Here is a 142168-nt window from a genome sequence, read left to right as displayed (position 1 = left end):
CAGGAGAGGGCAGAGATCATGCAAGGACAGCTGAGGCAGAGGATGGGCATCCAGAGGAGAGGGGTCTCAGAAGAGACATCTGAGGGGAACATCCCAAGGCTTAGGGAGACTGAAGGTGGAGTGGAAAGACGGGAAACCCCATTCCCTAGGCGAGTTGGCTCCAACATTCTTACACTTTTTCTGTGAAGAGAAAGAAGTTGAAGAAAGGCGGACAACAGGCAAAGGAACAAAAAGACCATTGAGATCGGTGGCCCTGGGTAGAGGGCTGAGGCTCTTTGGAGAAAGTAGCCTTTCAGAGGCCAGAGCCAGGAGGTGCCCCTGCCTGGGGACACTGCCTCCCGAGGGAGCAGCAGAGACAAGAACAGGATCCCAAGGCCCAGTAGAGACAGGACCCATCACAGGGACAGATTCTTATGGAGGAGGTGTCCTGGGACAGGACAGGAGCACCCCATTCCCCCAAAACGGCTGAAGCAGTGGGGACAGTAGTTTGGGCAGAGCTGTCTGGCCCACAAAGCTCAGCTGTCAGATGTGGGCGGGGAGCCAGGGCAGCCCGCATAAAGGCTCCTCCACAGCCACTTAACCAGCTGCTGCCACTTAAATGGTGCCAGCCCCACTCCAGCTCCTCATTCTCTATACCTGGCCCACTCCTCCTCCCTCAGATAGCCTGGGTCCGGTCTTCATCACAGCCCCGCTTCTTTCCACAGCAAGGGAGACATTAATATCCTCACTGCTTCCCACCTGCAGCCCATGCTTCTTCTACTACCCACCTCCCCACTGCTCAGTATGCTTTCTCTCCCCGTCAGCGCTGGGTCAGTGTCTGTTCTCTCCTCTTTCCCTCCACCCCTGCTAGACTAGAGGACTTGAGCTGAGTAGGAACCCATCCTAGTCATCCTTGTCTTAGGAGGCCCTGCCCCAGGAAGTCACTGTGGGGTGATGAAGGATGATTAACCTGTCTCCAGCTCCTAGGTGTTCTCCCTGAGGTCTCATCCCCCTGTGACTTCCTGCACTCAGGGAGGCCTTCAAGGACTGGGCTCTGGCCTCTCCCATAGGCACCATGGGACAGTAGACAACATCCCCAAGTAGGACAAGTTCAAGCCAAAGAGATTAGGAGTGCACCAAGCTCGTGCTGTCCACACAGGCACTTGGAGCTTTTGCCTACTAGCTCCTTCCTGAGCCAGCAGCCCAAGCCAGACTCCGATCCCGAGGAGTCAGGTTCTGCAAAGGCTGCCAAGGGATTTCATAGCACCTGGCCACTGGCTTCCCAGCCAGCCAAGCTGCTGCTTAAAGACTCTGGTCTCCTTTCCAGAACCCAGCCCTGCTCAAAAAAAGCCCTCAGTTCTGCAACCAGGCCCAAAGTACATGAGCCCAGGTCTAGCAGTGACTTCTTCTAGGATCCTGCCTGCTACACTGCCCAAACAGCGGGGGCAGCAGCCAGGGGCAGCCCTCCCAGGCACTGGAGGCAGGGCCTAGGGGCCTCATTGCTATGAGCAAGCCCAAGACCTTGCCTCTTTTCCTAGCCAACCTCCAAACCATCCAAAATCCACCCAGCTCAGGAACCCAGACAGGCCCAGTACCCAGAGCCCAGGGTTGAACAAAGACAGCCGTGCTCACCTCTGGGGTTCCCTTTCCATCACATACTCCACAGCCAATACCAGGTTTCTTTCTAGCCCAGACCAGAGGCTCCCCAAGCACCAGCTCCCCATTCTCTCCCACTTCACTCTCCATCAAGTAATGGGGGTTCTAAGCTGCACTCTAGAACATGTCTCATCCCCAATCCTTTCTCCCTAGTGGCTACCTGGCTGAGCACCACACCCACCCCATCTTCCCCAAGCAGGGGTGCCTCAATTTCCTCCTCTCGGGGAGGCTGCCAAGACCCACAAACTCTCAGGACCTGTGGGAAACCAGCAAGCAGCCACCGCCACCTCCCCCAAGACCTAGCCCCTAGATAACCCCATGCTGAGGGCAGGCTGGTCCTCAGAGCTTCCACACAGTCCTTATCCCAGGGCCAAGTCAAGAGCATTGCAGTCACCGGGCCAGCTGACTTCACCCCATCCAGAGTGAGGGTGTCACCTGGAGAAGCAGCCCTAAGGCCCAGCCCTTCCTACCAGAGCACCAGGCTTGGTGGACAGAGCTTTCAGTCAGACCTTCATCCCCATCAGCCAGCAGTACGCATGATGGTGGAACCTCACAGGTCTCCTGGAGACAGGGGTCCCCTGCAGATGCAGCAGGTATAGCCATCCTCCCAAACCAGTTTGTTCCTGCCAGCAGGCCTCAGCCTAAGAACCTAACTGGTTTCACCCAGACACAGACCACATCAGCCCTTCCTTGGAGACTCATCTTGGCCTAGAGTTTGGACAGCTGAGGATGTATCTTGGGCAAGCAGCCCCTGCATCCATCTGCCCAGCCAGAGTACTTGCTGCATGAAGGTTTTTATAAGGCCCAGATCCTGCGCCTTCTTCTAGATCAGGTGTTTCACACCTTTGGCGTGCATCAGAATACCCTGGAGGCTTGTTAAAAAAAGATTGCTGGGCCTCATCCCCAGAGTTTCTGAATCAGTAAGTATGGGCTAGACCTGGCGAATTTTCAATTCAAACATGCTCCCAGGTGGTTCCAATATTGCTAGTCTGCAGCCCACACATTGAGAACCACTGTTCTGGAGCCTCCAGAGATGGATAGGGCCAGTGCCGCCCCTTTAATGAAGGCACAGGTGGAGCTGGGCTCATGGGAATAGCTTTAGTACTTTAGGGTTGATTCCTTGGGATTGGCTGAGGAGAGTGGCCCACCTTGGTTTTGAAGGTCTTTGGGGTCCCTAGGGCCTCAGCAAATCCCAGGGAGTCCTGCTGTCTCTTGGGAATGGGAAGGCAGTGCTGGTTGTTTGATTCTTGGATTAGGGTCCAGGCAGGTGGGAGAAACAAGGCAGAAGAGGCTGTGGGAGTGTAGAGCACATCCTGGAAATCCAGGAGCTGGGGTCTAGGCCCAGCTCTGCCACCAACACCTTTGGGGACACTGTCAGTCACTTGCCTTCTTTGTCTTGTCTTGCCTCAGACAGAGTGCTGAGACTGGACCATATTTTTGATGAGTTCAGGCAACATTTATTATTGAGTGCCATTTGAGTGTCAAGCACTGTGCTTGGTGCTAAGAGATAGAGGTAAAAGATGGAGCCCTTTGCTCTGGAAGAGTTTGCAGCCTTTTGGGGATGTGACAGGGAAGCAGTGATCAGGATCCATGCGAGGGGTGGGGAGTGCACTGATGAGAGCCCTGGGGAGACTCTCCTGTGGCCCCCTGGGGTTCTTTCCAGCCCCAGACCTGGTGTGGGGCAAGGGGTCTCCCCAGCTCTGGAAAACACCCACACCAGCTTTCACAGGGACAGTGGGATATATCATTTTTTGACTTAAAAAAAAATCTTCATGGGTACATAGCAGGTATATATATGTATGTGGCCTATGAGATATTTTGCTATGGGGTAATATTTAAATGAGATGCAAAATCAAGCTTTTAAAACTCTCTGCTACCCCGGGAAGGCTCAATCTAAGGCAGACTGTGAGCCTGTGAGAGCTGGGTCTGTTTGCATCATTTATCTGTTTATTGGCTTCCAAGTGTCACGGGTCAAGATGCTGATGCCCAGGCTCCAGGCCAAGGCAATTGAAGCAGAATCAAGGGGTTCCCTGTGCAGGATCCTTGGTTGGCTGGAGAACCATTGATCTAGATTGGGAGGAAAAAGTCTTCCAAAAGCCCAGAAGAGGTGGTGCAACTCCGGCAGGGGTCCGAGGAAGGTAAAGCACCCCTTGCAACTGCTGGAGACAGGGGAGAAGTGAGAGGCGGGTGGGAAGGTGGCTTAAGCCAGTTTCCCCAAGGACCTTCTTTACAAAACTGAGGTGCTAGGCTTTTTTTTCACGGTTAACAGGGAGCCATTGAAGGTCCCCAAGGAAGGACATGACATGTTCAAAGCTGAGTACCAGCCATGGCAGCCTCTGCTTCCTCCTGCCTCTTCCCTCACTCCTAGATTCTACTTCCACCATGTGACAAAAAGAGCTTGGGCCTTGCAACCCCTTCTGTTAGAAAATGCAGGTTTTAGGTATATATTGGTGGACCAGCGAGAAAGGAAGGGGGCCCCAGACTTCTGCCCCTTCACAACCATTGACAATTCCTGTGGGGCCTTGGGCAAGTAGGTCAGCATCTCTCAGCCCCAGTGGCCAAATTCCTGCCTGCCCAGGAATACACAATGTACAGAAGCGTGCTTTGAAAAGGTGAGAGCTGGACTCAGAAGCAAGGTTAACGTAAAAGGACGAAGCTGAAGCACAAAATGTGATTTCAAGAGTTTACTTGAGCCAAAGTGAGGACAGCTGCCTGCAAGACTCAGACCCAAGGAAGCTTGGTTACGAGCTCCATTTCGCCTTTCTTACAGGCAGGTTTTTAAAGGCAAAGAAAATAAGAGGACAGGGAGTGGCTGATACAAAGTTGTCAGGAATTCTCACTGGTTTACTTGAAATAACTTGATTAGCAATTGGCTATACATTAAGCTGTAGGGTGTGGGACGTAGTGTCCAGTGAGGCATTTTTAGGTTAATTCATAGTTACTTGGGTCAACAGCAAGCAGTTTCAACAGATGAACACATAGCTGAAAACAGGGGAAGTAGGGCGTGGTTGTTGTCCGATTTTAGTGCCTCTCTGTGCCTAATAATTTGTTGGGTTTTTTTTTTTTTTTTTTTTTTTCTTGAGACTGAGTCTCACTCTCGCCCAGGCTGGAGTGCAGTGGCGTGATCTCAGCTCACTGCACTCTCTGCCTCCCAGGTTCAAGCAATTCCCCTGTCTCAGCCTCCCGAGTAGCTGGGACTACAGGCACACACCACCACACCCAGCTAATTTTTGTATTTTTAGTAGAGACAGGGTTTCACCATATTGGTCAGGCTGGTCTCGAACGCCTGATGTCAAGTGATCCACCCGCCATGTGAGCCACTGCGCCCGGTCCTGTGCCTAATAATTTGAAAAGGCTCACATTCCTCAGGTAATCGCTTTCGTTCCTTAGCATCCTTTGATAAGCCCAGCTGGACAGGCAGGGTTAAGGGACCAAGAAATCAAGTGACTGGAAAAACATTTGAACAAGATCACTTCCTGTTGAGTCCCAAACCTGGGCAAAGCGTAAGGACAGGCAGGGTCAGCACATCTATTTTTCATGATCCCAAGCTCAAATGTGAGAAGGAGGTAGCAAGGGTGATATGAAATAGAAAACAGATGAAACATTGAAAAGAGCCAGATAATGATTGCAGGAGGGGCCCAGCCACAGATGTGGAGAGGGCAGCCAGACCCTCGGGGCCTCTCCCAGATGAGGCCTATCTGAAAAGATGCAATTGCATACGTTTTAAGGGGAATTGCCTGAGAACTGGAATGGGGGGTATGGAGTCGAGGGTTATGAGGAATTTCTTCTTCTGAATTCAAGTACCACTTTTGCTGTGTGACCTGGACACATGCTGATACCTCTCTGGGCCTCATTAGTGCTAATTCACCTGTTCCCCCTAATTAGGTAAGAAATGGACGCTTGCTAGGGTCATGAACACATTGCTCTGATAAAATTGGTGGTGCAAAGTGGTGAGATGAGCCTAGGATGGGTGATAAGAAATGAAGGAACAATTTAACAAGCATTCTTCAAAGTGATTCCTGGCTCCCAGCCCCATCTCGGCCTCAGGCCCTGAGCCTCTGACCTGCCCTGCTCCGCCCAGGTGCTCAGCTCCAGGGCAGCCCAGATGCTGGTCCCATCCTACCCGCCCACCTCTAGCTCCTGGTTTGGGACAAGTCCACCCTTTAAGCCCTAGCTTTAGGGACTGGCTTTCCCCAGGTGAAATTATTGTCCCCAAGCATGGGCCCACTGGTGACTACGGAGTCAAGGAGTGCAGGTAAGGCTGTCAGGTCCCGGTCCCACACTCCAGCCTCCCATGCTCCACTTCCCTATGTCCACACCTTCAATTCTGCTGGGGGTCCAGAACCACAGCCTCAACTTGGCTTCTTTTCTTTTTTAAATTTGGTCACAACAACGATCTACAGTAGCATCAGGTAGTGCAGGCCATGGTAATGTAGCAACTGCAATGCCCCTGTCCCCTAACCAAGACAGCAGGGAAATGGCATGGTGATTAAGACATTTGTGTTCTATTTTCTTCACACATATACTCAAGTGCTCAAGAGGAGCCAGGCGCTTCCATGATGCCCTCTGCCTGCACTCACCCCATAGCCCAGCAAAAGAGGCACACCTGAGGCTCTGGGCCCCGATCTGGAGTTGTAGAAGGGCAGAGTCAGGATCCCCACGCTGGGCTGTGCTTTTCCCCACAGTCCACGGCTTTGCCACCCGCAGGACTGACCTCCTCTCTGGTCTCAAGGTCCCCCCAGATAATGCGTATACTTTGCGCTGCTCGGCCTTCATCAGGGTGGTCAGGAGGGGTGACCTGAGAACCCCACCAGGTTCTTTGTGGCGTATCCCAGCTCTGCAGACAGCAGCAGGCAAGCTTCATTCACTCCACAGCTCCCTCCCCTCTGCAGCCATGGGAGCAAGTACCACTCCAGATTTCATGAAAGTCACATGCCAGGAAACTTCTAAAACCCACTTTGGTGCCAGGCACGGTGGCTTATGCCCGCAATCCCAGCATTTTGGGAGGCCAAGGCTGATGGATCATCTGAGATCAGGAGTTTGAGACCAGCCTGGCCAACATGGTGAAACCCTGTCTCTACTAAAAATACAAAAATTAGCCGGATGTGGTGGTGCATGCCTGTAATCCCAGCTACTCGGGAAGCTGAGACAGGAGAATCACTTGAATCCGGGAGGCTGAGGTTGCAGTAAGCTGGGATTGTGCCACTGCACTCCAGCCTGGACAACAGAGCCAGACTCCATCTCAAAATAATAATGTCCCCTTTGGAGCAGAGGAGTGTAGTGTGGGATTGAGATTTGAAGTTTCATACACTTAAATTTGAATTATGGCTTCCACATTCCTTGTCTCTGTGACCTTGGGCAAGTTGCTTAACCTCTCTGAGCCTTAGTGAGCTTTTTTTTTTTTTTTTTTTTTAGATCTCTTATGCAGGGATAATGCTACCTCACAGGGATGTTGTGAGGCTTCAACATGATAGTGAAATAACAAGCTCAACAGGTGGCAGTCCCTCCACTGGCATTAGTGTTGGCAGCATCAATTTGCCATAGACAAAGTCTAGCCATGGAGAGCTTGGCTTAGACCCTACCCAGGTGGCCTCACTACCAAAGACCAAAGCGGCTCTGCACCCAGGTGATCCGCTGATGAGACACTATTAAAGAGTGACCCCGTGGGCTGTGTCCTACAGACCCTGGTGAAGCCTGTGCTTGTGGCCCTGCCCTTTAGGGGCACCCCTAAGCCTTTCCTTCCACCATCCCAACACCCCAAACTGCCCAACCTGTGACACCTGCAGAAAGCCAAGCCCCTAGACGTCAGCCACGTTGTCTGGAACTAGGAATAATATCAACGTATTCCCACACTAGCCCTAGAGCTGGGAGGAGCTCATGAGCCATCTAGTCTAGCACTCCTATTTTACAGAGGAGGAAACGAGACACAGAAGGAAGCCACGCAACTCACACAGCTGAGGCTCCCTGACTCCCCACCCAAAGCTCCTTCCATCACTCTCTGCTGCTAGGATTGTTCTTTTCCTGCAAAAGGAGAAAACAACCAGTTTGAAGGCTAGCCTGGGGCCTGAATGACCCACTGGTAGATTTGCTTTGCCAGTGAATCAATATTTTAAATTTTCAACCCATGTTTAAAAATCAAGAGATTTTTGCATAAACATCCACATTCTCAGTTCTCTTTGATAGGGAAGTAAATGTGGCAATACTAGACCTGTGAACCCACGTGGTATTGTTGTCTGCTGTTGTCCAATAGTCAGCACCTATTTTAGATAGGAGCTGCATCTCCACTTCTCCACAGTCCCCACCACTCCCTACAGCCTCACAGTTACCTGCCTGTCCCCTACAGCAAGTCCTTTGAGAGCAAAGTCTGTGTTTCTGTGTCCCCACTTTGCTTCTATCCAGTCCCCAAAATGTCTGGCGCAGGTGCTGCCCAGATGGCAATAATCGCCACCGCCAGCCATTGGTCCTGATGGTGCCGGCTTGCAAAGTGCTGCTTTCCAAGCCAGTGTGAAGTCGGGAGAGGGGGTTAGCTGTCCCATTACAGATGAGGAAACTGTTAGCAAGTGAGGTGGTGGGATTAGAACTAAATAAACTGGCAGCTACTCACTGGGTGGGCTTTGGGGCACCCCCTGCCCCCTGGTTTGACTATTAGAACCAAGAGGCAGGAAAAAAAATGGCCCTTCCTGGGGGACCATGCAACCTGGCCTCTCCCCAGGGCTTGGAGGAGGCAGTTCTGTGAGGAGGGACACAGCTGGCCACCCCACTCTTCTCCTGAGCCACTGGGGGTCCTTCCGGGGAAGGAACGGTGAGCAGGCTTGGAGTCAGGACCCAGCCCCGCATACATTAGGAGTAACATGATTGTGCAGAGAGCTGCAGAACATTATTGTCTGTGCATTATTGATAGTGCACCCTGCAGGCAATAAATTATCGACAGGACAGAGAGAGTGGCGAGGCTGTGGCCTGGGCTGAGAGGGCTGGGGCCAGATCCTGCACTGTGCCTGTGAGGGTGGCTGTGGTGGGCTTGGGCAGGTGGACCCGAGGTGCAGGAAGGAGTCTGCATGTGCTCGCCCCTGGGAAAGAGGGTATATGAAAGTGTTTCTCTCTTGCTGCTCTCTCTTTCCTCGACTTGCCCTTTTCTGGGTGCCAACATCTCTTCCCCACTCTTCTCCTCTCCCTCTCTGGCTCATCTTCCTTCTTTGTCCTTCTCCTCCACTTCCTCCCTGACCTGGAAGACTTCTGGTGGGTGGGGTTGACATCCAAAGAAGGTGTCAAGGTCAACCTTGAGTGCCCGGACATCCAGGCACTGGGGGTACCTTTTTCCAAGAGAGGAGAAAGCTCAAGGGCATAATTTTGGGCAGATAATGGGTGGAGTCAAAGTCCTGTTACAGCTAGGCTGTTTGAGAACCCTGGCCAGGTACAGTGGCTCACACCTGTAATCCCAGTACTTAGGGAGACCGAGGCAGGCAGATCACGAGGTCAGGATTTCTAGACCAGTCTGGCTAACCTGGTGAAACCCCGTCTCTACCAAAAATTAGCCAGGGATGGTGGCAGGTGCCTGTAATCTCAGCTACTCTGGAGGTTGAGGCAGGGGAATCCTTGAACCTGGGTGATGGAGTTTGCAGTGAAGCGAGATTGCACCACTGCACTCCAGCTTGGGTGACGGAGTGACTCTGTATCAAACAAAACAAAAAAATTTTGAGAAAACTGCTGGCCATCAGGTGGAGGTGGAGAGGGAGTTCATTATCATAATCCTGGCTAACACACTTGAGCCAAGAACTTCAGACATTTCACTTAGTCCCCACAGCAATGCCAGGAGAGAGATGCTATTACTATTCTTGGAAGTACAGGAGGTTAAGGCACTTGTCCAAGGTCACACAGCTAGTTAGTGGCAGAACTGGGATTCAAGCCAGTATTCAGGCCCTGAGCCTGTGTTCTTAACCATCACATTGGATATATGAGTGGCTGGCCCTGAATGGGGAGATTACGAGGGGGCTTTATTTGCTTTTTGTGCTTATCTCTATTTTCCAAATTTTCTACAATGAATATGCATTGCTTTTGTAATCAGAAAAAACACACATAACAAATTATATTTTTAATAGCATCTCCCCTCCTCCCAAGTCCCTAGATGCTTCTAACCTATCCCCTCTCCAATTCCTTGGCAACCCCAGGGCCATCCTCCCAGCAGAGGGGAGGAGGAGAAAGAAGGCCACCGACCCGATATTTACTCTCTCCCTATGGCATGGGGGGAGTGGGAGGGATGTCACCATGGTGTGGTCTCCTCTCTCCACCTAGACCAAGTCCAGAGTGGTAGCTGTGGGCATTGAGTGTGGGACTCCCCCCCAAGCTTCTCTGCCAGGCCTGGCAGCTTCTCCTTCGGTTCCTTAGGGACTGGGGGTCAGTCCAAGTCACCCCACAAGCTCAGCTCTATCTGCCCACAGCAGCTGGGCTGGTAGTTGGGCCAGAGCCAGACTAGTACCACAGAAGAGATCATCATAAGCCACTCCCAGCACTCCCTCTGACTTCTGGAAGGCCATCTCCCTCTTTTGGTACCAGGTTTCCCTGGATTAATTCATCTTCCCAGACAGGGACCACACAAGAATGCTACTTTAATTTCATCCTCAAGCTCCAGGTAAGAGATTTCCTATGCCTACCCACTCCTGGTTCTCTCCTAGAAAGGTTAGGGTGAGGAGGGCAGGAGGGGCCAGCACCGATGACAGGAGATAGAGTCTCAAGGGGGAAGGCTGGGATCTACCACCACTCTGCACACTGCCTGCCACCTCCCCAGCAGTGGGAAGAAGGCATTGCCTCCACCACAGTCTCATTATTCAGGCCTCCAACCCCCTGGGGATTTACAACAAAGCTGGTGGCAGGGGCACCAAGTGCAGCTAAGAGATGGCATTTCTCCTAAAGCCACCTGACCTAGATGGCCTTGAGGCATTGTTTATGTTCATACCCATACTCCACGCCTAAAAACAACTCAAACACCCATGGGTGGATGACTGGCTGAGCAAATTATGGTGCCTCCAATTCTATAAACTACCATGTAGGCATTGAAAAGAGGACAGAGATTATTGCATCTTGACTTAGAATAGCATCAGTGTTACAGTAAGTGCAAAAGCAAGTCGTACACCAACATAAAACAAATACTTCAACCTGAGAAAGCTGGTTGCAAAAATATCCATATACCTATTTATTTATTTATTGAAAAATAGTCTCACTCTGTCACCCAGGCTGGAGTGCAATAGTGGGATCTTGGCTCACTGCAACCTCCATCTCCCCGGTTCAACTGATTCTCCTGCCTCAGCCTCCTAAGTAGCTGGGACTACAAGCGCCTGCCACCACACCTGGCTAATTTTTGTATTTTTAGTAGAGATGGGGTTTCACCATGTTGGCCAAGCTGATATCAAACTCCTGACCTCAGCTGATCTGCCTGCCTCGGCCTCCCAAAGTGCTGGGATTACAGGCGTGAGCCACTGCACCTGGCCCCATATACTTATTTTTGTTTTTAAAAATAAATATTTTCATTATGTTGACAGAAATTGACCTGTCTCTATAATCTTAGGACATGACTGAGAAACGTTCCCCCGAACTGTTAACAGAGGCTACGAATTTGGTTATCTGCAGTGACTGGGTAAGAGCTGACCAGGAGGACATTAACTCATCTTGTTTTACATAATCCCAAAAGGAGGTGATGAGATTATGGGTTATTTTCCTACCCATAATAAGTAAAACTTCAAAAAAAACTAAACATGAGCCAGGCCCAGGGACTCAACCCAGGAATATTAGCACTGTGGGAGCCTGAGGAGGGCAGATCACTTGAGTCCAGGAGTTCGACCAGCCTGGGCAACATGGCAAAACCCTGTCTCTACCAAAAATACAAAAATTAGCTGGGTGTGGTGGCATACGTTGGTAGTACCAACTACTCGGGACGACAAGGTAGGAGAATTGCTTGAGCCCGGGAGGCAGAGGTTGCAGTCTCAAGGGGAAGGCTGGGGTCTACCACCAGTGGCGCTGAGACTGTGCCACTGAACTTCAGCCTGGGGAACAGAGCAAGACTCTGCCTCAAAAAAAAAAAAAAAAAAAAAAAAAAGAAGGAAAAAAAAAAAAGAACTAAACATGGTGGGCACCTCCATGCTTCCAGACTTTCACAGCAACTGCACATCAGACGTGGAACACTCCTGTGGCCCTTCCTGCCCCAGGACAGTGTCCTTCTCCAAGCAGTATCAGGCATACCCTTGGCAACCGCCGGTCGGTGGTCACCATGGACCAGCGCCCAGGGCTTCTTTGCAGAACTATCCCTGTCTTTGGGAAGATTTGATCATTCATTCAACTATTATATCAGGGCCAAGTGTGTTGGTTCATGCCTGTAATCCCAGCACTTTGGGAGGCCAAGGCAGGTGGATGACCTGAGGCCAAAAGTTCGAGAACAGCCTGGCCAACATGGCGAAACCCTGTCTCTACTAAAATTACACAAATTAGCAGGGTATAGTGGTGCATGCTTGTAATCCCAGCTACTCGGGATGCCGTGGCACAAGAATCGCTTCAACCTGGGAGGCAGAGGTTGCAGTGAGCTCAGAGCGTGCCACTGCACCCCAGCCTGGGCAACAGAGCAAGACTCTGTCTCAAAAACAACAACTACAACAAACAATTATGTCAGATACCTTTAAATGCTCGCCTCCCTTTCTGGATCCTTCTATCACATTTCCACTCTGTGCCCTAAAGGACCTCCACTGAAGAGAGGGCCCTGTGACCTACTCCTCGTCCGTGCCTTCTTCAACAGCTCAAGCCCCTGGTGTGTGCCAGGCACTAAGCTGGGTGTCTCCATTTCCTCATCTTGACACGGGTATGTAACTCTTTTCTGAGAGGAAGGAATGTGACAGACATAGGACTATATCTGGAATGGGATAGACCTGTCCAATTTGGAAATGCACATGTAACATAGCTATTGTTTTTGCAATGCAAACTGCAGAAAGATAGGTTTGAGGAGATATTGGCTGGCAGGAGCCACAGAAGATGGAGAGTGTGTTTTCTGAAAGGAGATGGAAACATCATTCCATTCAATGATTGAACTCATAGGACAGAATGGGGCAAAAAGTCTCCCAAGGGAAAGAAACCCAGGAACAGAGACAACTAGCCCTTCTTTTGTGGGGAATTGGCAGGAGAGGAGCAGGTGGTGATGTGGGGTCTTTATGAGGCTAGGACACCACAGAGCCCTGCTGGATGGAACTTGGCATCTAGAACATGTGCCAGGGCATGGCTGAGCAAGTGTTCCAGGGGTTAACAGAGGCAGCCCAGGAGTGTGTTAAATATGGCAAGCTCACCCTGCTGTCCTCTCAAAGGTCACCATCTCTAAAGAATTAGGAGATCTCATTGGGCAGATGGGAAAACTGAGACTCAGAGTGCTTGGGAGGCTCAGGGTTTGAGTCGAGGCAGGGTCTCTCCTGGAGCAGTTACCGTTCCTGCTCTGGGCAAGCCCTGGTGGACTTGACCCATCCTCCTGTGACTCCCTGGCAGCTCCTTTTCTGCTCCTGAGTTCAGCTCCCTGAAGAGGGGAAACAAGGCTGTGGGCCCGTCCCCTTCCCATGGCAAAGCCTGAAAAGTCCCAGAGAAGGGAGTCAGGAAAGGCAATGGCGTCAGTGCTCAGAGCATCATGACTGTATCTGCCTCCCTGAATGCCTTGGCATAGTGCCAGGAGGGTGAGGGGCAGGGTGGCATGGGAAGAGATCTGGGAAAGGGAAGGGAGGGTCTTGCCCCTGCTCTGCTGCCAACTTCCCATGCGGCAACAGACTGTCCTCACAGGCTATAGGGTCAGGAAGTGACAGAGGCACAGTGAGAGGCAGGGACTGTCAGGGTGGGGATGCCCAGCTACTCCAACCCCCTCCTGTATGGATGAAAAGCTGGCTTAGAGATGGGAGTCGGGGTGGGAGCCCCTTCTGTGGTCCTTTAAGAGAAGGATTCCTGCAAGACGTGGGGTCTGAGAAGGGGTGGGGCCTAGAGGTGCAGATGAGGACAGGGCATCCTGGGGAATGGTCTGTGAAGAGACAGGAAGGCGGTGACCAGGGAGCTCCAGAGAGGCAGGAGGAAAGGGGACCAGTGAGCATGCAGCTGGAGGCCAAGTTAAGATCCTGGTGATGTCTGCACTGTCCAGTGCAGTAGCTGGGGCCATAGTGGCTGTTGACCCCTTGCAGTGTGGCTAGTCACTGAGGGCCTGAAATATTACCTTTATTTAATTTTAATTAATTTAAGTTTTAAAACCAATAACTGAGTCAGTTACTAGAAAACTTTTGAATATGTTTGGAACGATGTGCATGCTATTTTTTGCCATAAATTTTTATGAAATCTAAACACTCATCAAGCATTTCTAATGAAAATTTAGCATCCAGCCAGACGTGGTGGCTCATGCCTGTGATTCTAGCACTTTGGGAGGCCAAGGCAGGAGGCTTGTTTGAGTCCAGGAGTTTGAGACCAGCCTGGCAGCATAGCGAGACCTGTCTCTACAAAATTTTTTTTAAAAATTAGCTGGGCATGGTGGTGTGTGCCTGTGGTCCCAGCTACTCTAGGGGGCTGAGGTGGGAGGATCTCTTGAGCACAGGAGTTTGAGGCTGCAGTGAGCCATGATCACACCACTGCACTCCAGCCTCGGCAACAGAGAGAGATCTTAAAAAAAAAAAAAGTTAAGAAAATTTAGCCTCCAAATTGAGATGTGCCCTAAGTGTAAAAATATACATGCAATTTTGAAGACTTAGTATAAAAAAAAGTTGAATAATGTTTATATCGATTACATGTTGAAATATTAATATGTGGACCATATTGAGTTAAATATATCAAAATTATTTCCACCTTAACTCTTTTTGCTTTTTTAATGTAGCCACTAGAAAATTTCATGTTACATGTCTGATAATACCTCTTTAAATTCTAACTTTGGTGGTATGTGTTCTCTTTTTTGCTGAGTATAGTTATGTGTTTATTCAATTGATATTTTCCTTTTGATTTTGTGAATTTTCTGTTTTGTCTGTCTGATTCTGATTTTGTTTGGTTCTACCCTTTATTATTTTACACTTTCTTTTTAACTTAGGTTTACTTTGCTCATCTTTTCCTAAGGTTTCACATGTATGCTTATAATTAAGATTCATCCATGAATTTTCTTTCTCCTATTGTCCTTGACAGATTTTGTGGTCAATCTCCCGCTGGCCTGATAAAATGTATGCCAAGTGCTCGTGTCTTCTTTATGCTTCAGAAGATTTGTCACGTACTGAAACTATTTCCTCATTAAAGTATGTATTAATCCCTTCAGATTAAAAACATCACATATGTGACTTGCATTATGTTCCTGCTGACAGTGAGAAAGGTCTTGAACACTGGCCTGAATTTAGCATTAGAATCTGTACGAGCCCCTAAGTGACTCAGATGTAAGTGCCCTGGGAGGTCTTCCTGCTCCCCAAGAGTAAATAGGACTCCTTCTGTGTGCTCCCGGAGTACCCTAGGTTCACCTCAACATTAGAAAAAAAGGCTATGATTCTAAGGCTTTAAATCTATTTTATTCAAGATGCCTAGAGTCTGTGACTAAGACGTGTGAGCTGGAGTTCTGTTTCTAGGCTGCAGTATCCCCCACCCCTACCCTATGGTGCCCAGAGAAGTCCTGGTCCAGCCAGGCATGAAAAGCAGACATTGCCCACCCTTCCCACCTCCCTTCCCCGGCCTAATCTCAGCTCAGGCAGGCCCAGGGCAAGCGTCATAGGCCCAGGCCTCTATAAGCTTCCTGTGGCTGGTGCTGGCAGGGGGCGTCCAGGGGAGCACAAAGCTGGGGATAGCTCCTCAAAGGTGACACTCATCAGACCTGTCAGCTCTGATGCCACAGAAGGAAGACACAGGTCAGTAAAATATGACCCTAGTTCCTGTCTCAAAATGTCTGGACTTGGCTACCTGCATGTAGAGCCCACCTCAAGCTTCCAGCTTTGCTCAAAACTCCCCAGCCCAACACAGATTTGCCCAAGGGAAGATGAAGCTAGGGCCACATCCCCCTTCCCCAGGTCTAGGGAGGAACCAGATCAGCTTCCCTGGCCTGTTACATTTCTCTCTGTCCCCAGTTTCTGTGGATCCTTTCCATGGCACAGGATTTTAATCAGTCCTTGAAATCATCTTTGACCTGGTCCTTGTCACAAAGAGAGAATCTAAAGGGTGAAATTCTAAGCAAGGTAGTTTCTAGGGGCTGGAGAGCTGGACTGGAATTGCTGGGTGGCCTTGGGAGAGTCACTTGGCTTCTCTGTGCCTGCTTTACCAAGTAGGAAAACTCTCCTGGAATCTGCTCTTATGTCCCACACCTTTACAGAGGGAAAGCAAGCTGGGGGGGTGAGGGGGGGGAAGTCCAGAGTGTGCAAGCATGCAGTGGTAGGAGCTCTCAGCACCTGGCAGCTGGATCCCAGACCCAGTAAGAAAATGGCTGTCCTGGCCAGGCAAGGTGGCTCATGCCTGTAATCCCAGCACTTTGGGAAGCCAAGGTGGGTAGATCACCTGAGGTCAGGAGTTTGAGACCAGCCTGTCCAACATGATGAAACCCCATCTCCACTAAAAATACAAAAGTTAGCCAGGCATGGTGGTGCACATCTGTAGTCCCAGCTACTCAGGAGGCTGAGGCAGGAGAATTGCTTGAACCCAGGAGGTGGAGGTTGCAGTGAGCCAAGATCGTGCCACTGCACTCCAGCCTGGGCAACAGAGCAAGACTCTGACTCAAAAAAAAAAAAAAAAAAAAAGAAAAGAAAAGAAAATGGCTGTCCTGTGGCAAGCTGGGTTTGCAAATCAAGATGGTAAGGGAACGTTGCTAACAATCTGCTTCCCGTTTCTCTTCCAAGACTCCATTCTCTTTGAACACTTGGGGCACCTTATCTGTCTCTCTATAAGAATAGACCTATCTTGCTAATATATTCAGTCAAAAACATCTATGATGAAAAATGCAATTTTTCAAAGTTTTACAATTCCTAAAGCACACTCTCATTTTTTCTCTACACCAGATTCTGAGCATACTCTTCCTCTATAGACCAAGGTCTTCCCTGAGATGTCACCCACTAAATATTCCCTCTCTGAACCAAACCATCTCAGGGATGCTACAGCCTCACAAAGAGACTAGCCTCCTGCACCTTCCACCTTTCCAAAGTCCCCACCCATGCACTCCCCTTACCCAGGCTCACTGTAGTTTCCAAACGTTTAGTAATGGAACCCTTTCTTTAAACGGATCCCAATGTATAAACCAGCTCTCTGAAGGAGGAAGGTGGGGTGTCTAGAATCCTCCTACTCAATACCCCTCTCCCCAGCCCTCTCTGGGCAGCACAGATTGAAAAACAACTGAGGCACAGAAATGACTGGGAGCCAGAAGGATTGGGCCAAATAGCATAGGCCATTGTCTTGCCATTGACTTCAGGAAAGTCACTCCCCTCTCTGGGCTTTAGGACCATTTTGGCCAAATGAGAAGGTCGGGATGGGTGGGTCTGAACGTCAGGTAGCTGTCCCCATCTGGAGTGAGTCACTGCACACCTGGAGGGCTTTGAGAACCTGCTTACACACTAATTCCCCAAAATATGTTTCCCGTCGTATTTCATAATGTCTGAAATCCCATTAGCACTTCCCTTTGGATCCTCAGTACTTTATGTTCCCCTTGGATGTTGTTAAACTACAGATGTATATCTGTAAGAGGCAGAGAAAGTTAAGAGATAAGACCTTAGTGAGCAGGAGCTGCCATCTGGCAGATATGGTATTGGGATGCCACCCTAGCGAGTCAACAGCCTAAGAATCAAAGACCAACTTTACCAACTTCATAACTTTCTGCAATTGACATGGGCAAGATTCACCCAGTGCAGCCAAGCTTCCCCTACAAACTCACCTCCCAGCCCTGCCCCATCCCTGCCTCCTAACCCAGCCAGCATGCTGTTCCAATTCAACTCTAACAACAATGACTGACCAAGCACCTACTGTGTGTGGGTGCTATTCTCTGGGCTGGGGATTCAGCCATGAGAGGACAGACAAAGCCTCCACCCCCAGACAAAGACACACCATCAACAAGGATACAATTGGGGGAGACAATTCAACCCCTTCTGGTGCTCTTCATCATACTTTTATATAAGCTTGAGGAAAAAATGCCAGTTGTCCATATCAAGCAGTATATTTTGGGTGATGGCTTTGGTGAAGGGCAGGTAATTATGGGGGAATTAAAGCCCCATACAGGGCCCCCTTTTGGTGTTGCCACTGGCAAGAGATGGGCCTAAGGCAGCCCCTCCATAATAGAGGAGTACTCTGACCTCAGAGGACTGGATTACCCACCATTTAATGGGAGGCTACTGCGTGTCAGTGCTGTGGTGAACCTCTGTTAGCCTCAACAGGGAAGGTACAAGGTTTGAGAGTTGGAAGAAGAGACGTGGAGCCAGCAAAGGAGGCATGGGGCTTTATTAGAGGCCTACATACAGAGAGGCCAGAGGTGGTGGACTGGACAGGGGAACTACCTTACATAAACAGTTCAGCAGTGGCAGGCTGGAAAAGAGATCCACCTTCCCACAGCCCAGTGGCAGCAGGCTGGGACAACGTAGCTGCACAGCCCAGCGGCAGCTGGACAGGAAAACTGCAACAGCTTGCACACAGCATGCAGTTTACATCACATTTTCACTTAACAGCTTCCCCTTAACAGCCTCCACCTGATAACCTTCATTTAACCCAAAACTCAGAGCCTTAATCTCCCGTGTGGCCACGGGACAGGTCAGGGGCTCAGATGTTCCTCATAGACAAGGAACCAATCTCCTGGTTGGCCACCTTGGGATCCCCTAGCTCGGAACACACATTCAGGTGCATCTGCCATACAGGGTCATTCTAAGGGTATGCTTGTTATTGCTGTCAGGGGTGTTTACCCTACAGCCAGGTGCTGTGCTAGTCACATCACAGTGCTTGGCTCATTTCCTCCTCACAGCAACCCCACCAGGCAGGCATCACCCTCATTTCCCACATGGGAAACTGAGGCTGGGACAAGCTGTGTCTTGTTGAAAGTCACACAACTGTCAAATAGAGGAGTTTGGATCCCAGTCCAAGCAGTCTGACTCCATAGCTTCTTAGTTTCACCACCTTGCCTTTGAGAGAGAGACAGAGAGAATGAATGAATAAATCACAGGGTGCTAGGCATGCTTCTAGGACTTGAATTCAAAAGGAAGCCAAAACATCATCTGAAACTGCAGCCAAATCCTTCCCCAGTTGACATAACAAGATCAAAAAGCTGCTCATGGCCCTTGAGGTTGGTTAAGCATAGGTGAACTCAGTCCAATTAAAACTGAAGCCCAGAACAAATCAACTCAACCCAAGAAGAATCTGGTTGATCTGCCCCTCACCCTAACCACCTGATATAGTTCGTCTCTGTGTCTCCACCCAAATCACATCTTGAATTATAATCCCCATAAATCCTCACATGTCAAGGGAGAGACCAGGTGGAGATCATTTAATCACGGGGGCGGTTCCCCCATGCTGCTCTCGTGATAGTGAGTTTGCACAAGAGCTGATGGTTTTATAAGGGGGCTCTTCCTTCCCCCTTCACTTGGCATTTCTCCTTCCTGCCTGCCTTGTGAAGAAGGTGTCTGTCTTCCCCTTTATCTTCTGCCGTGATTGTAAGTTTTCTGAAGCCTCCCCAGCCATGCCGAACTGTGAGTCAGTTAAACCTCTTTCCTTTATAAATACCCAGTCTCAGGCAGTTCTTTATAGCAGTATGAAAACAGACTAAAATATCACCTAACAGAAAAATGCTTATGTGCTATGAAAGAAACAAGCAAATAAAGGAAAAATTATTTTTTATAGACTATATTCAAATAAAGTTTTTAAAAGTATTCGTATATATGAGGAAGTAGGAAAATACGTAGTGGTGTGCTGGAGCCAGTTCTATTCACAAAAGCCAATTGTGCATATCTTTCTTAATTGCCTGTTCTGTCATGCTATATTGTGCTGGCAGCCTGAACTCGGCTATACTGAGAATATTTATACAATGATAATTGGCAAATACTACAAATCAGGGCTGCTGCATTGTTGCCTTGCTGCTGCTGCCTCTTCAGAGAGCTGATTGTTAAACATTTATAACATACCAATGAAAATATGACCTATAATCAAGAGAAAAAACAGTCACTAGAAGCAGATCAACAGCCTAGTTATTTAAGCAGAAAGGGACTTTAAAGTAGCTATTATAAATATTTTAGGGAATGTACAGAAAAATATGGGCACAAAGGGTGAAGAGATGGAGTTTTTCAGAAGAGAAATAGTAACTCTAAAGTGAACTAAGTGGATATAATAAAAAATTTTATTTGAAATAAAGAATTCATTTATGGTCTTAGACACTACAGAAGAAAGGATGAGTGAAACTTGAAGCTAGATCAATGCCAATTATGCAAACAAAAGCAGATAAAAATAATTGAAAAATAATAAATAGAGCATCAGTAACCTGTGGATTAATACTAAACTATCCAATGTGTACAGTATTTGGAGTCCCAGAAGGAAAGGATAATGTGGCAGAAAAAACATATTTGAAGAAATAATGTTGCATGAAGAGAAATACTAACTTATAGATCTAAGATGTTCAGTGAACCCTAAGCAGGATAAGTCAAAAACAGACAAAACATCCTAGGCATATCATAGTCAACTTGATAAAAAAAAAAAAAAAAAAATGAAGAGCATGGTGGTTTTATAACGTATCTGCAAATTATTTGATACCTATCCTTTCAAGAGCTGATGCCTAATTTGTCCCCCATGAGTGTAGGTCTAACTTAGTGACTTCCTTCTGGTAAAGTGGGTGGTAAAAGAGACAGTGTGTAAGTTAAGACAAGGTCACAAAAGGTGCTGTGGCTGCCTCTGTGCTCACCCTTAGATTACTCACTCTAGGGGAAGTCAGATGTCATATAGTAAAGAGACTCAAGCAGACCCATGGAGAGGTCCACATAGTAAAAGAAAACAATGAGGGTTCTTGCCAACAATTAGCAAAGAACTAATGCTGCCTCCTGCCAATGGTGTTTTGAGTGAGCCATCTAGAGGTGGATCCTCCAATCTCAATTCAACCTAGATGATGGTAGTTTCAGCCAACACCTAGATTACAGTCTCATGAAAGATCCCAAGCAAGTACCATGAAACTAAGCTGCTCCTAAATTCCTAACCCACAGATACTATAAAATAGTTGTTTAATTTGTAAATCACTAAGTTTGGGGGATAATTTGTTACATAACAATAGATACCTAATGCAAAGAGAAAACTTGAAAGCAAATAGGGGAAAATGACACATTATATTCAGAGGAACAACAGTAAGAAATAACATTACTTCCAAAAAGAAACAATGCAAACTAGAAGATAATGAAATAAGATTTTTACCGTGGTTTAAAAAAAACAAAAACCTGTCAACTTACAATTCTATATGCAGCAAAGGTAGGCTTTAAAAATAACATCAAAATGAAGCATTTTTCTGATAAGTAGAATATGAAAGAATTTATTGCCATTATAGTCACCTTAAAAGACATGATAGAGGATGCTCTTCAGACTAATGGGAAATTATGGCTGAAGGAAACATCTATGGAAAGGAATGAAGATAGCTATAACTATAAAATACTCTTCTTTTTAAATAAATTGAGAAATTTGTAAATTCTGTAAATTTGTAATTTTTTTTTTTTTTTTTTTTTTTGAGACAGTCTTGTACTATAGCCCAGGCTGGAGTGCAGTGGTGCGATCTCACTCACTGCTACCTCTGCCTCCTGGGTCCCGGTTCAAGCAATTCTCCTGCCTCAGCCTCCAGAGTAGCTGGAATTACAGGCACGTGTCACCATGCCCAGCTAATTTTTGTATTTTTAGTAGAGATGGGGTTTCACCATGTTGGCCAGGCAGGTCTTAAACTCCTGACCTCGTGATCCACCCACCACAGCCTCCCAAAATGCTGGGATTACAGGCGTGAGCCACTGCGCCTGGCCTTGTAAATTTGTAAATTTCTAATCAGAGAAAATAAATTCTGCTTTTAGACAAGATGCAGTAACAGGGGCTGCATATACCCTCCCACGTGAAACAGTAACAAAAAATGACAAAATATGTGAAATATCCTTTTCAAGACACTGGGCATCAAAAAGTGAAGAACAGTGATTCCTGAGATATGGGAACAAATGAGGGAGACCTGTGATTGCCCCAGCATACTGTTTGCGTTTCCAGGGTAAGGGGGGGTTTCAGGTAGACCCTGGTAGACACCCTGAGTTGAGGAGATAGAGATGAGAGTCCAGGGAGACTGAGACATCTACAGTTTGCAAGACAGAGCACTAAAGAGGAGAAGATGGCACAGAGGAGAGACTCGAGAGATCTGCAGAGATCACCCATAGACTACCCAGCAGGGTACTGATCAGCAAGGAACAACTCAAGATGATTCAAGGGAACAGTGTCTAAAACCCACACAGGGCGGGGAACAGTGCCTGCTTCCACCAGCCAGACTGGACAATCTCACAGTTATAGGACATTGGGTAAAGCACTGAGAAGGGTCTTACCCTAGTGACAGGAAATAACTAGCTCTCGACTAAACACTGCTGGTTCTGTCTAAAACATCTTAAAAGCAAGGCCTGAGTAACTTTCCAAGTAACTTGATTGTGTCCCAAAACAAAGTTCAAGAATATTTATAGAAATACAAAACTTTTCAGCACCCTAAAAGGATAATTCATAATATCTGCTAGACAATCAAATTACTGTGCTGAAGAGAAGTGGGAAATATGATTTATGGAGTAATCAGTTAATAAAAAATTTACCATTTCTTATATTGTTAAACAGTTCTTATAAATGTATTCTGTTTGTTAAAAAATCAGAGACATCGAAGACATTAAAAAGACCCAAATTGAACTTGGAAAGATGAAGATGAAAAGTACACAGTAGCACCCACTTCTTCACAGTTTTAATGTCCACAGTTTCAGTTACCTGGAGTCCAAAAATATTAAATGAAAAATTCCAGGCCGGGTGCGATGGCTCACGCCTGTAATCCTAGCACTTTGGGAGGCCAAGGCAGGCAGATCACGAGGTCAGGAGATAGACACCACAGTGAAAACCCGTCTCTACTAAAAATACAAAAAATTAGCTGGGTGTGGTGGTGGGTACCTGTAATCCCAGCCACTCGGGAGGCTGAGGCAGGAGATTGGCATGAACCCGGGAGGCAGAGTTTGCGGTGAGCTGAGATCATGCCACTGCACTCCAGCCTGGGTGACAGAGCGAGACTCCATCTCAAAAAAAAAAAAAAAAAAAAAAAAAAATTCCAGACTGGGCACGGTGGCTCACGCCTGTAATCCCAGAGCTTTGGGAGGCCAAGGCGGGAGGATCACTGGAGATCAGGAGACAGACCAGCCTGACCAACATTGCAAAACCTCATCTCTACTAAAAATACAAAAATTAACTGGGCATAGTGGCACACACCTGTAATCCCAGCTACTAGGGAGGCTGAGGGAGGAGAATTGCTTGAACCCAGGAGGCAGAGGTTGCAATGAGCTGATATTGCGCCACTGCACTCCAGCCTGGGAGACTGAGCAAGACTCTGTCTCAAAAAAGAAAAAAATTCCAGAAATAAACGACCAGCAAGTTTTAAATTGCACACATGCCTTTCCAAGTAGTGTAATGAAATCTCAGTCGTCCACTTGTCCAGCATACCCATCCTCTATATGTGACAAACCCATTACTAACTTCATAGCCATATTGGTTATCAGATCCACTGTACTGCATTGAAGTGCATAGGTTCAAGCAGCCCTTCTCTGACTTAATAATGGCCCCAAGACACAGGAGCAGTGATGCTGGCATGTTGTTATCATTGTTCCATCTTATTATTTGTTGTTGTTAATGTCTTACTGTCCCTAGTTTATAAATTAAACTATTGTAGATATGTATCTTTAGGAAAAAACATAGTACACTTGTCTCTTGGTATTCTCAGAGGATTGGTTCCAGGACACCCCCCTCCCCAGCCCCCATGGATACCAAAATCTATGGTTGCTCAAGTCCCTTATATAAAATGGCATAGTATTTGCATACATAGACTAAAAATAAAATCCTGAATCCCCTACCAACTGAATGGACTCCCTCTTGCCCAAGGGGACCCCAGGAAAGCCTTAAAAACAGTTCCTGGAAATGACAGGAGGTCAGACACCCCTCACTATATCTCCTCCCTTTTAGAGTTTAGACACAACAACTGACCACCATTGATATTAAAACAGAGACTGTAAGACTGACAGAACAGACTCTTTGTGGCAATAAGATAACAAATTATAAACAGGACCTCAGGCCATGCCAAGCAAGGGTTAAGTTGCATACCCCCTACACTTAAAGGAGAAGCTATGTTCTAACTGCCACAAGGCTTTTCTTTCTAGCAGCTAAACAAGCACTGGCCTGGAGATAAGCAAGATTAACAGAATTTGTAGCTCCATCAGATGCTGGGTAGCTGACCCCAGCCCCTGTTCCACCATAGCTATAGCTGTGATTGGACAAGAGGCGATTCCAATAACCTTCTCCTGATTACGGAGACCACTCACCGTGGACTGGTTCTGGCCGAGTTACAGAGGCCGTGTGTTGAGTGCCTTTGTGTCCCTGCCTCCCTTTTGACTTACAGGGCCTTATTGTAATACATTTAAATATGAAGGCTCCACCCTAAGGTGAACATGGGTTGTATGTTATATGCATGTTTGTTCTATATGCCTGCATTTAGGACTACCTTCATGAATATTTATAATTTCCCCTGTAACCTGTTGAATATGTATATTTAGCCAACCCTTTCTGCACAAAGTTGCTACCCCAACCCCTCCTCCTTGGAAGGGCCTGGCTCTGGTCTTTGCCTGAGGCTATGCGTTCCAGCCTGCAGGATGGCCACCTTGCAGGCTGTAACTTTTACAGGAAAAAAAGTCGTCTTTTCTACATTTATGGATCTCATGATTTTTAAAGTTAACACATACAATCTATGCACATCCTCCCATACACTTTAAACATCTCTATTATTTATAATATCTAATACAATGTACATGCTATGTAGTTAGACTGTAGTTTTAAAATTTGTAGTTTTTTATTGTAATTTTCTATTACTTTTTAAAAGAAAATGCTTTTGATCTGCAGATGGTTAAATCCACGGATTAGGAACCCACAGATACAGGGGGCCAACTATATATAGAGGGCTTGATACTACCCAATTTCAGGTATCCACTGGGGGCCCTGGAATACATCTCCAGTAGATAAGGTAGGATTACGGTATATATTATCTGTTTCCATTTATGTGACGTTTTGGAATTAGCAAAACTCATCTATGATGTTAGAAATCAGAATAGTGGCTGCCTCTGCAGGATGATGATTACCTGGGATGGAGCTCAAGGGAATTTTCTGAGATGATGGAAATGATCCTATCTTGGTTAGGATTATGGTTACTAGATGTCTTTACTTGTCAAATTTCATAGAATTTTACACTTTAGGCCGCTCATGGTGGCTCACACCTGTAATCCCAGCACTTTGGGAGGCCGAGGCGGATGGATCACAAGGTCAGGAGATCGAGACCATCCTGGCTAACATGGTGAAACCCTGTCTCTACTAAAAATACAAAAAAATTAGCCGGGCATGGTGGCGGGCACCTGTAGTACCAGCTACTCAGGAGGCTGAGGCAGGAGAATGGCATGAACCTGGGAGGCAGAGCTTGCAGTGAACCGAGATCGCGCCACTGCACTCCAGCCTGGGTGACAGAGCAGGAAAAAAAAAAGAATTTTACACTTTAGACCTGTGTATTTCATTGTATATAGATCACACCTCACTCAACTTTTTAAAAAAAGAGGAAGCACAGAGCAGGAACATGGGTATGCTGGTTCTTTAACTTTCCTGTCCTTGACCTTCTCTACCACTGGGTTCCCTTCATTCCAACAGTCAACGCTCCCCAGCCAGCATCAGCCTAGGTCCTGTTTCCTACATGTCCTTGGGTGACAATGTTCTGGGCAACAATCATAGAATTTTTCACAGCTTTCTCAATTTGGAGCAGAAGTTGTCACTTGTTTAAAAATAACATACAACTTACAAAATTAATTTAAAGAAAACAAAAATTTCTTGAAAAGTTTCACCATATTAAGAGAGAACTCGTATCTCTGCAAACACACATGGTAGTCCTCCGACTTAACCTGGAGTCTACATTCATAGGCCCTAGTGGATGCCTGAAACCTTGGATAGTCCCAAACCCTATTATATACTGTTGTTTCCTATACATACACACCTATGATGACGTTTAGTTTATAAATTAGGCACAGTAAGAGATGAATAATAATAATGAATAATAGAGCAATTATACCAATTAGCCAGCATTGCTACTCTTGTATTTTGGGGCTATTATTATGTCTAATAACAGTTACTTGAACACAAGCATTAAGATATCACCACAGTGGATCTGATAACAGAGATGGCTACAAGTTACTAACAGGCAGGTAAGGTAGACAATGTCCATATACTAGGCAAATGGATGATTCATGTCCCAGGTGGGACAGAGTGGGATGGCGTGAAATTTCATCACTCTACTCAGAAAGTCGTAGTTTAAGACTTTGAAAGCCAGGTGCGGTGGCTCATGCCTGTAATCCCAGCACTGTGGGAGGTTGAGGCAGGAGCATTGCTTGAGTCTAGGAGCTCGAGACCAGCTTGGGCAACATGGTGAAACCATGTCACTACAAAAAAATGTGAAAATTGCCAGGTGTGGTGGCATATGCCTTGGTCTCAGCTACTCAGGAGGCTTAGCTGAGATGGGAGGATCACTTGAGCCCAGGAGGTCGAAGCTGCAGTAAGCCTTGTTCATGCAACTGCATTCCAGCCTGGGTGACAGAGCGAGACCCTATCTCAAAAGCAAAAGACATGAATTGTTTGTTTCTGGAATTTTCCATTTAATATTTTTGGACTTCAGCTAACTGGGTATGTGAAACCTTGGATAAGGGGGGACTTCTGCACATAGTGACAGCTTTGAGTCCTGCTTACACGATGCCAGCAATGACGAAGAGTCATCAGGAACAGAAGATCTAGAAGAAACTACTAAAAAGCTAACCAGATCCAACTTTTAGTCCAGAAGAAATCGATTTGATAACAAAAGAGTTGAACAAAGAGAAATCTAAATATTCCAAACCAGAGGTTGGGTGCTGAAATTTCAAGAAGGATGGGATATCTGACAAGCGGCACTCCCCATACGGCCATTCATCAAGGAGTCAGAAGTCAACAGGAAAGAGTTTTTCACCTATCTCTCCTCCCACACAGGCACACACTCCACTTTGCTATAGGGTTTCTTTCCTCTGCCTCTTCCTTCAATAAAGATCTTTACAGCTAATGTATCCAGGAGGGCAGTTCACAGCACAGGGACCTCCTCTTCCTCCTGGTCTTTCAGAAAGCATCTGTGAATCACCTTCAGCATACTTGTCACTGGAAGAAATCTTTGGCATTTATCCTGAAAATACTAGTGAATTATCTTCAGTGCTGACTCAGCTTTCAAAAGAGCCTGCTACCGAAAATCCAGAACCACAACAAGAAATGTCGGAATTTTGTCTGTCTTCCAAATTTATTTTTAATTATCTCTCATTTTTAGTTTAAGGAAGTGCTGTACCTTCAGTGATTACACTTCTGCCTAAATGAAAGCTTCACAGTATTATAATTCCTGAGCTAGTGTTTTGTAAATAAAGCTGATTTACATATTAATCCCATTGAGTGAATTATTTATCTTGTACTCTCTGGATAGTATAAATGTTGTGTTTAATTTGATTAATGGTCCATGACACATGAACAATACTGGAAGTATCACATGCACAATGCTGAAATTGAACATATTTGAAATGGCAAAAGACATTTTTATATGTCAAAAGGTATATCACTATAGTTTTAAGACAAATGTGAAGTGGCCTGATGTTTTTATTAGACAAAGTAACTTGATGTTTACCTGAATATATTTAAATTGGAATGTTTAAAACAATAGAGAGTGAAAGTTTAATAGGACTATCTCGTTATTTTAAGCCCTGTTAGACTATATGTAGCCTCTCCCCTTCCTTATCCCCCTAGACAGATAACTCCCTATCCATAAGTCCAGGCAGAACCTAGAGAAGGTTGGTAATGTGGACTAATCATAAGAATGTGCGTTTAAGGCCGGGCGCGGTGGCTCAAGCCTGTAATCCCAGCACTTTGGGAGGCCGAGACGGGCGGATCACGAGGTCAGGAGATCAAGACCATCCTGGCTAACATGGTGAAACCCCGTCTCTACTAAAAATACAAAAAACTAGCCGGGCGACCTGGCGGGCGCCTGTAGTCCCAGCTACTTGGGAGGCTGAGGCAGGAGAATGGCGTGAACCCGGGAGGCGGAGCTTGCAGTGAGCTGAGATCCGGCCACTGCACTCCAGCCTGGGCGACAGAGCGAGACTCCGTCTCAAAAAAAAAAAAAAAAAGAATGTGCGTTTAAAATCTCAGGGTCAGTACTTACCAGCTGACCTTAGACAAGTCATTTTCCCTTTTGGAGCTGTGGTTTCCTTTGTCACGGGCCATGATTAACACCAACCTCTAAGAACAATTGAGATGATTAGCGGGAAATCACATCATTAAAAGAACTACACACAGGATTTAGAGAGGCAGCATCTTGTGTTTGTTTAACATATAGGCTTAGAAGCCACTGCCTAGGTTTGACTCTGGCCTCAGTTTCTAGCTAAGCAGGGAAACCAAGTCTATTTTCACATTTTTAAAAGGGATGGACAAAGGGATGATTTCATCACTCAAAGTCACAGAATTTAAGCCTTATGAATTGTTTTGTTTTTTGGAATTTTTCATTTAACATTTTTGGACTTCAGTTGACTGTGGATAACTGAAACCATGGAAAGCGAAACCGCAGATAAGGGTGGGGAACTTCTGTACATACTAACGGCTTCAAGTCCTGCCTAAAAGATACCAGCAATAATAACTTTTTTAAAGGAGACAATCACAACATCTCCTCATGGGTAATCATGGAGAACGAAGGAGCTAATTCAGACGGAGCTCTTGGTGGGTATCTGACTTGCTACAGTTGCCCAGTGTGATGGTTAATATTAGGTGCCAACTTGATTGGATTGAGGGATGCCTAGAAGACTGACATAGCATTGTTTCTGGGGGTGTCTGTGAGGGTGCTGCCAGAGGAGATTAACATTTGATACGGTGGACTGGGAGAGAAAGGCCCACTCTCGATGTGGGTGAGCACCATCCAATCAGCTGCCAGTGCGGCCAAAACAAAGCAGGAAGAAGGAGGTGGGTTAACCTTGTTTGCTGGGTCTTCTGGCTTCCTTCTTTTTCCCTGTGCTGGATGCTTCCCTCTGCTCCTGGCGCCCTTGGACATCAGACTCCAGATTCTTCAGTCTTTGGACTGTGGGACTCGCACCAGTGGCTTGCCGGGGGCTCTCAGGCCTTTGACCACAGACTGAAGTCTGCACCATCTGCTTCCCTGGTTTTGAGGCTTTCAGACTCAGACTGAGCCACTACCAGCTTCTCCCTTCCCCAGCTTGCAGACAGCCTATCGTGGGACTTCGTCTTGTGAGCATGTGAGCCTATTCTCCCTATATACAAACATATATCCTACGGATTCTGTCCCTCCGGAGAACCCTAATACACCCAGCATACATTAGCATGCTTATTTCTTAAGATACCACTCCTGTAGCATCAGTCAGTCCTATGTTCACTGCTGTGTGCTGGGAAGTCCACAGGGAACTTTAACTCACCAAGTGCAAACCCAAATCCACCATCCTCTCCCCAGCCCAGCCATCCTCCTCCTTTCATCACATCTCCCCTTGCAACCTCTGCCACTCTACCCAGCACCCCTCCCTTCCTCCATCCCTAAGTCCCCACCCGCCCTCAGACACCAAATCTGGGGAACTCTTTCTCCCTCTGCAGAGTCCACAGTTTCTGCCACCTGAATCCCTGGGCCAAGGCCTCATTGTTCCAGGACCATGCAGTGGCTACCTTGCTGACACCTGCTCAGTCTGCCCTGACACCCAGCCGCAAGGAGGCTCCCATGGCACAGCTCCAGTGTGGCCTCTCTCCAGCTCAGTCAGCACCCATGACTCCTGTTTCTTACAGAATCAACTCTCATCTCTAGCACAGCAGGTCTTGCCCTTATGGAGAGATTTTTCCCTTCTTGGCCCTGTGGTGTGCTGTTTGAGGGGCAGGATGAGGATGTGGCCACCTCCTGACCATACCGTCACATACCTGACTCTAGGCCTTTACTCACGTGGTTTGCCCTCTCATGTTTAAGGTCTCCTTCTCACTCCTAGGTCTAGCTTCCAGCATCCCCCATTCAGGGCACTGAGTCCCCCACAACCCCCATTGCCACCCCGCTGCCTGGCAATGCCAGGGCATGCTAGCCACAGCCTGCTGCATGTGCCAGCTCTGGCTCAGCCTGCTTTTTCTCCGCGCCATAAAGCATAAGCAGGACCGGATATGTAATCTCCAGGGCCCAGTGTAAAGTGGAAATCAGGGTCCCTTGTTCCAAATTAACAATTATGAAATGCATAAATCCTAATTGAGGGACATTCTACAAAATACCCAACGAATAATCCTCAAAACTGTCAAGGTCATCAAAAACAAGGAAAGACGGAGAAACTGTCACAGCCAAGAGGAGCCTGAGGAGTCACAATCACTGTATGCCATGTGGGATCCTGAATGGGACCCTGGAACAGAAAACAGAAGGACATTAGGTAAAAACTAAGGAGATCTGAATGAACTTTAGCACATAATAATGTATCAATGGTTCATTAATTGTAGTAAAGGTACCATGCTAATATAAGATGTTAATAATTAAGGAGACTGGTTGAGGGGCATATGGGAACTTTACTATATTTGCAATTTTTCTGTAAAATTAAAACTTCTAAAATGAAAAGAGGGCCTTTTAAAAATTCACAATAAAAGAATTTTGAGAAGGTGACAGCAGAGGCAATAAATATAACTTATTTATTCATTAATGTCCAAGATAGAATCGAGATTTGAATCCAGATCTGCCTGAGCCCAAGGCTTTTGTGGCTAACTGCTTACACTGCCTGAGGAGCGGTGAGAAGACCTAGAGGGGTTGGTGGAAAGACTGGGGAAGCTGGATGGAAGAAGAAGGTTGTCACAGTACTTAGTAGAGGTTAAGAGTCCAAGTTTAATGACCCAGGCCACATACAGTATGATTCCATTTATATGAAATGTCCAGAAAAGGCAAATTCATACAGAAAGTAGATTAGTGGGTGCCAGGGGCTGGGGGAGGGGAGAATGGGGTTAATGGTATGGGGTTTCTTTTGGAGGTGATAAAAATGTTCTCCAATTAGGTAGGGGTGATGGCTGCAAAGCATTGGGAATATACTAAAAACCACTGGATTGTGCACTTTAAAATGTTTAAAATGGTACTTTTTATTTATTTTTTTTGAGACAGCATCACTCTGTCGCCCAGGCTGGAGTGCAGTGGCACAATCTCGGCTCACTGCAACCTCCGCCTTCTGGGTTCAAGTGATTCTCGTGCCTCAGCCTCCCGAGTAGCTTGGATTACAAAGTGCGACACCATACCCGGTTAGTTATTGTATTGCTAGTAGAGATGGGGTTTCCCCATGTTGGCCAGGCTGGTCTTGAACTCCTGACCTCAAGTGAGCCGCCCGCCTCCGCCTCCCAAAATTCTGGGATTACAGGCGTGAGCCACCGCACCCAGCCTAAGAGATTTAGAATCCTACCTGGCATATAGTAAGCACTCAACCTTAGCTCTGACAATATTATTACAAAGAGATGGTAAAGCATTAAGGACTTCAGGCTTAGGTGCTTCCCTTCTCCAGGGTCCAGGTTTTTGGGGTCCGTTCTGGACCGAACGACTCAGGGAAGACATCGTGAACTCATTCCCAAGCCTTCCCACTCAAGATCCTGCAAACGGAGTCGTCTGAGAGCCCCCTACCCTGACGACCCGGGGCAAGGACCCTGAGGGGCGGCCCCAGGTGGGATGGAGCCAAGGCAATCCTCCCACTGCCGGAGGAGGAAGACTGGCGGCCACGGGGAGGCGTAAGCGGCAGCGCGCCGCCTGGTGGCACCTTCGCGCACACGGTCCCGGCGGAGCGGGAGGCGTCAACCCCAAGCCGCCAGCTACTCCTGCCGGGAGCCCCTACAGCTGCTTTTAAATAGTAATTGTTATCAAATAGGGCGTTTTTATACAGTCAGATTATTGGCCTTATTATTCTTAATCCTGTGAGGTAGTCATTATTCCTGTTTTACAATTGAGGAAACTGATGCTTGGAAAGTTTCAATAACTGGCTTAAGATCCCCCAGCAGGTAAGAACAGCCCCCAGGTCTAGGGCCACAGCCGTCCAGATCCAGAACTCTTTCCTACACACTCCTGTGGTTTGAGAGAAGTGAGGGGAACCGGTGGAAGCATCTGCAGTCCCCACTAAGGGTCAGAACTGGCTCTGGGACTGATTTCAAAGGAGATCTATGCCACAAAGCCTGCTCCACTTCCAGCCTCAGAACCCCCAGACCCCAGGAAATGGAGAGGAGGGGAAGGTGGGTCTCACATAGCAACTCTGTAGGCCCTTTGGCCATCAACCCCTTTCCCCCCAGCCTTATTAATGTACCCACTCAACCAACGTTGCTTGCATCCCTGCTATGCCAGAAACTGTCTTCAGTGCTAGATATATCGTGGGGAACAGGGAACACAGGGCCCCTGACTTCAAGCAACTCACTACCTTGTCCTCATGCTTAATCCTAGCAGGACACTTTTGCTGTGAGGCCCATGGCACTGGGTTTGGGAACACCCTAGCAAATCTTAATCCTGCTATCTTAATGTGTCATCCCATGGGCAGGGACCCTGCACATTCTTCACCCATCCCGGGGAAGTTATGGCTCAGGGGGAGTCTGACTCCCTCTGAAGCCCCCTCCCTGGCCTCAGCTGAGAGCCTGCATTCTTGAGATGCCAGGGCTGGAGAGGAACTACATCTGCAACTGCTCAGCTGCAGGTGGCTGGAGAAGGGTCAGAGACTTGGTACAGGAGCAGGGGCACAGAGCAGTTACAGAGAGATTCCCAACCTGCAAAGTCCCCTAGCCTGATGCTGGAGTCCTGGAGGGAGAGCAGGGCCCAGGACCTCCCATGAGTGTATTTCAAGAATTGAGAGAGTGGTTAGGCTGAGAAGGGAAGTGGGGCAGGGACTGGCAGGGACTTTTGCTTGCCCCCTATCCTCAGTCCCCCTTCTCTGCAGCCAGAAATTAAACAAAGACATGAAACCTGATACTTGGACTAGAAAGGCCTGCTGGGTACACTTTACCACCTAAAAGCAAAGTTCCAAGGACTGGAACTTTTTAGAAAAATCTGCAATACCCCACAGGCCTGAAGGAGAGAGAGAGAACATGCTGTGGTCTCGGCATGCTGCCCCTCTCTGCTGAGGTTCCTGCTGAGCTCTCCAGCATAGGCACAACCTTGACCATGTGCCTGCATCCAGGGGATGACAGATGTGGGTCTTGGTACAGGCCTGCCTGTATGTGTTTCCTGGCAGTAGTTAAGTATCTAAATATCTATTTGTCTTGGCAGTCATCTGCCTATTCATGTTTTTAGCTGTGTGCGCCTGTGTGTTTGCTTTTTTTAGGCATACATCTTTGGTATGTGGGTGCCTTTGGAGTGGGGTGCCTATTTGTAGGTGTGATGTTTCTGGAGGTGAAACATCGCACCTGTGTCTTTGTTGTATGTTTTCGTGTGTGTACCTTTGCAGGTGTGTATGGGTGGGTAGGTGTGTGTGTGCATGTGTATTTGCAAGGTGGAGTTGTTTGGCTGTGCTGAGCTGTTGACTCTCATCCACTGCCCTTGCCTGGGCTGTCAGAGGCCAAGCTAAGCAACCTACCTTTGCCCCACCGCAACCTTTCTCAATTGACGGAAGTCTTTCCCCCAGGGAGTCCCGGTCCACCCATTGCCACCCTCCTGATGCTGGGTGCCCAGATAGGAAGATGTGCTGATGGCATGCACGACCTCCCCCAGATACTCCAGACCCGGGCTTGTGAGGGGAGTGTGTGTGGAGAGGGTACTGGGTAGCCCTGCCTTCACCTCACCTCTGGGGAAACAGCTAGGACAGTCCCCTTCGCACAGCCCAATCCATCCCCAGGGAAGGTGTTCGAGGGAGGCTCCCCCGTTTAGAGGGTTTCTTTCCAATCCCATCTCCCCTGTCCCCTTTGCTCAGTCACTCATTCACTCCAAGCAGTGTGATCTCCGGCAGGTGGCTTTACACCTCTGTGCAAAGTCCTTCATCTGTAAAATGGGATGTAAATGGCACTTACTTCAGAGGGTTGTGAGAATTAACTGACATGCATACAGAGTGCTTAGCCCTGTGCCTGGCACAGGGAAGGTCTTTGCCTATGTTAGCTGATCCCCTTATTCTGACCTCTCTGGGTTTCAATCCCAAGACACTGCCCATCCTTCAAACCTCACCTGTCCCCACGTGCTCCTCGGACCACCCTTGGCTGGTTAGGACTTTCCCCCTGGAATCAGACAGGCTGGGAAGGGAGAATCTTGGAAAGAGATTATTGATACTTGCACTGCAATTTCCACACAATTTTAAAAATTTAATTATATACCCCCTTATGAAATAGTTATCCTTTTCCTCCATTTTACAGATGATGATGAAGGCAGCATCCGAATTGTTAAGTAACTTGTTCAAGGTCACACAGTAAGTAAGGGGCAGAGTCCAAGTTTACACTGAAGCAAAAATGGCTGTCCCACTGTCACGTAGGAGGCTGGTTTACAGCAACCCAGGATCAGAGTGCTGGAGGGTGTCCAGGGGTCTGGTAAACAGCTCTGCCGAAGATCATACAGACAAGCAGAGCCAGCCAGGACGATCTTAATCTATACCCAGCTTCACATTGCTGTAAGCCCCAGCGTAACCAGGACTTGGGTGTTCTCATTTTGGGAGCTTTTTTTGGAAAGATCCCCACATGTGGAAGGCAGAGCGCATACTACAGACAAGGGAGTCAAAAGTGAGAGTCCTACATTTAATCAGAGGAGAAGGCTGACATGGCCAAGCCAAATGAAGGCGCAAAGCCAGATTTCCTTAATTTGGAGAAGCGAAAATTGGGCCGCCTCCACGTCCAGTCATTCTCCAGCGGCCGGGTTTTTCAAAGCGCTGCGCCCGCCCAGTGTCTCGAGAGGAACCTCCTCCCGGGTACCCCAGCTCTGTCGCGGCCGCGCCCAGATGGCCGTCGGGTCCCCCCTCAAGGCCCCCCTGCCGGCTCCGCCCTCTGCCGGCCAGGCCCCGCCCGGCCCCTCGCGGTCCAGTCGGCTGGCGAACTCACTCCTAAGAGCGAGCGGCGGCGCTCAGCATTGTGGCAGGCGGCTGGGGCCGGCTAGGGCGCCGGAGCCGCAGGCAGCCGCGGAGCTCCGAGAGGCGCGCACAAGGGCTGGGACTGCGTGGCGCCGCCGCTGCGAGCGCCACTGAGCGGTCGCGCAACTTCGGAGCCAGAGCGCCGGAGCTAGGGGAGCGCTCGGAGACCCGGAGCCAGAGGGGCGCGCCGGAGCCTGGTTCGAGAGCGGGTCCCAGGCACCCACCGCGCTCCGAGTGCCAGGCGGCCCTCCGCGCAGCGTGGCTGCCGCTGCCCCCACGGAAGGCACGGGCTGGCGCGGCCGGGCGCCGGGGAGGACGGCGAGGAGGAGGCGGCGGCGACGAAGACGGCGGCGGCGAGGCTGGGGCCAGGGAGACAGCCCCGGGGGAGAGGCGCCCGAACCGGGCCGCGGGAGCATGTGGGCCCGGAGCGGAGCTCGGGGCGCGCTGCTGCTGGCACTGCTGCTCTGCTGGGACCCGAGGCTGAGCCAAGCAGGTAGGAAGCGATCGGGCCTGGGGGCGCGGGGCTAGGGGACCCTTGCGCCTCACTCTACCCTGAAGTTGAGGTGGTCTTTCGTCGCATCGATGCGCGCAGGGAAAGCGTCAAGGGCGCCCAAGTTAGAATGTAGATTTTACTGCCTCCCAAAGTGGGCAATGGCGCATCCACATAGCGGGAGGGGGGCGCAGGGAAGGGGGTTCACAGTAAACTGAAAGCTCCCTGCTCGCTCCTGAAAGGGATCCCTTCTTCTCCCTGGAAGGGGTGTCGGAGTCAGGGTCTGAGTCTCCGGGAGGATCCGCCTCTTGGGGACCCCCGGCTCTCCGCGCGCCTGGCGTCCGCCCCGAAAAAGAACTGTGGCTACATTAAGCAAGGTGTGCGCTCGCTGCCTTACGCCGGTAACTTACTAGTCTGGTCCCGGCTCGCCTAGGCTCTTACACGCTGTAGGAACAGGAATCCGCAGACTAGAGGGAGAGAGCGAAAGACCTGCTGAACACAGGAAGGGCTCCGGCAGCCGGGGGAGGCTGGTTTGCAGGGCTCCTGACGCGGGGAGGGCTAAGTCCTGCACACATAGCTTTCTCCGAGATCGCTGGCCCCGCAGGTCTGGATTTTTTTTTTTTTTTCTGAATGTTGGGGTGTGTGTGTGTGTGTGTTGGATGCGGGGGGGTTCCTAGGGATCCTGCGGAGTTTCCTTTTAAATGGGTCACTGACATTCTCGCTGTCCAGGGAACAGACTAGGTGCGCTCTCCTTGGTACAGCGCCGCTCTGGACCCACCAAGATGACTTCAGCGGACTGGTGGGCTCCTGAAATAAAGTCCCTAACTCGCCTCTCTCGCTGTGGATGAATACGTTTCTCGCTCGTCCTGTAACTGGACCTGGCGTCGCTGGCTGGGCTGCGTTTTCCCGGGGAGGCTGTGGACTGACTGGAGCCAGCCTCTCTCTGGTACCTGCACCCAAGCAAGTGGGCTGGCCACGGCCGCCGGGCGCCTCGGCTCCGGAGCCAGGTGGGGACGGGGACTCCTGCACGGAGTCCTCTCTGAGTTGAGGCTGAGAATGGAGCAGGAAAACTGGAGCAGAAAGTGGACGAGATGACGCAGCCCTCCCAACCTCCTACCTCCTGCTGCGATGTTGACATCCGCCCTTCCCCCCTCTATAGCCAAAGATTCCTCTTTCTGGAATTAGTGATTCCCACGGCCAGGAGTGAGGGCTTGGCTTTAGCACATTCCCCACTTTTTTTTTTTTTTTTCTTTTTCCTGGTGCAAGTCCTGTGCAGTAGAGTTACAACACTCAACCATTTGATCCAAGTTAATTATGATTTGGGCAGACTCTGGTATTTAAAGCAGTGTTTTGAAGTTGGAAGGTAATGATGGGGATGGGGGAAGGCAGGCTGCTGAATGTCCAACCTTGTTTTAAAGGGTGCAGTTAGACGTGGGAGGTGCTTGGTTGGGGTGTTGGTTTCTGGTTGGAGGGGGGTTGAGGAGATGATTGAAGGGTAGGGTGAAGTCTCTGTAAATGGCACATGGGCTGGGTTGTGTCTTGGGAAGCTGCTTTTGTACCAGCAGGACAGTGGGATCAGGAATAAATACTTAGGTTACCAGGGATGAGGGGCTGCAGTAGGAGAAAGACAAGACTGGTTGGCCTATAGTTCTCTGGGTGGGTGGGCTTGGCCAGGAAGGCTGGGGGTGGCCTGCATTTCCTGCTTAACAAAGCATCCAGCCCCCACCTTCCCCAGAAGAAACCCCAGGCCCAGGGCTTTGATGGACTTGGGCACGAACGGTGCCCAGTCAGAAATGGCCTCTAATACCCGGCTTTGATTTCTCACCAGCGAGCAGAAGCGGTGTTGGAATTGTGCTCATTACTTAGCGCGGCAGGAGCTGCCTGCCCACCAGCCTGGAGAGGGGCCAACTGGTGGGGTCTGCCTGCAGCCTTCTCATTGCCCAGAATGTGTGGCCCTTAGGAACCTGCCTTCAGGAGGGAGAACATGTCCCTTCCTCCCACACAATCTTTTTTCTCTAATGCCACAGGCACAGAGCATCATTCTTTCAGAATGTTCTTTGGGTTTTTCCAGGGGATCTTTCACAAGCCCCATTTCACTGATGGGGAAAATCAAGGCCAGAGTGTTGGCTTTCTCCAAATCTTGCCTTCACTTGGCCACAGATTGAAGACTTGTGTGAAGGGCTCTTATCCAATAGCCAGGCTGCTTCAAGCCCAGCAGACCCTCCCTCCCATTCTTATCCACCCACCCCTCTTCTGTGAGCCTCATAACAAACTGAGGCAGGCGAGGCTCTCCCTGCAGAGATGGATCTTTACTAGGGGTGTCCAAGCTCCCCTCAAGTGGCAGGCACCTCTCTCTCCTTTTCCCCACCCCGACCCCACCCCTGGTGAATATGGGAATGAGCTCCCTTTACAGCACTGAGAATTTTTTTAAGCTGTAAAGTCTGATGGTGGAGAAATCAAAACTGGAACCATAAAACCCCAGACCCTTAGAAGGTGATTCAGCAAGTGACTAGCCAGAAAAGGCCACTTCAAAAGCTCTGGTTGGCCCTGGAAATCTCCCACCCCACCTTTCAGTCCTTCCTGGACCTTTTAATGAGCCTTTCCATGGCCTCTGGCTGGGATGGTTGAGAAAGAGTCGAGGTGTCAAGATAATACTTCTTTTTAAGGTGCAATTAAAATCAGAGTTTTTGTAGTGTCTCTGCTTGGTGTGTGTGCGTGTGTGTGCTCGTGTGCACGCACTTGAGCACACACAATGGTAGCCTGTCCTTGTCTCCCTCTGCACTCACTGTAACAAACACCCATCTCACTTAAACAAATGGAAAATCAAGTGTCTTAATGGGTTTTCTCATTAAAATGAAAGTACCACTGCAGGGGAGCAATTTCTCCTGTAATCTCTCTCCTCCACCTCTCTCCCTTCCCCCACAAACAGGGAATTCTGTAGGATAAAACAGGTCCCCTCTTTTCCAATCTACTTATTTAACTGTTGACACTTTGGTACAGGCCAACTTGCCCAAGGTCACATTGGGACCCACCGGTAGCACCAGGACTTGAACTGAGGTCTCACGACCTCAGTCTAGTGCTTCTAGCTCCTTCCTTCCACCTGGACTGGAGACCCATCATCATGGGTGTGGGCTTGAGACTCTGAAATTGAGGCACCACTTACGGCAGGCAGCTAAAGATAATATTGCTTCGATGGCTGCTTTAGACTGGAACTCATGGCAGGATGGAGGAAAGAGGTTGAGAGCTGGGAGTCTGGAGAGGTGTTCCAGGAGAGGGGAACAGGGCAGAGCCGAAGGTCTGCCACCAGGCAAGTGCCCAGAGGTGGCTGCCCCGACCCCCAGCATTGGCCTCCTGAGCAACTGCCCTGACCTGGGGAAGGGAGACAGGTCCCAAGTCAAGCTCCCTTGGGCTGCATGGCCACATAAACATTAGCATTTTAGAGCTCTGCACCCATTTGTAGAGTTGGGGACAGAATATGTCCTTTTAGTTATATTCAAAGCTTTGGGAGCCAGTGTCCTGTCCTCCCCCACCTCTCTTTGTTGTTGAGTTTCTCCTGGACCAAAGGTCTTGTGACCCTTTTCCTGGGTGTCAGGCTTAAGATGAGGCCTGCCTCCTACTCCTGATTCCCTGAGCCACGGAGGTTTTCCAAGGAGGTTTATGGACTGCCTAAGACGTTGGGGATGGGCTGGGGGGAGGTGGATCCTTTCCATTCCAAGAGCTCTCAGACAAGGTTAGTGATTCTCAATAGACAGTGCTGGGAACCTCCCTCCCCCAGGGCCCACAGGCAGCAGGTCTTTTGACCCTCAGAGCTGGGGTTGGGTGGAAAGGAGACAGCTTGGAAGCCACTGCTGCCTTCAGGAAAGGGCAGAGGGGGCTGGGTCATAGGCTGGGACTTGGGGGTGGGAGCCTGGGCCCATGGAAACTGCTGCCTGGGCAGATGGCCCCCAGAGGGTAGGGAAGAGACAGCCGGCGCTCAGGCCAGAGCTGGCGCTTCTCTTGGCGTCCTCCTCCTTCTCCTCCTCACCAGTTTCCTAAACAGCTTCCACAAATAGAGTCATTAAAGCTGTGAAGGCAAAATGAAACCAAACAAGTGCGTTCTGTGCTTTTCTGTTTCTTATTTTTTAAGGAAATTAAAAATACCGTAATTAGAATAATACAAGGAGAGAGCACTTTCCGGAAGGCCTAGGGTATGGGCACTTCCCACCCACTGAGTTGGCTACAGAGGTTGGGGCTGGGGCGCCACCTCCCGCCCCCTTAGGGTCTGCGATCCGCCGGGGGCGCCGCGGGCTCTTCCCCCGGCTCCATGCATCCGGGCGCTGGCCTCCCCGACTGGGAGTTGGGTGGCGCTGGATTGGAACTCCGGCCCGGAACCGCCGCAGCCGCTGCGCCCCCACTGGCAGACAAGCCCGGGCGGAGCGCGCTAAGCCACAGGTCCCCGCGGCGTTCCTCCTGGTCTTCGGGGATGCTAATGGCAGCGAAAATATTTGCTGAAGTGCCGGCATAAATCAGCCTCCTCCCCGCTTCCCCACCCCCACCCCTTTTGTTTCCTCTTCCTTCTCTCCAAAAGCGCTGGGCTGCTGGGAGCGCCGAATTTACCTTTTCCAAGTAAGCGGCCTGATTAGCATCTCCGCCGCTTGGGGGGCTAGATTCTTCCTTCTCCTGCGCCCCCCACCCCCAGTCCCCATCTCCACCTCCCTCCCCAGCCGAGCTAAATCGGTCCGCTGGAGCCCCGAGAGCTCTAACACCACCGCCTAGCGAGAGAGTGCGAGGAGCCGCCCTCCTTCTCACCTCCCAGAACAGGCTGCCCCCAGCGCTTGCAACTTACCCCTTCGCGGCGCCGCACGGCTTGGCTCTCTTCTCCAAGAAGGCAGGCTTGTGGGTGTGAGAGTATGTATTAAGGAGTGTGTGGGGAGGTGAGAATGTGTATTAAGCAGGTGGGCGGAGGTGGGAGTTTGCAGTGGGAGGGGAGGGTGGGTGTGGTGTTGCATTGGGGTGTCAGGTGTGTGTGGGGGCGAGGCATGCACCGGGTGTGTGCGGGAGGATGGATGCGTGTTTGAGGAGGGTTGTGCCTTTTGTAATTCAGGATGTGTGGTGTATAGGCTGTGTGTGTGTTTGGGTATGTGGGGGGTGGGCAATGTCACATGGGCACACTTGTGGTGTGTTTGTGTATAAATAGGTATGTGTAATGTGGAGACAGTGAGTCACCACCAGGCATGGGAAGCTCCATCCATTGTGTTCTACTGGGGATTCCACTTCAGGATGGGACACAGGCCATTTGCCCGTCAGCACTTAGGAGACCTCATTTTGCCCCGCACCTGCACTGTGAGCAGGGTTTGGCCTGGCTCTGCTGTTGGAAGGGCAGAGGACAGCTTCCCCTGCTGAATGTGGATGGGACAGGCCTGCATGAAGGTGGGTCCTGGTGCTCCAGGGGGAGGAAAGTTGGCAGAGATGGACCCTAAGCCAGCCCAGCAGCTTGGGCTACTGCCCCCGGGAAGACCAGGGTCCCAGACCTGGAGTCTCCTGCAGTTGACTCCCAGCTTCCTCAGAGCATGGAAGCAGCTGTGGTTTGGAGATCTGCTCTCTGACCTGGGTCAGCTTATGCTTCAGCCTGTCTCCCCCAAGGGGAGTGAGTTCGCCTCTAGAGTTTGCTGGCGGACGGGCCAGCAGAGCTTGAGTGGGTGGGATCCCCAGTGGAGGACCCCATCTCAGGCTGACGTGACTGGGGCCGGGAACTCTCAGTGGTGGCAGTTGAAAAAGGACAGACACACCCACACACATGCTGGACTCCACTGTCCTTACCACTTTCTTGGTCACAGAAGCGCTTCCCTGCTTTCCCAGGGCTGTCCACAGGAAGGACTTCCATCACTTCAACTCTAGGATAAGATGGACTGTTTCGGAGCAGGGAAGCCTACAGGAAAATCACAGTCCCTCCCCCCACCCTGGTGTGCATGTTGCTTTACAGTTTACAAAACCCTTTTATATGTGCAATCTCACTTTGTCCTTGTAAGAACCCACCAAGGAGGTGGAGGCTTTCACTTAGGAGGCTGAAGAGGCAGGACTGGGACCCAGGTTTGTATTAGTCAAGGTTCTCTAGAGGGACAGAACTAATATATATATAAAGGAGAGTTTATGAAGTATTAACTCACAAGATCACAACATCCCACAATAGGCCGTCTGCTGGCTGAGGAGCAAGGAGAGCCAGTCTGAGTTCCAAAACCGAAGAACTTGGAGTCTGATGTTCGAGGGCAGGAAGCATCCAGCACAGGAGAAAGATGTAGGCTGGGAGGCTAGGCCAGTCTCTCTTTTCACATGTTTCTGCCTGCTTATATTCTAGCCCTGTTGGCAGCTGATTAGATGGTGCCCACCCAGATTAAGGGTGGGTCTGCCTTCCCCAGCCCACTGACTCAAATGCTAATCTCCTTTGGCAACACCCTCACAGCCACACCCAGGATCAATATTTTGTATCCTTCCATCCAGCCAAGTTGACACTCAGTATGAGCCATCACAAGGTCAGAACTCCTAAGCAGCCCTGGTCACAGCCCTTGAGGAGGTGCTGTCTGTAAGGGATGCTGATGTCCTCTCTAGAAATATTAAGTGGCATTCAGAGCATTTCGGATGCCATGTGAGGGTGACAGATGATAAGCAAGGAAGAGCATAGCTTAAAGTTGTAAGGCATGGGGCTTCCTGGGGCGGGTGATGAGTGCCAGACCTTTACTCTTACCTTTTCCGGTCCTTTTGAGAGTATGTCCTGAAAAGAGGATGGGATGGGGGGGCTAGCCAGCTGGGCATGTGGGCAGGGGTGCCAGCCGACCTCTCCCTACTCTTGGGAAATTTGCCCCTGTTAGCATCTGTGGTGTTCACCATCTTGGGGTGAACGCCAGTCTTGGGGAACAGACCCTCTGGCCCGTTCCACCTCCCAGCATCCCAGGTTCAACTGAACGTGTGTGCTTGGGTCATAAGTCCTCTCAGCTGCTTCTGACTCTGTGGGCTAGGACTGTGGCAGGGCCTGGAGGCAAAAGGCCTCCTTCTTCTTGGATCTCTCTGTGTGGCTCCCAAAGCTGGAACGAGCCCAGAAAATACTTTCTAAGCACTGGCAGGGATCATATTGGGGGTGGAGACATGAGGAGGTATTTTCCTACCTTTGCCCTTCCCCCACCGGAGAACACAAAGTGGGTAAGAAGGGGAAGGGTAGAATCCTCTGCATAGCACTTCTGTGAGCCATTTGCCAGGGGTAGGGGTGGAGAGATCCTTTGTCATCACCACATCTGGGAACCCCCAGCTGCTCTGTTTCCACACACACACCTCTCCCCGGGGCCTTGGCTGCAGGTGCAGAAGAGTGCATGGCATTGCCAATTGGAATTCTGAGGGGTTAACATGGCCTCCCAGCATTGTCATTGACTACGTGGTGACGTTGAGCAGCTCACCTAACTGGACTGTACCTCCATTTTCTCATCTGTAAAATGGGGGTAATAATAACATCATCCTCAGAATTGCCTTGAGAGTCTCATGAGCTGATGTATGGAAAAGCCCTTAGCACAGTGCCCAGCACACAGCAAGCACTTAGGGCCTGTTGGCACGCAGCCTGCCCCAGAGAGAGCCCAGTGATGCATCATCATCTTCCTCAACGGGAGTGAAAGCTGGGAGGTCAGGGCCAGGAGTCTCAGCTGCTCCTGGCCGAGGAGTTAGGAGACGCTGGCTCTTGATCTTCATTTGCTGTGAGACCTTGGGCAAATGCCTTTCCCTCTCTGGGTTCCGATTGTTTGGTTTTCCTTCCTATCTGTAAGTCTGGAGTGGGGCAGAGGTGGAAGGATGATCCATACAGGATGTGGGGTTTTTGTCTGGTTCTATCTGAAGAGACCCTAGCAGTCAGAAAGAAACAGAGGTAGCCGAGGCCCAGAACCACTTGTGTTTACAGAGGCCTCTCCGGAAAGTCAATATATTGACTGGAATGTCCTTGCACGCATTTTGCGGCCCTGGGTGTCTCTCTCACCGAAGCCGTAAATCACCCTCTGGGAACTTGGTGCCTTTTTCCTGCTCCATAAGCGTCTCCTGCCTCAGAGACTGAGAACCCTAGATGCCAGGCAGGGCCCAGGAGGTAGAGAAGGGCCCCACTGGCAGAGGCAGCCTGGGCATGTGCGAGTAAAGGCCCGTGGTCCCCCACCCTTGTCACCCACTCCAAAGCTCAAGTGTACCCTGCTGAGGGTGTGTTAGGGACAGACTTTGCAGACGTGGCCCCCGTGTCATGCATGGCTTCATTTCTCAGAGGCCGGGGGAGGCCAATCTTGAGGGTTGGGGAATGAGGACTCCTGTCTCCACGTAGGGTATCGGAACACCAGCCCACCCTAAAACCTGATGCACATGCCCATTCATTCAGCCTGGGCAAGTGCTAGGCTCTGTGGTCAGAAGCTTAAAAACCATGGGCCTGACTCTTGAAGAACTGATGGGCTTTGTGCTGCTTCTTGAAGCATGGGCCATTGGCCTGTGATGCTGGGGTACAAGGAGGGTTAGGGTGATGCAAGAGAGCAACCATTCAAGATGAGGCAAAATGTATGTGTCTTGGGAGGGGTCTTGTGTGATGTTTAGAGGGCAGGTTGTGCAGTCACATTACTTGGGTTCAAATCCTGGCAGTGCCACCATCTGGCTGTGTGTCTTAGAGCAAGTTGCCTACCCTCTCTGAGCTTAGTTCTGAGCTTAGTTCCTTCATTTGTAAAATGGGAGTAGTAACACCAGTCTCATTAGATTTGGGGATAGATGAGATCATGCATAAAAGTACTCTGCATATTCTGAAGTGCTCAGTGATGTTCACTGTCATCATCATCATCGTCATCATTATCATCATCGTATGGGCACCATGTATTGGGTGGAATGAAGGGAAATGTCTCAATGTTGAAAGGAAGAAGCTCTTGTGGCCTGGGTGGTCAGAAAAGGCTTCCTGGAAGAGGGAAGGTTTGCACTTAACTGGCCCTTGAAAGATGAGAGACTTTGGATAAATGGAGAGTGTGACCCTGGTAGGGGATGTGTACATGAAGGTATGGGTGGGACTGTCTGGCACATCTACCCAGGAGACAAATTCTACATTCAGGTTCTGACTCGTGTCTGATCATCTAGCAACTCAAGACTTCCAGGGCCAGAGGTCTCTTAGTACAGTGGAAAAAGGCCCAGGCTTTGAGATTTGAATCTTCCAGAGGTGGCTCATTCTCTGTGCCTCAGCTTCCCAATTCATGAGATAGGCATGATTCTACCTTCATCAGGTGCTGATGTGACGTGAACTAACACATATGCAGTCTTGGCAGAGTGGGTTCTCTGTGGATTTCCATTGCCTTCCCTTCTCTTCCTGCCCCTCGTCCACCGCGCCCCTCCCCTCCCCGCCCAATCTGGCTGACCCCTGGATAGGACTAGGGCTGGGCCTGGGCCCTGATTCTCTCCCTATGCATCTCTGGGCAGAACTGGGGGACAGAGGGTCCCAAAGTGGCAGTTTCCAGGTTGGCCAGAGAGCCAGGGAGAGGGGCAGGAAGAGAGAGGCTGCTTTTTCTGATCCCTGGTGCTCACCTGGGCCTGACCCAGGAGGCATCCCCAGGGGGTCTTCTGCTGAGATCACCCAGGAGCCTGCAACCCCCAGAGGCCACAAGCGGTGTCAGGAGGCATTACTGCCTTCAGGAGAAAACACCCAAGGAAAGCAGTTCTGTAATGCGATCAGAGGCGTCCGCCTGCCTGGCTGGGGACCTGGACACCCATGCAGGATGCAGAGCTTACAAGAAATTGAGTCAGGAATTCCAGGAAAGTTGTCCGTGGCCCCCTCCCCCATCCCTGTCCCACCTTTGGTCATTCTGTGACACAGCAGGGCAGAGTGAGATTGGGAGTGAGCAGTGACTTCTGGTGGGTGGGAGTCTGTCAGATGGGGCAGCCTGCATTCTTTCCTTGTCACCAAGCCAGGGCTCCAGGGTTGGGGAGACAGGTTCAGCAGGGGCAGGCAAGATGGATTGAAATGACTAGGTGATGGCAGAGCAGTCATGGCACTAGGTGACTAGGGAGGCTGGGTCTGATTTTGCTTACTCGTGTGTGTTCCTGGCACCCAGAAGGTACTGGGTAAATCTCTGTAGAACGGATGAATGAGAACTCATGGTCAGACCTTACTCACCCAAGAGGTAGCTGTGATTTTGTCCCAGCTGTTCATGGACCTGCTGCTGTGGATGAGTAACCAAAGAATTAGATTTTTCATTCCTTTGCTTCCAGCCTTCCCCTCCTGCCTGCCTGCCTCCCTTCCTTCATTATCTGCTGCTTGCTTTCTTTGAACACTTACTGTGTACCCAGCACGGTGGAAGCCAGAGCCAAGTCTTCAGTGATCAGAGCCCCTAGGTAGGAAGGAATTTATTCACTAAATTCAATGGAGCCATGGAGAGTTAACCAAGTTTTGCAGTCAAGTGCCCTTGGCCTCTTTACATAGAGAAAGCAGACTGGCAGAACACCTGCTGGGCTGGTAAACTTTGTACTTATGTGCAAGGTGGCCCTTGTAAGGCACAGCCGGTCCAGGCCACTTCAAATGTTTGTTTCCTACTTGTAGCCACAAGCCCATTATCACTTCTCTCCACCTTGCCTTCTTGTGGCTCAAGAGAATGCCCACTGCATGGACAACAGACTCTGAGGCCTGAGAGCAAGTGTGGGCTGAGCAGGTATATCTAAAGGCCATGGCCAGATCTGACTCCAGGCCTCAGGCCTCTATAGCAACTGCTACCAGCTTCTTATCAGGAGCTGGGCTTGGTGCAGGAGAGCAGTTCTGGCCATGGGGTCTGGCTGATCCAGACTCTCGGTGGCACCATGTCCAGTACTGACATCTTTGGGAGTAAACATCCCCAGGCAGCAGCAAGCCTGGTCCAGTGACCATCCTCAGCTGGTGGCTTACTGGTCCTTGTCAGGGGCCCCTGCCAGAGGCTGATCTGGAATTCCTCCCTGGCAGCCCAGGAAAGCCAGGGCTGCTGGGCATAGTGACCCCTGCTGCAAATTTGATTCAGCCCCACATTTTCCTCCCGGTCCATCCCACTTCTGACTTCTATATAGGCACACACACACACAAAATGGCAGCAGAAAAAGCCCCAAGTTGAGACTAGATTCTAATCCTAGCCATGTGGCTAATTTGCTTTGTGACATTGGACTAGTCCTTTCCCCTGTCTGAGCTTCCTCTGTCCAATGAAGAGGTTCTGCCCTGGAATCAGAAAACCTGAGTTCAAGTCCTGGCCCCATCACGAACTACAATTTCATGAGCCAGGATCTCCTCACTATAAAGTGTGCCCCCTGACTGGTTGTGGGGACATCAAAGGGAATGGGCATGGTCAGTAAAGGTCGCTTTTCTTTCCTTTCCACCCAGAGGGAAATCCACAAATTGCTGGATCCTGCCTTCTAGCAGGATTTTGGGTTGCTGGATCCCAAATCCACAGAACCTACCTTCTTTCTTTCTGGTATTCCCTTCTTGGCATGGGCATATTAGACATAAGGTAGAGTGGGGTTATCCTAGGGACTTCTGAGATGCCTTCCAGCCATCAAAGCCCATCGCTGTAAAGGACCATGGGTACAGTTCAGGAAGGCCTGTGGGGTGACTTGGTAATCGTCTGGGGATCATCAGTGAGGGGAGAGCCTGCCTTGTTATTCACATTTGGGAGAGAGCCTGCCTTGTTGTACACATTTGGAAAGAGCACTGGACTAGGAGTCTAGAATCTTCAGCTCTAAGGCCAAATCTGTCTCTGTGTGATAGGCAAATCTCACCCACCTTCTTTGAGCCTCAGTTTACCCATCAGCAAAAGGAACAAAAGAAGCCGAATGCCAGATAGGGCCAAGTGAGAAAACACCCAGAGTGGTGCTTCAGAAACTGTTCTCCAAACCCCAGGGGTTGTTGATCTGAGGCAGCAGGAGGCCTGCAGAACAGTCCCTGGACTATGCGGTGCATCCTGGGAACTGCTGCCTGTGTGGCAGGGATGGGAGGGCCCACATGCCCATTTTGCCAGCTTCTCCCATGCCAGGCTGACCACGGCTATTGAGCTAAGTGACAAGAGTTTTGGCCACTTCTCATCCATCTTTGTGTCCCCATACCCTGACCCCATTGCATACCCCAGAGCAGAGGAGGCCCGGGTGCCACGTCAGAGATGGTTAGTGTCAGTGCCGGGTTTGATGCTGTCTGAGCCAGCACACCATCTGCCATGCCCACCAGAAGTTACATAATCCCTCGGCCGGCTGCCCATTCTTAGAAAACGGGGCAGGCAGGACCAGCAGGGAGTAGAGAGTTAGAGTTTTCTTGTCTGCATTTTGTTCCCTCCCAGCCCACCACATCTCTGGACCAGTCTTCGCTCTCTGAGTTGCTCCCACACTGTTCAGAGCCTGAGACGTAAATGCCAAGGCAGAGAGAGGCTCACGTTGGAAGGGGACATGGGTCATGAGGACTGCTTGCCACCATGCCACACAGACTCCAGGACACCCTGCAGATATGCCTGCTGGCAGCACACCTGGCTGGCCACGCCTTGCCAGTTCCTCACACCGTTCTTCTGCTGAGCCTGTGGTGGGTTGAGGAGGACCACTCAAGCTTCTAGGACAAATAGAGTCTCCCCTCCACCCCCTAGTTCCTGCAGAGATATTCCCTTTCCAAAATCTTATCAGATCATAAGCATTTTTATTTATTTATTTTTTATTTTATTTTATCTTTTATTTTTGAGACTAAGTCTCGCTCTATCACCCAGGCTGGAGTGCAGTGGCGCCATATTGGCTCACTGCAATCTCTGCCTCCCAGGTTCAAGCAATTCTCATGCCTCAGCCTCCCAAGTACCTGGGATTATAGGTGCCCACCACCACACCTGGCTAATTTTTATATTTTTAGTAGAGATGGGGTTTCACCAAGTTGGCCGGGCTGGTCTCAAACTCCTGACCTCAAGTAATCCTCCTGCCTTGGCCTCCTAAAAGTGCTGGGATTACGGGCATGAGCCACCTCACCCAGCCCATAAGCATTTTTAATAACTGAATAACAGCCAGATAACACCACCCATGTATCATTAGGGTCTTTGGAATCCCCGAGACCCAAGATCCCATCCTGTCTCCTTCATTTGCTGGCTGCATGATGTTTGCCAGGCAAGTTTACTCTTGTTTGGGTCAGTTTCCTCGTCAGTGAAATGGGAATTATGAAGCCTGCTTCCCAGAGCTGCCTTAAGGATGGAATCATATAGTACTTGGAGGGGACAGAGAAAGTATTTAGTGATGGTAGCTCTGATCAGCGGCATCCAATTCCATTCTCTCTATTTTTTTTGAGACGGAGTCTCGCTCTGTCGCCCAGGCTGGAGTGCAGTGGCACAATCTCGGCTCACTGCAAGCTCCACCTCCCAGGTTCACACCATTCTCCTGCTTCAGCCTCCCGAGTGGCTGGGACTACAGGCGCCTGCCACCACACCCAGCTAACTTTTCGTGTTTTTAGTAGAGACAGGGTTTCACCGTGTTAGCCAGGATGGTCTCGATCTCCTGACCTTGTGATCCACCTGCCTCGGCCTCCCAAAGTGCTGGGATTACAGGTGTGAGCCACTGCGCCCAGCCTTCCATTCTCTCTTTTTAACATCGTGACCAGATCTGATTCATTGCAGGTATGCAAGAGTGGTTCCAAATGATATTTGATAACATGCCAAATTAATATCATGTTCCATATTAATGAATCTGAGGAAACAAAATCATATTATTATCTTCATAGATGCTGAACAAAGCTTGGATAAAATACTACACTGAAAGAAATAGGAATTAAGGGATACTTTTTAGATGAGACAGAGAGAGAGAGAGAGAGAGAGAGATACCATGGAATACTACTCAGTCATAAAAAGGAATGAAATAATGGCATTCACAGCAACCTGGATGGAGTTGGAGAGCATTATTCTCTTTTTTTTTTTTTTTCTTTGAGACGGAGTCTTGCTCTGTTGCCCAGGCTGGAGTGCAATGGCACGATATCAGCTCACTACAACCTCCGCCTCCCAGGTTCAAGCAATTCTCCTGCCTCAGCCTCCTGAGTAGCTGGAATTACAGGTGTGTGCCACCATGCCTGGCTAATTTTTGTATTTTTAGTAGAGACGGGATTTCACCATGTTCGCCAGGCTGGTCTCAAACTCCTGACCTCAGGTGATCTGCCCACCTCAGCCTCTCAAAGTGCTGGGATTACAGGTGGAGCCATCACGCCCGGCCAGAGAGACCATTATTCTAAGTGAAGTGACTCAGGAATGGAAAACCAAAAATCATATGTTCTCACTTATAAGTGGGAGCTAAGCTATGGGGATACAAAAGCATAAGAATGATATAATGGACTTTAGGGAGATGGGGGAAGTGTGGGAAGGGGTGAGGGATAAAAGACTACATACTGGGTACAGTGTGCACGGCTTACGTGATGGGTGCATCAAAATCTCAGAAATCACCACTAAAGAACTTATTATACATGTAACCAAATACCACCTGTTCCCCAAAAACTATTGAAATAAAATAAAAATAAATAAAAATATATTTATATACACACATACCCTAGTCCTAAAGCTAGTATCTTAATTAATGGGGAAACACTAAAGGTACTTTCAATAAGATCAGTAATAGATATCCTGCTAGTATTCACCTCTGCTAGTATTCACCTCTGCTAGTATTCACCTCTGCTAGTATTCACCTCTGCTAGTATTCACCTCTGCTAGTATTCACCGCTAGAGGCACTGGCAAATGTGATTAAATGAGAGAAGTCAATTAGAAGCATTAGAAAGGGATAAAGAAGAAGTAAAACTATTCCTACCGGATAGCAAAACATACTGTAAAGCCTCTGTAATTAAAACGGTGTGCTTACTGGTGTGTGAATTAGCAAATAGACCAAAGATAATAGTAAGTTCAGAATTAGACCCAAATGTCTATGGAAATACAGTATATAACAAAGGTGGTATCACAGGTCACTGGGGTTAAGACAGACTTTTTAATAGATGGTGCTCAGACTATTGGGTAGGTATGTGGGGAAAGGTGAAATTTGATTCAAGTCTCACACCATACAGAGACATGAGCTCCAAGTGAATTTGGGATCTAGATGTAAACAATGATACAACTACTAAATGAAAACATGGGTAAATTTATTTTTAAACTTGGGGGTGGGAAAGGCTTTCTAACTATGACTTAAGATCTAGAGGCAATAAAAAAACTGATCAGTTTTATTACATGAATATTTTTAAATTTTTGACCAAAAAAAAAATCACAGAACACCTTAAACAAAGTCAAAAGACAAAGTACTTGACAAACTGAGAGAAATATTCAAAACATATGCCACAGATGAAGGGTTGATATTTATAGTATATAAAGGGCTTTTAAATACCAAGGAACAAAGGATCAAGCCCTAACAGAAAGAAAGGTGGAAAAAAAGACACGAGCAGACAATTCACAAAATAACATAGAACAATGACCCTGAAACAGACTCACTCGAAATTACAGAAACACATATTGTAAAACAACTCCGAGATACCATTTCTCACTTGCCAGACGGGAAAACATTAAACACTGTGGCCTCGCATTCAGTTGTGGAGGGGGGCTTGAGCCCACGAGGGCACCCACTGGGCCTGCTCTGTGCCCACCTTGGCCATTGTGTATGCATTGTCTCATTCAGTCCTTGCGATGACTCTGGGAGGAAGGTCTTAGCAGAAGAGCAAAATGGGGCTCGGGGAAGTGAAGTGACCCACCCTAATCTAGCTTTTAGTGTCAGGGCCTCATCTGGATTCAGCCCTAGCCTTTGGACTCCAGATTCAGTGCTCCTTCCATGAGCCCACCCTACACCCACTTCCCAAGGCAGGGACTGGGCCTTATCCCCTGCGCACCTCCCTCAGTGCCCAGGGAGTGCTGGATGCTCTGGAGTTACTTGTGGAGTGACTGGGTGGTGAGGGAATCGAACTTGGAGCTGCTTTATAAAATGCAGACTGCTCCACCGACGTGATTGTTGTCTCCCTGAAGAGCTGTTGATTGATGGACGGAACTGGGCTTTTCCCACAGACCAGTCAGCCAGCCCCAGTCAGCCCCTTTGCCATTTTAAGGATTGGTCAGGGAGAGTGGGTGTTTGTGGGTGCATGGGGAGCAACAAGCCCCAGGGGCAGATCAGCTGGTCTGCTGGAAAAGAGACTGAGCCAGACCTCAGCTCCTCCAGAGAGTGGAGGGGACCCTGGGAGGATGGTGAGGGCATGATTGCCGGAAGGTCCTGCTCCAAGCCTGAGAATTCTGCTTACCAGTCAGTAAGTTGTTTATTACACCCTTGACAGTGTCCTCCTCCGCCCTTGCCCCCGGATCCTGAGGAGCCTGCAGAGGGCGGGGCAGGGCCCACTGAGGGTCCGACCCCTCCAGGGAAAGGGGCCGCCAGAAGTGTGGATCAAGCCATCCACCCTCCTTCCCATCACAGCCCACTGGACCAGAGCGCTTGCCCGAACCCCCAGAGGCCCTGATCTCTGCTGAAGAGCAGGCTAAACAGAAATTCCCTGGGACCCTGGGGCATCTCCCTCTCACCTCCCTGGACTTCCTTTCCAAGGCTCCTTCTAGGGAGTTGTTGTGCTTCTGGAGCAGGGCGTGTAGTTCTCAGAGCGTCTTAGGAATGGCAGTCTGGTAGACCCTATAAAGGGGTGCATGAGGGCCCCATGTCCCCTTGGCTTGAGTAAGAGCTGGTGGTGAGAATTAGCCCCATGCCATCTCTGGCTGTCCCACCATTGCCGGTCAAGGTGATTCCTGTTGCTCCCAGGCACAGAGTGCTCATGCAAAAACACCCTCTTATTGACTCTGAGCTTCTCAAGACCCCCACAAAGTCATCAGGGGGTGTGTTTTCACTGTCCTTTTATGGCTGGGGAAACTGAGACAGAGCTACCTCCTAACCTACACTGTTACCATCTGACTTTTCACTCTACTGCCTCCTCTCTGCTCTTGCCTTGGTTTGGTGGCTCAGAAAGATGAAGAAAAGAAGCATTGTAGACCATTCTAGATTGTCCTTCAAAGACACCCTGTCTTACCTCCATGCTTTCCCTAGGGGAACTCAGCTGTGATTAGGAGGAACCTGAGGGCTCTCACTCTGATTGGTCCGAGTGAGGAGGGGTGCAGGCCTGTTCAGGAGCCAGGATCTTACCTCCACTCCATGGCTCAGCGAGGGAAGCTGTTGACCCCTGAACATACAGCAAAGCCAAGGCTAAGCAGGTTGAAGACTGGCAGCCCCTAACCTCTAGCCCTCCTGGCTACACAACAAAGGTGGACATCAGACTGAGCAGAGCAGGCCGGTGGCCAAGGTCGAAACTGCTTTCAATGGCCTGTCCACCAAGTGACCTCGGGACCTAGCCTGCCTCTCTGGGGAGGGGCTTTCCAAAGACAACCAGCCACCTTCTTTTATGCCCTCCCCACCTCATCAGGCCTCCACCCTTGGTATGTGGGCTTTCCCCCACATCCCTGGAGCCTGGCACAGCCTCCCTTTGGATGCTCACCATGGGTGGACAGCTGGGACCAGCCTTCCCCATAAGGGAAATTCCAGATCCCACCAAATTACAAATTCCATAGCCTTATCTGGCACCATTCTGTCTGACCTTTCATGGGCTTCCTTGTGTGGGACGAAGGATCTCCCGCCCACAGAAAGATTACGGGGCAGGGAAGCAGGGAAGTGGGGGTTCCCCACCTTCCCACCACTCAAGCTCCCTGGGTGTGTCACAGACTTGTACCATGGCTGGGACACACAGGTTGTTTATATGGAGAGCAGCCGGGAACAGGGATTTGGGGTGTGGCTGGGGGTGAAGACAATGGGCTTGACAGCAGCAAGCGACCTCCGTGGAGAAGTCATTGTCCCATTTAACCCAGTCAGAGCAGAGATGCTACATCAAGGCAAATCACTTCCTCTCTCTGAACCTCAGTTCCCCTGTCTGTTAAATGAGGGGTTTTGACTAGTGAACCATAGGATTCCTTATAGCTTTCAGCTGGCATTGTAAAGTCCACTTAGCCCAGCAGCCTATAGAATTTCCTAAGGCCGGGCACGGTGACTCACGCCTGTAATCCCAGCACTTTTGGAGGCCGAGGGGGGCAGATCACGAGGTCAGGAGATCGAGACCACAGTGAAACCCCGTCTCTACTAAAAACACAAAAAATTAGCCGGGCGCAGTGGCGGGCGCCTGTAATCCCAGCTACTTGGGAGGCTGAGGCAGGAGAATGGCGTGAACCCGGGAGGCGGAGCTTGCAGTGAGCCGAGATCACGCCACTGCACTCCAGCCTGGGCGACAGAGCTAGACTCCGTCTCAAAAAAAAAAAAAAAAGAATTTCCTAAGGGGCAGAAGGTGCCATTGTGACACCCGCTGGCCTCTTCCAAGCATTTCCTGCCCGGCACCCTAAAAACACAGTGGGGGTGAAGTGGGGGTTGGCGAGAGTGTGGGCTTGGCCACTGATAGAGTCGTCATTTCACACATCAGCAAACATGCCTCTGGACGGAGTGCTCTTGCACTGAGCTTGGCGTGGCTGGCTCCTTGTCATCCAGGTCTCGGCTCCAATGGCCCCTCCCCAGAGAGTCCTTTCCTGGTCCCCTGCCTCTTTTACTCTTCTTCCAGCACTTCTTACCATCTGGAATGGTTATCTGAATACAGATTTATGCGTTGACTCCCCAGCCCAGGAGCACAGGGCTGTGTATACTCAGCAATGTACCCTCCTCTATTCTCAGAACAGTGCCCAGCACACATGGGTCCTTGTGAACAGGTTCTCAGCAAACGAAAAACTACAATTGTACATAAAAATCTTACGAGTTTTTTTTTTAATGCACATGCCTGGCCTCTACCCTAAAGGTTCTGGTTTAGGGACTGTGGGCCAGGTTTGAGCATATGAATTTTCACAAAACACCCCGGTGATTCTGCTGCACACTTATGTTAAAAAAGAGACTAGCTTGGTCATTCTGAACCTTAGCTGGACAGTGGGATCACCTGGCACCTAGGTCCCACACAGAGATCCTGACTTAATTGATCTTGGGTTCTGGCCTGGGCATCAGGATCTTTAAAAGTCCACCAGGTGGTCCTCTTGTGCAGCTAAGGTAGAGGACCCTGGGACCTGAGGATCTCCAAGACCTCTCTGATCCAAAATTCTGCATTCTTGGAAAGCCCTGCAAGGTTAAGCCACTCTGTTCCACACAGCAAACTGAATTCTCAAATGGGGGAACCTCCTTGTTGAACCCTCCTGCAAAGATGAAGAAAGGGATACCCCTTTTGACCCTCGTAGATGAGTTTAAAGCATTACCAGGAGCCTTGTGGCCCATCTCCGATGACTGCCCAGGAACTCCCAGGAATGGCCTGTGGCTCTGTGCACAGCCCCCTAGCACCTCCTTTCCCCGGCAAGCCAGCTGAGCTGTGTCGAAACCTGTCTTATCTCCTCCTCTGATAGCACACAGTTTTAAATAAGATCATCATTTACCAGAAGTTCACACCACCGCGTATGTGTTATATGAGAAGCAGCAATCTTGTGTTCATGAGGGAAATGCAGTCAGGGAGGGTGGAGGAGAGCTGATTGCAGAGGGAATGCACAAGGAGAGAGGAACTCGTGGAACCCGAGCTGGTGGCCGGGCCCCGGCCCCGGCCCCAGCCCTGGCAGTGCCATGCTCCTCTTGGCTCAGCACGGGGCTGGAGGGGGAGGGGCCCCTGCTCTGAAAGCTGACCTCAGCTGCTGGAAGGCTTGGAGCGGATGGGCATGTGATGTCACTGTGGGCTCCGCCAGTTGGCAGCCTTGGCCTTGCTTTGGGTCATTTACATGTCTTCAGTTGGCTAAAAAGGACCTCTTACTGCCAATTTATTAGTTGCCTCCTGCCTAGGCTTTGAAGCTGTGATAAGGAAGGGGTTTGGGGGCCATGGATGGATACCAGTCCCCCATGGCCATCCTGCCTCACTTCCCAGCACAGCCTGCCATGCAGCGTGTCAGTGAATAAACCAATTCCAGTGGGATGGGACTTGACAATTTCCAGGGTGTCCTCATGCAGTCCTCCCAACCATTCTGTGAGATGGGCATGATTACCTTACTCGTGGAGAGGGAGAAGGTGAGGCTAAGGGAGCTTGAGTGCCTTGTACACAAAGCTGCAACCTTACTCCAGGATTTCTGTCAGCTCTGTCTGCACCTGATGGGGGACTGGCGGGCAGGTCACTGTCCCTCTGAATGTGATCTGGGGTATTTCTACTTCCACAGCATTTGTCCATTCTGATGGCCTAAATGCCAAGAGAGCAGGGATCAAGGACTAGTGTGCCCTGTGACCTTGAGCAAGGCTGTTTCTGCATCAGACCTCAATTTCCCCAAAGGTAAAGCAAGAGTTGGACTGGGTGGTCTTTCAGGAAGGTAAGACCCCTTGGCTCTTCCTTGCAGGTTTTCAAGTGTGTCCTGGCACTGAGGAGATGAGGAAGAGGGTCCTGAGGCGGCCCCATCACGGGGTCCACAGTACAAGGTCAATGCATTTGTAATAAATATTGAGCCAACCAATGCTGAGCCGCATCTCTAGCCTCTGAATAAATAAATCGTTGCCCAGAATAACAGTCCGGAAGATGCTGGTGGCTCCAGCCAGCTCTCACCTTTGCCTCTCCCACTGGCCAAGCCTGTCACCCGTCCCTATACACCCTTGTCTCCCCCTTCCCTCCCCCTCCCCACTCCATAGTCCATTACTCTAGCTCCAGAGGTGGCCACCGTCACAGCCTGGCTTTAGTTGCTAGCTCTGCAGCCTGCATCTCCCTCTCCCAGCCCCTCAGCTGCCACAGCAGCTAATGAGGACCAGCCCCTACAGATGGCAGCTGCGAGACAGGCCAGCCAGGTTCTGGTGGGGCTGGGGTGGGGCACAGGGACCTGGAGGTGGGGCACAGGGGGGTATGCCTTTAATCCCCAGCACCAGACAGAAGTCTTTCCCTCTGTGTCAGGACCCTTGCTGGCATTTCATCCTGTAGCCCATCCCTGGGAGATGAACTGGTCCAACTCCTGCAGGAAGCCAGCCCACTCCAACTGCTCTTGGCTGAGGCCACCAGGAGATTAGAAACAGGGTCCACAAACGAACCTGGCCCCAGCGTGCTCCGGGCCACACAGGCACACTTGGTTTGATGCCTCTCTGCCTGATGGGTGTGCAAGTACAGTTATATGTGTTACATGGCTCCCTTCTTTTTACGGTTCAAGTTTCTCAGGGGCAGAGCCTGTTAGGTCAAGTGTGAAGTTACAAAATGTTAGCACTGAAGAGACATCTTCCTCATTTTATAGATGAGGAGATTAACCCCGGGGGTGGGGGACGGAGATAAGGCCACTTGCCCAGGGTCACACAGCCAGGAAGCAGAAAAAGAGCCTGGATTTTGAGCCTGATTAGGGCCTGTGCCTTTGGCCCGCACTTGACACCGCCTCCTCCAGGGGCTTTTGCTGGGGCCCTCATGGAGATGAGGCTTCATTCTTGGGATTCAGGCCTGGCCCAGAGAAGTCCAAGCCAGGGAATCAAAGCTTCTTGGTCCCAAGGTTTATGGACTGCCCTGGGGAAACAGTGCCCCATCAGAAAACCTGCTCTCCGCTCTATGAAAAGGACCTTCACCGTGTCGTGGGGTTTCACTGAAAGTGTTCTGGGGGCCAGCGTAAGAAGCAAAGCCCCTTGTATGACCTTCCTTTGGTCTCTCAAGCTGTGTGAGAACCAGCAGGGACGCCCTGGGGTGAGAGGCCCAAAGCCCCAGGCAGAACACACCTTCCCTTTGCAAGACACTTTCTAGATGGAATCTCTAGGGAGAAGACTAATAGCTCAGTGCAAGAGGCGTGTGGGGTTTCGTCCCCATTCTGCAGGTGAGAGCACCTAGATGCAGCTAGAATACTTGGCCAGAGTCTTGTAACTAAGACACTCCCCCAGCCATTTCCAGGCTGCTGGGTCTGGGGGCCCTGCTGCCTTGTTAGGAACTTGGGAGACTTGGAAACCTGGGCCTCTCTTTCTCTGTTCTGTTTGCAGAGGTCCCAGGATCATTCTGAACACATCAGGGAGACGTATCCTAAGAGCTGGATTGAGGGGACAGGATTTGGCATCCAGATCCCCTCCCCAGCAGGCCAGATAGATTCCCACTGGTCTGGCCCAAAAGGAGAGACCAGCCCTCCCCACCACCAGCGCCCGGGGTGGCCCCTCCTCCCCCAGCCTGGCTGCAAGTGCCGGGCCTCTATTGCAGGACTCCCTACCCTGCTGCCGCTGCCTCTGACAGACATCCCGCCCCAGGAGATAAGGATCCTGTCTGGCGCCGGAATGCTTTTTTTCCTCCTTCTTTCCAAATCTGTTCCCTGATTATCTGCAGACAGCCCCTCGCTAGGGGAGCCCCCAGGGAAGGGGTCCAGACCACGGAGAAAGACAGGAGGAGTGGAACTAAGAGGCCTGCAGCCACCAGGCTCCCTCTAGCACCAGCCCCTCCGAACCCCTCTGGGGGCTTGATGGTCATTTGCTGAGCCCCTACCGTAGCCAGAACCCTGAACTCAGCAGAGAGCTGAGGACTGGTTTCCCTGGGTGGGACCGACCCACTTCAGCGGGAAGAAGAGGGTATGTGGACTGGAGGCTGTGCCAGCGTGGGCTGGGATGGGGACAGAGGGTGGGGTTCCTTCCGTGGTCAGCGTTCCTCAGCCTTGGGCCTGGAGAGCACCCAGAGGGGATGTGGTAGAGGCTTCAGCCAGCCAGACGGCCACATCCTGTGGGAGACGCTGGCCCTTCCCAGGCCAGACAGTGGGAGGACACTTAGGGATGGGTAGGGGGGTCCTAGGGGGCTCCCAGAGCCCAGCCTCCAGCTCTGAGGACTGAGCTTAGAGAATGGCCAGGGCTGGTGTGGCCTCTTGGCCTCAACCTGAAAAGGAAGGGTAGCTCCCCACCAATTGGGCCTCAGACCAGGCACCATTGTGGAATTCCAGCCTTAGAGTGCCCGAGCTGTTGAGAGCCCTAGGGAGCACCTGGTGGCATCTGGGCTGTCTATAGACAGAGGGACCCATGTGGAAGGCAAAGGGATCATCCCCATCTCGTCCACTGGCATGTCAGGAGCCTGCATCATGGGTCTACTGCCCTGGGAGCTGGGAGCCCCAGTTCAGGTCCACACTCTGCCACTGATATGCTGTGTGACTTTAGGCAAGTTCCTTTCCCTCTCTGGGTCTCACTCTTCAACTGTAAACTGAAGAGGCCTTCTGGTGGGGCAGGAAGGAGCAGTGGAGATCTGAGTCCAAAAAACTTCCAAACCTTGTCAAACTCCTCAGGGTTTTTGTAAGATTCAATGAGATATTGAAGGTGACACCTTGGTTTGGAGTAGGTGCCCCATAAGTATGAGTATGTCCAGCCCTTGACAGCTCAGACTAGGGACCCCCAGGAATGGGCAAAGCCTGCTGCCCAGAGGCTGGGCAGTTGAGTTCCCCTCTGTGAGAATGTGCTTGTGTAGCCTTAAAGACCCTACACCTGGCCGGGCGCGGTGGCTCAAGCCTGTAATCCCAGCACTTTGGGAGGCCGAGATGGGCGGATCACGAGGTCAGGAGATCGAGACCATCCTGGCTAACATGGTGAAACCCCGTCTCTACTAAAAATACAAAAAACTAGCCGGGCGAGATGGCGGGCGCCTGTAGTCCCAGCTGCTCTGGAGGCTGAGGTGGAGCTTGCAGTGAGCTGAGATCTGGCCACTGCACTCCAGCCCCATCTCAAAAAAAAAAAAAAAAAAAAAAAAGACCCTACACCTTCCCTGCCCCCAGCATCCGTTGCCATGCCCGCCCCGCCCCACCTAAAACACCATGTGGGGGAAGGGAAGCAATGCAAGATCATTTTTTATGGCTTCCTGGCCCCGGAGCCAGAGTGCTGAGGATTGGGTGGTGTGGGCCGGATTCCTGAGCCCCCCTTCAGAGCCAGCTCGTAAATACGAAGCTGGGGCAGGGAGGAACTGGCTGTTAAGCTGTCAGCAGAGGTCCACTTAGAAAGTCGTAAAGCGTTTCTCAGAGCTCCTCAGAGCTGGGACCCAGGGCCCTCCCACCCCACCCTGGCTGGCAGTGGCCTCCTCACTCGTGGGTGCTGGGCTTCCCTGCTTGAGCCCCCAGTGGAGACTCCTTGGCTCTTGCCATTAGCTGGGCCTTGGTTTCCTCTCTGTGCAAAGGAAGTCTGCTCTGCTTCTCCTCTGGGAGAATGGATGGGGAGGCCCAGTGAAGGCCTCAAGAGGCCAGAGGGACCCTGGTCCTGAGAGCAGTGAACCTCCATATTTATCATTCCCTTCTCTGTGCCTCGCTTCAAGGGGACCCAGAACCTACCCCCAAGGAGCTCACAAAATTCCACTTAGGAATGAGAGAAGATGCATGCCCCTGAAGAGAACACCACATTTTCTCCAGCTCAGAGCAGTGAGCTCCACAGCAGGGATGTGGAAGGCTTCCTGGAGGAGGTGGGGGTGTAGATGGGGCTCCAGTGGATTCAGAGGTTTGGAGAAGAGGCAGGAAGTGCAGGTGGGTGGGCAAACAGGCCTGCCTGGGCGGAGGGTAGCTAGGATCCCAGGCTGGGTGCGGAGTAGCAGAGGCCGCAGAGCCTGTGAGCAGAGGCCCAGTCTGGGGACCAAGTGCACGTTCCCTAATGACCCCTGTTTGCCTGGTCACCAAGACTCGTGCTTATGTGGAAAAGCTCTGGCAACAGCATGGGTTCAAACATTACCCTCCCTACTTCCAAACCATGTGTTCCTGAACAGTTTAGCCCATCTGAGCCTCATCTTCAACCGCAAAATGGAATTAATAGCAATCTACCCTATAACATCTCCATGAGGTTTAAATGAGATTTTTGAGATACAGCAGTCTCACTCAGTGCTTGGGCATTTTTGGAGTTGGATAGCGTGGGTGTGAAACTCGGTTCTGCCTCTTACTGACCGTGTGTCCTTGGGGTCACCTCTTAAGACCTCAGTTCTCTCATCTGTAAAGTGGGGGTGAGAGCAGTGAGACTTCAATGAGTAAATACACGGAAAGTCCTCAGCACAAAGCTGGCAATCCTGAGTGCATTAACTATTATACAAGGTGTTCCTGCAGCACCTGGTGCGAAGGAGGTGCGAAGGAGGTGCGGTGAAGTTATTGGAAGCCTCCTGCCTCCATCTTCAGCCTGTGGCTCCTATAGGGTCGGGAAGGGGGTGGCTTTACTGGGAGCAGGAGTGGTCGTTACTAGGACTTCGTAAGTCCTTTATTCTGTCTTAAGAAATAGTTGATGTTCACCTTAAGGCAAGTAGAAACAACAGTAAAACCTCGGCCAGTCCATTTCCCTCACTGGTGATGAGCCAGGTGAGCCTGGGGGAAGAGGTGTGGTACCTGGAGCTGGGGAAGATGAGGAAGGTGGGGAGAGGCTCCTGTCAGGCAGGTAATTGGGGATCAAGGGGCTTCCTGTGTCTTCCCACGGAAGGGGGCGGGAGACAAGGCAGCTTCCACTGAGTTGCCTCATTAACTTCACCACAAATAGCCTAACAGCCTGTAACTCCCTCAGGCAGAAATCTGGGGCTGTTCAGAAACTAAATAAATAGGAGTGTGATCATTAAAAACTAGAGGTACTGGGGGTCCCCCCGACCTGGGTGGAAATCCTGTCTCCTGTTGGAAACGCCAGCCTCCTTACCATTTGGAGCCAGAGGAAGGGGTTGCTCAAAGACCTCAGGGGTAGACTGTTCTGGAGGGTGCCAAGGGTCATGAAAGTCGGGCAAACTCCCCACAGCGCCCACCCTGCCCTCCCATGGCCCACGTCTCCAGAGTGGCTCTTTTCTTCCCAGAGTTTCCAGTGACCCCAAGCTTTGCTGCTTACACTCACTCCTGTCCTTGATCCCTTCACTCAGAATGTCTTGTGGTTTCTGATTGGCGATAGGCCCTGCTGGAAGTCTGAGGCCTCCACTCCATGCTTGCATTTGCATTTATTTATTTATTTATTTTTGAGTCTCACTCTGTGACCCAGGACCCAGGCTGGAGTGCAGAGTCGTGATCTCGGCTCATTGCCACCTCCACCTCCTGGGTTCAGCTTCCCAAGTAGCTGGGATTACAGGCATGAGCCACCAGGCCCGACCACTTTTTGTATTTTTAGTAGAGATGGGGTTTCACCATGTTGGCCAGTTTGGTCTGGAACTCCTGACCTCAGGTGATCCACCTGCCTCAGGCCTCCCAAAGTGCTGGGATTACACACCTGGACAGCATTTTCACTTTCTTGTACATATCCTCAGAAGCTTAATTATTATTACTATTTTAAAGACAGGGTCTTGTTCTGTTATCCAGGCTTGAGTGCAGTGGTGCGATCATAGCTCACTGCAGCCTCAACCTCCTAGGCTCAAATGATTTCCCACCCCACCCTCCCTAGTAGCTAGGACTACAGGAGTGCACCACCATGCCTGGCTAATCCCTAGAGGCTTTCGATGAGGGAGTTTAGGCTTCTGCCTGCTCAGACTTAGAAATGGAGGCCTGGTAACACCATGTTCATTCCCCTGCCCTTGAGCTCTCCTGGGATGGTGGAAGAAAGGGTGGGTTCAGGTTTGAGTGGCCTGTCCCCCAGCCACCCTAAGCCAACCTCTGCCCCACGGTGCCTGTGACCCAGGAAAGACTGACTTATCATCTCCCTCGGTGTGCCAGAAAACATCTCAGCTAGTAGCTACTTCAGTGCCCAGGGCTTACTGGCATTGGGATGGCATTGAGGGTAGTGGGGTGGGTTTTAGCAGCGGCCCTGGGAAGGGAAACGTTTTCTATAAAGGAACATCAACAGAGGTGACGCCCCGCCCCCAGGAGAACCTCGTTATGAAGAGGGGGAGGTCCCGGGCACAGGGAGGGAATGGGCCTGAGGGTGGCCATGGAGTTCGGGTGGGTGGGATGAGGGTCGCCTGTCCTGACTGAGCAGTTAGGGGCTCCTCAGGTGTGTCACTGGCAGATCACTTAACTGCTTGGGCCCTGTTTCCTCATCACTAATAGTCCCAGCCTTATAGGAGGCTGTGCGTGTCAGTCAGAAGGTCCATGCCAGGCCCTGCCCAGCGCTGAGGTTAGCTTCTGGGGCTTAGCTGCACTGGCCCAGTCTGGAGAGCCCACTCCCCGCCCAGTCCTCTGTTCAGCAGTGCAAGAGCAGGGCATCCACGGGGGCGGGCAGTGGGCACACACCCCTGCTGGATGGGTGGGAGCCCCAGAGATTACAAGCTGAGCATATGGTGGCTGGTGCCAGAGGGCCCCTGGGTGACCCTGCAGCCCACGTTCCTCCTGTCAGCTTCACAGGGTTCCCTCCTGTTATCCTGTTGTCTGCATGTGAGCACACAGACATCTGGATTTGGCGGACCCTGTATGTATACTAAACCACCGGGCCTGCCCTCAGGGAGCTGCTCATTCTGTGAGGGGACTGGCCCTGGGCTCATGGAGAAATAAACAGGTGCCCAACGTGAGGTGCCTGGAGGCAGGAAAGACTGGGCTGGGGATCCAGGCAGGTGAGGGAGGGTGGCATGTTAGCTGCTGTTCCTGCTGAGCCTTCCTTCCCTCCCCACCTACCCCACCTACCCTCACGGTCTCTCCGTTCTCCACCTCAGAAGCCCTGCTGCAGGAGGGAGCCCCAGAGGTTATGAGTCACGCTTCTCATGTGCCAACCTGTGCCCCCTCCCCTGTGGGCATGCTCGCTCTCCTGCCATGCAGCCTGCAGCATGTTTTTGGATGACTTGGGCAGCTATTGGTGTCTGGCCCAAATCTGCATCCTCTGGCTTCTGCCTACTGGCCCAGGCCAGCCACTCACCACCAAGGATACTTCAGTTCCTCTTCTCATGTAATCTCCGGAGCCTGATTGCCCTTCTCCAAGTAGGGGAGACCCCAGTAATCCCAAGAAGGAAGGAAGGCTCTCAGGATGGACTAGCCATGGTGGTGATGCCTGTGGTCTGCCTCTGATAGGCGCAGGCCGTGGGCACAGGGCCAGCAGGGTGGACACGGGTGGTGAGGCCTGGAAGGTCCAAATCCCATCCCTTGCCCTGTCTTCAGACTCCAGCCTCCCAAGGGGCCCTCATGATCGTTTCCTGTTAGGGTCACGGCTGAGCAGAGGCTACCAGCAATGATTTCCTCCTGGCCCAGCAGCTGCCTGCCGCCTGCTCCTCCTCCCCTACTACTCAGGCTCATTTCTGAAAGACCTGAGGGGAGGATGGGGGCAGGAACAGCAGAGGCGTAGCTGATATTTCTGGCTGTCCATCTGTCTAGCCTGAGAATGCCTGTGGCTGAGAAGCCAGAAGATTCCTTTGACGACCCTTAGAAGAAGATGGGGCAGGCTCCTTGGTACCAGTCCCCAAGGGCCAAGAAGAAGACTTTAATAGGAATTCCTGCCTGAAGGGCGAGTTTGGGATGGCCTGCTGACCTTCTTGTAATTAACAGCCTGGGAATCCAAGATTCTATAACTTTGTTGTTGTTGTTGGGCTTGATGTGTCTGAGAGTCCATCATCATGGTAGCCTACATGTATGACAGGAACTGGTCAGATCACTCTACTTGTATTGATCCCATTCATCTTCAAAGCCTCTTTAGGCAAGAACTAGGCCCCCATTTTACAGAGGAGAAAACTGAGGCTTAGAGAAGTCAAGCAACCAGCTGGGTTTCATATCCTGGCTCCAGACCTCTCAAGGCTCCTCCTGCCTTGAGACTCAGTTAGCTGTGATTCACTTTAGCTAGAGGAGAGGTTGCCTAAGCAGCCCTGAGAAGCTTGGTGGGTTGCCAGTGCCAAAGGCCCTGCCCCCAACCCAGAGAGCCTGTAACTGAGCAGCTTCAGCAAGAGCCCTGCAGAAACATCTTACAAGCACCTGGTTTGTAAAGACACATAAAGACCTCCTCAAATGCCCCATATCCCCACTGCCACGCAACCCTCTCCAGTCAGAGAACTAGCTTGTGTCCTGGGTTAGTGCTGTCTCCAGGGCTCTGGTCTGCTCCAGGAGTGAGCCAGAGGCCCTGGTGAACACATGTATTATCTGAGCAGGGGGAGGCTGCAGAGAGAGGGGAAATGTGCTTATCGGGCACATCTAGCTCTGTCCCTGGGAGGATGGGCCGGACTTGAACAATAACAGTAGTAACTGGCACCATGACAGAAGGCCCGTCTTCTACTTGGCCTGGCACCTCCCCAGGAGATCTCTATCTTTAAATCACAGGCTGTCGGAACTGGAAAGGGCATCCCATTACCATTGCCCAAGTGGAGGCCCAGTGCTTCTAAGTGCCGCCCAAGGACGCATGATCATCATGGCGCGCCTGGGCCATTAGAGTGGGTAAAGGCCAGGCTACTAGTAATAATAAACTTCTAACAATAGAGATAATAGCAGTTAGTTATCTTGTATATCACCTCCTATGTGATTCCAGCCTGGAGGGAATGCGGGGCTGGCCTAGAGTCACCGCAGGAGGAGGTGAGACTTGCCCAGCAGTCCCTGGCTGCTAATGAGATGCTCACACATGGCCTGGTGCTCAGAGAGGCTGCACAGAGGCCCAGCTTGCCGGTCAGCTTTGTGGAGGCCTGAGGCCCTTCTTCCTAGGCCAACCCCAGCCCCCTGGAGTGGAGTGGGGAGGGGACATGGGGGGGTGGAGTGGGGAGGGGACATGGGGGGGCATGGCATTCCCTCGCAGTCTGTCTCAGGCCCTCCCTGTGACTCCCTTCCTGCGTGGTGTGCTTCGGCGCGTCCAAACCCTGTGTCTGTTACTATGACATGTGACCTCACCCCACCTCCCCCTGGGCGAGATTATCTCCTTTGTAGGGATGAGGAAGCTGAGGCCCACAGTGCCCAAAACGACATGGCCCGAAAGTGGTAGTGCTCATTGTGAGGTACTTTGAGGCCCCCCGAGCTAGTTCAGCAGAGAGGAAAGACCACTGAGGGAGAGGAGAGCCTGGCATGGGCTTCTTTCCAGCGCTGAGTGGGCAGCTCCCTCTTCATCTGGGCCCTGCAACAATACAGTCAGGTCTGCCCCCCTCTCCCTGGGCGGGGCCTATCCACCCTCTAGAGACATCAACACAGTCTGTGGACACCAAGATTCCAGGGGGATCAACTTTGTAGCTGGAATGTGGTCACCCTACAGTTCAGGCCCTTGTATAGCCATTGTCCCTGTGAGACCCTTGCTGTCCCTGCAGAGGGTTGGTGCTCTGGCATGACAGGCCAGGCGTGCCCAGTGCCCTCTCCTGCCACATCCATTCCTGCAGACCATTGGGTCTGGACTTTTGGTCAGTGGCCCACAGAATCTCACACACACGTGTTGGAGGTGTCTTTATGGTGCCTGGGTGAGGGAGACTGGGCCATGGTGTCACTCTGTCTGTCCTGGGCTTGGCCCTGCCAGCAGCAGAGCACTGCGTGTGTCCCAGCCTTCCAGCAGGTGGGACCATGGAACACCCAATGAGGACCTCAGCCCACCCACTCAACAGTCTGGGGAGCCAGGCGCGGTGGCTCACGCCTGTAATCCCAGCACTTTGGGAGGCTGAAGCGGGCGGATCACCTGAGGTCAGGAGTTCAAGACCAGCCTGGCCAACATGATAAAACCCCGTCTCTATTAAAAATACAAAATTGGCTGGGCGCGGTGGCTCAAGCCTGTAATCCCAGCACTTTGGGAGGCCAAGACGGGCAGATCACGAGGTCAGGAGATCGAGACCATCCTGGCTAACACAATGAAACCCCGTCTCTACTAAAAAATACAAAAAAAACCTAGCCGGGTGAAGTGGTGAGCACCTGTAGTCCCAGCTACTCGGGAAACTGAGGCAGGAGAATGGCGTAAACCCGGGAGGCGGAGCTTGCAGTGAACTGAGATCCGGCCACTGCACTCCAGCCTGGGCAACAGAGCGAGACTCCGTCTCAAAAAAAAAAAAAAATTAGCCGGGCGTGGTGGCATGTGCCTATAATCCCAGTTACTCAGGAGGCTGAGGCAGGAGAATTGCTTGAATCCAGGAGGCGGAGGCTACAGTGAGCTCAGATTACACCACTGCACTCCAGCCTGGACGACAGAGGGAGACTCAGTCTCAGAAAAAAAAAAAAAAAGAAACAGAGTCTGGGGGCTGCTTTAGGGCTGAGCAGAAAGAGAGCCTGGGCTTCAGGATCAGTTTCCCCATCTGCGCAGCAGGGGCTGTCACACCTTCCCTGAGAGCAGCACTGTGCAGTGGAACTTCTTGCAGGGCTGGGGACGTCTGCTGCCTGCACTGCCCAGTCTGGTAGCTACTAGCCACACATGGCTATTGAGCACTGGAAATATGGCCAGGGTGATGAAGGAACTGAACTTTTCATTTTAATTAAAGTTTAAACAGCCATATATGGCTAGTGGCCACCGTGTTGGATGGCACAGTTCTGAAGGCTTCTGGGAAGATGCCATCCATCAAGTGCCCAACACCAAGGTTCTCAACCAGGGTGAGTTCCCTTCCCTGCTCCCCGGGGGGCTTGGGAAGCCTTCGCCATCCCCTCCTCAGAGGCCACCCCACCTGAATGGCCAAGGTTCAAGGGACTAGACAGTCCAGGGTGGGCTGGAAGGAACATGGAGGAAAATCAGAGCCACACCTACAGGATCACCTAAGGTCACTGGTGAATACTACCTTTTTTTTTTTTTGAGACAGAGTCTCACTCTGTCACCCAGGCTGGAGTGCAGTGGCACGATCTTGGCTCACTGCAAGCTCCACCTCCTGGGTTCATGCCATTCTCCTGCCTCAGCCTCCCAAGTAGCTGGGACTACATGTGCCCGCCACCACGCCTGGCTAATTTTTTGCATTTTTTAGTAGAGACAGGATTTTACTGTGTTAGCCAAAATGGTCTCAATCTCCTGACCTTGTGATCTGCCTACCTCGGCCTCCCAAAGTGCTGGGATTAGGTGAATACTACTTTTAAAATATCTTCTGTGCCTTGTAATAATAACATTGCATGAGTTTTAACCAAATACCACACACTGTCTGAAGAACCTTACGTATCAGGCTGCTTAACCCTTGGGGCTAACCATTGTTCTCCATACTTTATAATTGAGTGCAGTGAGACCCAGAGAGGTGAAGCAACTTGCCCAAGGTCACACAGCTGGTGTGTGGTAGTGCCAGGATCTGCACCTGGGTGTGTCTGTCTCCAGAGACTGTGCCCTTTGTATAAGCCCAGGTCTCTCCCTTTATTTAGCCACCACCTATTCTGCTGTATCTAGTACTGGGCCAGGCATCTTCAGGGACAGAGAATTGTGCAACACAAGGTTCCTGCTCTCTTAGAGTTCTTGGAGGAACTCCCTGCACAACATGCCCACAACAGAAATGATGCAGGGTGCCCCCAGGCATAATCAGCATGAGACTCTGAGCTCTGGCCTTCATAGGGTGGTGGCTCTGGCCTTCATAGGGTGGTGGCAGGTTCGTCCCTACATCCTGGGCCAGTGCCTGTTGGGTAAGGGTGGCCCCCCACCCCGGGGCCACTCAGACATTATGACAACACCCTAAACTTGGGTGTCAAGGTTTGGTTATAATCTCCTAAGATGACATCCAGCCCCTGGGATGTTGCCTGGCACTGCAGAAGGTTTACAGTAAATATCATTTGGGTGAATGGCCTCTAATGTTCCAGTGAGCGAGGCAGAAGAGTCATATCCTACTTACAGAGGGCACAGATCTGGATGAAGCTGGACACTTGCCCTAAGTTTGCCCCTACTCAGGCCCCTGCTCCTTTCTGAGGCTAGCCGGGGAGCAGGTGGAAGGAAAACACTCAGCTTCCATACGTAGAGAGGCAAGTCATAAATATCACAACCTCCAAGAGGAGAAGAGGGAGGAGGGAAGGCGGATCCTGAGAGCAAGGATGTCCGCTTCCGAGAACCCGCGATCTGCCGCCGCCGCCAGCGAGGTCCTGTGGGTCCCGGAGACACCCTGTGTGCATGTATGCATGCCTGCATGCTCCGAGCTGGCTGGCGACGGGGGCGTGCTGGCGTGCTTGTGTGACTGTGGGCCACCACAGCACGCAGACGGTCTCCAGCTCCCGCTGGCCCTCCCCAACCCACTTCTCAGTTCTCCAGCAGCCAGATGTCTCCCAGATGTTCCTCACTTCCTGCCTGGCTCCGTGCAGTGCGTGTGTGTGTTTATTTTGGACAGGCCACTAAATAATAACCATTTTGAGAAAAGCTTTTCATAACCTCGTTCCCACGAGGAGTCAGAGTTCAGGAAATAATCCCAACTCTATTCACTATTGTGCCTGGGCTCCCTTCTCTGACCTCCTCTCCCCCAACCCTGGGGACCACTTTTGAAAAGATTTCTTTTTATCCTACATGACGTGTGCTCTCTCCATAACACTGTCTCTCTGGGAGCTGGGGCTTAGAGCCAGGAGCCCCTTAGAGCTCTGCGACCAGCATCACCTGGAAGCTTGTTAGGAATTGGAGGCCTCGGCACTGTCCCAGACCACAATCAGTCTGCGTTTTGACAAGATCCCAGGGTATTTGCACCTACATTCGCATTTACCATGAGCCCAGCTCTGTCTTGTTGATGGGGTAATAAGGGCTGAGTCTGGCAGGGGGGATCCTTCTGTCAGGTCTTCCTTAGCAGAATCCCGGTAGGGCCTGGTGGTACAGACGGAGAGGCCCCGAGCCCTCGGAGCTTGGGGTCTGAACTGCCCTTCTGGGTGGGCTGGCAGGGAGAGGCGGCCCAGCTAGTCTCTGATGTAGGGAGGCAAAGGGGTGGATTCATCCAGAGAATATACCACCTCATCCCTGGTAGCCAGCAGGGCCACAGACTGGGTGCCATGCCAGCCTCGCCGTGCCACGTGGCCACTAGGTTTGGGCCAGTCCTAGATCTGCTCTGTGGGCTCCTGTGAGTCCCCGCTCTACCCGCAGCTGCCCTTGGAAATGGATTTGGCCCTCCCTGTCTATTCTGTAGGCACTCTGGGTGCTCAGGTGGGGTGCCAAAGCTGGTGTCCTCCCGTTCCTATGTGACCCGGCTTGTCATCCTGCCTCCTGTGAAAATAGAGCAAATCGTGTCAGCTCTGTTGGTCTCAGGGCAGTCCCAAGGACCCCGGGGCTGCGACTGCTCCATACACCGCCAGCACCCTCCTCATGTCTGGGCTTCATGGCTCCTTCCTCTCCATGTCTCAGTGAGGGTGTGCAGAAGGCCTGGCACATCTGACCGGAGGTGGAGGTGGGGGTGGCCCCAGAGGACTGAGGCTCAGGCTGTCCTCAGACAGCTGGTAGCTTAGCTGGGAAATAAGACTCCTGCCTGTGGAAACCTAAGGAGAAACCAGCCCCCAGTTCAGGAGCACTGCTGATGAGCACTGTTGGTGAAGGCTGCCCTCAGTAAGGGAGACCTGGTAGGAAATCATTCATCAACAAGACTGGCGTGGCTTGGGGGGCTGTATACTGTAGGCTGGGAGAGGTGTGACACTGAGGGGGCATGGAGGTCCCAGCAAGGTGGAGGACCCCAGGGGGAGAGGATCTGAGAGTTTCCTTCCAGAAGGATGGCTTTGTGGCTCTCCACGCCCAGGGGCAGGTGAGATCACGGTTGGGTGGGGGGCCACGATGGTAGGGGAGCCCACCTGAGGGAGGTAGGGCTGAATCGGGGAAGCACCTTGTGGGCTCTCTGAGCTCCGTCTCTGCACAGGGACCAAGCTATGGGTCAGAGTCCTACATATTCAATATCCATTCACCAATAATCATTGGGGACAGCATTGGTGAGTGACTGGGTTGAGGGAAGGGAGGGAGGGACAAACTGACAGTTGGATGAGTGGCTGGATAAGTAGATGGAAGGAAAGGAGGAAGGATGAACAATGAATATAATCACCCCAGCGCCCCACATCTGTCAAAACCCTTTCAGAGCCAGCCACATTCTTTTGATCCCACACCCATCCTTTGAAGGAGATAAAGCTGAGACTATATCCATAGTGTCAATAAGACTAAGATCCAGGCCAGAGAGGGGAGCAGAGGGCGGCTGGCCAGCCGGCAGGCTCCCTCTGGGGCGATTGCGTCTTTAAACACTGGGTTCATGGTGCTCCCTGAAGCAGGGAGGGCTTGGCACTGAGTCATTCACACTCCCTTGCCCACTCCCTGTGTGACCAGAGCCCCACCCTGCAGCCATCCAGGACCTGTCTGATCACGCTCCTGCTACCTGGAGAATGTCAGTGCCAGGAGCTCTCTGCCTCCAGCCTTTGCCCAGATTCCAGTGCAAGCCAAATGAGGAAGTGCATGGCCCGGGTTTTTCACTGGGGCTGTGTTCAGTCCCAGCAGCATTGTCCAGGAAGCTCGGCCACTGCGCAGTAATAGACCACCAGCTTATTCACAGAGGTTCCTTGAGACAATAGGTAGTAAAGGCCTATCCCTGCCCTGAACGTGCCTACAGAGTCAGAACAGAGAGGTCACCCAGAGGTGACAGCGTCTTGGGCTGCAGAGTGAGCATCCAGAATATCAGGGAAGGCTCCCTGGAGCAGGTGCCATTGGCACTGAGTGTACAGAGAGGGTCATGGCTATCGGGAAGGCACTGTTTCATCTACCCAGCCTTCCAGCAGTCCCCTCCACCCTTGCCCCTACCTGGCTAACGTGCAGAAAGGAGAGGTGAATCAGCAGGCCTGGCTTGTTTCTTTCTTGCCCACTGAGGCCTCGCAGTTGGACAGGCTCCCAGATGTTGCAGTCAGCTGGAGGCCTCACCTTCTGAGCTCCCAGACCTGACCCTCTGCACTTTAACCTGGCATCCTGGTCCCAGCTGAGTTGGGCTGTTTCGGGAATCTGAGTCTGGGCCTTCCTCAGCTGTACACCCCCAGTCCCCAGGCCCCAGCATGGAGGTGAGCGAGCCACAGCACTCACACTGGGACCTCTGCGTGGTTGGGAGTTCTGTGCCATAGAACAAAGAGAAACCAGGCAGCAAGTTCTATAGAAATCAGACCGGGGGCTAAAGAAAGACATGCTTCCTTATTTGCTTTGCCCTGGGATGTAGGACCCAGGTGAAGTAAGGCTCCCTAGTGATTTGGGGGTCTTACTTGTGTCCTTGAGACCTGGAAAACCCCTCTCGAGGCCACAGGGAAAAGAAGAAAGGATGGGAACACCCCATCTGCCTTTGGCAAGCTGCTGATTCACCTCCTCCTATGTGGCCTTTACTTTCCTACTCTGTATAATGGGGAGGGGTGGACTCAATTACCCCCTTCTCTCTCCCCTCTGCCAAAGCCTCTCTTCTAGCACTGCCTTTCCAGGCTTGTGGTATCTCAGGGAAGGAGATGCTGCACCCAGGTCCCTGGTAGCAGCACTCAGCTCTTGATAGCAGTCTTGGGGACTCCCTGGGTCCTGGCTCTGAGGAGCAGAAGAGGAGTTGAGCTCCCCCGACTTGTCCCCACCTCTCAGGTAGGCAGCCTTGCCTCTGGCCTTGGCAGCACTTTCCCAAGCAGGGACGCCCTGGGAGCCTATATGGCCAGGAGGGAGGCAATACACACAGCGCCCTGGAGAAAAGCCCCCCACACCTCCAGAAGGGGATGAGCTAGCGGGAGGCAGGGAGAAGGGGGGCCCACTTTCCCCTTCTTCCCTAGAGTTGGCACTTTTCTCTTTGGGTGTTAAACTCAGCTCTTCCTTTTTCTCCTATTCCTGACTGCCTGTTAAATAATTTAAATATTTGGGCCTAAAGGGCTTCAATTATCCTTTAATTTACATTAGTAATTTATGTATTAGGCAGAATGGACACACGGTTAGTGTAACAACCCCCAGTAGACTGGCTAATATCTGCCGCACTCACTGTTCTTAAGAATCTCATCATTTTTCTTTGCAGCCCAAGGTCTTTGTTTTCAAAGTGGCTCCTAGGCATGCACTTTTACACAGACCTGTGTACATGCTCAGGGGTACACAGCAGAGGATGCCTGAACTCATAGAGAACATTGACATGCACCCACTTACCGGCAGCCACACTGAAACAGTGGGTACAGGCTCCTCTCTGTCTCTCTCTCTCTCTCTCTCTCTCTCTCTCATACACACACACACACACACACACACACACACACATACACATAGATGTAAAACACACACCCTGTCAGACCCGCCATCTCCACTGCCACCTGACCCCACTCCTTTCTGTGGGCTGTATATACGCATATGCTTGTATTTGCATCTGTTGGCCAGGTGATCCCAAACATAGCTCTCTCTGGCAAAGAGGCTACTGGGCCCCAGCATGGCATTCATATGTCACATTCTGTGTCCAAGCTTTCAGTCCCTTTTTGCACAGCCCCACACAGGCACCTGACCCCAGGGTTGAACGCACTCATGAGAACGTGACCATGGCCACAGCTCCAGCATGCTCACATGCCGCGCGCTGGCACCAGCTACAAAGTCCTTCTGGGCTTCTCAGAGCCTGCAGTCTGGGCACTAGTAACCTGGCACGGCCTAAGCTCTTGTCCTGACATAGCTAGGCTGCCAAAGGGACCCCATTTGGGATTGCCAGGTCCTGGCTGCCCCTCGAAACTTGGCCCAGCTGCCCCAGCACCAGCTTGCAAGGGCTGAGGGCTCCCCAGGGGGTGGGGACAAAAGTGACAGAGAGTGATATCCCTATGTGTGAGTGTATTTTCCAAGCTTGTTAAGCTGGGATGGGCCCCTGGCCCTGTGGAATGCACCTTGCACCTCTGTGCTGAGACCATGCTATACAGGCAAGGCCCTTGGGATCCAGAGCCATCTCTGAGCATGTGGCTTTCCAGCTGTCATTTCTAACTTCAGGAGAGTACCCTGGCATGGTCTCTGGCTCCTCCTACCACACTCATCTCTCTCCCACAGCCACAAAGCACAGAGCAAGTAGAAGGCAGGTAACACGGTGGGCAGTACAGATATCTGATTGGTGGGGTAGTCCATTATACAGAAGGAAAAACCAAGGCTGCAGGAGGTTAGGGCATGGAACAGATAGGTTACTTACAGAATCTTCAGGAAAGGTCCCTCCTAGGGGCACTGGCCATGAATCCCAGTGCCATGAGGGCTTTTGGAGCCCAGATTTCCCTCTTCCCACTCCGTTGCTCAGGCTGTGGTTCTGGCTGGGATGGGGTGGGGACGTGGTTCCTCTCCCCAAGCATATGTTTAGGCTCAGGAGAGTAGCCCAGAGGAGCTGAGTGGAAAGTGCATGGCCACAGGTGGCCATCTCTGTGCCTCTTCAGGAGACTGCCATGACACCAGCCATCTCATCACTCTTGAGCCAGGCAGGGGTGCTGGGAGCCCATGGCAAACCCCGCTGGGCCTAAGCCACCTGCTTGCTCTCAGCCTTTTACCATGTGGTGCCCCAGGCCCTGCTCCCCAGGATGCCTTGAATGAAGGGGCAGTGCCGGTCGGGGAGACATCAGAACCCCTTTCCCCCGGCCTAGGGATGACCCCGACCCCCCAGCCATTCTGCTGGGTCCAAATGGGAACTCCCTACTGGGTTGCATGAGCTAGGCCCCTCCTGGAAGTCCCCATCATTGCCCTTCTCCCAACCTTGGCCTCTCCTCTTCTTCATCTGTCTGGCCTGGCTTGGGTGTGTGGATGCTTCCTCAAGTCCCAGCTTAATTCCTGACTTTCCCAGGAATCCTTTCCTGATAGTCCCAAATTCCCCAGACCTGTATAGCCTGTACCTCAAAATCTAGGGCAGCAGTGCAAACAATTTATCTCAGGTGGCTATTTTGAAAGTTTGAGGGTGACTGCCCAGGGTGTCATGTTGAGAAATCTAGGGCCACATCTGGACTCATTTGCAGAAGTCAGCATTAATTAGTGATGTCTGCTGTGATATGGGATGGGGAGGTGGTGGCTCTCAGGCTGGGCACATGCCAAAACAGATCCAGGGCTAAATTCTGAAGTGCTGTTGCTGCGCTGCAGTGGTTTCCTGAAGGGTTATCCCCCTCCTAGCTCCCAGCATCCCAAAATAGATTATAACTTTTCTAATTTGTAATCTATGGGAGTATACTTCTGTCTCCTATAGATTCTAATATAGATCTAGATACATAGTAGACACTGAAGAGGGGAATACTTACAGCATGCTAGAGGTGGAAGGATTTCTAGAGATCACTGAGTTCAGGGATGGCAAATAGGTTTCCTCTTGCTACCAACCGTGAACAAACAATAATGACTTTCAGGAGCTGTGCTGATTCAGAGACTCAGATCAGGCTCAGTTGGGTCGATTAGTGATGTCTGTCATGGGCTCAGCCATGGCAGTAGTTGTACCAAGGTCTTGCTATCCCTGTTTTATTTCAGTCTTCCAAATATATTGTTATGGAAACTAGGACTCAGAGTGGGTAATCTGTCAGAGGTTACCCCACTGCTTGCTTGGATTAGAGAAGCCTCACTCCTGCCAAAGGAGTTTCCCTGTCAGAGGTCCAGGTAAGGAAGGTAGAATCTTCAAAGCCTGGGTAGACAAACTGATGATGTGTCTTTCTGAGACTGGTTCCTACAGCTGTAGTCTTCACATGTCTTCATGCAGTTTTTAAACTTTTAAACTTTCACCTTTTGATATAGTAGGTGGTAGGTACAATGGAAACACTGTACATGACATTTAAAGGCAAAATGGATTTTCTTCTGGCAGCCACCCTGGACTTCAGACTTGCAGGCCCCAGAGCATGGTTTATCTCCCCATCTGCTAGAGCAATTTTCCATTTGCTCTGCAATGGGAAATAAGAATCCATCATGTGCCATTGTGTCAGGAAGGTGGTGTCTACTTTAATAAATTTGCTTTTAAATGCTGGCTGTCTCTGGAGATTGTTTCACTCATGCCTGCAGACAAAGTGATTAAAGTTGCAGAGTGTACATGGTTCCTGCAAAGACCCTGAGCACCGTCCATATCTGAAACCCTTGCCACATAGGGGAATGAATGAACTGAGATAATTCCTCTCCTGTGAGAGTCTCGGTGCCACAGGCTGAAGCACACACAGGGAAGAATTGAGGATATTTATTTTTCTTTAAGTTGTTTTCCCTCAGGGAAAAAACCCACAGGCTGGGGATGTATACCTCAAGCCATTCATTTTCTTTCCTCTCAAATTGACCTTGCTTTTCTAGGACTTTGCCTCTTTAAGTGCACCAGATGTGACAGCTTTGTAAGTAAATGAAGTACTATGTAATGTTCCACTTCACCTCCTCCAACAAAAAAGTGATTTGAAATCTGGGTTAAAAATAAGTGTCACATATATATTACAATATTTTCCCAAATGCCCATGCTTTAAAGGGGGGTGAAGGGACAGTTAACACGCTCTTCAGTGGTATCTGAATCTTAAGTTTTATCTTTCCAGGTCTATTCCCTACATAGCTGATCATTCATGGTGACTCTAGGCTGATCTCTTGCCCTCTCTGGGCCTGTTTTGCCGTATATCAAATGGGCTGACTTTGGGCCTGAGCAGCAGGAAGTGTGATAGAGCACCAGGCTGTGAGGGTGGCTCCCTTTTGTGTCTTTGTATTGGGCGGGATAGAGTTTGACCTGCTGCCTACCAAGTGTCCTGCCATGAGTCCCAGAGCCCTGCAGATAATAGCAGCCACGCCCTCCGCCTCACTGCCCGCTTCTGTGAGAGCACTTTCAAATCTCTCATTCCTCTCATCTCACAATTACCCTGTGAAGGCGGGACTGGTATTGCATTGTACAAAAGAGGAAAGAAACCTGAGCTTGGAGAGGTTGCTAATAATGACAGCCACTAGCAGTTTTTCGGGTTTTATTATGTGCCAGGCACTGCGCGAGCTTGTCGTATGCATTGCCTCATTTATTCTTCAGAACGGCCCTAACCCTGTGAGGTAGGCATTGTTTCTCCCATCTTACTGTGAAGGAAACAGAGAGGTGAAGTGATTTGCCCAAGGCCAGACCCTTCACGGGGATCTGCCTTGCAAGAGGGCACCTGCAAGAAGAGGGAAGGCATTAGTAGCAGGGAAGTCCATTCCAGAGAGCAGGCAGGAAGTGACAGCAGGATCCCCAGAGACCCCCAGGACCTGACTCAGCCTGCCAGTCTGTTCAGGTCTCCCCAGGACAGTAGACAGTGGATGGGGAGGTGAGGCTTGGGGGTTAGGGCAGAGACGAGGGGGTTTTCCTAGAGAACTCAAGGGACAGGAGGAGAGAAGATAGAGCACAAGCCCCAGGACCCATGTCCAGGACACTGGGCATTTCCCAGGACCCCAGGCATTTCCCCCCGTCCCTCTTAGCTCTTCGCTTCCTTGCAGCTCAGACCTCTAAAATCCTTCCCTCATTTCCACACTTCACTTCCTCACCTGTGGACTCTGGGTCTGCACCCTCTGCTTCTCACACTTCCTTGCTGCAGACTCCAGCCTCAGGGGGAACCCCAAAGGCCCAGCTCTCCCCAGCACTGAGTATCAGAAGTGCCACAGCCCTGCCATTAACGGGGCCTACCACCTCCTTTCCCCACAGCCTGGTCTTAATGATGCTGGCCACCCTACTGCAAGGCCCAGGCGCAGAAGTAGACAGTACCTGAGTTTGGATGTCCTTCCCTTCACCCGACACCATGCCCAAGGAGGAGCAGCAGCAGTGCAGCTTCCTGGGAATGAGGCTTTCTTTCCACCTTCTCGTCCATTGCCCTGGAAATACCTGTAGCAGGTGGGCAGGCTGGCAGGGAAGGCCAAGGGCATCTGATGTCACTGCTCCCCTGCATTGTTTTGGTTCCGGCCACAGTGGGGGTGGGGTGTATGTCTGTGTGCTGAGTCCACTCAGTCCCAGGGCAACCTGGGGCTTTGTCTCCCTGTCCCCTGCCAAGCTCCCTAGCTCCTGGCTGAAAGCATTTCCAGGGTGTCAGAAGCTGTTGTCTTCCCCAGGGCTGCCAAGGGGAGAAGGGGCAGGAGAGCTGGGTGGGGGTGTGAGGGTCCCCCTCCCCAGTGATCCCCATAGCCTGGGAGTGAGAGGTGGTCACTGTACCCGTGGTCAGTAGGGGAGCAGGTGTCCCCAGGACACTAGGAAAGCTGGTTCACGCATGTCTCCCAGGAGGTGTTCAGGGAGCATTTGCTAAGGTGGGGATCGCTGCAAGGTGGAGGATCCCAGGGTCCCCCTTCTGGTTCTAGGTGTATCCTTCCTGCTTACTATATCATGTCAACTCCATCAACCTTTAGCCAGGTCCGCGCTCGCCAACCAGCAGTCCAGTTTCCCAACTCAGCACAGGGGGAAACTGATGCCTAGTAGAGAGGATAAAAACGAGCTCGAGGTCACATCCAGTCAGCAGTATTGTTGGGACTGGACTCTGAGGTCTGACTCTTGGTTCAGTGCTCTTTCCCCTATAGCCGGTGGTTATGTAAAGTCATGTAAATTATATGCAAATGTCTGTGGCTTCCTACCGACACCTAGCAGAGGGGGTTGTGTGTCCCACTGGGGCTGGCGGGAGTCTTCTCCCACCACAGACCATCAGTTCTGAAAGGGCTCGTGGTCATTGTTTTACCCACCGTCTGACTCAGGGCCTGGGCCCCAGCCTTCTGTGGAGATCAGGAGGAGCACAAATGGCTCTGGGACCATGGGTACCTGGCATCCTGCTGGCGTGGGGGGCATAGGGCTGACAATGCCAGGAAATGGCCAGAGGAAGCCTCCGGATAGGCCCCTAGAGTCCACAAGACAGTGTGGGCCTGGCGCGGGGAGGTTTTCTCACGAGTCCTGGGAAGTCGGCTCACTGTCTCCGGGCCCCCTGGGTCCCCATCAATAAGCTGGCCTGAATGGAGAGGCTGGGTTGGGGGAAGGAGATTTATTTCCTGGCTTAGGAACCAGCCATTCTCCCTGCCTCCCATCTTCCTCCTGGCCGGAGAACAATGAGACATCCCCAGAGAGGCCTTCCGGTGGCAACAGGTGCACTGAGCAGGGTGGATGACCACCACCCAGGCCCCCATAGGCTCCAGCTGTGCACGTGACGAGCCTCCACCATTGGCCCTCCTTCCAGAACAGCAGCCTGGTGCCCTTAGAAACAACACCAGGCACTGACCCTTTCCCCACTATTTCTGGGTCCAGGAAGTGACTTGTTTGTTTATACAGTCCAGATAATGTTGCCATATTTCCCCAAATGGTGGGAATTAAGGTCTGAAAAATAATCACCCTTAATCCCACCCAGATGCAACCACTACTTGCATATTAGTGAGTTTCCTTTCAGGCTCATGCCCAGGTTTGTTTTATGATGTCATCATATACTTACATGTTTCATTTCATGCTCAGACCTCTACACTTAACATTATTCCATGAACCTTTCTTGTATAATTACGTAGACTTCATAATTAGCCATTAATACCTGAGAAGAACCCACATTGGGGATATGCTTTAATTTATTCAACCAGTTATCCCTTTTTTGGGTATCTTATTGTGGTAAATAACACTGCATTGAACATCTCCATGCTCGTAGCTTGGTTGGGTTCCTTGGGAGAGATTCCCAAAAGTAGAATTCTAGGTAAAAAGACATGCCCTCATTCGTACACGCTGCTAGATTGCTTTGTGGGTTTGATGCAAGTGTCATCACCAAGTTGTCATTCTCAGAAGTCCTAGCAGTTGTTCATGGACCCACAGGGTGGTAAGAAGTATTTCCTAGACAGCCCAGACTTCCAAATGTCACCAGGCCCACTGACTATGGGGGAAGGGAATGTGAATTGACACAAAAGGAGCTTGGGGCTCTCACTTTCAGGGTCCCTAACTTAGAAACACCCCGGGGCTTTAGGGACAGGATTTACTGAGAGGCCACTCCTCGTTCGTAATTAGCACCATCCATCCCCAGTCAGATCTGGAACGAGCGGAAGCCCTTTAAAGTAATTTGCTCTTTTAGTATCACCCCTGTGATCTCATTTAATTTTCTCAACCAAACTTCATTCACGGAGGAAGCCAAAAGCACTCTACCAGCCTGGACTGAATTCTCACTCTTTCCAAACAGTGGCTCTGGACTTCTGCAAGCTCTGCTGAGATTTGTCTGGCCTCCAGCAGCTTGCATCCAAAGCCAAAGGGCTGTCTCTGTCCAAAAACAAAAGGCAAGAGCATAGTGTAAAAGCTGTGGCTTTAAACATAGGCAAGCAGCTCCCACTGCCTGCTCTGACCCCCACGGTGGGGAGGAAATCGACTATATATTGAGTCATACTCCCTGGCAGGCTCCGTGCTGGACATTTTTTTGGTTGGGCGGGGGCATGGTCTCAGTGATCCTTCCATGAACCCTGCGAGATTGGTATGATCACCCATTTTACAGATAAGGAACTCTGAGTCGCAATGACTTGTCAAGGTCCTTACCACAGCCCCTTCTTTAGGAGACCTCCAGGTGACACTGTACATGGAGCTGGGGCACTGCTGTCACAATGTCATACCCCAGAGGTGATCAGGTGAGTGGCCAAGTACCTGCCACACCCCTACGCTGCTGCCACTCACACAGCCACTCCCAGCCCTGGCCCCAGCTCCTCCAGGAAGGGAGCCTCCCTCCGCTGAGCCAGCAGAGCTCTCAGGCCGTTGGCAACTGGGCTCAGGACAGCCATGGTGATTTATGGCTGCCGCGTCTCCCCAGTGCCCCTCCTGGGCCCAGTGTACTTACCAACTAATGGAAGCTCGAATGGAGGGAGATAATTCTGCCAGGAGCTGGTTCCAGTGACAGGGGCAACCACCATTGCCTCAGGGCAAGGATAGGTTCAGAAACAGAGAGGACTTGGGCAGAGGCCAGAGACAGAGGTGCTGAAGGCTCTCGAGAGCAGATGGAGCCCAGGTGGGGACTCAGGCATGCAGAGAGTGGCACTTCCTGGCAGCCCAGTCCCCAGACCAGCTTCTCCAGGCCCCCCAGAAAGGAGCCGAGAGGTGAGCCAGGAGCCCGAGGCCCCAGGTGCCCAGCAGCACTCCCACCTGTGCATTTGGTGTGTGAGTTTTGATATTCTTAGAACATCCAAGCTTCTCACCTAACCCCTCAATGACAGATGGGGAAGTAGGGGCCCAGAGAGGGTCAGGGACTTGTCCAGGGTCACACAGCATGTTGGTTACTGAGCTGAGAGAAGAGCCCTGGGATGTCACAAGAACACAGCAGCCAGTGTGGAGTGAAGAGGGAGACCTTGAACAGGGCGGACGGGAGGGTGAGCACAGAGCAGGGAAGGTGCAGGGGGACGACAGTCAGGGTCAGGGATTAAGGAGGAGGCTTGGGACAGCCCCAACAGCGGAGCCCAGAGGAAGGGGTGCAGCAGCTGGCATCGACCCTTCTGGCAAGGGAGGGTTAAGGGGGACCTGGAAACCCACAGCCCCATTGGGTTCCCTCTGTGAGCCAGCAGGTGCTTCCTGGGGCTCTGCCGGGCACTGAGGGGTGAGCACCCCTAGATCCCACCTTGCTCCTTTCCACTGATGTTCTCCAGCCAGCATGGCCCACCACTCAGCTCTCCTGAGCCTTTCTCTGTGTCCTCTTAAATGGGACTCTTATGCCTACTTCAAAGGGTAAGTGGGAGGCACCAAAAAGACAGTGAATAGGGAAGTTCAGGTTGAGAGAAAACCAAAGTGAAGAAGAGATGCCCACCTCAGTTCAGATGTCTCAGCACCCCTGGCATCTCTCTTGCTCCCTTCCCCCTCCAGGCCCACACAGACTAGTCACATAGGTTGCTAGTGCCTCAGTGTATCCCATCTGTGAAATGGGCTCCCCTCACAGCCCCTGGCAAGAAGGCATATCCCTGGCTGGGTGGTGAGCTCCCTCCTGCATGCCAAGCCCACACAGCATCTCCGAGGAGCGCCTCAGTGGTGAGCTGCCCCAGCCGGGAATGAATTCTCACCATGGAGAGACGTACATGCCAGGTGCTCCTTGGAGGTGCTGTGTGGGCTTGGAAGATGTTGTCCATGGCTGGGGGCCCAGCAGCCATCTGGGGCCTGACAACAAAGAGTGAGAAACAACCACGCCTGTTGTAGGGCAAAGAGGAGCCTCTGTCCCCTTCCTGGAACCAGTGCAGGCTGTGGCCAGGTGTGCAGGGAACTCTTCCAGGTCATCTGGCTCAGCAGCTTCCACAAACACCTAGAATCCATGCTATGCATAGGTACCTGCCTGTGCTAAAGTCCTTTGATGTATGTGAGCTCTTGGAGAGACGTAGGCAATGTTCTGATACCCTCTTTATAGATGGGAAAACAGAGGCCAGTGGCTTCAAGTGCCATGTCTAAGAAACACGTGCTTTCACTGGGAACTGTTTTTGAGAGTTTACCTGATGCCAGGTGCACAAGAGCTAAGGCAATACTTATCCTCTTATCCTCTAGGCTAGGGACTGTTAGCCCATTTTACAGGTGGAGAAACCAAGGCCAGGGAGACAAAATCGCCTGCCTGAAGCCCCCACAGTTATTGATGCTGAGACTCTATCCTGCGGATGTTGGGCTCTTTCCACCGAGTAAGGTTCCCTCACTCTCTAGTGACACATGGGGTGCCCTCAGCCTGGGCCAGGGCAGGGCAGATGCAGAGACCCCCACTTCCCTCCTAGGATAGAGGAATCTGTATTGCTTCATGCTTGTCTCTGCCCACCTGCTGGCCAAGCCCAGGACAGGAAGAGAGGGCTCACAAATTGGGAGACTCTGGGCTGAAGACAAGGTGCTCTCAGCCATTTTTGTTTCTTGTGGGTCCCAAAACGACCCATTCCTCCTCCAAGCCCAGCCCTGTAGCTCCTCCAGGAAGCCTGGCCCCTTCCTGAGCTGTGTGGCCAGCTCTCGGTGCTTCTCCTGGAACCCCCCACTCCAGAGCACCTGAGAGCAGCAGGACAAGCCATGGCCTTGGGCAGCATCCTTTCAGAGGAGGAAGGTCCAGAGAGGGGAAGGGACTTGCCCAAGGTCACACAGCTAGCGACATCCCAAGCAACCCTGCTGAAGCTCTTCAGAGAAAGGACAGGAGGAACCAAGGGTGAGCTTGGCCAAGCTGGCACCCGCTTGCCCCCAGAGTCACCAAGGTCCCCACCCTACCCCAACATTGCCTTTTCCCAAGGAGTTGATTCCCAGCCCAGCAGAGGAGCCGGCAGATGGATAAAGACCCTCCCGCTGAATAACTGAGCATCCCAAGCCCCTCTCGTCCTCCCCACCCAGTGGCCGGCCAGGTACTGCCCTGTCCAGGAGGCAGCTGACAGGCAACAAGGGAAGAGCCGAGCCTCAGGGCAGGCAGCCCATGTGGGTCCACGTGAGCCCAATGTCACCAGAGTCCCATGGGGTGAACTGGGATAGAATGGCCCAGCTTTTCCTCATGGGCAGGGTGGAGAGAGGTGAAGTATGGCCATTCATTAGAAAAATAATGACGGCCGGGTGCAGTGGCTCATACCTATAATCCCAGCACTTTGGGAGGCCAAGGCAGTAGGATTGGCTGAGGTCAGGAGTTCAAGACCAGCCTGGCCAACATGGCAAAACCCCGTCTCTACTAAAAATACAAAAACTAGCTGGGCATGGTGATGCGTGCTTGTAATCCCAGCTACTCGGGGTGCTGAGGCAGGAGAATCATTTGAACCCAGGAGGCAGAGATTGTAGTGAGCCGAGATGGTGCCACTGCACTCCAGCCTGGGTGATACAGTGAGACTCCATCTCAAAAAAAAAAAAAAAGGAAAGAGAAAAATAATAATGACTCATCTTGGACTTGGGCAGCCCTTCATAGTTTATGAAGCACTTCTGCATCCGTAAGAGAATGTGTTCTGTTCATTCAAAGACTAAGAAACCAAGGCTCAGAGAGGTGAAGTGGCTAGCCCAGTCACACAGCCAGGCAGACTGTGGGGAGGACTTCATCCTACACAAGGTGAGTGTGAGTTTACTGAACGCTGCAGTCAGGCCCTGTGCTTGGTACATTCACATACGTGACTCTGTTTGCCATAACGACAGGCCTGGGAGATTCCTGTGGATTGTCCTATTTTATAGAGGAGGAAATATAGACCCATGACTTGCCCAGGCCCCACAGGGACGGAGGGTGGAGCTCGGTAGCTCAGCCATAGCCAGGCTCAGCCCAGTCAGTGGGCGTGGGTCCCTGCCCAGCTTGCTGAGGGTCTCAAGGGTACATTCTGCCCACCTCCTGAGTTTGGGGTAGATAGCCGGCGGGGGGGGCACTGGATAGGGGCAGCTCCGAGTGCCAGGAACAGCACAGTGCCAGGAACAGCACAGTTGGGGTTTGAGCTGGTAGATAGCCGGCGGGGGGGCGCTGGATAGGGGCAGCTCCGAGTGCCAGGCACAGCACAGTTGGGGTTTGAGCTGGAGCCTTTAAGGGACAAACAAGCCAGCTGCCAGGCAGGAGTTTCATCACGGTAGCTCCTGGTGGAGAGAGGTGGGGGCATGAAGCATCAGGAGCAGAGGCACTGATGCCCTCTCCTTCCTCTGGCCCAGCATGGGGGTGGCCACTGCTCCGGCCACTGCCCAGGGGCTGGCTTCTCTGCTTTTGCCAGCTGCCTCCAGCGCCCCGTTTCCATGCCTGACATCCAAAACTCAGCTGGAGAAACCACACCTGAGAAATCCGGCATTCCATTCCTTGCCAGGGGCCTCAGGATAGGGGAGGCAAGCAGGAGTGCTCGGGGACTGCCTTTCCCCACAACCCCAGGGAGGAGGTGGAGTGGGTGGAGGCGAGAGAGGCAGGCTGGGCCTGGGAGCACAGAGGCCTCTAATGGCACCGGGTGTGGCCCATAGTCCCGCTGGCTGGCTGCCTGGTTTCCTAATTAAAGTGCCCTTCTGAAAATGCCCTCCAGTCCAGGCCCAGCACTGCTGGGTGAGGCAGACACCTCCCAAAAAATCTCAGCAGCTTTCCTGCCTTCCCTGCAGGGCCTCTGGGCTCAGGACCTTTGGTCATCTGGGGGAGGCTGGGGGGCATCAGGGTTGTGTTCACCCTGTTATCATCACTGTGCTCCCAGAAGCTGCTCTCTGCCATCCCTCTTTTTGCTGAGGGCAGCAGGCCGTCCTCATTAAAGAGCCTCGGCAGCCAGGATCAAAGGCACTATTGAAGAGGCTCCTAAGAGCTGGGGGACGCCAGGGCCAGAAGACGGGAGGAGGAGGTAACAAGGAGACTGAGTCACTGCAGGCCAATTGTGGTGAGTGGGCAGTGGGTGGCTGGAGCCAGATTTTCGGGCTGGGAGGGAAGCCCAGCCAAGAGGCCCAGGAAGGGGCGAGCAGGCAGCTGGGAGCCGTGCAGAGAGGTTGCTGCTGTTGCGCTGGGACACCTCCGCTGCTGAGCAAGTCTGCACCCCCGCAGCCCTTACGAAAGCCACCTTCTGGTGAGGGCAGCAGAGCAGACGGCTGGTTCGCTATTAGGGGCCAGCGTGGGAATGGGGAGAGGATGGGACCTTGAGTCCAAATCTTTCCATTCGGGAAGCCCATAATTGACAGGGCTGCACCGAGGGTGGCAGGCTGGCAGTACCTAGAGGCTGTCATTATGGAATAAGGGCCCCTCAGTTCTTTAGGCAAGTCACCCCAACTCTCTGGACCCTGTTTTTCCCTTGGGTTAACTGAGGGTGAATAGAATAAGGATTAATTAGATGGGGAGGGGGTGGAATATCTTTATCACTTGATTAGTTGTGGCTGAGTGTAGTCCTGTGCTGAGAAGGAAGCCTTGTCCGGATGTGCCACACTTGATTAGTGATGCCTGCCAAAGCCTCAGGATTGGCCAGGTGGCCGTGCATTTGCCCCTAGACTAGATTTACTCTATAGCCCCTGCTGCACACTCTAATATCCTGAGATTCTGAGGCTGACAAAGCCCGGGCTGGCATGGAAAAGACCTCCCAAGTGCTAGCCCTGACTTCCCCAAAGGACATCCTTCCCTGAGACATCAGTGGAAATCTGAGCCTCAATTTCTTCATCTTTCAAAGGCAGAGAAGGACTTAGCTGGACCTCTGACCTGCTTCAACCTGCAAACCACATCATTCTTAGTATTAACCGAGTCCTTCCTTGTGCCCCTCCTTGTGCACAGTGCAGTGAGGGGTGCAAGATGGAGTATACCTACACTCTAGAGTCTTGCCCTGTGCAGGCCTGGCTGGAGCCCTGCATCTGCCTCTTACTGGCTGTGTGACTGGGGACAAGTTACTTTAAGCACTGAACCTTGGTTAGTAATATAGGGGTAATGGTACCTGTCCACAGGGTTGCTGTGCCCATTGAATACAACTACGTAAAGCCTGTGACCCCAGGCCTGGCACAGAACACCCAGCCCTTAGATGGGGGATCCGACGGGAAGGGTTAGAAGAGAGGCCTCAGTTGACTTCTTTGCCTATTCTGACCTTGGCTTTGGATGGGAATTTGGACAGGGGTGGGGCGGGGTAGGGGGGAGGTGGGAAGATACTTTCAAAGCAACACAGGCCCAGACTGTTCGCTCTCAACTCTCCCGAGACCGCAGCCCCAGCCTGAGCTGGCTTCTCCATAAACTCCCGGTCCCTTCCTTTAACCAGCCCCATAAAAAGGGAGTGGGGCAGGAGGGAGTCCGGCTGTAGACTTTGTAATTTGGCTTGGAGGTGGCTCCTGTTCGTTTTAACCAGGCTGTAATTACGGCTGGCACCCGACACCCCCTCATTACCGGAGCCTGGAAGGAGGACTCTAATTATAGCATACTGGGTCCCGGCTGGAGTGGGCTGGGGGAGGGAGACCACAGTGGAGGCCTGTGTAGGCAGAGAGAGACTCTGAGCTGGCTGGGGGGATGGGGCAGGGCCGGGGTTGGGTTGGGGGCTGTCCTGGGCTCCTCATTTCTCTTGCTTTCAGAGTCATCGTTGGGAGGGATGGGGCATAGATCGAATCCAGGCCATTTCCTTGGGGAGAACAGGACCTAGAGGAGCCCGCCAAGGAGATTCATTCATGCATGCACAAAGGATTTATTAAGCATCTACTGTGTGCCAGGCTGGCACTGGGTTACAGCAGTGGGTAAACACGTGCCATCCAGCCAGAAATGGTGTTCAGGAAGAAAGCACAGTAAAGCCGTCTTGCTGCTGGAAATGTCTGAAGAAGTCCACATTGATGGCAAATGGCCACCGCTGTGAGCCTTGATTACCCTCTAGTCACCCCAGTCACTCCCCTGAACCCCCTGGGCCTCACTTGGCATAACAGGGCTCCAGGACCCTCCCCCAGAACCCTGTCAGATTGTTGGCTGCCCATGCAGGTTAAATGTTGTGTGGCTGTCGCTGAGCCTCTTCCCTGGGACCACAGAGTCAATGGGGGCACAAACCTTAAAGGAAATACACAAATAAGTATATAACTTGAAAAGGTAATGAGGGCAATAAGGAAAAGAGATGCCAGAAGAAGAGCCAGGGCCCTGGTTTAGGTGGGAGGGGTGCAGTCAGGGCTCTCGGGGGAAGTGACCTTTAAGGTGAGACCTGGAGAAGGAACAGGGTTTAGCCAGGTAGGAGTGGGAAGGCAGTATTCCAGGTGTCTCCATGGAGGCTTGCAGCCTGGGCATCCTACGTTCTGAGGTGTCCCCACGCCAGGGTGGAGGCAGTGGGGTTTCTCCTGCACGTCATACAAAGAGCACGGGACTAAGTCTGTAGACTTGGTGCTCAGGCCCAGCTCTACCAGAGATCTGTGTGGCCTCAGGCTAGTCACACCCTTTGTGGGCCTCAGTTTTCCTATCTGTCCAAAGGGAGGCCCCTTCAGGCCACTGGCCCTCCCTCTCCAAGCCTGAGGATTTGAGGAGTCCACCAAGTCCTGTTCAAATGCCACTTTTCCGGATGCCCCTGATGACTGAAAGTCAGCCAGGGCAGTGGAGAGGGGGCCAGAGAGCTCGAACTGAGAGCTCCAGACATCCCATCCCCTTCTCTGAGTTATTAAGAGCCACCCGGAAGCAGACACAAAGGGAATTGTCCTGAGCTAGAGTCAGCCCCCAGCCCCCAGCCGAGAACAATCAGAGAGGAAAACCAAGGCCATTTGTCCAACACGAAGTGCAGCAGTGACGGCGGCTGGGAAAATGCCGAGTATTTCTCAGCTAAAATTAGCCACCTACTAAACCTTTACATCAAGGGCAACCTGAAGCCTCTATTGTTTTGAACTTGGAATCCCAGAGGACTTGGGGGCAGGGCTTCTCAGGAGAAGCAAATGACCATCCCCTCTCCCAGCGGCTGGGCCAGCCAACACCAAGCCAACCCTTGAGCCACAGGGGTGCCCAGTAGGGTACCAGGAGACAAACGGACAGACAGGGAGGGAGTCTAGCTGCCCACGGTCACCAAGCGTTGGTGGCTGACACAGCTTCTGGTCGCCCCACTTGAGACATTCTTCCTTCACCAGTGATACTGATGTACTCTGAGCTAAATGGGTGGCAGGGAATGGGGAATGTGGAACTAGAAGGAATTGCTGGAAATATAAGAAAATAATTCTTTATCCTTTCCAGACGAAGCAGTCACAGTGGGCATCCCTATTTGCTAATGGTGGACAGTTCCTGCCATTGGGGTGGCAAACATGCCTTAGAGTCTTTCCTCTGCCACTTAGTAACTGTCTGACGTTGCACAACTTTAGATAAACAATAGAGATGGCTATTGATACCAACCTCATAGGATTGCTGCAACAATTAAATGAGATAATGTAGAAGATACAGGTATTAGCAATGGTAATTATAAAACAAGAATGCCACTTTTATTTATTAAGTCTTTTTAACATGCCCAGCACTCCTCTAAGCTCATTGTGTGTATTAACGTGTCTAATCCATGCTAGAAATACTATGACCCCATTCTGCAGAGAAGGAAATGGAGGCCTGGAGAGGCAATGTTGCAGGAACACAGGTGATGGCCATCATTTATTGTTATTGCCACACAGCAGGTCCTGATTCAGGCTCAGATAGCTAAAGCCTGGCACCATGCTGCTGTGTAATTCCTTCAGCTCCTTTTGAAAAGTCTCCAGCTGAATCATAGAAGTGTTAAGGAAAAGGAAGCTGACATATGTTAAGCACCATTATGTGCACTAAGCGTTTGATGTTTCTGTCGGGAGGCAAGAGAGCATAGAACCGTGTGTGGACTGGCAGCAGCACCTAGACATTTCTTAGAAATGCACATTCTCAAGGCGCACCCCACACCGACTGAATCAGAACCTTGGGGCAGGAGCCTGGGTTCTACCAAGCACTCCAGGTGGTCCTCGTGCAGGCCATGGTTTGAGTACCACTGGCGCCAAGGTTAAAGAGGATGGGCTTGGCCGGCCGCCGTGGCTCATACCTGTAATCCCAGCACTTTGGGAAACCGAAATGGGAGGATTGCTGGAACCCAGGAGTTTGAGACTAGCTTGGGCAACATAGTGAAACCCCTGTTTCTATAAAAAAAATAAATAAAGAGCATGGGACTTAGAGTCAAGGAGACCCAGATTCAAATGCTGACAACCCTGCTCTGTGACATTAGGCAAGTAACTTAACCTCCCTGTGCCTGCAAACTGGGGCTAATGATAAGAATACCTACCAGAAAGAGTTGTTGGGAGGATTCAGTTAGATAATTATGCCAAGTACTTGGCGCAGTACCTGAGAGCTAGTTAGCACTGTAAATGGTAGCTGTTAACTCATTACCTGAATTACCTGCTAGCGCTGAAGAGGTACTAAAGGGAAAGGTGGATCTTTGTGGCCAGGGAAGCCATTTAATCCCAGCTGGAGTGAAGCTTCCCTGCTAAGACAACCTGGCGGGAGTGGAGGCCCGGCTAACAAAGGCAACCCTTGCAGGCTGAGGACATCGGGGTGGCTGGGATGGACATTTCCTCCCCACCTGGCCTGCCCTGTCTAGCAGGGGCTCTCCCTGTCTTCCCTGAGCTTATGATGCCAACCAAAGAGATGCATGAACTAAGAACTTTTCTCCCCCACTTTCTCAGGGAAACCAGCTCTGAGAATGACAGTGTAGTGATATGGCGATCCCCAGACCCTGGGCTCATGGGGGCCTCAGCTGCATGCTGTGACCTGGCGACTTCTGGGAGCATGTCTTTGCTCTCTTCCCTTCCACCCATCTGTTTTCAACGGCTGCTTGGAGGCCTCAGGGGAGCCGTGTGCTCCTCTTCCATGCCTTCCTCCCTAAGGAGAGGCTCCTGGGCCAGCTGGGCAGCGAGCATGGCGGATGGGCCCCACCTTCCCTGTGCTTCCACTGCTTGGTGAGGGTCTGCCCAGCCTCTGGGAGCCCCAGGCTCTTGGTGAGGCACCCCACCTTGACTGCTGGCTATCCCCAGGTCCCCTATGCTGACCACACGCCTTAGTGTGATGCCAAACTTTCTTTCACACCTCTGGCCTCTAACTGTCTTTGTGAGGTGGGAACGGTGATGGTGCACCCATTCTACAGAGAAACAAACCAAGGCCCCAGGAGCTAAGGCTAGGGCCCAGAGTCACCCACTGAATGGGTGGCCCAAAAGTGTTCTGGTATTTCCTGTCACTGGGTCGTGCTTCTGTCCTTTCTTTTTTTACCCCTACCTCATACTTTCTTATTCTCCTCAAGAAATCCCTAGAAAGGAACTGACAGACTGAGTGCTTGTCATGTACCAGGCTCATTTCATGAGATCCTGCAGCTGTGAGGGGAACCAGGCTCAGAGACAGGGGGTGGCTCCCCCAGCGAATGGCAGCAGGATGGGACTGAAGCAGGTCCCACACACTCCAGAGTGCCTTCTCCTTGGCTAACCTCCTGCAGGTTTTGGGCTTTTTGCTCCGCTTCATCCTCCCCGCATCCTGGTGCCCCTCCCAGAGGAGCCCTCTCATGGTGTCCTTGGCTGGATGCCTGCCCTCTGGTCCTTGCACCCTTCCTCTGCTGCTCACTGAGAGGACATGGGGAGCAGGCTGAGCCCTGAGCCAAGGCAGCCCGGCGATTACATCAGCAGGTGCAAACAAGCAGGCAGGAGCAGGGCCGGGTGTCCCTCAGGGCTGGAGATGGTGCTCCATCCGCCCCACGCGAGTCTGTTTCATCCCCTCCTTCTAGCTTGCATCAGCCTTTTGCAGCTCTGTGTCATCACAGAGTGGGCCAAGGCAGCGGCTGGGAGGCTGGGGCAGGGGTGGGGGCGAGATGTGGGGCTCGCCAGGGCCCCGGCAGCCTGGAAGGTCCACTCACTGTTTCTTCCCGAGAATGGAGTACAATAGTCCCCTCTTACTCAAGGTCTCCCCGTCCACAGTTCAGTTACCCATGGCCAACTACAACACCAATATATTACACAGAACATTCCAGAAATCAGCAGTTCACACATTTTAAATTGTGTGCGATTCTGAGTAGCATGATGGAATCTCCCACTGCCAGGATGGGAACCATCCCTTTGTCCAGGGTGTCCACACTGTATACACCACCCACACCTTAGTCACTCAGCGGCTGTCTCCGTTATCAGATCGAAAAAAAAAAAATAGTCTATCTACAGCTTGGTACTATTCAAGTTTTCAGGCATCCATGGGGGATCTTGGAATGGGGGATCTTGGAATGTATCCCCCACAGATACGGGGACTCCTGTAATAGAAGTTAGCTAGTGCCTAGGGCTTCCCAGCTGGCAAAATAGTTTTGTGCTGCTGACTTTGGTGTTTCCAACAGCCCTGTCAGTCAAAGCAAGTAAAAGTGGTCCCATTTCTCACAAAGGAAAATTGAGGCCCAGAGGGAAGTGGCTGCCCCGGGGCTGTCTCGTGAGTCACTGACAGCAACAACTCATTTCACCTCAAGAAATGCATGGGATTATAAGAGCCTGGAGATTGAAAAATCCCTATAGTCGTCAAGGTGGAAGTAGTTAAAGGCTGCTTCCTGGAGGGAGTGAGCTGGTTCCTTGGCCGAGGAGGAGAGAGCTACTGAAAGAGCTATGGATTGATTTTTGCACTGAAGCTGGCTGGGCAGGCAAAGGGACCATTACATGGCTATGGGGGTAGGCTGGAGGCAGACTGGGCGCTGGTCTAAGAGTCTCGATGTCTGGATTCTTAACCTTGAACCTTTGCTGTGAGCTTTCCACTGGTGGAACTGAAGCTTGATCATTGCTCTCTGAGCCTCACCACAGGAATGGTCAAGAGGAGGCCCCCAGGAAGTAGTTGATGAATGAGTGAATTAATGAATGAATGAATGGGAGTGAGTGCTTTCTCACCATCTGCCTCCCTCGAAGTGCACCTGCGCGGCCACACAGGCCTTCCCCTTGGCCAGTGCCACCTGTCTCCCCACATCTCACCAGCTGACAACTTAGCTGCTCACCCAAACCCAGGGCCGGGGTCTTTCCCAGAACTGGGACCAGAGAGGCAAACACAGGAACCATGGCCTACATGCCAGGATGCCCACATTCCAGTCCTGGCTTGGCCTCCTAGCTGCTGTGTGACCTGAGGCAAGTTGCTACCCCTCTGAGGTCCCTAGGATGTTCCCAGGACTCTGAGTCTATAAGGCCTGCCCTCCCCAGGGCCCACGGAACCTGAGCCCCAGTCCTGCCTTGGGAATAGAGGCCAGAGATGGCTGCCTTCCTCCCTCACCCCTGGGGACTGAGCAGGAATCCAAGTGGCTTCCAGATTCAGAAAACTCCAAGGGGAAGCCCCTACCCAGTTCCAAGGACCCCTTCTACTCACCCCCCACTGCCAGGCACTCTCAGGGGCTATTTCTCCCTCTCCCCATGGCACCATCTCTACCTCTGTTTATCGCTCCCATTTGCCCTCCCCTTCTTATGCCCATTTCACAGATCGGCAAAGGCCAGAGTCTGGCCACCCCTTTTTCTCTGTCCCTTCTGTGACTTCCTTTATGCCAGTGTGATGCCGAGATAGGAGTGACGCTGCAGCCACAGACTGGTTGTTTGCCCTTGCACAAGTCATTGCCCCTCTCTGGCCTCAGGGTCCCCGACTGGAGGTGAACGACTTGGATGCAGTTTTGAGGGCCCCATAGCCCAGGGTCTGAACTGCCTCCTGGTGGTGGTGCTGACAGCAGGCAGCAGGCAAGGATTGCAGCAGTTTTTCCACTTGGAAATGTGTTTGGCAGTTGCCTCCCCTTTGCAAGGAAGGGTTGTTCGGTTCTAGAGTGTGGCGCTGAGGGAGGCAGGGGAAATTTGTGTGCCCTGGGTGCTCTAAGAACAGCCTTAACCGTGGACTTTCAGGGCAGCATGGGGATGTAGGCACCCTGTCTGGCCTAGTCCGGGCAGCCCCCAGACCCAAGACTGTACCAAGGCATTTTGGGCTTTTCTGGGAGAAAGTGACAGGACACTGGGCATCTTCCTGCCCAGAACCCAAACACACAGCCAACTTGATGGCATTGCCAGGCTCACTCCCCATGCCCGCTCTGCGTCCTTCAGCTCCTCCAGCAACCTGAAACGCGTGGCAGGAGCAGGCGGCCCAGCTGGCCCTCGCCCGTCTGACACGTGTGACCGTGTGGGGGTGGAGGTGGGGAGACGGAGAGAGATGCCCAGCATGTTCTGCTTATGATTCAGAAGTCCTCAGTCAACAGCCTTTAAGGGAAAACACAGGATATGCAACTTACATGGTGAGACCAGATTTAGGTAACTAAATATTCGTGCATCTAAAAAAGTCAGAGAGGATCAACATCCAGTGTAACTCAGCTGGGGTGGGAATGGGGTGGCTTTTATTTTCATCTTTTTTTTTTCTAGATTGTTTACAATGAGGCTACTTACCTTTGTAATCAGAATAAACCCAAAAATCTGTTTTCACTTAAAAAAAAAAAAAAAGGAGTTTAGAAAAATGAAGCCCCCCCGCCCCTTTCCTGGGAGTCTGCTGCACAGTTTCTCTTTCTGGCTCTGCTGCTTAGGTGCTGTGTGATCTGAAGCCAGACCACACCCTCTCTGGTCTCCATCCTCAAGGGCAGCGATTAGATGGTCTCTGAAGTTCCATCAGTTAGTGGAGTCCCGCAGCATGGAATTTCCCAAGGGATGGGCTTCTGTAGCCAGGTCAGCCCTCTTACCCGCCCTCCACTGCCCAAACCCCCTCTGACTGCTCCCTCCCCACTCCACCTGCCACCCCAGTGCTTGTCCTGTGTCCCCAGTGGACCCATCTACACCACAAACAAGATTCCCAGGCCCTCAAGGAACTTGCCTTCCAGAAAGCAGACTTGTCCAGAAACAGACAACAAGCTAACAAATACATACACAAAGAAGGTCATTCCAGAGAGAGGTGAGCCTGCCAAGGGGAAAAAAGGCATTGGGGAGATAGCACGGGGAGGGTGGAGGATGGTGCATTTTCACTGGGTGGTCAGGGAAGGCCTCACTGGAGAGGTGGCATTTGAGTTGGGATCTCAATGACGAAGAGCCAGCCAAGAGAATATGTGTGTGTGGGCAGGGTTGGGGGAGGCGCTCCAAAAGAAGAGACCAGCAGAGGTGCTGAGGCTGGAACAAGCAAGGCATGTCCCAGGGAAACACACCTGGTGGGGCTTGGAGCACAGTGAAAGATAGGTGAGTTGGCCAGGCGCAGTGGCTCACGCCTGTAATCCCAGCACTTTGGGAGGCCAAGGCAGATGGATCACCTGAGGTCAGGAGTTCGAGACCAGCCTGGGCAACATGGTGGAAACCCCCCCCCCCCCAACTAAAAACACAAAAATTAGGTGGGCGTGGTGGCATGTGCCTGTAATCTCAGATACTTGGGAGGCTGAGGAGGGAGAACCTGGGAGGTAGAGGTTGCAGCGAGCTGAGATCATGCCACTGCACTCCAGCCTGGGTGACAGAGTGAGATGGAAGGCAGGAAGGAAGGCAAGAAGGAAGGCAGAAAGGCAGGAAGGAAGGGAGGAAGGAAGGAAGGAAGATTGATTGGTGAGTCCATGAAGTTGGAGGGTTCTGGGTAGCTTAGGACTTTCTCCAGGGGCACAGAGAAGCCGCAGGAGGCTGTATACCACTAGAGGGCGGGGTTTCTCTCTTATGAGATCACTCTGGTGTTAAGAGGAAAGTGGATTTTAGGAGCAAAAGGAAAGATAGGGAGTCCAGGGAGAGGAAGGGTCCAGGCGGGAAGACCTGGGCTTGGAGACCTCAGCAGGTGGTGGGGGCGGTCGTGCAGTGTGAGGCATATCTTCCAGGTTCATCTGGCAGCACCAGGTCCCTCCAGCAGCACAAACTGGAAGTGGGGTGAAGGAAAGGGAGCCACCAGGCACCCTCCCCAGATGGGACCTGAACAACTGGGCGCTTGGCAGAGTCTAAGATTGCAGCTCAAACTCACCCCATGCCAACCCTGGGTCAGGGAGAGGTGACCTTTAAAATAGCAGGTCTGAGTCACAGGTGGGAAGCCTGCCGTTGCCTCAGGGGGACAGAAGCATTGACATAGGGCCCACCCTGAGAAAGGCGCCGCGGTCCCAGCCTGGGTGGGGCTCTCAGGGTGTCCCTGGAGATAGCTGTGGATGTAACCTGGCTGGGCATGTGTGGGTCTGTTGGTGTGAGCATGTGTGTCTGAGGGGGCTTGCCACCTGTCACTGAGTGGGGTGCCAGGCTGGCCCCAGGCTCACCCCTGGATCTCGATTTGGGAGGGGCAGGTCCACAGAGCAAGGGAAGCCAAGTGCTGGAGTCAGGAAACTGAGACCCCGTCCCCTCCAGCAAACTAGTGAGCTCCTGAGAGGACAGAACAATAGCTGCCCCTGCTGGGCCCTCAGGGCCATTGTGGGTTTTGGTGGCTGTGACCTTGAACATGTCCTTTCACTCCTCTGCCTCAGTTTCGCATCTGTAAAATGGAACAGCTTCGCAGGGTCATTGTGCTGATGATGATGTGCACTGTCTCATTGGAACATACAGGATTTTAAGTGTCAGGTGCAGGAATATGCTTATTATCCACAGGAGCATGGATGAGAGGGCTTTGAGCACCTTGTCTGGGAAAAGAAGGGGAAACAGAATATCCCCTTCTCAGGGCCCAGGCCTCTATCCCAGTGACCCCATCAGACCTGAAACTTGGAAAAGGAACCAAAAATTAGCCCCAAGTCTGAGCCAAAGGAACCCAAAGCCAGAGGAAGGGTCTGGAGGGAGGGCCTGGGGGTGGGAGTCGGGGTGGCCAGTGACCCAGTGACCGTAGTGCCCTTTCCAGCTCTGTAAGCAGTGTGGTCCCCACAGCCGGGTCCGGGCTCATCCCAGCACTGCACCTGCCCTGGGGCCTCGACCCCAGCCTCCCATCCACTCCTTCACCTGCCCCACAGTCCTTCGAGGGAGACGTTTCAGAGGAGCAGCTGGACACACTCTTCAGGATGCGAGCCCCTGCCCCAGCTGGCCACTTTGGCGAAACTGCTTCCTGTGGCAGCAGAGGAAGTGATGTCAGGGCACAGATGGGTGCAGAGGGTGTGGGAAAAGGGCTGCGTGAGGAGCCGCCTTTGTTAGGAATGACTCGGCCTCCCCCGAGCCCGCCAGCCCCCATTTGTCATCGGTAACGGCCATTGTGACCGCCTCCAAGGGGGCCCCAGCCTGAACCCCACAGCCGCAAGGAGCCAGGGCCAGATGGAGGAAGGGCTTTGTGTCCAGGGAGGGGTCCTTCCATGTGGGGTTGTGTGTTTTTAAAACATAATAATAAATGGGCTTCTCTCCCCCAACACTCCCCACTCCCCACTGAGCACATCAGCCACGCAGTGAATGGGAGAGATTTTCCATGCTGTGGGAGGTCAAGTCTGGGGAGAATCAGCCAGTGTCCAGGGGCTAGAGAAAGACTGTGATTACTGATGATAAATGTGCCCAGCGTGGGGCATTTCTCTGTCCTCACCTCCCGCCTGACTCCTTCTCCCCTCCCTGTCCTGAGCCAGTCAGCCCTGGAGACACACAACCCTGCATGGCTACAGATGCCCACCCCTGGTGGTAAGCCTGGGGGTCCCAGGCATGCAGACAAAAGCCAGCGGTGGGGGTTTCAAGGCCTTCAATACCAGACCACAGCAGCCTCCCTCTGAGGTCTCCACCCTGGGCAACAGGTCTGACCGGAAGTGGACCCGGCTGAGATGGATAGCAGGAATTTCCATCCCAGGCATGGGAATCACAGAGCCCAAGCCTTCACCCACAACCCTGCCGTGGCTGTGCTGTCTTTCTGGGCCCCCTCTCCTGCCTCAGCCCTGAATCAGCAATTGGGCTCTGGTCCAGCTTGGCTGTTAATTTGCTGTGTGGTGTTGCGTTAGTCACTTCCCCTCTCTGAGCCGGTAGAACGCAGAACTCCAGGGGCTCCAGGCTGTCTGAACGTTGACTTTCTATGTGTCTCATCTACTCGGGCTCAGGTGGTGCTAGGCCAAGGAAACGGCCTGTGGGGTGTCTGACCTCCCACACACAGTTCAGCTAGAAAACAGCTCCTGCCTGCTGCCGCTCCCAGGCACTTGCACTGCCTGTTTGTTTGTTTGGAGATGGAGTCTTGCTCCGTTGCCCAGGCTGGAGTGTGATGGTGAGATCTCGCAACTTCCGCCTCCCAGGTTTAAGCAATTCTTGTGCCTCAGCCCCCCGTGTAGCTGGGATTACAGGCACCCGCCACCACACCCAGCTAATTTTTGTATTTTTAGTAAAGAAACAGGGTTTCGCCATGTTGTCCAGGCTTGTCTCGAACTCCTGACCTCAGGTGATCCGCCCGCCTTGGCCTTCCAAAGTGCTGGGATTATAGGCGTGAGCCACCGTGCCTGGCCCACAGTGCTTGTTAAGAAAGATATTTGCATCTGTTTTCTCAGTTGACCTTTCACAGCAATACCCCAAAGTTGACAGAGCAGGAACTGCTAGTCACTTCTTTATAGATGGGGAAACTGAGGCCCTGAGAGGTCAAACAACCTCCCAAGGTCTCAGTGCAGGGTGAGGCTTGGAACCAGGACTGCTGGCTCTTGGGTCAGCCTGGGCCCAGGCTCAGAGGCGTGGTAGGGGCCATAGCACTCCCTGGCTTTCCCTGGGAATAGTGACAATCTCTCGCTTAGGAATGTTGGAGCCACCCGCTCCTCTCAGAAGACCCTCTGAGAAATACAGTGTCTTTACATTTGTCCTGAACTCACCCCTTCGCCTCCTGGGCCCTCTCTCCTGCTCATCCAGGTGGGTCAGAGTCTGACACCTCTTCTACAAGCCTGTGTCTCCACAGCAGGCGCTGCACAGGCCCAACTCCTGGGAAGAAGCCTACAGATGGGCACAGGGCCTGCTGTCCAACCAGCTCCACTCCACTCCCAGATGGTGCCCTGTTGCCCATGGGGGACACCAGGAGGAGCACAGTGTGTTCCCTGCCCTCCAGAAGCAGGAAGGTGCCCGCTAGACCCTAGCCTGGTCACCTCACCTCTTGCATTTTAAATGGGTGGTGACATGAGGAACTTGTCCATAAGGAAGCCAGCATGGAGGTGAGGGGTGCAAAAATGTGTCTTCTAGAGAATATTTGGATAAGATGGCCTGAAGACCAAGCTGTAAGCTCCAGACTGGGAAGTGCACTGTTTAGTTGGAAGTGTGCTGTTTAGTTAGTTTAGAAGTTAGAATTCTAGGCCGGGTGCGGTGGCTCATGCCTGTAATCCCAGCACTTTGGGAGGCCAAGGCAGTAGGATCACGAGATCAGGAGTTCAAGACCAGCCTGGCCAAGATAGTGAAACCCCATCTCTACTAAAAATACAAAAATTAGCTGGATGTGGTGGCAGGTGACTGTAATCCCAGCTACTCGGAAGGCTGAGGCAGAGAATTGCTTGAACCCGGGAGGCAGAGGTTGTAGTGAACCGAGATTGTGCCACTGCACTCCAGCCTGGGCCACAGAGCAAGACTCTGTCTCAAAAAAAAAAAAAGAAATTAGAATTCTAGCAATGGCTGGAATCTCAAATTGCAGCTGAGAGTAAGGAAGGCTTTTCTAACTATTAGGTCTGTCCAAAGAAGAACCTTGCTGAGAAAAGCAGTGATGAGTTCCCCATCCCCACAGGTATGTGAGTCAAGGTTGGCTGAGGAGTTGATGGGAGACGTTGGATGAGATGGCCCTTTAAGTAACTTCCATAGAGACCTCATATGTGCAGGTAAAGGCAAATTAGAGGTGAGAGTTTGAATGGCGCCCCTCAGAGGTCCCATCCACAGGTGCTGGTGGTCATTTTGATCTAAGGCCTGGGATGGGTAGGCTGGAGCACGGTTAGGAGAGTCCAAGGGTAAATGTTTTCTCCTCCTCCTTCCCCGGGTTCTACCCACGCTCTGCTTTAGGACCACCGTATAGCAAAGGCAAGGAAAGGGACCCTAACTTAAGCAAATGTGCTTTCTGAAGAAAAACATTTACTCAACAGGACATTTTCACACATGAACAGATTCCCCATAAGGGATCTTTAAACCTCCAAGTGTTAGAAGCAGAGGAGGGCTTGAGAGACTGACTTGGCCAACCTCCTCATTTGACAGACGGAAACTCCAGGGCCTGGGAGAGAACAGCCACACGGCAGTGCCAGTCCGCAGCTGGGATGCAAACCCAGGGCCTCTGCCTCCAGCGATTTTTCCTGTCCTTCATTTGACTGTCTTGTCATGACATCTGTGCAGGGATGTGTCCTCTTTCACAGCTTCTTGGCGGAATATCTGGACCATTCTTGGATGCAGCTTTAAAGGCAGGCTGCACTTTTGCAACTTAGGCCCAAACGAGTTCTCCTATTAGGAAAAAACACTTTCTGTGGGAAGTTTCCTGCCAGCAGGAAACCCAGATCCGGCCTGGCTGAGGCAAGGACTTCCAGGGGAGCCTATCTTAGATGCGGTTCCTCTGTAGAGACGGAGCAGCAGGAAGTCCTGCAGAGAGGCCAGGGAGGCAGAGCTGAGAGACGCGGCTCAAGCCTTGTTTCCTGCCATCGACCAGGTGACCCTTCATGTCCCTTGTTGCCCCACGTTTTCATCTGTAAAATGGGAAGAGTTGTGAGGAGTAGCACATAGTAGACCCAAATGCCCATTTCCAGTTCAGCAGAGCTCGGAAGACAGATTCTAGTATCAGATTACCTGAATTTGCCCCCTAGCGATGCCACTTACTAGCTTTATAGCTCTATACCAGTCACTTAAACACTTTTGGTCTCAGTTTCCTCATCGGCACTGTGGGGATAATAATCATATCCAACTCATAGGCCTGTGGTTCCCAAACTGTGTGCCAAATTATCCCAGGGTTCGTCACACACCCACAGGGGAGCCGTGGGATATTTTCAATGTGGGAAACACAGTAATAGTAGATAGCTGTCAGACACTGCACCAGCGAGGAGCTCACAGTTTCAATGTCCTATCACTCTACTTTCCTTTATTTGGCACCATATCTTTGCACAGCTGGGATTGTGGCATTTGGAAGTTGCCCACGACAAACAATAAGAGTAGTGGTGTTGGGCCGGGCGCGGTGGCTCAAGCCTGTAATCCCAGCACTTTGGGAGGCCGAGACGGGCGGATCACGAGGTCAGGAGATGGAGACCATCCTGGCTAACACGGTGAAACCCCGTCTCTACTAAAAAAATACAAAAAAAAACGAGCCGGGCAAGGTGGCGGGCGCCTGTAGTCCCAGCTACTCGGGAGGCTGAGGCAGGAGAATGGCGTAAACCCGGGAGGCGGAGCTTGCAGCTCACTGAGATCCCGCCACTGCACTCCAGCCTGGGCGACAGAGCGAGACTCCGCCTCAAAAAAAAAAAAAAGGAGTAGTGGTGTCCACTCGGATCCCAAAGTTTGAGAAGTTGTACAGCGCCCAACAGGGGCACACATCCCCGTTCATAATTCTTTGTGGCTATTTAGGAATGGGATAAAAACATTTTTTTTCTTTCAATTTATCCTAAGATTTTAGGATGTAAATATTTACAAAGCTGTTGGGATCTAATACATTCCTGTTAGGGACTTCTTTTTGGCCTTGGGATAGCTTAAAAAAATTACTGATATGCTAAAAATCAAAACGTTTCTGCATCTCTGCCTAGTGTTATTGTGGAGCAGCGCCTGGCAGGGTAAGCATCCAGGAACCCCAAGACCCCATCATTCTCCCACCCAGCTGGCACCTATGCAGCCTGGCCATGGGTCGCTCTCATCCAACCCACCTTTCAAGCCTTCCTCAGTCACCGGGGCCCAAGCCAGGGCCAAGGAGAAGTGAGGGCTCTGCACAGGCCCTGGCATGCCCCACACTTACTCCCTTACTGTTTTTTGTCGTTGTTGTTTTGGAAACAGAGTCTCACTCTGTCACCCAGGCTGGAGTGCAGTGGTGCAACATCCACTCACTGCAACCTCTGCCTCCCGGGTTCAAGCAGTTCTCCCACCTCAGTCTCCCGAGTAGCTAGGATTACAGGTGCACACCACCATGCCCGGCTAATTTTTGCATTTTTAGTAGAGATGGGGTTCCGCCACATTGGCCTGGCTGGTCTCGAGCTCCTGAGCTCAGGCCGTCCACCCACCTCAGCCTCCCAAAATGCTGGGATTACAGACATGAACCACCGCGCCCAGCCTACTCCCTTACTCAAGTTGCATTCGCTGTGCACCTGCTGTGTGCTGGCCAGCAGAGTCCACTCGTGGTCCCTCCAGGCAGGAACCTCAGGTGGGCCTTTCATTCTTCCTTATCTCCTGGCAGTCTCTGCTTCCAGGACACCTAGGGTATAGGGACACAGCAAGAGGGCAACAGCTACATCGAGAGCCATCCAGTGCTGCTGCAACAGAGAGGCACAGAGGGGACACTTGGCCTGCGTCCCTGCCAAGGCCAGAGCTGAATCTTTGCACCAGGGCTGAGAGGAGGGGCAGGGTGGGAAGAGTGGGGCGGTAGGGCTGCCAGACGCAGGGCCTGCCGCACTAATGGATGTCTAATGTTTGCTTTCCCCAGTCATGTCTGCACCCACTTTATAAATGGTCTGCGTTAGAGTTATAAAACAAAGTCATAATACAGCCTGCAGTGCTGCAAAGCACAGAGGCAGCTGTCACCCCGGGGCTGGGGGCGGTACGGTTAGAAGATGGGTGCAGGCACGTGACATGCACCCATGGGCCCCCATGCCCCTTCTCCTGTGGCTGTGACCCACCCCCAGAGGGAGGCTCAATCCTGCCATTTCACAGATGAGCTGCCTGAGGCCAGCAAGGGGCTGGTTCAGACCCAGGGGCCTCTGAGTCTGAAGGCAGAGCTCTATCCCACAGCCCTCAGGGCTGAGATGGGAGACAAGATGCTGGTGGTCAGTGGTGGGCATGGAGGTTCTCTGCTGCCCAGATGCCCTCCTGGCTCCATCCTGCTCCCCCAGAGCTGCCTGGCCTGGCAGGGAAGCCTCAGTGGCCATCTCAGGGTGTGCACAGCAATCAGCTCTCAGGCCACTGGAAGCCAGTGTTCAGCTCCCTGGGCTGTGATCAAGTCACTGTGTCATCTCATCAAATCAAATCTCATCTCATCAAAGCCCCCCAGGGGGCTGCCAGTTTGCCTACAGTGAACGTGTCCCTGTACCTGGTAGTGGGAAGCAGGTGTCAGAGAGCCCTGGCCTGGCCTCAGGAATCTGCCTTGCTGTTCCCACATTAGCTGCCTGCTCACTGGGTGGCCTCAGGCAAGTCATGGGAACCATTTGAATGGTCTTCAGTTTCCTTTGCTTTGAAATGAGGACAGTTCCAGCCTTGCTGGCCCCTTGATGAGAGAGCCCTGCGGACTATGGAGTTCTGGCCACTGTCAGGGTGCTATTAGGATTCCCGGGTGTGGAGACGCCCACACCGTTACAGAGCTACATCAATGATAGGTGGTGTGGAGTCTGGGACAACAGCCCAAACGGTGAAGTCTTTTCTCAGGTTCAAACTTTTGATCTGCCTCTTGTTAGCTGTGTGACCTTGGACAAGTTGCTTAACCTCTCTGAGCCTCCATTTACCCATCTCTAAACTGGGGACTAATAGAACATAACTTACAGGGTTGGTGCCAGAATCCAATAAGTTAACAATGTAAATTCCTGCAAACATAGCACCTGATACTGGGTAAGCATTAGTTGTTCTTTCAATGCAGCAACATGTACCTACTGTGCGCCAGGCCCCACCTAGGCATTCATGCATGCTTATCTCATGCAATCCTCAGAGCAGCCCAGAGACAGGGGAAGGGTGTCCACCTCTTGTGCTCATCAGGCATAACGAGGTAAGAGTTAAGGTTCTCTCCCTGGGCCCTACAGAACATGCTGGATGGAGCTGGAGTCATGAGTCATCTTATTAGCTCCCCCGCCCCCACCCCCCATACACACTGGCCAGGGCCTAGGCCCCAAGCCCGTGATAGTTATGCATTTTCTCCCATGCTCCCCAGTCTCAGCAGGCTCTCCTGGTCCGCAAAGAGAAAGCATAGTCAGACTTTCTGTTCTTGGGAAACCAGGTGTCCCCTTGGCCCCTCTGCCTGTAGGGGGACTCCCTAGGGCCAAATATGGCCTTCTAGACCAGAACAAGTGCATGCTCCCAGTGGCCACACAGGCCTCCCGGGACACCACCCTCCCACTGCCTCGGCTGTAGGTGGGGCCTCTAGCTGGAGGGGCTGGGCAGCCATGCACCACCCCACAGCTTCATTCACTGTGTCCTCTGGGCAGTCAGCAGAGGAGGATAGGCCCCCGACAGCTTGTGCCCAGCCACCTGATCATTTGGCATTTGGCGCTGGAAAATTCGTTTTCCAAGGTGTATTGTAAACCAGCAGCTCGGCGGCCTGGTTTCCCCACTTTTGGGCACTGGCGGTGGCCACACCCCGCTTCCTGTTTGTCTGCACCTCCTGAGGTGCAGTTCTTTCCAGGGAGACCGGGTGGGCCAGGATTTCCATTTGGCCCCCTTCGTGGGAAGAGATTGCCACAGGCACAGCCTCGTCTGCTCTGAAGTCTCTTCATCCATTGTGCTGAGGGCTGGGGTGGGGGTTGGGAAGAAGAGGCCAAGGGATGGGTGAGAGCCACAGACCATGGGAGGTGAGCTCTGTGGGGAGGCTTCTGGGACGGAGGGCTTCCCCTGGGGTAGGAGACCTGCAAGGGGCTGAGCACCACGGAGTCCAGGCCTGGTTCAGCCGGCTCACCCCACCCCTGCCCCGCAGCCCTGACTCCTGTCCTGCTTGCCAGCCTGGCAGGGGCTGCAAAGGGCAGCTGTGACTCCAAGGCACAGCTGGCCTGGTTTGAGCTCCAGCCTGAGCCCCTTTTCCAGCCCATTGCGTCTGGTGGCGTCACCATGAGGAACTGGATAGAGGCCTGGCAGGGACAATGGAGCAGACGCTGGGGGGTGCCCAAGAGGTGTCCTCACCCAGACAGATTGCCTCCCCTCCCAGGACCTCCCTGGCCTCTCCATCTGTAATGAAGTACAATCACACACCATCTCAGAGCGGGAACTGGCTCTTTATAAAGCCTAGCCTCTTAAAAGCAGGGCAAGATGGGAAACTGAGGCCGCAGGAGTGCCAGACTTGACCCTGGTTGCAGACTGCGTCCCCAGCAGGGCTCTGGCTGCCCCACCTCTGCCTCCCCTGCCCTCTTCATCAGCGGTGGGCCCCCGGGGTGGGTGAGGGGTGCCACAGGGCCCTCCCAGCACACAGCCTCATGGAGGTCTCCACTCACTCTGCAGGCACTGATTCCGGCAGCGAGGTGCTCCCTGACTCCTTCCCGTCCGCGCCGGCAGAGCCGCTGCCCTACTTCCTGCAGGAGCCACAGGACGCCTACATTGTGAAGAACAAGCCTGTGGAGCTCCGCTGCCGTGCCTTCCCTGCCACGCAGATCTACTTCAAGTGCAACGGCGAGTGGGTCAGCCAGAACGACCATGTCACACAGGAAGGCCTGGATGAGGCCACCGGTGAGCCCACCCCACATGCCTGGACCCCCCAGGACACCCCAGGCCCAGAGGCACAGGCCTGGCTCCATGTGAGACTTCACACAGCCATGGTGCCCCCTGGTCCTCAGTTCCCCACCACCCACCCCGGGCTTCACCTTGGATTAGCATTTCCGCAAATGCTGGCCACGTGTCCCAGCCTGACTTTGGGACCATCCCCACTGCATTCGATAGTACCGAGTGCCCTGTGAGCCCTCACTCCCTTTCCATTTTCTCTCCATCCTTCTGCTTCTGTCAGGGAGCAAGTTCCCGTCAGGTGGGGGCTCTTGAGCCCTCCCAAACACCTGCCAATCTCCCTGTTTAACAAAGAGGGCAGGTTTCTGCCTCACGGCCCTGGCACCCCACGGCACCGACCCAGAATTCAATGCAATCGTTATTTTTACAGTTCCTTCTGTTTGTGGAAAGTGATACTGGTTTCCATTCACAATAATGATACGGCATTTCCTGCGTTGAAATAAATTGTTTTAGGTTAAAAAGAAAAAGTTGATAGTATTAAGTAAATAACCATTCAAGTGGTGCTGGGATGTAGCCCAAATCTGGAGGGAGAGAGGAGAGCAGCTGAAACTGGGAAATGCGAGGAAGTGTGGGGTCCCTTCCTTCTTGGATGTGTGGGGGACCCTCGGTACTCCCAGAGGAGGAGGCAGAGCCCTGGGGTTCCCCATATCTCCCAGAACTGAGCCTGCCCCCAGGGTGCCCTCGAGTCTAAGTGAGGGGCTCTTGCTCACTTGCCACCAGGTCCCTGTTGATAGTGCAGAGTCCTCAGGGCGAAAAGCCCTTCCTGGGGCTTAAGACAGGCAGGTGGGACCCCCGCTTCAGTCACCTGACAGAGCCAGCCCACCCCAGACTCAGGGGGCTCCCGGGTGGCCTTCCTGGCTTTTTATTTTTCCCGTCTCTTTCTGGATCCTTTGCTTTCTCTTTCTTCGGCTCTCTTGATTTCCCTGCCTCTCCCTGCTCATTTCTCCCTCTCTCTTTTCCCTATGTGCCTGCTTTCCTTTCTTTTTCTCTCCCTCCCCCTCTCTCTGTCTCCCTGACATGCTGTGTCACTGTCCTTCTTTCCCCCTTCTTTAGTTTCTGTTTTGTCATGTAAAGCTCACAGATTTCAGAACCAGTCAGGCTTAAAACCATACTCCAGAATGTACTCAAGGTCACTGAACCGTATTTTACAAATAGTTAAAATGTTAAGTTTTATAGAATATGTATTTTACCACAATTTAAACATAATTTTAAACAATAGATTTGGAGTCCCATGCTCACCCAAAATATAAAAATAGAAAAGGAAATTTTTTTTTTTTTGAGACAGAGTCTCGCTCTGTCACCCAGACTAGAGTATAGTGGCATGATCTCGGCTCACTGCAACCTCTGCCTCCCGGGTTCAAGCAATTCTCCTGCCTCAGCCTCCCGAGTAACTGGGACTACAGGTGCCCACCACCACACCTGGTTAATTTTTTGTATTTTTAGTAGAGATGGGATTTCACCACGTTAGTCAGGATGGTCTCGATCTCCTGACCTCATGATCCTCCTGCCTCGGCCTCCCAAAGTGCTGGGATTACAGGTGTGAGCCACTGCACCCAGCCGGAAAAAGGAATTTTTAAGGGGAAACTAAACAACACATATTTGCCAGCTGCCCCCACTCTTTGACTGAGTGACCCTGGGGAAGTCACTCGACCTCTCTGAGCCGCAGTTCTTCTATTTGTAAACTGGGAAGTTGACTGAAGGTCCTGGTGAGGGTAGAGCCAGGTGGCACACATAGCACAGAGCAGCATGCCAGGGCCCAGCAGGCAGTCAATAAACACCTGCTTCCTCTGTCCTCTTTCTGGGCTTTCCTTGGCCTCTTTCTCTCAAACGGTCCTTACCTCTCTGCCCACTGAGCTCCTCTGGCCTGTATCAGAGGTGAGCCATCGGGGTCTGGACAAGGCAAGGGAACAGTGTGCCTGCTGGGGCCCCTCACGGGCCGTTAGTATAGTAATAATAACCCTGTGATTATTACTAATAATAACAGCATGGCTCTTACTTCCCTGCCACCAGGCACACAGGCCCTGCCAGCCCTAGAAATTGGGGCACTGTTGTCCCCATTAGCTGCAAATAATGGGCAGAGCTTCCCTGGCAGTGGTGGGGCCTGATTCTACTTCAGCCTTCTCCTCTCTAGCCCTGGCTTTCCCTAGCACTCTCTGAGGCCTGAAAACAGAAGAGGATGACTGGAGGCCAGGAGAGGCAGAACAGCCCCCCACCAACTTGTGCCAGATCGGGGCAGGCAGCCCAAGCCTGGGTGTCCTGGTCCAGACATTGCTATGCTTGGGAGGGCAGTCTGGTGCTGGGCCTCAAGCCTGGGACACCGGAGGTCCCCGTCCTATGCTCCCTGCATCTCTGCTTGCTGGTGATCATGGACGAGGTGTCACGCCTCCTCCCTGGTGGTGGTTTCCTTCTGTCCAGCTGTTGGTGCTGCTGAAAACTTCTTGCATGGATGACCCCCTTAAAAGGGCCCGCTCTTCCAGGTTCACAGTCTAGTAAGCAAGGGGCAGGGCTCTGCTCCCTGGGCCATGCAGCATTGACTGTGGAGCCAGCCCCCGGGCAGCCATGGCAGGCAGGCACTGCCACCCACCCCTGAAGCAGCCTCTTCCCTGGATGGCAAACCCCTAGCCGCCTCCCATTTAGATCCTTGGCCATCAGGATGGGGCTGTCCCCCCTGTCTGGACTCCCTGCACAAGGACCCCACCCTCCTCAACAATAGGAGAGTTGCAGCAGTGATTTTATCAGGAGAGGTCCAGAGAGGAGTTGTGGGTGAGGGGACCAAGCTCTAACCTGGGAAAGACACCAGGGAGCTGACCGCTGTGCAGCAGTTTGCTGGGGGACTTGGTGCCTGCCACCGACCCTCTCTGGGCCTCAGTTTCTTCAAAGGTAACAGAAGAAGCTGGTTAAGATCCAGATGACTTGCCAGAGTATATTTGTGTCTGGCCCGGGCTGGGCGTTGTGGCGGAGTAGTCACCATAACTTGTTTAGAGTTTACCTTGAGACTTTACTATAATGAGGGATCTGAGGCTCAGAGAGACTGAGTAACTTCGCAAAGGTCACCCAGCTGGGGTTTGAGGGTGGGGCCAGGACGCAAATCTGTCCAGCCATCCAACCCTGTCCTTACCCACCATGCCACCGGCTGTGCGTACCTTAACAATCCATGGTGCAATGAGAGGATGAGATAGGACACATTGTGGCAGGGAGGAGCAGCTTTAGCAATTCTGAGACACGAGGCAGTCAGGGAGGCTTCCTGGAGGAGGAAGAGGCCTCTATAACCTTTGGGGAGGAACTTCAGATGAATGTCCCCATTCCTGGCAGGTTCCCCCCTTTCTTGAGCATGGAGGGCTTCATTGAGGGATGGTTGACTGAAATCCTAGTGACCCTCTTGTGTAGGCTGGTAAGTCCCGTTATGTAGGAAGTTTCCCAGGCCCTGACCAGGGAGCCATTGAGAGATGAGGGGCTCCCTGGAAGAGGGACCTCCTCAGCTCCAGGCCCACATGGCCTGAGTAGTGATCAGGGAGAGCAGGTGTCCCACCTCTGCACGTGCTGAGCCCCCTTTCTGTGCCAAGCCCTGGTCCACAGCAGTGAGCAGGACAAAGCCCCATCTTGTTCTCCTGCAGGAGACAGACATTTAACACATGAATGCGTCCATAAATAATCTGAGTCCAGCTAATGGTGGGTGCTGGGAGGAGATGAGGCTGGGTAGGAGAGTGATTGCTGCATAGACAAACTTCGGGTGCAGTGGTGGGAGTGCTGAGCAGTGCTGGGAGAGCTGTGGGTGAGGTGCAGGGTAGAGGGGGCTTTCCTTGGGAAGTGAGGCTGATCTGAAATCTGGCAGGGACAGAGAGGCCACTGGGCCCAGAGGAGACAGAAGAGTTCCAGGCAGGGGACTGATGTGCAAGGGCCCCGTGGCTCTGTAGCCACAGAGCCAGGGAACATGAGAGCCTGGAAGACACCGGGTGAGGCTGCAGTGGGGTGGGGACGGTGGATGCACAGTGCAGCTCAGAGCCGCTCCTGGGGATGACCCTATAGGCCTGCAGGCCACTGAGAGCCCGCATGAAGGGTCTCATATCAGGGAGGAATGACACACCGCTTGTGCATTTTGGAGATGACACTAGCTGCCAGGTAGAAGATGCATTGGAAGGGCAGAGGGCTTGTGTTAGCCACTGCAATGTGCAGGTGAGTGGCCATGAAGCTTGGGCCAGGGTGGAGACAGGAGACAGGAGGAATGGATGGAAAGGGGCACTTGGGTGAGAGAGCCAGCAGGACCCGAGGTGGAAGGCCTGGGGTGTCCTGTGCCTCACATCCTTGCTTTGCCCCTGCCCTCTGACGGGACTCTCTTCTCCTCCCAGGCCTGCGGGTACGCGAGGTGCAGATCGAGGTGTCGCGGCAGCAGGTGGAGGAGCTCTTTGGGCTGGAGGATTACTGGTGCCAGTGTGTGGCCTGGAGCTCTGCGGGCACCACCAAGAGTCGCCGAGCCTACGTCCGCATCGCCTGTATGCCACCCTGACCCCTGCCCTGTCCCTGCAGGACCCTTCCCCATCCCCGAGGATGCTGGAGAGGGAGCGTCACATCTGTGGGGCCTCCTCCAGCACCCCTGGCTGAGGGTGCCTGCGGCAGAGACATCCCAGCACATGGATGCCAGCTCAGAGACGGCTCCTAGACCCAGAACCTGGGCCTCTTTTCATCTACTTCTGTATAAAACAAGCTGGCAGCTTCCTCCCCCATCCTGAGCCACTATGTGCTTAGGATCCCAGAGTCAGGGAGGGAACCCTGTTCCCCTAAGTCTGCCTAGTGAGGCCCCTCCTTTGGAGAAGAGGAAATTTCCCAGGCAAAGGACAGGTGGGCCCATGAACAGTTCCCTGGGTCTGCACTGCCACCCAGTGGCCACAGTGTAGCACATCAGGTTCCAGTTCCCGCACCTGACTGCCTTGGGACCCTCTCCCTTCTCCCAGACCTGCGCAAGAACTTCGATCAGGAGCCTCTGGGCAAGGAGGTGCCCCTGGACCATGAGGTTCTCCTGCAGTGCCGCCCGCCGGAGGGAGTGCCCGTGGCCGAGGTGAGCGGGGATGTAGAGACCACTGAGCACAGCCCTGTGGCCATGCCTGCGGAGGCCAGGCAGGCACGGTATTTACCATCAGCCATGGTGCTAGTCTCCCAGAGCCCTACCCCTTTCACAGATGAGATCGAGGCTTGGGAAAGAGGAGAGAACTGCCACCTCTGCAGAACACAGCAATGCCAGATCCCAGCTGGGTCTGCCACAGGCATAACCCCACAGGATGGGGTGGCTAGGGCAGAAATCCCCGGAACTCAGGAGCTCCTTAGGTGGACCTTCAGCTCAGTCTCGATCTCCTGCCCCATCCGGAACCCAAGGCCCCAGCTTTCTGGATGCCAGAGGGTCCCATCCTGCATGTGTATGAGTGTGTTCTCCCCCACGAGCTGGTCACCCCTTCCTGAAACCACACAGTCTTTGAATTGCCTGTCCTCTCTCGCCATCCTTACCTCTGTTCCAGACATACTCCCTGCACTGGTGGTCCAGGAAGTAGAGCTGCATCTCAGCTTTGCCCAGTGGAGTGGATGGTTGGGGTAGTCAGGACCCTGACTTCCAGCCTGGGATCAGCCCTGTCTGATCCCAAAACCGTGCACTTATTGCTCAGCCTCTCCCAGCCCAAACCCTCCTCTGCACAGTGGGCTCAGACAAACACCCCTGGCCCATATATGCTAGGCACTTGGCATGCTGGTCTCTGCAACAGCCCTGCAAAGTGGATGTCACCATTCCATCCTACAGCAGGGAAGCAGGGCTGGGAGGGGCCCAGTGGCCACCTAGGGTGAGGTAGCTGGTGAGTGGCAGAGCTGGGGTTTGTACCCAGGTCTGCCAGACCCGGGGACCTTCTTCCTATCACCTTCCAGGCTTTTCATCCTGGCTAGTAGAGCCGGGAGGAGTTAATGATAAAGACACATACTCCTGGCTAGCGCTTATTTAGTTAGCTTAACTCAACTTACTCTGAGTACTGTTCTCGGCACCTTACACATTCTGACTCATGTAATCCTCACGATGGATCCCTATGGGGTAGGTGCTATTCAGTTCCATCTCACAGTCGATGAAATTGAGGCCTTGAGTGGTAAGTCCCCTCCCAAGACCACCCAGCTGGCAAATAGCACTCTTAACCCTGGAGCTGTACAGTGTCCAGTCCCACCCAGGCCCTGCCTCACTGCCATGACCGTGGTGTGGACCCAGGTAGAACTGCCTTTCTTCTGTTTATGGTCAGACCTGCCCTGGGCCCTCACTGCCCCCTCACTCCCACTCTTGCAGGTGGAATGGCTCAAGAATGAGGATGTCATCGACCCTACCCAGGACACCAACTTCCTACTCACCATCGACCACAACCTCATCATCCGCCAGGCCCGGTTGTCAGACACAGCCAACTATACCTGCGTGGCCAAGAACATCGTGGCCAAACGCCGGAGCACCACTGCCACCGTCATCGTCTACGGTGCGGGCCTCTCAGAGTGGGAGGGGCAGACACGGCCAAGGGAGGGAGGAGAGAGCCTGGGGCTAGGTGGGACCCCTGGCTTGGTAGGGAGGATGCAGCCCAGAGAGGGGAAGTGAATTGACCAAGGTCACAACACAGCAAAATTCATGGCCAAGTTGGGCATTCCTGGGTTCCCAGCAAGGAGCACTCCTCAGTTCTCAGGATGCCTTGCCTAACTCTGAAGGAGAAGAACCAACTCTCTCCAAGTCTGGGGGCTGAGGCAGGACCCAGTCAGTATGCCCAGAGGCCTGTTGTCCTTGTAGAGTTAGGGACCAATGCCCAGGCTTGTGAGCTGTTCTCTGCTTCTCCCTTGGACCCTGTGGGTGGGAGGAGTGGAGCCACAGCTGAGGCGACTTTACAGAGTTCTAGAAAGAGCCCTGTACTAGGTTCCAGCTCCAGGCACAGTCCCAGGCCCCCATTACTCCCGGGATGAGCCTAGGCAACTGGCAGCCGTTTCTGGACCTTCCTTGCCATCTTACAAGGTGGGGCATAGACAGTGACTTCCCCGGTCCCCTCTGGTGCTGATGATTACAGCCCAGCTCTGCTGCCACTTCGGAGTCCCTCACACTGTAGGCAGATGGGGTCTCACCAGAGAGGCCAGGCTTCAGCAGAGAGGCCTCGTCAGGGTGAGGAATGGGTTTGGGGGAGGGCAGAGGGTTCCAGAGCCAGGCCAACCAGGTAACAGCTGCTGCCTTGCAGTGAATGGTGGCTGGTCCAGCTGGGCAGAGTGGTCGCCCTGCTCCAACCGCTGTGGCCGAGGCTGGCAGAAGCGCACCCGGACCTGCACCAACCCCGCCCCACTCAACGGAGGGGCCTTCTGCGAGGGCCAGGCCTTCCAAAAGACCGCCTGCACCACCATCTGCCCAGGTAAGGTGCCTCGTCCATGCCCAGCCCCACCCTGAACCCTGCCCCACCTTCTGTATTGTGTGCCAGAGCCAGGACAGCCATCCTCTCCCTAGCATGGAGAGCAGAAGGTGCTTGTCCCAAGCCCACAGCTGGCTGCCCAGGCTGACGAGATGCTCTGATCTCTGACTTGTTCTGCCCTGGGCTGCTGGTGAGATGGAGGCAGAGGGTCTGAGTGGTGGCCCCTTCTCCCTGACCCTCTAGCCTGGGCTCTTCTGTCCTCCAAGCTGAGGGTTCTCAGTGTCAGTGTGTCAGCCCCAGGCCAAGGTTTCAGAGGGACAGCCTCAGGGACAGCCTCTTGCCCCTAACTGTTAAGACACACAGTGGCCACAGACCCTATTCACACTGACAGCCATCCCCCTATTCCTCTCTGTGTGCAGCCCCTCTGCTCCCCTACCCCCACAGATGTGCTGTGTTCTCGCCCTTGGGTTGTATGTTTGTGCCTACACTGTTTTTTCTTTACCCTGGGTTTGTGTCTGTGTGTGTAAATTGTGCACTGGGCTGTATCGTGTTGATGACCTTATGCATCTATCCGTACCCTCTTTGTCCACCTGCCAGGTGCATCTGGCTGTTCATTGGCATGGGGCTATGTGGATATCATGTGGATTTCTCTGTGTGGCACACATGTGTCCTGGGTTCCTCATTTCCTTCCACAGTTGTTTATGCATGCATGTGTGTTGGCACATTGCTGTGTTTTCACATGTAATGGTGTGTGCACATGTCTCTGCATGCACATGTCTGTGCGTGCACATACTCCCGTATGCCATGCTCTTACAGTTGATGGGGCGTGGACGGAGTGGAGCAAGTGGTCAGCCTGCAGCACTGAGTGTGCCCACTGGCGGAGCCGCGAGTGCATGGCACCCCCACCCCAGAACGGAGGCCGTGACTGCAGCGGGGCGCTGCTCGACTCTAAGAACTGCACAGATGGGCTGTGTATGCAAAGTGAGTCACAGGGAAGGCGGGGCCCTGGGGGTGGGGACTCTGGAGCCATGTAAGGGTCCCCCAAACCCGGCCCCATGCCTCAGTGCCCAGCCTGCAGCGTGGCAGTCCTCAGGGCCTCTGTCCCCCCACCGCATCCATCATCTCATCTCATCCTTCCCATTGCCTTCTCTGCCACTGTTTCCCTGTCACCTATGTCATTGTCTTTCCCTTTATTTCCCTTGACAGATAAGAAAACTCTAAGCGACCCCAACAGCCACCGTAAGTCCCCTTTCATGGCTGTCCTCTTTCCTCTGGGGGATCCCTGGTTCTCTTTGGCTGGCTTTTCCCGGGATCAGGGTACAGGGCAGGGAGAGCTGAAGGTGCCGCCCTACCCACCCGCCATGGGATCATCTACACCTGACACTGCATGTGTCTGCATCTCCATCACTGGCAGACAGGCAAACCCTTGGCTGACAGAAAAGAAAGGCCCTAGGACACCCTACACTCGAATCACCCCAGCAGCTGGGCCAAGCCTCCCAAATGGTCTGTGATGCCCGCTGCCCTGCATCAGCTCCAGGGGGCGTGCCCTTCAGCCCCAGAGGCTGCACCGCCACTGCAGTCATACCAGAGCAGCAAAGCCACTTGAGCAGATTGGCCCATGGTAATTAAACCACAATTTCCAGATAGTTCTGGAATCATAAAATCAGTGAGGCCCTTGGCCGAGCTCACTGGGGCTCGGGCTGGGGGTGATTCGAGTGTAAATCACCAGGCAAGTGGCCCCAGTGTTAGTGAGGGCAACAGGAGGCAGAGCCAAGCTGGGGGAGCCATTTCTTTACTGAGCCAGGAGCCCAGCCCTGAGGGATCCTCTGGGGAGCCCAAGAGTGAGGGCTGCTGAGGAGAGATACTGGGGGACAGAAGTGGGAAGTGGGCAGACATCCGGGGCTGGGAGCCATGCCCTGCCTTGCTGAAAGCCTCAGGCTGACCCCAAGTGCAGGGTGTGGAGGACTCCAGGCAGAGGAAGCAGGCCTACTTCTCTGAGGGCCCCCCAGGGAGGGAGCGCATGGACAGGTGCTTCCTGGAGCTCCCAAAGGAAGCAAGGGGAAGAGCAGCCATCTTGGCCGCCAATTTTGCTCTCCCTGAACTGTCCAGTGTGGAAGCCACCAGCCACATTTGGCGTTTAAACTTTTATTTAGCTTATTTAAAATTAAGTAATTTTTAAAAATTCAGTTCCTCAGTGGTACTGGCCACATTTGAGTTGTTCAGGAGCCATACGTGGCTAGTGGCTGCATACCAGACACTGCAGACAGAGGATATTCCACACTGTAGAAAGCTCCACCAGAGAGCCCTACTTCAGACCCTGCCACTTTGACCTTGAGGCTTCCTGCCTGGCCGTGTTTGCCTGGGGGAGGAAAGTGTAGCCATGGGTTGCCTCCCTGGGCCCATCCTTCTCCCCACATGCCCACCTCTTCTCCACCACATTGCTGTGCATCTCATTCCACTCCTTCAGCTCCCCATCCCTCCACCTCCCACCCTCAGAGCATGGAATGGAAGAAGAGTTCAGAACAGCTACTTACAAAGATAACAGAGCCAGAAGAGCTTATCCACGTACCAAGCTAACAGAGCCAGGGCCTTTGGTCCTATGGAAATTGCTGCAGACTCAGAGGTTTCAACCCCAGCGGTCACAGGGCAAATTATGTAGCCCCATGGCCCTGAGCCACAGACCCTGTCTCCTCAGCAGCGAGCAACGAGTTAACACATGGCGTAAACATGTTTGTTCTTTTCTTCTCATGCCACAACTAGAAGGGCAGTAAGGCAGGGACTTCGAGCCCATTTTACTGATAGAGAGGTTCAAGGCTAGCCTGAGGTTGCCAGCCTGTGTAGGTGGGGCTCAGACTGAAACTCAGCACCGTGCTGGTTGGCCCTGGGCCCTGCCCTTTCCAGGGACCCAGGGCCTCCCTGACTCCCCCAGGGCCTGGTGTCTGTACTGCCCCTTATGTGGTCCTCCTGTCCCCGCAGTGCTGGAGGCCTCAGGGGATGCGGCGCTGTACGCGGGGCTCGTGGTGGCTGTCTTCGTGGTCGTGGCAATCCTCATGGCGGTGGGGGTGGTGGTGTACCGCCGCAACTGCCGTGACTTCGACACAGACATCACTGACTCATCTGCCGCCCTGACTGGTGGTTTCCACCCTGTCAACTTCAAGACGGCCAGGCCCAGTAAGAACCTGAGGATGTCTGGGGTGGTTGGCAGAGGCAGGATACCCAGAGGGCTCTGGTGGTACCCAGACCAGAGCCAGGCTCCTGACTCCCTCCCGGGGTTTTTCCATAGAGATAACTATGTGGATGGGTATGGATTAGAGAGCTACAGAGAAGGAAGGGAGTGACCCAGGCTGCGGGATTCCCAAAGCTTCCCGCAGCTGGCAGCAATTGAGCCTTTCACAGCTGGACATTTGGGTGGGATTTTGCAGTGGGAGCTGGGCCAGTGAGATGAGGCACAGCTGGGTCTGACTATAGCCCCTACTCCTGCAGACAACCCGCAGCTCCTACACCCCTCTGTGCCTCCTGACCTGACAGCCAGTGCAGGCATCTACCGCGGACCCGTGTATGCCCTGCAGGACTCCACCGACAAGATCCCCATGACCAACTCTCCTCTGCTGGACCCCTTACCCAGCCTTAAGGTCAAGGTCTACAGCTCCAGCACCACGGGCTCTGGGCCAGGCCTGGCAGACGGAGCTGACCTGCTGGGGGTCCTGCCGCCAGGCACATACCCTAGTGATTTCGCCCGGGACACCCACCTCCTGCACCTGCGCAGCGCCAGCCTTGGTTCCCAGCAGCTCTTGGGCCTGCCCCGAGACCCGGGGAGCAGTGTCAGCGGCACCTTTGGCTGCCTGGGTGGGAGGCTCAGCATCCCTGGCACAGGTGAGCCCCTGCTCTGCTTGTGTGTCAGCCTGGCCTCAGCACCTCCTCTGCGGACTGCCCCCACACCCATCCAGCAGAAGGTAGTGCTGCCCTAATCCCATCTCAGAGATAGGGAAAAGGAGGCCTGGTGGCAGGAAGTGAGTATAAAATAGAGAGGTCTGACTAGAAAAGCTAGGCTTCAGGCCTGCCTGTGCCCTCACTAGGGCAGAGGAACCTTGGGCCAGCCACCTTCTAAGCTTCAGTGTCTCTGTTGTGTGAGAGAGAATAGTACTATGTAGTTCAGCAGACCTACAAAGCACTGTCCTAGAACTAGCAGCAGAGGGGCAGGGGCGCCCATCTTAGTTTGCAAAGCCAGCAATTAACAGCTTCCCAGCATCATACACTAAGCTAGGAGTAGAGCTGGCACTTGGACCTCCAGACCCCATAGCAATGTCAGAGACCCCTGTCTTCCTAGACAAGCCAGCACTGATCAGTGGCCTGGCCTCTGCCTGCATCCAGTTCCCAGACCCCCTCCCACCCCTGGCTGGTGACCACCTGGAGCTCAGGAGATATCTTTCTCTCCCAGCCCCAAGCTGGGGCCAATTTCCCAAACCCCTGTTCTCCTGAGCTCCTGGACTCCCTGCTGACCTCCCTCTCCCACTAGGGGTCAGCCTACTGGTGCCCAATGGAGCCATTCCCCAGGGCAAGTTCTACGAGATGTATCTACTCATCAACAAGGCAGAAGGCACCCTGTGAGTAGAGCCCCAGCCGCTGCTCCTTTTTCTTCCTCCCATCCCTTCCTGCATGCCCACACTTGGCGCCCCTTCTAAGCCTGATGCTAAGACTAAACAGTCCTCCAAGGAAAGCATCAATCTTACTGGGTCCATATTTAAAACGTGCAGAACCAATACCATAAATCGTAAAACTCAAAGGCAATTGACAAGCTGGCTACAAGTATGACAGAGGGCTGAATATCCTTACTATGTAAAGAGATTTTGTAGATCAATAAGAAAAAGTAAACATCTCACTGTGAAAATGGGCAAAGGATGTGAACAAGTGATTCACACACACACTCTCACACAAACACACTGGCCAGTAGGTTATGAGAAAATGTTCAGTCTAATTTGCGGTCAGAGAAAACTAATGAAAAAAAACACAAGGTATATTGGGATTTTATTATTATTATTATTACTATTATTATTAAGGAATTTGCAAGGACCTTTTTCCAAATGATAATACCCTCTTGCTGGCAAGAGGGTGGGAACATGGCCTTCTGTGGCACGTGGGCGGGAGTAGAGATTGGAACCAGCTCTCTGGAGGGCACTTTAGTGTGATCTATTGAAAACCTTCCAAGATTACACAACCTTGGAAAATGTAAGCAAGGAATTTTGAGCTATGATAATATTGCAGTGAAACAGCAAAAATCTGGAAACAACCTCAAGGTTCATGCCATTTTCTTTGCCTCCTTTGCCCCCATGACTTCTGGGAATGCAGAGTCCTGAGTGGCAAAGAGCTGCCCTCCACCTCCCAGTCCTGGGCAGACTTGGGAGCCCAGCAGGAGCCTGCACCTTTGCCGAGCTCTTCACTACCTCCCTCCTACCCTGTGTCCTCCCCCAGCCCACTTTCAGAAGGGACCCAGACAGTATTGAGCCCCTCTGTGACCTGCGGACCCACAGGCCTCCTGCTGTGCCGCCCCGTCATCCTCACCATGCCCCACTGTGCCGAAGTCAGTGCCGGTGACTGGATCTTTCAGCTCAAGACCCAGGCCCACCAGGGCCACTGGGAGGTGAGGAGCCAGGGTGAAGGTTGGCCCAGCTCTCCCAACCTGCCCAGGGAGGCAAAAGAAAGCCCTTTTCCTCTGGCCCAGCCTCAATAACTGTGACCACTACCCCACCCTTGCTGTCCCCTACAGGAGGTGGTGACCCTGGATGAGGAGACCCTGAACACACCCTGCTACTGCCAGCTGGAGCCCAGGGCCTGCCATATCCTGCTGGACCAGCTGGGCACCTATGTGTTCACGGGCGAGTCCTATTCCCGCTCAGCAGTCAAGCGGCTCCAGCTGGCCGTCTTCGCCCCCGCCCTCTGCACCTCCCTGGAGTACAGCCTCCGGGTCTACTGCCTGGAGGACACGCCTGTAGCACTGAAGGTAGGGCCAGCTGCAGGTGCCCACACAGCCCTGGCCGGCCAGCTGCATGATCCCTGCCAGCATCCCCTGCCCCAGGCTCATGGGCCTTCCCAGGAACCCTTCCCCACCACCAGCCTTATTAGGTTACGCATGCAGCCCTCACACACTGAAACAGCCTTGGGCACAGGGCCTGCCTCACCAAGATCCAGGTTAGAGGTGGGAGGCAGACCAGGGATCCCTGAAGGCTCTGATGGGGTCTGCCCCAGGACCAAGGGGGCATCAGACCAGGAAGAGCTTGGGCTGGTGGGGAGGGTCTCTGGGAAGGCTGACATGTAGGAGTTTCAGCAGAGAGGAGTGAAGAGCATTCCAGACTGACGGAAATGATTGTGTTTCATATGCGTTTCAGCTGAAAGGCATAGGGAATGTGTAAATGTAAGGGCAGGAGCGATGGGCAGGGCTCAGCCTCCCAGGAGCCTGTGCCAAGGAATTTGGAATCCACCTGGCAGGAAGGGGAATGGACCTGGTAGACACCTGTTCACAGGTGCTCTTTAGAAAGCCCCTGTGGCTATACTTGGGGTGGGTAGATGAGAGGGGCTGGACCCTGGGCCACAGGGAGTGACAGCAGCCAGGAGAGGCGGGGCTGGATGCTATGTGTGCTCAGTGGAATGGACAGACCCAGTAACTGATGGGATGGGCAGTGGGAGGGGAAGTTAAGGCTGACAGCCAGGCTCCTAGCATGTGTAGAAGGATGGAGAGCCATGCCCCAAGTGAAGGAAGGGTCGTGCAGATGAGGGGTGGTCGAGACAGGAGGGAGGGAAGTGGAGGGGAGGGTCTTTTAGCACCTAGAGCCTGATGATCGCAGGTATGGAGCCCTGTGTTAGCACCACTATTCCCTGCCAGCCTCAGAGCCCTTGTGCATTCCCCCATTCTCAGGAGCTCAGGCTCATCCTGATGTAACCCTGGAAGTGTACAGATACTTGGCCGTGTGTGAGCCCGTTCCCCTCCCTCCTCCCATCTGCCCTCCTCAGCGCCTCGTGGTCCTTTCCCATGGCTCCATGTACCTCCCATTTCTGCTCCCTGGCCCCATCCAGCTCCTTCATCTCCCAGGCTCATGGGACTTGTCCCAAAGCCCACACTGCAGACAGCATAGGTGAAAGAGGCCCACGGGAGAAGGAGTGTCCCTTGCTGGGAGGACACTGGCTTGAGATGCCAGTGGTCCTGCGATGGGTGGGAGGTGCCTGGAAAGTGCTCCTGCAGCTGGACCTCTTGGTCCTGGGGCATTGGCTAATGGCCAGCTTTGGCCAGAGTGCTATAGAAATCAAGAGGGAAGTTACCAGGTTTTGGCCTGATGGCATTCTTTGTTTATTCAACCTCCATCCATTATCCATCCATCTGTCCATCTGTTCATCCATCCATCCGTCTTTCTGTTCATCTGACCATATACCCATTCAGTCAGCAGCCCATCTGTTTACCTATTCATTACTCATCTATCCATTCATTTATCTTTTCTTCCATCTTTCTATTCATACACCCATCCTTGTATATCCATCTGTATATTCACCTGTCTATCTTTCTAGCCATCAATCTGTTTATCCATCCATCTGTCCATTTATTAGTCCCTCTAGCCATACGGTCATCTATAGATTCATTCATCTAGTCATCTTTCCCACTGTCTGTCCATCCATCCATCATCCATTCATCTTCTCACACCATAAGCCCTCTGTGAGCTCTTGCAAATGCCCAGCCACGCACTCAGATGGGCCCCTGCCTCCTGCCCTGCAGAGTGCAGCAGAAGAGGCCCATTGGCCAAGTGTGATGGGTTCCCCTTCCCCATGCCCCTGGCCCACAGGAGGTGCTGGAGCTGGAGCGGACTCTGGGTGGCTACTTGGTGGAGGAGCCAAAACCCCTGATGTTCAAAGACAGTTACCACAACCTGCGCCTCTCCCTCCATGACCTCCCCCATGCCCATTGGAGGAGCAAGCTGCTGGCCAAATACCAGGTGAGGGCTGGGCTGATGGGTGGGGAGGGGTAGCACTTAAGGGCTGCCCGGGAAGACCAGCTCCCTCCCGGGCTCTGCCTCCCAGCTCTGCCCTGTGGCCTTACCCCTCCCTGGGTCTCTCACTGTCTCTGTCTTCTCCCAGCCCAGTCTCCAGGCTCCCAGCCATCCCCAAGCACATCCCCAAATTCAGGGCAGTGGGCAGCCACATGTACACTTCTGCCCTGTCACATCCCTACATGCACAGACGCCTGTGCCCTTCATCCTCACAGAGGCTCCCCACCCTCCAGGGCATGCCCTCCTGGCAGACACTCCCTCTCATCTCTGACAGCCACAGCCTGCTGCTGCCCACCCAGCAGCACCTGAGACCATGAGGCCCCCCAGCCCCCAACACACACACACCTGTGCCTTTCCTTCCCTCACGTACCCTGCCTCAGCTCCCTTCTGGAACTGAGGGTCTGACACCAACTCAGCTGGCTAGCTTAGGGCACTTGACCTCTCCCCATCTGGGTGGAGAGAACTGAAGTGCCCACCGAAGCTCCCTGAGCTCTCCCTGAGCCTCCATTTCCATGAGGACAGGGCAGGCTGGCCTTGCCTGCCTGGTCCTGACCCCCTCCTCCTGCAGGAGATCCCCTTCTATCACATCTGGAGCGGCAGCCAGAAGGCCCTCCATTGCACTTTCACCCTGGAGAGGCACAGCTTGGCCTCCACAGAGCTCACCTGCAAGATCTGCGTTCGGCAAGTGGAAGGGGAGGGCCAGATATTCCAGCTGCACACCACACTGGCGGAGGTGAGGGAAGGGGGGCCAGATATTCCAGCTGCACACCACTCTGGCAGAGGTGAGGGAAGGATGGCCAGATATTCCAGCTGCACACCATGCTGATGGAAGTGAGGGCCAGAGGACACCTCTAGGGTTTGGGGCTGGGCTGCAGCACGGAGACTCCTGTAGTTCCCTCTCACCTCCCAAGTCTAAGCAGACATTTGGTCATGTTTTGCTAACAAGCATCATGTATTGATTGAGTGCCATTCACATGCTTGGCATATACCAGAAAACTTACATGATCTCTCTAAATCTTCACAAGTACCGGGAGATGCATGACAGATATGATCCCCACTTGGGAGGTGAGAAAGTAGGTTTTAGGAAGGGCAAGGATTTGCACACTATGCACCAATGGCAAGACTGGATTTGAACCCAGGTTGATGCAAGGACCAGGTCTATGGTTCTCAACCGTTATAAACCTGGATTGAGATTAAAACTCAGGCCACCCAGGGTGACAGCACTAGATCCTCCTCATGGGGCATTGTAAAGAGCACTGGATACAGGTCTGGACCGAGGTCTGCCACTAACTTGGCATGTGGCCATAAGCAGGCCACTCCCCTTTTCTAGACTTCACTTTCCACCTGTACAAATGGGTGCGTGTGGATTAGACTGTGGCTGGGGCTCCTTGGGGCTTCCTAACTATGAGGCTGCATCTGCATTTGCCTGGGGCCTTAGATAAGCATGGTGCACCCCCTGAGGCCTGGAGGATGTCCATACAGGCCTTGCCCTTGGGAACCGACCCTTCAAGGGAGAAGCCCCTGCCTGAACAGTGGGAACCTGTCCAGAGGAGGTGGGAGTGACTCAAGGCTCAATGAGCTCACAGTCCAAGGGGAGGGAGGCTGGAGAGCAGTGCCCAGCGCTGTGCCCCTCTCACTCTTGGTCCCCACCCTTGCAGACACCTGCTGGCTCCCTGGACACTCTCTGCTCTGCCCCTGGCAGCACCGTCACCACCCAGCTGGGACCTTATGCCTTCAAGATCCCGCTGTCCATCCGCCAGAAGATATGCAACAGCCTAGATGCTCCCAACTCACGGGGCAATGACTGGCGAATGTTGGCGCAGAAGCTTTCTATGGACCGGTGAGTATCCCAAACCACAGCCCACCCCCATCTGCCTTTGTCCTCAAGGTCTCACAGGGGCAGGCAGGGCAGGCAGCCTGACAGCCAACACTAGCTCCCAGACCAGCCGCCCTTTTGCCACCATTTGTGGCAAATCAGGAACTCAGGATTGGATATGCAAAGTTCAAGAGTCCTGCTCCCTTGAGGAGCATCATGCTCAGAGCACTGGTCCTTGAGCCGGGCAGACTCTCAGGCCCCACTCTTTTCCCATTGTGCGGGGAGAACGCTCCACCTGCCCATCTCACAGAACAGCAGGAGACTCAAAGCCAGAGCATCAGCTCGGTGCCATCGTCAGCACCTGGTGTCTAGGACAGAGAAGGTGCTCCGGAGATGCTTGCTGACTGGCTGAGATACACTTTGGTGTCAAAACTCCTTTGGAGAACTTCAAATGCTGGATAAATGAATATAAAGCCAATGATAATAAGTATTATATGTATTGAAAGATGTGTAATAAACCTGCATTGAGCAGATGCTTTAGATAAGACATTTTACTAGAAATGAGTAGGACTTACAAAGATGGCTAAGGCTTTGTTCCTCCTATCAGGGGAGTTCATGGGAGCAGGAGGGAACACAGGTGGGAGGAATGAGCACATGCTACACATGGTCATTCTCTCTTGGGGCCAGTGTCTTTCAATGATAATAACGATGATGATGAACAAGATGGTTACATGCTAGAGACAACGCTAGACCCTTACTTTATATGATCTTGGATCTTGTTGAGAGGTAACTGGCATTGTTCCGATTTTAGAGACAAGTAGACTAAGATTCTGAGCCCTAGGTTCTGACTTGCCCAGAGCCACACAGACCGCAACACAGTAGCTGGAATTCAGACCCAGGACAGCAGGACACCAAAGCTCACAGCCTTCCCACTTCCCCTTGTGCCCCTTCACCCCCAGGCTCCAGGAAGGAGCTAAGTGCTTGGGGACCTCAGTGCCCTCCTTCTCTCTGCCAGGTACCTGAATTACTTTGCCACCAAAGCGAGCCCCACGGGTGTGATCCTGGACCTCTGGGAAGCTCTGCAGCAGGACGATGGGGACCTCAACAGCCTGGCGAGTGCCTTGGAGGAGATGGGCAAGAGTGAGATGCTGGTGGCTGTGGCCACTGACGGGGACTGCTGAGCCTCCTGGGATGGCGGGCTGGCAGGGACTGACAGGAGGCAGGTGCAGGGAGGCCTGGGGGAGCCTCCTGATGAGGATGTTTGGCCTCTGCTTCCTCCCAGTTCACAGCCAGAGTTGCCTCTCCTCCTCCTCTTCCCCAACCCCCAGACCACAACCAGCCTTAGAAAATCCATGTACTCTGTTGTTAGAGGGCCCAGAGTTCCTTCTCCATCCCCGCTCTCTGTCTCTTGGCCTGAGATCTCTGTGCGGGAACCAAGATGGGGCTGAAGCCTCTGGAGTCGGTTGGGGCAGGCAGGAGGCCCTCCCTCCACCCCCTTACCCTCAGCCTGGCAACTTCTGAGTTCCATGGGTTTTAATTCCGTTCTTTGTTTTCTTCCTCCATTATTGATTTATCCTTTCTCCCTAAGCCCCCTTCTGCTTCCACGCCCTTTTCCTCTTTGACAGTCAAGTACAATTCAGACAAACTGCTTTCTCCTGTCCAAAAGCAAACAGGTAAAGGAAAGAAAGAAAGCTTCAGACTGCTAGTAAGGCTTAAAGAAGAAGAAAACCACCAAAACCACAAGGGAAAAGAAAAACCCAGTTTCTTAGGAAACGCTAATGATTTATTATCCAGATTATTTGGATAAGTCCTTTTTAAGAAAAAAAAAAAAAAAGAAAATGAAAAACAACACAAAAAAATAGAAAACTCTTTTCTTGAGTGTGGATGAGAATGGGCACACTCACACTTCTGGCCAGGAGTGAATGTGCCTGTGTGTGTGTGTGTGTGTGTGTGTGTGTGTGTACATGTACATGTGTGCATTGGGGAGAGAGAGACTGAACAGAGAATACTTTGCTGCTAACAAATCCATCTTGGACTAAATTCTGACAAGCCCTCAGTTTCCCTAGTTGTGCAGGGAGTAGATCAGACAGGGTTTTCACTGTCTAGATTTAGCTGGCTAGATTTCCCTCTAAAATCTTAAGCAGATGCTGAATCCATAAAGCAAAGGAGTGCTAAGGGCTGGAGTGGGTGGGCCCTCCCTCCCACAGCCCCAGGGAGATACCTCTGGGCTCCTGGGAATCTGGATTAAGAAAGTTGGGATGAAAGAGGAGGCCAGCTGTGAGCCAGGGAGAATGTTCCAGTCTGGTTTTGGTCTGGTGGCTCCTAGAAAGGGATGTGGCTCAGAAGTGGGACTCAAACAGAGAGATGAAGTGGGGGAGGAGAGTCCTCTACAGATATCTCTCTCCTGGGGGCTGGATAGCTTTACCCTAAGGTAGGGCCAGCCCTGACACCCTCATCCCATCCTCAGCCCAGCAGGCTCTAGAGCAGGGTGGCGTTCTCTTGATGGCCAGGAATCCAGAATCTGCCCTTCCCCAGCCTTGGTTTCTCCTTCTGCAAAGCAGAGTGGTGGCTGAGAGGTCCTTTCTAGCTCCAGAAGCCGGAGCTTCCCAGTGTCAGTCAGCCCTGCAGTGTGGGAGGCTGGGAGGCGGGTGGCCTGGCTGTGCTTTGCATGCCCAGGAGTAGAGGAGGAGGCTGAGAAGCTGGTTTCCCAGCTCCGATCTCCACAAGCACCTCCTATAACCCTCCTCTTACCCACCCTGCCACGGTCTGGGAGATCTAAAATAACCTTTCCCAGTGGGTGGGGTTGCCAGGGTAGAGGGGACGGCACACACCACCCCTACCCAACCTGTTCCAGGGGCCTTGCATGGTGCAGGATGAGTCTCTGCCCTGTGCAACTGCCTGGCCGTGGCTGGGACAAGGATCTTGCAGCCAGCACAGAGGCCTCATCAAAGGCCTCTCCCTCTTGGCACTCCAGGCAAGGCAAGTGCCAGCTTCCCCAACACTTCCAGGCAGTGACCATAGGGCGTGCCCTAGCAGGCCTCTGAGCAGCCACTGGGACCCGTCTCAGCACATCCTGGCCTTTGAAAGTCTGATATCCTGAGAGGAGGGCAGGTTTTAGGGCCGCAGTTCCAGCCAACGTCCCCAGCTTGGCTTCCCTGCCATGGACTCGGCAGCTCGCAGGGCTTCTTACCACCCACCAGCCCCCTGGGGTGTGGCCTGGCTGTGGGCAGAGGAGGACTTGCCTGGAGATTTGAGAGAGGATTCCTTCTACCAGGGCTGCTGAGGGCCAGGTCTGCATCAGGGGCTGGACCCTGAGCGGGTCCAGAGGCTGAGACTAAGGCTCTCAACCCTGGTGCCTCCAGGCACCAGGATGCTGCCTCGGATGAAGGAAAGTGCCGGGTGATGGGCACGTTCCCTGCCAAAGTGCCCGTCCCATGGGCTCAGCCTCAATGGTCACTGTTAGCCCACGCACACGTGTGGGCCTCGGTCACGTGGCTTTGAGGGCAATCTGACCAGGCTAGACCACACGTGCCATGACAGGGGGTGCCATTCCCCTTGCAGCCTCTGACATGTCCACATGCAGCCTGGCAGTCCAAAGACCAGGAATCGAGTTGCAAATCTGCCATTAAACTGCTGTGCGACTTCAGGCATATCACTGCCTTCTCTGGGCTTCAGTGTCCTTTTCATACCTAGAAGGCTGCAGTCTGAGGCTCTTTGGGTTCAGACACACCGTTATAGGCTTCTGTAGGGGACCCCGTGATCTGCCGTGCCCCTCCTCCCTGTTCTTTTCTGTCCTCCCCACCCCACCCTCAGAAGCTGCTTGCTCTGCCCCCAGGACAGGAGCTTGACAGATGAGGTGCAGCCAGCCACCCAGGTGCCATTTCCAGTCTGACTTCTGGAAATGTGCACCATGTCCTAGAGCACAGACCCATTGACTGGAGCCTCCTGGGAGGGTTCAAACTGTCCAGCTCTACGAGAAATGCTCAGAAAGAATTTGCCGACTCCATCCGTCTGTGGAGGCTGTCTGCCTCCAGGGTGGGATCGGTGGTTTCTCCTCCAATTCAGACCCGAGAGGTAGCCCCAGAGGGCATGTACCTGGTGGGCAGCAGCTCAGGTACTGTTGGGGGTTGCAGGGCCCTTACACAGGTGTTTCTCTCTCTCTCCTCTCTGGGGTGCGCGTGTGCGTACGCGTGTGTGTGCCTGTGCTGTTCTCTGTGAGCACATCAGGGTGCCCTTCCGAGAACACGTGCACGTGTCCCCACCTGAGCAAGCGTGTGTGTGTGCTCCTCTGCGTCCCAGGTTTGGACGTCTGGAGGTTGGTGTGCCTGCCTTCTGCCCTCCCTGAGCCCACAGGGTCAGCCAGTGTATCTTCTATGTGCCTCTCCCTCTGCCTTCTCTCACAGTGCCCCTGGCTCCAGAGCTCAGGGGTAGGGGTTCTCCTGAAGGTGCAGGGGACCCTCCTCATCTCCTGGACCCTCCAGGGCACTCTGGTCCCCATTCCCCAGCTCCCAGGCAGCTGAGCCGGGTCTCTTAGGGGAGGTGACCAGCAGCTTCAGTGCAGGGAGCTCTTGGTGGGGCAAAGGGCTGGACCCCTGCCAGGTCCGTGGACATGGTTATATGCCCGGGAGGGGCGGGTGCAGGGCCCCAGGGATGGCCCCCAATCCCACCTCTGTTTATTCTGTAAACTACAACCTATAAATAACCTTTAGCATTCCTATTGTAACAAAATTAATTTTTATGAAATAAATTATATTTCCTAGTCTAATAAAATCTGGGTTGCATTTGGCTGTCTTCCTGTTGGTAACTGGGAATGACTGTGTTGCTCTTCTCAAAAGTCCATGGAAGGTGGAGGTGTCATTGTCAGTTCAGAGCTATCTGACCCCCTTCATTTTATAGAAGGGAAAACTGACTCAGAGAGGGGTGAGGACTTCCCTACAGTCACACAGCAAGGAGGAGCCCGTGGTGCATCCCGGTCCCTGTGCGTCCGGATCTGTTCAGGAGTTTGTCGTGTGAGTCTGCCAGGGGCTAGGTAATGGGTGAGGGGGATGACACAGAGATGAAGCCCCAGCATCCCTGACCGTCTCTGAGGAGTTCAGAAGGGAGTATCCCCAAGGGTGCTGAGGCTGCGGGGTCAGTTCAGAAACCTCACCTAGGATATATGACTATTGTGCAGGCTGAAAGGGAGTGATGGGCAGGTTGGAATCATATGACTCCACCCCAGGCTGCCAGGCATGGTTGGGCAGGTAACGCACTGGGCAAGAGTACCATATCTAAAGGGGAGGGTGGCTCCATTCCCATGTATGTTGTAGATTTGTGTATTTGCTGAGATGTTTCCAGCAGATGGCAGTAAAGGGGTCTTGTGCTAATACAAGCGGTACCTTGCTATCGAGGAGAGGTTGTTCTAATGTGCACAGAGGTGTTGTAAGAAGACTAGCAGCGGCCCCATTTCAAGCTGGTCCCCCGCGCCCTGTGAACCTCAAGTCTTTCCCTTTGTGAGTTGAGTCTGGCCTGAGCATTTCCCAGCATGGATTGCCTGCTCCATGAGTAGGTTCTTTAAATTTGGGGTGAGAGCACCCTCTGGCCCCATCTTGGACAGTCATGTTGCCCATCAGCATGTTAAAGGCTCTGAAAAGCCCTGCAAGAAGAAGCTGGTCTCCTCGTATTAATGGAGATCCCAGATATATTTGACCTTGGAACTTGTTTTCACAACCTGAGTATGTGGTGCCTATAGGCCCTGCCAGCCCTGACTTTCTGGGACCTGTGGCTCTGGGTTCTATGTGGCTGTATCACCTAGCTGTCCCCCTGGGAATGGGGAACGCCTGTGGGCTCGGTCTGAGACTGAAAGTTACCAAGACGAGAAAACCCACGTCTGTCCTCTGGCAGAGGAGGTGGGGCAGGCAGGGCACAGTGGCACCCACCTGCATGCAGACCCCCAGGCTCAGATCATCATCTTTCCCTGGGGACCCAGAGGACCTGGAACGGTCACATTCAGCATGACCTTCCTAGCAGAGATGATTTGGGGGTAAGGATTTATAAGGGAGAAGAAGAGGAAAGGGACAGCTTCATGAGGATGGGGGGTGAAGGGAGGGATACAGGGGGCAGGCAGCAGCCCAGCTAAGGAGTGGGCAGAGCCAGGCGTGGGGCAGCTATTTCATGCAAGTAGCCCCCACAAGCAGGCAGACAGTCTGGGGTCCCCCAGGAGTCAAGGGGACCCATTTAAATTCCTTCATTCTCTACCTGCCACTGTCCCTTGGAAGCTCACCTAAAATCAGGTTGGGCAGCAGGTGGGGTGCAAAGAATTCTGGTCCTGAAGGTTGGGGACCTGGGTCCCAGCCCTGATGCTGTGGAGTCACTAACCTTCCCTGAGCCTCAGTTTCCGCATCCGTGAAGTGTGGGGTATAGACCTGCTACCCTGTGAGAGCCCTCTGGCTGGTGTAATTCTGTAATTGGCGGGGCAGGGGTCATGGTCCTGGCTCTAGGCAGGAGTGTGACAGCTTGAAACCTCCTTTCTGTGCCAAGCCCAGGGGATGGTTGAGGGACAACCAGGAGAAGGCAGCAAAGGGGCTGGTTGCAGCCTGGGGCTGTGTGGGTGCCCAGTGAGGGGCCAGACCCAGTGGCACAAGAACCCTCCCAACCGGCCAGCTTGTCACAGCCAGCACACTGCAGGCCTGTCACTCGTGAAGGTGTGCCCCCTTCTCCACTAGGAACCCTAAGAAGAGGAAATCCACTCCAACTCCAGCTGACAGCTTGAGGTCAGACACAAGAAAACCTCATCTAGTACTGCCCAGCAAAGTTTCAAAATCTTTGTCCATTTTAATTGAAAATGATACAGCCTACCGTTTTAAAAAAAGAAATCAAGAGGTACAACAGACTCGGTGAAAAGTAGATTTCCCTCCTTCCTCTGTCTCCACTTTGTTTCCCTCTCCGCCCTGTCCCTAGTCCCCACCCCACTCCCATAGAGGCAATTGCTACATTTCTTCTGTAGCCTCCTAGGAAGATCTGTGCACATACAAACACATATTTGTAGGTGTAAATATTTAAATATAATGGGTTTGATCCAGGAGCCTCAAACCCTTGAGGTATAAACATGAAACAGTTTTATTTTTCCAGTAACTGCTCAGAAATTCATTTTGTCGACGCCGTCCATCCCACTAGCTAGAAGCCTCCCTTAACAGCACATGGAGGTCCCTGGCTTTTCCCTTGCTTGCTGTTACTAAGACAGTCTCATTTTGTTGCTAAGGCTCAACCAGACTATCCTGGAACTCCATCATCACCTTTAACTAAAGCTCTCCGAGAGCTCCAGTGCAGGCCACTGAAGGCTGGGGCTGCCTGCCTCCCCCTCTCTCAACAGCGATGTCTCCCTCCTTCATCATTTGACAGGAAAAGCTGCCATCAAAACCCTTCTGTCTCCTTCACCAGCACGGGCATCTCACACCAAGATCCCAGCCTCCCTAGAACTGGGCCTGGAGAATCCAGTGACTGTTTGTTATCGACAAGACACTGTCTCTTTTCTTTTTTTGTTGTTGATACGGAGTCTTGCTCTGTCGCCCAGGCTGGAGTACAGTGCCATGATCTCAGCTTGCTGCAACCTCTGCCTCTCAGGGTTCAAGCGATTCTCCAGCCTCAGCCTCCTGAGTAGCTGGGATTACAGGTCCCCGCCACCACACCCAGCTAATTTTTGTATTTTTAGTAGAAAGAGGGTTTCACCATGTTGGTCAGGCTAGTCTTGAACTCCTGACCTCAGATGATCCACCAGCCTTGGCTTCCCAAAGTGCTGGGATTACAGGTGTGAGCCACCATGCCCGGCCAACAAGACGCTATTTCTACCGTAACACCTGCCCTGCATAGAACATTCCAGGGACAGACAGACCTGGAGATGAGGACTTCCCAAGTCCTGATTTTTCTTTTCTCTCTTTTTTTTTTTTTTTTTTTTCTGAGATGGAGTCTTGCCCTGTCGTCCAGGCTGGAGTGCAATGGTGCGATCTTGGCTCACTGCAACCTCCGCCTCTCAGATTCAAACAATTCTCCTGCCTCAGCCTCCTGAGTAGCTGGGATTACAGGTGCCTGCCCAGCTGATTTTTGTATTTTTAGTAGAGACAGCATTTCACCATGTTGGCCAGGCTGGTCTCGAACTCCTGACCTCGTGATCCGCCCGCCTTGGCCTCTCAAAGTGCTGGGATTACAGGTGTGAGCTGCTCCGCCCGGCCCAAGTCCTGATTTTTCAAAACACAAATAGTGTAGGGGACAACCATGCTCTTGTTCAACAACCCATTCAGCCAATTGCATTGGTCACCTCCAGGATAAAGGACAAAAGTTGCACAAAATGCCCTTGGGAGCCTACAATCAAAAGAGGAGACGTGTCAACAGGGTGAGGGGCTTTGGAAGCTCAGAGGAACTCCTGACCAAGCCTGGGGGTCCAGAAAGGCTTTCTGGAAGAGATGCTATTTTTCAACACTGGGGTTGGTTTCCCTGAGACACAGCTTCTCGGGTATGCATTTTGTGGGAGACACTTGGAGGCAAAAGTTTACAATAGCTTTCTTTCATGAAACTTCTTGGCTGCGTGTGGTGGCTTACACCTGTAATCCCAGCACTTTGGGAAGGCGAGGCAGGAGGATTGCTTGAGGCCAGTAGTTGGAAACCAGCCTGGACAACACAGTGAAACTCTATCTCTACACAAAAAGTTTTAAAAAATTGCCAGGTGTCACACACCTGTAATCCCAGCTACTTGGGAGGCTGAGGCAACAAGATCCCTTGAGTCCAGGAGTTGAAGGCTGCAACTTCAACATGCAGTGATTCCTGAATGGGGTCACTGCATTCTAGCCTAGGTGACAGAGGGAGACCCTCTCTCTAAAAAGAACAACAAAAAACGCTTCTTACTAAGAAAAGATGTTGATGTCCCTTTAGCAAGGTAGACATGAAGGCTGCTGTCTGCCAGAGGTGCTCAGATGGTCACAGGCCCTACTCGCACCTGTTTATATGAATGTTAGTTGATGTCCTCTCAGTGACCCCAACCCAGGAGCTGGGGAATCTGGGGAGGGGCACCAGTGAGTTCCTGCTTTCCTGCAATCAGGAGGGGCTGGGCATCCAGGCCCACTGGGGGTGGCTCGAACCTGCACAGCCTAGTTCCTCAACTTAAAACGCTTCCTCAACATGAGGGTCCTCAATACCTAGAAATTCAATAAATACTGCTGTAATCCCCAGATGGGCCCAGCACTGGGGGAAGGGGATACATCAGGCCTGGACTCAGCCCCCAAGCAGCTCACAGAATACAAAGTGAATTCACATAGCTGGTACCACACACCCTGAGATGGTACCAATAGAGTGTGTGGGGGCAGGAAGATGGGAAGGGTCCCTCTAGCTGCCCCGCCTGGAGAGATGGTGATGTGTATGCAGGTGGAGATCAGGGCCGGGATGCAGGGAACAGCAGTATCCTGGGTGCAGCGTGGAAAAGTCCGGCATGGGGAGAGTGGCTGGGGAAATCCGAGAGGGGACAGGAGCAGCCTGGGTCTGGGAAGGACAGAAGAGTGTGGCTCCCTATTTGTCACCTGCTCTAGGTTCACATAGATGTGCTTCTGGGTACTGGAGTCAACTCACAGAAGCTGGGCCTCAGGAGTTTGTCCACAGACCAAGGGTCAAAAACATGAATGTGTCCAGGCTGCTCAGTCATGTGAATGAGAGAAGCCGCCAAACCAGCAATTCACTTCACAAAGAAATGTGCCTGCTCAGCTATTTCTTGAAACATCAGGCTGTCTCAGCACATCATTCATTTCTCACTTTTCTTAGCAGCACGGGTCTCTACTTGAGTGAAATAGAGGACAGATAACCTATTCAGTGGCCTCTCACATTTGGTTGCAGTGCTATAGGGAAGCAATAGGGAGAAGTGGGGACTACGGCCAACTGGTGACCACAGAGCCCACTGGAAGGGGTAGGCTCTCACTACCCATATCTGTGAGTGCCCAGGACTGCTCCATCCTCCTGCTTTTAGAAACCAGAAACCAGGATTCGGAAACATATGTGAAATCATTCTATTTGTAACTGTTGGCTCAAATTATTTGTAAACTGCAGGCCAAACAAGATCCATCCAGTTGGTGATCTGCTGGGCAACGGGAAGCTATGGGAAGGTTTTGAAGCTGGGGAGGGTCAGGCTTAGGTTCAGGGATTTGCTGGCCGGGACACAGTCCTGAATCCCTGGCCCTCTCTAGAGACTGCCAGGGGCCCCTGCCCAGGTGTTGCTTTCTCGGGGTTGCATCAGGGGACCATGATGCCCACACCAGCTACCTCCCTCTTGCATTCCTCTGTGGGATGGTGGGTAAGGCTGGTCCTCTCCCCACGACCCTCTTCTATGCCTGATGAAACTCAGGGCAGGGCGTGGCTACCAGGCCCTCAGGTTGCAACAATTCCCCTGCTACCAGGTTCCCAGGGACAGAGGCCCAGCACCAACCTCAGTAAATACTACAATTACCCAAAGGGGGTGCACTGGGCAGAAGCTATGGCCAAGGACTTCAGGGGTTCATTGGGATCTATTTCACAGGCTTCTAGGATGGCAGAGATGGGGGTCCTTGGCTGCTATCTAATCCATCGTCATCTGAATCCAGAATTCCCTCCACAGTGGCTCAGACAAGGGCTTCCCCAGTTTCTCCTTGAATACTTCCAGAGATGAGGAACTCTCTACTTCTTAATTGTAATAATAGCTGGCATTTTCACTGTAGGGGCTGATTTTACCCATAGGAATCCATGGGAGTAAGTCTAAGCTTTCCACTCCATACCACCTTTGCAAATATTTGAAAACAGCTTTCTTGGCCCACCCTGCCTCTTCTCCTCCTCTGAAGTGCTCCCAGTCTCTCGCATGGCTGGGCTCAGCGTCCATGTGCCCACTGGTGCTCCCTCGGGGTTCTGGTGGCTTGCCTCCATTTCCTCAATTCCCACAGGATAATTATGAAGCTCACATTATCCATAGTTCCAGCTCGGCTGCAGGTTTAAGGGAACAAGCTTTGGGGTCAGCCTGACCTTGGTTTATGGCCACACTCTACCATCTGCTCTCCATGTGACCTTGAGCCAATTACCTAAACTCCTGGAACCTCAGATTTCCCAGCAATAAGGATGACAAGCCCTTCCTTATAGGCTTCCTGTAAGGACTAAATGAGGTAATATGTGTAAATATTAAGAGAGTAATCAGTATGAATCTCTTTCCATTTTGTCATCATTGGGATCAATAGCAGTTGCAGGTGTTTCTCTGGATGATCACCATGACCTCTCACCCATTAGATGAAGATAAGAAGGAAGAATACACTCCTTGCATTTGCAGACACCTGAGATTACAAAGCACCATGTGCCCTACATTTCCTCTTTTCATGTAGCTAGGAGAAGGCCAGTGAGCCACATGGCTAGAGCACTGACTGCCAGTCCAGTGCTCCCACTACAGCCCCACGCAGTGGGAAACACAAGCCAGCTGTAGCCCTTCCTCCCCAGTCTGTACTGCCCCTGACATTGATGTACCTTTGTGGCATTCCCCAAACACCTTCATACCAATGCTCTCCTTGATTACCAGAACTAATCCCACTGCCATGCCACTGGAGACAGTCAGGATAGGGACCCTACTCTTGGCCTCATAGATGGAAAAACACAGGACAATTAGTACCTTGCCCACCTGGGTTGGAACCAGAACTCCAGAGCATCTGAGCTAGCATAGATGATTAGCCAGGTTCAATCTCAGCTCAACACAATCCTGCTTCCACTAAACAAACATTTACAGTTCTCATGTTGGTGGAAGGAAGACAGACAATTTAAAAATGTGATATGTAAAGATACACAGAAAATAAAGCCAGGTTATGAGTCAGGATAACTGGGGAAGTCAGGGCAAGACCACTTCAGCACTACCAAAACAGATACGGGGATCTGAGAAACCAGTATCTTAGAGAGAAGGGAAGCTCAAGGAAATTTGATATTCTGTCCTTCTCCCCTCACCCCAGCCCCTCTGCCCAAGTCACTTACTGATTTCTAATCAGTGAGTGCCAAACTGAAAGCAGCAGCTAAGAGGCTGAGAAACCAAGCAGAGCTTTTGACAGACCACTACAGGGGACAACACTGGGAGTGAAGGGGGAGCCCTGGTCAACAACCCAGCCCTTGACCTGGGGTCTCTGAAGGGCCACAGCCCAGGATAAGAGCAAACAGGAAGCAGATCAGGCCTTAAAAAGACTGAAACCCAGCCATTCTTAATCCCCACTCCAATCACCTACCAGAAGCTAAAAGTAATCCTCCTTGTGGGAAGATCAGTATGCCGCTAAGTTTTCATTTACAATGTCTAACACTCAGTAAAAAATTACTGGACATCCCAATAGACAGGACCAAGAAAAATAACAGATAATAGAAACTACACATACATACATCTGAGTGAGCCCTGATTCTGGTCATCTTTTTATCCCCTGAGTCCAGACATCTAGTGTACTCAGGACCCAGTTCTGCCCACCTGCCCAGAGAGAGAGAGAGAGATATTCCAGATCTTTGACACCAGGGACTATATCCCAAGCCTGACACTGGACAGAAGATCCTTGTTCTCACAGACGCTAAGTCCACTTTCGCATGAAGAATAAATCCTTACCACACAGAGACTAGAGCCCTAGACTTGAATCTCACCCTCTCCAGACATCTGGTTGATCCTGGAAGCCTAGACCCCTGATTGACTCTAAGAACTGGCAGGTCCAGACCCCCATGAGGACAGAGAACGAGTCCTCCTACCCACCTCACTTGAGACATGAAATCCTCACACATACCTGAACCAAGTCCTAGACACACAGAGTCCAGAGCCCCAGACAAGAGCGTTACCTCCACCCAAAATCTGGCTGACCTGAGACTGCATATATATACATATGTATATGGGGCTGGGGACAGGGTGGTGAAAGAGTCTAGGGTCCAGATAGCTGGTCAACCTTTGGGTGAAAGAGAGGTCACCCACCAGTCCCCTGGAAGTCTTGCCCTTTGGGCACTGCGGCAAGATCGGATCCCATGTGTGGCCACAGGTCCAGTGGGACAATATGAAAGCAGCCACCACTGCTTTCACATTGATGTGACTGGGACCAGGAAGGATCTGGATTCCCCAGGCTGGTGAGAGCCCCGGATGCTGACCTCCTTCCCAGTGCCCCTCAAACTGTGTTTCTCTTTCCAAAGAGGTGGGAGGGTGGCAGGGCCAGCACTGGGGCATCCTCTTCTGGCCCGACTGTACCTTCAAAGGAACAGTAAGATTCATAGCTAGCTTCTTAACAGAAGCCATGGAATGCAAAAGGCAGTGAAATGATCTTTAAAGTGCCAAAAGAAAATAAGCACCAATCTAGAATTCTAGACCTGGTGAAAATAGGGCAAAGGGCATTTCCAGGCCAACAAACATTGAGAAACTTCATTGCTAAAAGACTGACATTAAAAAGAAATGGAGTCTTTGGGCTCCAGAAATGTAAGCCTTTGGGTTTACAGGAATGACTCCAGGAAGAAGCAAATGTAGGAAGGTATGAGGAACAATGAGAATGGGTAAATATGTGAGTAAACAGAAATTAATATGAACTGTAAAAAAGAAAAAAAAGCATCTTGTGAGTTTTAAAATAATGTATGTTAAAATGGTAACACAAAAGTTGGGTCAGGGTGAGTGTAATTAAGGTATTCTAAGGTACCTGCAACACTGGGAAAGTGGGAAACGTACTACTAATTGATATTAGAGCCTAATAAATCATGTATGGATAAATATAAGCCTAGAGAATATTTAACTTATAGAAGTGAGAAAGAAATAATTTTTAAAATTGATAAATCCAAAAAGAGACAAGAAAGGAGGGGAAAAAAGGAACATAGACAAGGTGTGCTATTGGGAAAAAAGTAGTAGCGTTAATTCAAATATATTTGTCTATCAGTAATTATATTAAATATAAATGGACAAAAGACTTCAACTTAAAGGTAAAGATAGCTAGAGTGGATTTTTTTTAAGTATATGCCCCATTTACCGGAAACATGCCTTACATATAAGGATATCTGATAAAATTATAAGAATGAAGAAAGATATATCATAGAAACACTATTCAAAATGAAGCTAGTATAATTCCACTAAAATTAGAAAATACACATTAAGGCAAAAACCAAAACAAAACACACTACAAGAAAAGAAAGCCATAGACCAAACTCTCTCATGAACAAAGATGCAAAAATCCCAAGCAAAATACTAACAAAAAAAATTAAGCAACACATTGTTTTAATTATTTATTTATCTATTCATTTTGTAGAAACAAAATCTTACCATGCTGCCAGGCTGGTCTTAAACTCCTGGCCTCAAGCAATCCTCTTTCTTCAGCCTCCCAAAGCACTGGGATTATAGGCATAAGTCACTGCACCTAGCCAGAGTAATATTTTTAAAAAGTGATACATCATAATCAAGTTGGGTTTATTCCAGAAATGCAAGGCTGATTTACCATTTGAAAATCAATTAATGTAAATTTACCACATTAATAGAATAAAGACAAAGATCATATGACCATCATAACCGATTATATTTTCCAATTATCACTGCAATAGTATGTTCCACTTGACATGCTCTTCTTCCAACTTGACCTTGGCACTCTTCCATCAAGAGGTGAAGTCTATGTCCCCTCCCTCTGGATCCTGGGTGGACATCGGTGACTCCTTGACCAACACAGTACAGCAGAAGTAGCCGTGCCTAACTCTCAAGGTTGGATCCTAAAAACACCCTGTATTTCCTTAAGCCTAAGAAGCCACAGAAAGAGGTCACTTGAAGGAGTTGTAGACAGTAATCCCAGCAGAAGTCTAGCCCACAGCCAGCATCAATTGCCAGACACAAGAGAGGGAGGACACTTTCAGATGATTCCAGTTCCCAGCCTTTGGGTCTTCCAGCCGAGGCCACAGCCATGGTGGTCGAGTGAGGATGCAGCGCAGTGACAAGGCATCCTCATCCCGCCCTGTCCATTTCCCAACCCACAGAATCTGTGTCATAACAAAGTTATTTTGGCACCACTACATTTGGGGGTCATTTGTTTTGTAGACATAGTGATCAGAGGAGAGGGGTTTCCAGGACTTTAAGAGTGTTCACTTTCTCGTTCTGGGTGCTGGTGAAACAGATGTCACCATTCTGTGATCATTCATGAACTCTACACTTATAATCTGCACACTAATCTCTATGGAGGTGGTACTTCTATAAAAAGAACTCAAACAAGAGTACCAAAGAAAAGCAGGGAGGGGACGCAGAGCAATTTCCCTGCTGTAACCGTGCAGCAGGAGATAGATTGGCGCTGAGAAATGAAAGCATCCCTAACTGGTGGCCTCTGTTTTCTCTGTAAAGACCATCTCCGGGAGGGGTGTGTTCAGGGGCCTGGGCCACGTGGAGGAGGAAGATGGCAACGGTTCTTGCAGCAAGCAGGAGCCAAGACACGTGGTAGGCCTGCAGGCAATCCTCAGGCCCATCTGGCAGTTGATAACTGTGAGTTCCAAGTGGACGCACTGGTCTGCTGGGGACTCTCCAGTAAGGATGATTTGTCAGCTGTAGCTGGGCTCCCCCAGGGTGGGCCCACACTGCCACAAGAGGAGGGACATGGGAGTTTAGGGTACTGCGAAGATGTTACTGACGTGGTGGACCTTGGGATCTAAGCTGCCTGAGGATGGAAGGAAGGACATGCTTGATGGATGCGGGGGAGACAGGAGTCAGTGCTGGCATCTCCCGGAACTCCAGAACATTCCCAGAGGGAGCCACTGACCAACACACAGTAAGGAGAGGTGGCTAGAGTCAGAATGGGGACTGGAATTCAAATCAGTGATGTGGGCCATCCATGGTGGCTCACACCTGTGTAATCCCAGCATCTTGGGAGGCTGAAGCCGGAGGATCACTTGAAGCCAAGAGTTTGAGACCAGGCTGGGCAACATAGTGAGACCCCCATTTCTAAAAAAAAAAATTTTTTTTTCAATTAGCCAGTGCACCTGTAGTTCCAGCTACTCAGGGAGGCTGAGGAGGGAGGATCACTTGAGCCCGGGAGCTGTAGGCTGCTGTAGGCTATGATTATGCCACTGTACTCCAGCCTGGGTGACAGAGCAATACCCTGTCTCTTAAAAAATAAATTAGTGATGTGGAAGCAGAGAATTTATGAGTCTATAGTTATGGCTTTATCACCATAACTACTAACCTTACCTCTCAGAATCCTTGTGCCTCACATGGGAATCCAGTAACCCTGGAAAGAAAGACCCTAGTGAGTGAGTGACCCCAATCTGTGAGCATGGCAGTGATAGAGAAGTTCCACGAGATGGCAGCATCTGCCCATGAGCCTTATGCCTGGAGCTCTCCGCGCCCCCAGCCCCGCTGCCCCTGGCCCCGCCTCCTCTCCCAAAAGGAGCCTGTGAAAAAGATTCTGACTCTTCCTGATTGTTGTATTGCCTGTAGGTCAACAGACCCTGGGGAAGAGAAGAGGAGAGCTTGTAGGACTCCAGTCTTAGAGGATGAGGGCTTGTGTGACCCCCACTCCCAACCACTTTTCATGGAGTCTCCTGGGTGGGTTCTGGAAGCAGAAAGGCATCCATGTGAATTTTGGCTCTGCAGTTGACCAGCTGTGTGACTCTGAATGAGGTACTAACCTCTCTGTGCCCCACTTTCCGCATAAGATAAACGGAGCTGACAGTTGCACCGACCTCACGGTGTGTGGTGGATTCTACGGGATAGGGGGCTGCGGGTGGGGGTGTTGGGGTTGGAGCCAGAGCAGGAGCTGTGTCCTCTGGCTCATCGTCTTTCATAGCAATCCGTATACCTACTCTGTGCCTCCTAGAAGGCTGTTAGGTTGTTATTATTACTCCCTTTACAGATGAGAAAACTGAGGCTTGACTTCCTAGGGCCACATAAAAAGCATCCTAGCCCAGGTCTGTCTGGCTCCAGGGCCCAGTTCTGACCACCAAGCCAAGAGGCCTCCCTGTTGGCTGCTCTGGCCAGCCTTGGCATCTCATCTTGCAGTTCCCTGGACCTGGAGCTGGTCCTCTTGTGATAGGGGGATGGCTTCTGCCAGTACTCAGAACCTTTCAGGGCATTTCCAAACCAACGAGAAACAGGGTGCTTTTTTCTTTTCCTTTCTTTTCTTTTCTTTTCTTTTCTTTTCTTTTCTTTTCTTTTCTTTTCTTTCTTCTTCTTCTTCTTTTTTTTTTTTTTTTTGAGACAGAGTCTTGCTCTTGTTGCCCAGGCTGTAGTGCAGTGGCACAATCTCAGCTCACTGCAACCTCTGCCTTCCCGGATTCAAGCGATTCTCCTGCCTCAGCCTCCCAAGTAGCTGGGATTACAGGCGCCCACCACCATGCCCAGCTAATTTTTGTTTGTTTGTTTGTTTTTTATTTTTAGTAGAGACAGGGTTTCACCATGTTGGCCATGCTGATTTCAAACTCCTGACCTCGTGATCTGCCTGCCTTGGCCTCCGAAAGTGCTGGGATCACAGGCACAAGCCGCTGCACCCAGCCAGCGTGCTTTTTCAAAGGACTAAAGATTGTAAAATGTCGATCCAGTGGAAAGTGCTTTGGCCGTTTGGAGTTTTCCTTCCTTCTCTTCTCCTTCTTCTCCTCCTCCTTTTTCTCCTCATGTATAAGAATAAAGATGCCTAATAGGTGTAGCACTTTACCATTTACAAATATTTTCCCTGACCTTCTCCAACAATACTTGAGCATAGATAGTTGCTGTCATCGACTCTGCTCGGTTGCAATGCCTCATATGCCCCAGTCAGATACAGAGTTGGGGGCTCTCAAGGCAGAAAAGCATGACCACTGCATTGCTAGACACAGACGGGGTTCAGGACACACTACCCCAAACTTATGACTGTAGGAGACCAGAATAGACCACCCAAAATATGCCTCCTTGGCATAAGAATAATTTTGAGCTGGTTATTTTGAGAAACTGCAGACACAGGAGAAGCTCTAAGAACAAAAGGAAAACTTACCCTTCGGAAAGAGAAACTTACATCTTTAAAAGAAATGATATGTCAGGGTGTCTCCCTGTCTGCACCAGGAAGAGAAAGATGTCTCTAATCACTAGAAACACTCACCAATGGAGAAGGCACAAACTTCAGTCTGCAAGACCAACTTTCCCCTTGTTGACTGAGCTTTTCCTGCCCAGATCCCCACGGCTGGGCCTTCTTTCTTTGTTTCAGTTGAAGGTGGCATTTAAACCTGAACTCAAAGTCATGGTTTTTGGAGATTTACTCATTTATCTGAGTATTTCCCAAGTGTGCATGACGTATAAACATGACTAAATTTCTATTTGTTTTACAATCTCAATCTCAAGATTGTTTCGGGGTCTACCCTACCTCAGGAAGGCTAGAAAAAATTACCTTTCCACTCCTATAGCCCTTATCAAAAGCAATGTTCAGGATAACTTCAGGCAAGGGACAGGAACCCAACCAATTTCTGAGGCCTGCCCACCCCAGCCTCCCCATCCCTCTCCTCCCTGGAGTCCGCTGCTGTCAAGTGGGCGTTGTGAAAACACTTTTATTCTGTTTCCTCTCTATTTCCCTTTGTTGACCCTATCTCCCTCTTTTCTGATCATCTGTCAGGGTAAATGTTTTTATTTCCTGGTCACTGAAGTGCCTGCTGGCCAGGGACTGGGGCAGACTCAGAGCTCAAGGCTCTGGACCCCCATTCTCCTGTTCCTTCCCTGATCCCCCACAGCCTCAAACATTCCCTGGGAAGCTGAATGCCCAGCAGTACCTGACTCATCTTGCCCCCAAGCTAGACATTACCACCACCATCTGCCTAGATCCTGGAGGAGAAGACAAGCCCACATTGGCTGGGAAGCAGCCGCACGGATGCATTAGCAACCTGTTTCCTCCCACGGCTTTCTGCTTTCATAATGGAGGCCATCCCCAGAGCCCCTTCCTGAACTCAGCCCTAGCAACAGCAGATCCCCAAGTGGCTGGCACCTCCTCCATTTGAATTAAGACCCCAGCCTCAGAGCTCTGGAAGAGGGCTCCTGGCACCTCTGATTCTCTAAGCAGGTGTCCTGAAATTGTCTCACTCACTCACATACATGCACATTCTCCAAAGATAAAGATAACACTGACTACAAACAACTGAGGACTCTGCCTGAAGTAAAAGCAATCAAGTGACAAAGCACTGGAGCTTCACAGAGGTAGGGCATAGTCCCCGGGCTGGGCCAGAAATAGCCCTGATCTGCTGCCCTCACTGGATCCTAGGACTTTGTCCCTTGGGCTGTGCCCCCTCCCCTCAGCCTCACCTGTCTGCTTGTAACCGGGCATGACAGAAAAAGCTTGGCTCTGGGTTCTGCCACTCCATCACTGCCAGCTGTGTGCCCTGGGAAGCCACTTTACCTCTTTGAGCCTGGGTTTCCTCATCTGTAAAATGGGGACAACAGTGCCATTTCACTGGGTACTGGGGTGGGGGAGGGGAGATCAAATGAGAGACAGTTCATGAAAATGCTTTGTATATTAGAGGATTTTTTTTCCAATGTAAAGAAGGCCAAAAATAAGGCCTGATGACTAAACTAGCATATGAACTATCACATTTGGGGGGTGGGGAGTGTCTTCCTTGGAAGTGATGGAAATTTGCATTGAGTGCCTGGTATGGATCACCTGACTTAATGCTCCCGCTAGTCCTAAGCCGACCCTGGGTTTCAGAGAGGTTTAGTAATTTTACCATTATCCCGCAGCTCGTAAGCCTGGAGCTAAGCCCCTTCCTCTCCTTGGCTGGGGGTCTTTCTGACAATTTAGGGTGCTAGTCTCCAAACTCGTCTGCTGGTGGAGCTTGTTAAATGATCCATTCTGGATCCCCAGTCTGCACCCCCTGAATGATGGATTATATTAATCCAGGTATTTATTGAACACAAATTATGTGCCCACTATGAGGGAAGAGCAAACAAAGTAGATACAGCACCACCCTTAGGGAGTGGGGAGTGGCAGCAACCCTCCTGGGGAGAGGTCCCCAGAATCTGGATGTACCCAGAGACTTATATGATGATCAGGCCAGTGTTTGGGGAATGGCGGTTATAAAATGAGAGGCTGGGGCGGGGAGTGGGGATGCTCTGAGAACCTGTCCACACTACTGACAGCCTCGATGGGCTCTGTGGCACTCTTGAGCCCTGGGGTGGCAACAGCAAGGATTTACTATCCATGGTCACAGATCTTCAGGCCCTGTGAAGCATCTAGATCCCCGCTCTGAGTTGGCCAACTGGGCCAGGACCGGGAGTCAGAAAGGTTTCCACCATTTTTTTTTTTTTTTTTTTTTTTTTTTTTTTTTTTTTTTTTGAGTTGTAGTCTTGCTCTGTCGCCCAGGCTCCAGGCTGGAGTGCAGTGGCATCATCTCCGTTCGCTGAAACATCCGCCTGGCGGATTCAAGCAATTCTCTTGCCTCAGCCTCCCACATAGCTGGGATCACCGGTGTGCGCCACCATGCCCAGCTAATTTTTGTGATTTTAGTAGAGATGGAGTTTGGCCATGCTAACCAGGTTGATCTCGAACTCCTGGCTTCAAGCGATCCACCTGCTTCGGCTTCCCAAAGCGTTAGGATTAGAGGCGTGAGGCAGTGCGCCCGGCCTGGTTCCCGCTTTCTTTACTTTTCTTTTTTTTTGAGACGGAGTTTCGCTCTTGTTGCCCAGGCTGGAGTGCAATGGCCCGATCTCGGCTCACTGCAACCTCCGCCTCCCGGGTTCAAGCGAGTATCCTGCCTTAGGCTCCCTAGTAGCTGGGATCACAGGCATGCACCACCATGCCCGGCTAATTTTGTATTTTTAGTAGAGATGGAGTTCCGCCATGTTGGTCAGGCTGGTCTCGAACTCCCAACCTCAGGTGATCCGCTTGCCTCGACTTCCCAAAGTGCTGGGATTACAGGCGTGAGCCACCGCGCCCGGCCCCCGCTTTGTTAAAGAACACGCAGCAGCTGTGTGTTACACGCTGCGGCTGCGGTCAAGTGTGAGGGCTGGAATTGTTGACTGCCAAGTTCCGGGTCTATGAAAATAGCTGCCCAGCCTGGGAGGCCCAGTTCAGTCCGGGTGTGGGTCCCGCTTCACCTCCAGAGCAGGGGCAGCCGGGAAAGGTAGAAGCAGCCTTTGGAGAGGAGTCTCTGCAGCGGTGTGGGGGCAAGATGAGGGCTCCTCTTAGTCCTGGGGTGCAGGTTATTGTAGCTAAAGAGGAGGTCTCAGACAGTGGGGTCTGACTCCAAAGTAAAAAAGGAGCAGCAACCAGGAGGCCTGAT

General features: G+C 52.1%; 1 protein-coding gene across 2 annotated transcripts; it reads left to right on the top strand.

Moving 5' to 3' along the window:
- Window positions 1-34908: 34908 nt before the first annotated feature.
- Window positions 34909-125742, top strand: UNC5B (unc-5 netrin receptor B). 2 transcript variants are annotated; one of them, XM_010373037.2, is made up of 17 exons: window positions 34909-35439; window positions 103446-103670; window positions 108068-108211; window positions 108671-108774; window positions 110029-110209; window positions 110948-111115; window positions 111929-112093; window positions 112319-112351; window positions 114089-114283; window positions 114596-114985; window positions 115629-115716; window positions 116582-116750; window positions 116877-117110; window positions 118939-119088; window positions 119711-119875; window positions 120801-120982; window positions 121974-125742. In XM_010373037.2, the coding sequence occupies exons 1-17, from the start codon at window positions 35361-35363 to the stop codon at window positions 122137-122139; spliced, it is 2838 nt and encodes a 945-aa protein (XP_010371339.1). In that variant the 5' UTR covers window positions 34909-35360; the 3' UTR covers window positions 122140-125742. The 2 variants fall into 2 exon arrangements, with proteins under 2 accessions (XP_010371339.1, XP_030797066.1); XM_030941206.1 differs by lacking the exon at window positions 112319-112351.
- Window positions 125743-142168: the final 16426 nt, after the last annotated feature.

The sequence above is a fragment of the Rhinopithecus roxellana genome, chromosome 11 (assembly GCF_007565055.1).
Source record: "Rhinopithecus roxellana isolate Shanxi Qingling chromosome 11, ASM756505v1, whole genome shotgun sequence".
NCBI lineage: Eukaryota > Metazoa > Chordata > Mammalia > Primates > Cercopithecidae > Rhinopithecus > Rhinopithecus roxellana.
The sequence above is the reverse complement of the archived record's forward strand: the minus strand, read 5'-3'. Positions and strand labels throughout refer to the sequence as shown.

What these genes read in the sequence shown, in the direction of transcription:
- UNC5B (XM_010373037.2), top strand. Translation starts at nt 35,361, where the DNA reads ATGTGGGCCCGGAGCGGAGCTCGGGGCGCGCTGCTGCTGGCACTGCTG. An exon ending in AGCCTACGTCCGCATCGCCT is followed by an intron (nt 108,212 to 108,670) that starts GTATGCCACCCT and finishes CCCTTCTCCCAG; the next exon opens with ACCTGCGCAAGAACTTCGAT. An exon ending in CCCACCAGGGCCACTGGGAG is followed by an intron (nt 116,751 to 116,876) that starts GTGAGGAGCCAG and finishes TGTCCCCTACAG; the next exon opens with GAGGTGGTGACCCTGGATGA.